Source organism: Ranitomeya variabilis, chromosome 3, assembly GCF_051348905.1.
Source record: "Ranitomeya variabilis isolate aRanVar5 chromosome 3, aRanVar5.hap1, whole genome shotgun sequence".
Lineage (NCBI taxonomy): Eukaryota > Metazoa > Chordata > Amphibia > Anura > Dendrobatidae > Ranitomeya > Ranitomeya variabilis.
Window position 1 is genome coordinate 337,420,663 of NC_135234.1, and position 144,179 is coordinate 337,564,841.

The following is a 144,179-nucleotide window of genomic DNA, read 5'->3' on the forward strand; positions in this document are numbered from 1 at the left end:
CCTTAAGGGGTCTACTTTCCAAAATGGTGTCACTTGTGGGGGGTTTCAATGTTTAGGCACATCAGGGGCTCTCCAAACGCAACATGGCGTCCCATCTCAATTCCAGTCAATTTTGCATTGAAAAGTCAAATGGCGCTCCTTCCCTTCCGAGCTCTGCCCTGCGCCCAAACAATGGTTTACACCCACATATGGGGTATCAGCGTACTCAGGACAAATTGTACAACAAATTTTGGGGTCTATTTTCTCCTGTTACCCTTGGTAAAATAAAATAAATTGGAGCTGAAATAAATTTTGTGTGAAAAAAAGTTAAATGTTTATTTTTATTTAAACATTCCAAAAATTCCTGTGAAACACCTGAAGGGTTAATAAACTTTTTGAAAGTGGTTTTGAGTACCTTGAGGGGTGCAGTTTTTAGAATGGTGTCACACTTGGGTATTTTCTATCATATAGACCCCTCAAAATGACTTCAAATGAGATGTTGTCCCTAAAAAAAAAATGGTGTTGTAAAAATGAGAAATTGCTGGTCAACTTTTAACCCTTATAACTCCGTCACAAAAAAAAATGTTGGTTCCAAAATTGTGCTGATGTAAAGTAGACATATGGGAAATGTTACTTATTAAGTATTTTGCGTGACATATGTCTGTGATTTAAGGGCATAAAAATTCAAAGTTGGAAAATTGCAAAATTTTCGCCAAATATTCGTTTTTTTTCACAAATAAACGCAAGTTATATCGAAGAAATTTTACCACTATCATGAAGTACAATATGTCACTAGAAAACAATGTCTGAATCGCCAAGATCCGTTGAAGCGTTCCAGAGTTATAACCTCATAAAGGGACAGTGGTCAGAATTGTAAAAATTGGCCCGGTCATTAACGTGCAAACCACCCTTGGGGGTGAAGGGGTTAATGCATCATGCTCGTCGACTGAAATTTCAGAAATATTTCCAATCCACCAGTTCCTATCGTAAATGCAGGCAATGTATTGCCCTGGCTGGAGGTTAGCAATTGGCACAAAAGGCATTTCTGATCTGACAGATCTATCTACATGGGCAATGAAAGATGATGGGTCATTTGACGTGTGTGTGTGTGTGTGTGTGTGTGTGTGTGTGTGTGTGTGTGTGTGTGTGTGTGTGTGTGTGTGTGTGTGTGTGTGTGTGTGTGTGTGTGTGTGTGTGTTTTAACCCTTTCAAACAATTGAATTAATAATGGATAGGTGTCATAATTGACACCTCTCCATTATTAATCTGGCTTAATGTCACCTTACAATAGCAAGGTGGCATTAACCCTTCATTACCCCATATCCCACCGCTACACGGGAGTGGGAAGAGAGTGGCCAAGTGCCAGAATAGGCGCATCTTCCAGATGTGCCTTTTCTGGGGTGGCTGGGGGCAGATGTTTTTAGCCACGGGGGGGGGCCAATAACCATGGACCCTCTCCTGGCTATTAATATCTGCCGTCAGTCACTGGCTTTACCGCTCTGGCGGAGAAAATTGCACGGGAGCCCACGCCAATTTTTTCCGCGATTTAACCCTTAAATTTAATAGCTACAGCGCCGAAATTTTGCACATACACACTACTAACATTAGTAGTCTGGAATATGCAAAAAAAGGGGGATATGAGATGGTTTACTGTATGTAAACCATGTCTCATATCATGTCGGGTTTAGGCAGGAGAAATGAAAAGCCGGCAATTGAATTACCGGCTTTTCAACATTATCGCGCTGAAGCAAATATTATAAAAGTATGCTTCCCCATTGAAATGCATTGGGTTTCGTGTTTTGGCCGATCCGACCCCGACTTTTCAATAAGATCGGCCGATTTCACTCGACCCGACTTTTGAGAAAGTCGGGTTTCGTGAAACCCGACTCGATCTCAAAAAATGAAAAGTCGCTCAACCCTAGTGATAAGTATAAATACAGTGTTCAACAAAAACAAAATACATATGATGTGAAAAAAAATGTGATTATGAATATATTATATATATATATATATATATATATATATATATATATATATATATATATATATATATAGTGACAACAAAGAAAGATTGAATAAGTAAAAGTGAAATCAAAAATAAAAGGATTTTTGACAATTTCTTAATATAATATATTCCTGCCGAGGATCACACCCGGATGTCCAAACAGGAAAGGCAAGAGCCACCAGGTACAAAGAATGCAATGGCAAGCAAATGCGAACATGATGATAAAAATACATAAAAACACTGAGAATGAAAATCAACAAATACAAAACATAATGATATATACATAATGGAAATAAAATGATGGACACTGTGGGGTTTACCGAAAAGGAACAAAGCTCCAATCTATTCTAAACTCTGCTGCCTGACTAATCCACCTGTCTCCCCACTATTCCCCGGCCTCTCCCCTCTGTCAATCCCTTCACTGGCTCCCCATTGCCCAGAGACTCCAGTACAAAACCCTAACCATAACATACAAGGCCATCCACAACCTGTCTCCTCCATACATCTGTGACCTCGTCTCCCGTTACTTACCTGCACGCAACCTCCGATCCTCACAAGATCTCCTTCTCTACTCCCCTTTTATCTCCTCTTCCCACAATTGCATACAAGATTTCTCTGAAACAAAAAACTGTAGAGTAGAGTGGGCACCATCTCAGATAAACAAACGGGATCACCTAATGCATACTAAAATAGGATGAACCAGCAAGACAAAAGAGTATGCACACAAATGGGATCACCGAAACAATAAAGTACAAAAAATAATCAATTTTTATTTGAACACAACACACAGAAATACATTAAAAACACTTAACAACTCTCCACCACACATGTGGAGGTAACGGGTCAGTGATAAATATTATACAATTAATGAATGATAAACAAACACCCTGACAAGTCAACCTTTGTATTTGATAATAGCCACAGAGAATTTAAAGCCATAAATCAATCATGTACATAGCACAAAGTTCAAACCTAATCAGTACCCCAAATGTAGTGCATACAATATAACAAAGGCTAAATGGGCTAGCATGTCCTAAAACCAGCACATCGGTAAAAATGTATATATGAAGGGGGAGCTAGGTTTGTTACTCAAGACTGCAGTTATAAATAAGCAGCCTGGACCCAGCAATCCGCCGGCTAGAATAACCCTTTTTGCACTATAACCCACAATAATGAGGTATATGCAATGTGCACTAGAGACACAATGGTCTATGCCTGGCCCAGAGCCAGTGTAAGCTGGACCCCTAACTCACTCAATCCATCCGTGTGTAGGACATGGAAGGTCCGGTTGAACACGTCAGTGTGGATGACCCACGCGTATCGACGCACTAGGCGTCTTCCTCAAGGTCAGAAAGATACTGATCTGGTGTGTGCCTCACATTTATATAGTTAGATCCGATTAAAAGCCTTACCAGGTGTGTGCGATGCGGCGGTAATTCAATCATGCAGCAGCGTGTATAGAGCCGTCAGAAACAGGAAGTTGCTACCAAGCCAGGAGCAGGGACACACCACGTGACCCCTGCTTAGTAAGTCAGTTGTCATGACCACCTTCACAAACAAACCTCACGCACGCGCAGAAGAGCAAGATGGACAGACAATGTCCAGTGCGCAGGTACCAGCGGAACACCGCCGGACTTAATGTTATAGCAGATGAGATCCTGTAGGGATCCTCAAACAAAAGCGAACCTGTCGGTGGGTCGATTGCGCAGCTAAATATAAACGAACGCTTAAATAAGAAAAAATATCAATTGAATAGAACCTGAGCGTGTATAGAGCCGTCAGAAACAGGAAGTTGCTACCAAGCCAGAAGCAGGGACACAACACGTGACCCCTGCTTAGTAAGTCAGTTGTCATGACCACCTTCCCAAACATACCTCACGCACGCGCAGAGGAGCAAAATGGACAGAAAATGTTCAGTGCGCAGGTGCCAGCGGAAAAACGCCGGACTTAATATTATAACAGATGAGATCCTGTAGGGATCCTCAAACAAAAGCGAACCTGTCGGTAGGTAGATTGTGCAGCTACATATAGACGAACGCTTAGATAAGAAAACATATCAATTGAATAAAGCCTGAGCACACAACGCCTATCTAGTGTCCTGGTTGTCATGGTAATCCAAGACAACCATGGCTTGCAGCTATATACATAGCCAGGCCGAGGAGAGAATAACACGCAAGTGCCAGCTGTGATCTAAAGCCGGACTTAAAGATCCCATGCCTACAACTACGGCGTTTTGAACAAGGCTGTCGCCTGGTGGTGCAACTGTAACACAGAAGTGAATGATGGCGGCAACAACCTGGAGGCACAATAACAAAAAAGTGCTTGTGATAGCAAATGCGCAAAATCATAAATTTAAGGTGTAAAGCACCTATGACCTCATAAAAGGAATATCACCGCAACAAACAACAAGACAATCACAGAGACCATTTATACCCAATATATGCATGGTACACTGATATTGCACAAACTTATTCCCTCTTAAATTGGGTGCAATACTGGAACCCTATTATGGGCGGCAACTTCTCTTCATGATCCGTCACTCCCAGATAGGTGAGTATGGCAGTCTCCTCCCAGCCGGCGGATTGCTGGGTCCAGGCTGCTTATTTATAACTGCAGTCTTGAGTAACAAACCTAGCTCCCCCTTCATATATACATTTTTACCGATGTGCTGGTTTTAGGACATGCTAGCCCATTTAGCCTTTGTTATATTGTATGCACTACATTTGGGGTACTGATTAGGTTTGAACTTTGTGCTATGTACATGATTGATTTATGGCTTTAAATTCTCTGTGGCTATTATCAAATACAAAGGTTGACTTGTCAGGGTGTTTGTTTATCATTCATTAATTGTATAATATTTATCACTGACCCGTTACCTCCACATGTGTGGTGGAGAGTTTTTAAGTGTTTTTAATGTATTTCTGTGTGTTGTGTTCAAATAAAAATTGATTATTTTTTGTACTTTATTGTTTCGGTGATCCCATTTGTGTGCATACTCTTTTGTCTTGCTGGTTCATCCTATTTTAGTATGCATTAGGTGATCCCGTTTGTTTATCTGAGATGGTGCCCACTCTACTCTACAGTTTTTTGTTTCAGGTTGTATGACCAACTTCTTTAGTTGGTTTTCTTGAGTGGTGGCACATCAGTAGATATTATTGTATGATTATGGATTTGAGTGCCAGGGAGGCGTTTTGGCGGAGTCAGGAAGTTGATATTTTTGGTTCAAGCGACTCTGGGGTAGGTCCAGGTGCCCCGAGTAATGATGGCTTTGAAGTATTGTCTTTTGAGATTATTAATTTACACAAAAATTTAACGAAAACTTGGTGGAACACCAAGACTTTGGAGGAGTACAAAAAACAGAATCTTACCCCGAGGGGACTAAGGGCACAGATCTTTCCCGCTTGGGAGGTTGATAGTGGTTTCAAGGAAGCGTGGGAAAAGGGTCTACATAAATGTTGTTTCATTCTTATTGATTTATTAATTGAACATGATCATCAGGTATTAGTTGGCCTAAAGGAGGAGATTAGGAATAAGGAAAGCAAATTAGAAACATATGACAAAAAGGAGAAGGTTACACCCTTCAAGGAACATCTTAAATTGATTATAGATCGCTTTGAGAAGGACATAGTCAAGTTTGTCCCTTTGGAATTTATCTTTTTTCTTTTTGATTATGCGGAGGGAAGGGCATTTAGATGGACACATCATGGCAACAGGAGATTAGCCAATAGGAGACCACAGATGTCCAATACTAATGTGAACACAGGAGACCGTGAAACAGTATCAAGTGATTTTTTATCCACGGATACCAGCGACCGCGAAAGCGGCACAGACGGGGGAGAAGAAAACGCAACAGGCCGCAACAAAAAAAGAACGGGTCGGCACAGGGAATGGTCACCAAGTTTCAAACGAGTGACACGTTACAACAACCGCAGACGGTAACAGTGGTCCAAACCCCGAGCTCTGCAGGTGGTGAGTTGAATATTATTAATTTGTCATCGTATAATCTATCTGATGCTGAAATCAAACTCCTGTCTAGAGGTTTGTCCTTTTCACCAATGAACACCTTGGATAAATTTGAACTAACCAAGGATGTGTACTTATTTTGTAGACAAGTTACGTTCAAACTGTTGTACCAGAATCCCTCATTAGTGGATGGTTTGACTGAGGCGGACAGACTCCTTTTAAGGGATTTAACAGAATTATTGGAGGAAAATGAAAACTACCAAGGTAGGCGGAAATTCAGTAGAAGAATACCCTCACAGGCTACTCCTTCTTTTTCCCTGTTCCCTGCTGTCCAAATTTTCTTTGAGAAGACCTGCAGGGATATCCAAAATTTGAAGATTGACAAATTTGGACATAACAACTTGTCCAGGGAGGAGAGGCAAGCTTTGTCACGCTTACAGTCTAATGATCTTTTTGAGATCAGGGAGGCGGATAAGGGAGGTAACATAGTGCTGTGGCCCAAAGATCAGTATTGCAAGGAAGCACGGAGGCAATTGGGGAATCCACAGCATTATGTTACCTTACCCTCTGATCCAACAACAGTGTTCAAGGCCAGTCTGGATAGACTGATAAATAATGCCCATATATTGAACATTGTTGATAAAAAAGAAGTTGACTTTCTCACAGTGAAGCACCCGGTTGTTCCAACATTTTATATGCTACCAAAGGTGCACAAATCTATAACGGAACCCCCTGGGAGGCCCATAGTTTCTGGTATAGGGGGACTATTTGAAAAATCCTGCATTTATCTTGATTTTTTCTTGCAGCCCATGGTCTTGAAACTAGAGTCGTATATACGTGACTCTTCATTTCTGATACAACAGCTGGATCCTTTGGTGCTACCTGATGACATCATTCTTGCTACGTTGGACGTGGAAGCCTTATATACCAGCATCAACCACGATCTAGGTATTGTAGCTGTGACGTACTTCCTTGATAAATATTCAACAGGGAACAGAGGACATGACTCTTTCATTTTGGATCTTTTAAAAATGATTTTGGAAAGGAATTATTTTATTTTTGATAGAGTCTTTTATAAACAAGTATCAGGCACAGCCATGGGGGCTAGGTGTGCGCCTCCATACGCAAACCTCTTTATGGGGTGGTGGGAGGAAACGCAGGTGATAAAAAATCAACATTTCAAGAAGAATGTTTTAAAATGGTACCGCTTTATTGACGACATCATTATCTTGTGGACAGGTACGGCAGAAACTTTGGAGAATTTTGTCACGGAGCTGAACACGAATGATTGTAACATCCGATTGACATCATATTATTCTAACAGCTCGGTTAATTTCCTGGATTTGAAAATCATGGTTCGGGACCATAGGATCAACACTACCCTGTTCCGCAAGAGTACAGCCACCAATAATGTTCTACATTATTCGAGCTTCCACCCAAGTCACCTCCGTAACAGCATCCCCAAGGGACAATTTTTACGCCTGAGAAGAAATTGCAGCACTGTGCTTGATTTTCAGGATGAAGCCAAATTACTTACGAATCGTTTCCAGGAACGTGGTTATCCACGCAGAATCATCACTAAGGCTTATACGCACTCCCGACAAAAATCAAGGGAGGAGGTCCTTGAAATACAACAGAGGGTTACCCCACACTCATTGTGTCTCATAACCAAGTTTCATAATCAATGGGGTAACATCCATCAAATTTTGGACAAGAACTGGGATATCCTATTGAGCGATTCAAGGCTCAAGTCTGTCATTCCAAATAGACCCAGAATGGTGGCTAGGAGGGCCAAAAATTTAAAAGACTCCTTATCCAGAAGCCATTTTAGGCGGACAGTGACTAAGACGGATATGGGGCATAAAATTATTGGTTCCTTTCCCTGTGGGGGTTGTTCCGTTTGCCCACTTATGTTGGCGGAAAAAGGGACCACAATACCTTCATTACCTTTCCAAATTAAATCAAGATCATTTTTCAATTGTCGGACACGCAATCTGGTATATGCTTTGTTATGTGGATGTAAGAAAATATATGTAGGTCAAACGACCCAAGAGTTGCGCCGTCGTGTGCAACAACATGTCTCAAATATAACAAAGGCTAAAACAGACAAAGAAAAGGGCAAACAGCTGACCTCTATTGCAACACATTTTCTTGAAGTACATAATGGCAGCCCTAGGACTCTCTGTGTAATGGGCTTAGAGGGAGTTACCCCAAATATCAGAGGGGGGAGAATATCAGATGAACTACTTAGGAAGGAGTCCCGTTGGATTTATGAATTGAGAACACTGACGTGTTCAACCGGACCTTCCATGTCCTACACACGGATGGATTGAGTGAGTTAGGGGTCCAGCTTACACTGGCTCTGGGCCAGGCATAGACCATTGTGTCTCTAGTGCACATTGCATATACCTCATTATTGTGGGTTATAGTGCAAAAAGGGTTATTCTAGCCGGCGGATTGCTGGGTCCAGGCTGCTTATTTATAACTGCAGTCTTGAGTAACAAACCTAGCTCCCCCTTCATATATACATTTTTACCGATGTGCTGGTTTTAGGACATGCTAGCCCATTTAGCCTTTGTTATATTGTATGCACTACATTTGGGGTACTGATTAGGTTTGAACTTTGTGCTATGTACATGATTGATTTATGGCTTTAAATTCTCTGTGGCTATTATCAAATACAAAGGTTGACTTGTCAGGGTGTTTGTTTATCATTCATTAATTGTATAATATTTATCACTGACCCGTTACCTCCACATGTGTGGTGGAGAGTTTTTAAGTGTTTTTAATGTATTTCTGTGTGTTGTGTTCAAATAAAAATTGATTATTTTTTGTACTTTATTGTTTCGGTGATCCCATTTGTGTGCATACTCTTTTGTCTTGCTGGTTCATACAAGATTTCTCTCACGCATCACCCTACTCTGGAACTCTTTACCACAACATATCAGACTCTCGCTTACCATCGAAACCTTCAAAAAAACCTTTAGACCCACCTCTTCCAACAAGCCTACAACCTGCAGTAACCACTGATCGACCAAACCGCTGCATGACCAGCTCTACCCTCACCTACTGTATCCTCACCAATCCCTTGTAGATTGTGAGCCCTTGTGGGCAGGGTCCTCTCTCCTACTGTACCAGTCGTGACTTGTATGGTTTAAGATTATTGTAGTTTTTATTATGTATACCCCTCCTCACTTGTAAAGCGCCATGAAATAAATGACGCTATAATAATAATGTGCTTATTTAAATTAAGGGGGTGCACGGTCTTAAGGGTCCATATCCATCTAATTTCTAGTTTGGCATGTGAATTACCAATTTTACCACCCCTTATATTGGGAGGGATCATGTCAATCTCCCTGACTTGCAGAAGGGAGGCATCACAGTTGTGGAAAGCCTTAAAAGTGGCAAGGCAACGTTTTAAATGAGGAAATATCCCCAATAAACATATATTTTTATACCATCAATTTTTATCCCATATCTCTGTAGAAAGCTCATCTCTGCTCCCATATCTCTGTAGTAAGCTCGGTTCTGCTCCCATATCTCTGTAGTAAGCTTGGTCCTGCTCCCTTATCCCTGTAGTAAGTTCTGTTCTGCTCCCATATCTCTGTTGTAAGCTCAGTTCTACTCCATTTTCTACGTATTAATATTGGTTCCATTCTCGTGTCTATGTAGTAAACTCGGTTCTGCTCCCTTATCTCTGTAGTAAGCCTGGTTCTGCTCCCATATCTCTGTAGTAAGCTTGGTCTTGCTCCCTTTTCTCTGTAGTAAGCTCACTTCTGCTCCCTTATCACTGTAGTAAGGTCAGTTTTGATCCCTTATCTCTGTAGTAAGCTTGCTTCTGCTCCCATATCTCTGTAGTAAACTCAGTTCTGCTCCCTTATCCCTGTAGTAAGTTCTGTTCTGCTCCCATATCTCTGTAGTAAGCTCGGTTCTGCTCCCATATCTCTGTTGTAAGCTCAGTTCTGCTCCATTATCTACGTAGTAATTCTTGGTTCCATTCTCGTGTCTATGTAGTAAGCTCGCTTCTGATCCCTTATCTCTGTAGTAAGCTTGATTCTGCTCCCTTATCTCTGTAGTACGCTCAATTCTGCTCCCATATCTCTATAGTAAGCTTGGTTTTCCTCCCATATCTCTGTAGTAAGCTCAGTTCTGCTCCCATAACTCTGTTGTAAGCTCCTTTCAGTTCAATTATCTACGTAGTAATTTCGGTTCCATTCTTGTGTCTATATAGTAAGGTCGGTTCAGCTCCCTTATCTCAGTGGTAAGCTTGGTTCTGCTCCCATATCTCTGAAGTAAGCTCAGTTCTGCTCCCTTATCACTGTAGTAAGGTCGGTTCTGCTACCTTATCTCTGTAGTAAGCTCGGTTCTGCTCCCATATTTCTGTAGCAAGCTCGGTTCTGCTCCCATATCTCTGTAGTAAGCTCGGTTCTGCTCCCATATCTCTGTAGTAAGCTCGGTTCTGCTCCCATATCTCTGCAGTAAGCTCACTTCTGCTCCCATATCACTGTAGTAAGGTCGGTTCTGATCCCTTATTTCTGTAGTAAGCTTGCTTCTACTCCCATATCTCTATAGTAAACTCAGTTCTGCTCCCTTATCCCTGTAGTAAGTTCTGTTTTGCTCCCTGTAACGGGGTCTACCAAGCTGGGGTACCTCTTTTAGTACCACCCCGTTTCAGGAGGTCCACTTTGCATTGGCTGGAGTCTAAATGAAGGAGGCTGGCTGGAATTCCTTGATTACATGAGAGCATATAAAAGCTGACTGCTTCTCGACGTATTTCCAGTCTCACAACACTTTATTCACAGAACACAGAATATATGTAACAACAGATAGAGGGCAGGTCCATTCAAAAGCGGCAGGCCAGACATACATTACAATAGCCGCAGGGGGCCGGAGCCTGCTATTTACTGTGGGAATTACAAAGGTGGGGGAGGTCAGAAGGGGGATATCTTATCTCCTCTGCCCAGGGGCGCAGCCTGTGGGCTGATGCATTAGGGACATATCTCTCACATGGAACCTATTATATATACCAATAACTGCATAACATTCTGGGTGCTGGGGGGGGGTTCTGTAACATGGCTCCCCCTTTCAGCGACGCGATCAGCATACACAGTCTGATCCTTAACGGATCGGTTTGGGGATGACCGAAGTTTATGGGGTTGGTACAAGTTCCGTTTGTCGACTTAGTCCATCGGCGTTACCATTTTGTTTGCTGGGTCTGTAGTGGATGGTGAATTCCAGAGGTTGTAGGGCTAAACTCCACCACAGTAATCTGGCGGTCTCCAGAGACCTGATTAAGCCTAGGGGATTATGGTCCATTAGGAGGGAAAACTGTCGTCCATACAAATATGGTTGTAACTTTTTGAGTGCCCATACTACTGCCAGGCACTCCTTCTCGATGGCCGCATAGCTTACTTCATGGGGCAGTAGTTTCCGACTCAGGTAAGCTACCGGGTGTTCTTGGCCGTCTGGACCAACTTGGCTCAGTACTGCCCCCAATCCAAACATAGAAGCGTCTGTGTGAACCAGGAAACGTTTAGTTGGATCGGGTGTGGCCAATACAGGGGTATTGGTGAGGGCGTCCTTTAGCTGGCGGAAGGCTTCCTCACACTCTGGGGTCCAGGTTACTTGGCGGGGTTGGTTCTTACGGGTCAGATCAGTGAAGGGCTTGGCTACACTGCTATAATTGGGGACGAATTTCCTGTAATACCCCGCTGTCCCTAGAAACGCCATGACCTGGGTTTTAGTGCGTGGGGTGGGCCATTTGGCTATGGCCGCAATCTTGGCTGGTTCTGGTCGCTGTTTCCCACTTCCCACCCAATGTCCTAAATACTGAACCTCCGCTTTGCCCACGTGACACTTGTTTGGGTTCAGGGTGATTCCAGCCTTGTGGATCCTGTCTAATACTGTCTCTAGGTGATTTAGATGCTCTTCCCATGTCGCGCTGTAGATGGCGATGTCATCCAGGTAGGCACACGCATAGTCCTGGAGACCATCCAGAAGCCGGTCAGCCAGCCTCTGGAAGGTCGCAGGGGCATTCTTCATCCCAAATGGCATAACTCGAAACTGGAATAAGTCGAACGGGGTGACAAATGCAGACTTGGGAATAGCGTCAGGACTAAAGGGAATCTGCCAGTAGCCTTTGCATAGATCAATGGTGGTCAAATACTTTGCCCCCGCCAGCCGGTCTAACAGCACATCCACGCGTGGCATGGGATACACATCCGTCACAGTTTTCTCATTGAGCCTGCGATAGTCTACACAAAACCATGTAGTCCCATCCTTCTTGGGCACTAACACTACGGGGGATGCCCAGGGACTATCTGATTCTTCAATGACCCCTAAACGCAACATCTCTCGTATCTCTTGTCGCATCCCTTCTCGTACAGACTCAGGGACACGGAAGGGGGGTTGTCTCAGGGGGGTCTGATCCTGGGTCTCAACCTTGTGTTGTGCCAGGTGGGTGTACCCCGGTCTCCCTGAAAACATCTTCTGTCGCTGCCTCAACAACGCCTTTGCCTGCTTTCTCTCCCGGGGACCTAGGTCTTCACCCCAGTGTACCTGGTCCCATGTTTTAGACTGAGTCCTCTCCCCTAAGACATCAGGCAAGGGGAGTCCGGCTATATCCTCTGCTTCAGGTGCACAGATGGCCACTACCTCTTCAGGGTGCTCCCGGTAGGGCTTCAGCATATTCAAGTGGAACATGCGGGTAACCCTGGGGTCGTCACAATTGGCGACATTATAGGTGGTGTCGGCTATTTTCCCCCACTACCTGGTAGGGCCCCTGCCATGCAGCTTGGAACTTGTTCTGCCTAGTGGGTTCTAACACCAGGACCTTCTGTCCTATCTCAAAGGTGCGTTCTCTGGCCCTCCGATCGTACCATACGGGCTGGCGCTGTTGGGCCACATGCAGGTTCCCACGTACAGCCTGGGTCAGCTCCTGTAGGTGGTCCCGGAATTCCAGCACATAGGGTACAATAGGTACCCCTTCTATGATGCCCTCCCCTTCCCAGTGTTCTAGCACTAAGTCTAGAGGTCCCCTTACCCATCTCCCGTATACCAGTTCGAACGGGGAGAACCCCGTGGCACCTCCCGATAGGCAAACAGGAGGTGAGGCAAGAATTTCTCCCAGTCCCTGTAGGTCCTGGTAAAAGTCCCAATGAGGTGTTTTAACATCCCGTTAAAGCATTCACACAACCCATTGGTTTGCGGGTGGTACGGGGCGCTTCTAATGGACTTTACGCCGCACAGCTTCCACAGTTGGTTGGTCACCTCTGCTGTAAACTGGGTACCCTGGTCCGAGATAATCTCCCGGGGAAATCCAACCCGTGAGAAAACCTGGAGCAGGGCAGCCGCCACCATCTCTGCCAGTATGTTAGGTAACGGAACCGCCTCTGGATACCGTGTGGCATAATCTACCACTGTCAATATATACCTTTTCCCTGACGGACTGGGTTTGGCTAACGGCCCCATCAGATCGACCGCTACTCGGCTAAATGGTTCCTCCACAATGGGGAAAGGGCGTAATTTGGCCTTGCATCGATCTCCCCTCTTGCCAATGCGCTGGCAACTGTCACAGGTCTGGCAGGTCTGGCAGTACTGACGAACATCATAGGTTACCCCCGGCCAAAAGAAGTTTTGTGTCAGACGATGCCTGGTGCGACAAACGCCGAAGTGCCCGGCCAAGGGTATGTCATGAGAGATTCGCAGTAACTCCTGCCTATACTTCTTGGGAACTACCAGCTGTCGTTTTATAGTGGGGCTCATCCCTGTGTGGTGCTGCTCTGTGATTCGGTAGAGGAGTCCCTGCTTCCATATAAACTGTTCCCCTTCCAGTACCCCTCTCCCCTCCTGTGCCTTCCCACGATATCCCTCCAATGAAGGATCCTCAAGTAACTCCCTCTTAAATTCATCTGGGGTGGCCCAAGAAATGTGTCTGGCTATGGGAATACGTGTAGGGCTGGGATGTCTTACCTGGGCCTCCTCTGAGTGCGATTCTGCCTCCGCAGCTCGAGCTTGTCTCCGGTAGGTCACAGGATATGTCTCAGCCAGAGGGGCAACCGAGAAGGCAGACAACATGGGCCCCCAAGTCATTTCCCAGCAAGACGTCTGCAGGCAAATCCTCCATCAAACCGACCTCAACAAGGCCATCCCTGACTCCCCAGTTCAGGTGAATCCTGGCAGTGGGCAGTCGATGTATGGCTCCCCCTGCTACACGGACTGCCACTGTCCGGTCCCTCTTCTCTTGGTCCCGGACGTGATGAGGCTTCACAAGGGTCAAAGTTGCTCCGGAATCTCTTAGTCCCTGCATGCGTTTCCCATTAACCCACACGACCTGTCTATGCTGTTGTCGATTGTCTGCCCGGGCTGCCTGCACGGGGTCTACTTCATGCAGCACTTCCTCCATTTCTTCCACCCTTTGGTTAGTTGTAGCCCCCAATGCCGGGTCAGCTTCGCCTTGGTAGCAGTGTACAGCGGCCCGGCTGAAGGTAGCTGTTCCCGCCTTTGGCCACTGGGTATGCTGAGTCCGGTTGGGACATTGTCTTTGCAGGTGTTCCAGCTGACGGCAGGTGTGGCATCGCGCCCCAGGGGAACTGTGGTAGGCCAGGTTTCTAGCTGGTCCCCCTACAATCTTCGGTGGTTTGGCGGCCTCCAGGTCCATGGACGGACCCTTAGTGACCATCTTTGATCCAGACAACTGAGGCTTCCTGGCGTCATGATGTTCATCGGCCAGACGAGCAGCTTCCTCAAGAGTCATTGGCCACCTGTCCCGAAGCCATTCCTGTGTCTCGGGGGTTAGTCCATTAAAGAATCATTCTAACAAGAAGAGCTGGAGGACGTCCTCCTTAGTGGTTGCTTGGCTCCCTTGTACCCACTGTAGCAGTGACCACCGTAATTTACAGGCCCATTCAGCGTGGGTATCGGTTACCCGTTTTATAAGTCTGCAGAACTTTTGGCTGTATGCCTCTGGTGTCAGCGCATACCGGGCCAAGATCACTTCTTTGATCCGCTCATAGTCCATACAGTCCTCATCAGGTACCGTGCGATAGGCGTTCGCTGCCCGGCCGGTCAGCTTGCTGGCCAGAATCTGAACCCGTTCCTCCGGCTTCACTTGATGAAGGGCACACTGCCGCTCAAAGTCCTGCAGAAAGCCATCAATGTCTTCATCTGCCTCCCCCAACTGTCAGAAGGCATTATACTGGATCTTTTTGTGGCTTACTGTTGAAGGTACCTGGAAGGAGGCCAGAGCTTTCCCTGCTCGCTGACTCTCCTCTCTCCGCTCTGCCATCTCCATCTTGGTTAGCTCTATCCTGGTCCGCTCGGCCATCTTTTCCTTCAGGTCAGTACGCACATCAGCCATCACCTCTCGTATGATCTCTACTGCAGGGTTTGGGCCATAGAACGCCAGTCTGTTCTTTACCTCCCTCTGGAATTCAGTCTCCACCACGTTCACATTGGGGGGCGCTGCACTGTCGTGTTCCATGATGGCTGCTATCAAATCCGCTTTTGTTTTGTTGCTGACGATTAACCCTCGGGCTTCCACCAGATCTTTTAATGTAGTCCTCTTTAACTTCTGGTAGTTGTTTTCCATTCATTCCTTTCCTCCTGTAGAAGGGGTATCAGATCCCGCTGTCTGCCACCAGTGTAACAGGGTCTACCAAGCTGGGGTACCTCTTTCAGTACCACCCCGTGTTTCAGGAGGTCCACTTTGCATTGGCTGGAGTCTAAATGAAGGAGGCTGGCTGGAATTCCTTGATTACATGAGAGCATATAAAAGCTGACTGCTTCTCCACGTATTTCCAGTCTCACAACACTTTATTCACAGAACACAGAATATATGTAACAGATACAGAGGGCAGGTCCATTCAAAAGCGGCAGGCCAGACATACATTACAATAGCCGCAGGGGGCCGGAGCCTGCTGATATTTACTGTGGGAATTACAAAGGTGGGGGAGGTCAGAAGGGGGATATCTTGTCTCCTCTGCCCAGGGGCGCAGCCTGTGGGCTGATGCATTAGGGACATATATCTCACATGGAACCTATTATATATACAAATAACTGCATAACATATTCTGGGTGCTGGGGGGTTCTGTAACACTCCCATATCTCTGTAGTAAGCTCAGTTCTGCTCCCATATCTCTGTAGTAAGCTCGGTTCTGCTCCCTTATCTCTGTAGTAAGTTTGGTTCTGCTCCCATATCTCTGTAGTAAGCTCAATTCTGCTCCCATATCTCTATAGTAAGCTTGGTTTTCCTCCCATATCTCTGTATAGTAAGCTCAGTTTTGCTCCCATAACTCTATTGTAAGCTCCTTTCAGTGCCATTATCTACATAGTAATCTCGGTTCAATTCTCGTGTCTATATAGCAAGGTCAGCTCTGCTCCCTTATCTCAGTGGTAAGCTTGGTTCTGCTCCCATATCTCTGTAGTAAGCTCCTTTGGGCATGTTCACACTTTGCAGATTTTGCTGCGGATTTTTCAGCAGCGGATTTGGAAAAACCGCAGTGCAAAAACCGCTGCGGTTTTCACTGCGGATTTTCCTGCGTTTTCATCTGAGGATTCCTCTGCGGGTTTTCAACAGCACTTTCCTATTGGTGCATGTTGAAAACCGCTGCGGAATCCGCAGAAAGAAGTGACATGCTCCTTTTTTTCCGCAGCAAATCCGCGCGGTTTTTAAAGGGATTTTCCGCAATGTGGGCACAGCGGTTTTTGTTTTCCATAGGGTAACATTGTACTGTACCCTGCATGGAAAACTGCTGCGGATCCGCAGCAAAAAACGCAAAGTGTGAACATAGCCTTTCAGTTCCCTTATCCACGTAGTAATCTTGGTTCCGTTCTTGTGTCTTTGTGGTCAGCTTGCTTCTGTTACAGTATCTATGTAGGCAGTAAGCTCCTTTCTGTTCCCTTATCTATGTACCAGCCTATTTTTAAAGCCTGTTATCTCTGCTGCTTTGCAAGGCAGAGGAGGGCCACCTTTTTGTTATTGCCTCCGAGGCTGAAAAGTGCCAGCCCCTGGCACAGAACAGACATTGATAGGACTTTTCATAACTTTTCCAAATTCTTATGAAAACATTTACAGCCCATCCTGCACTATACTACGGTACCCAAGTTATTGTATACTATTTGGCCCGTGCAAAATTTTCACACATTGGATGTCGGGAGCGCAGGCAATTTCAGGAAAATCAAGCTTCAACTGTTAATGTACTTAATAAGATGATGAACACAGAGAGGTATTTATTTATGTAGATTGGTACTACAATAAATTGGTTTGATAAGTAGAGGCTAAAAAAAGGTCTAGAGGTTGTGGTGCCACCTGCAAGTTGTTTTTCTCTGCAGGTTTCTGAAAATGAATGTTTAAACTGCATTTGTTGATCAAATCGTGAATGTGTAGTTTGTAACTTTTTTTGCTGAAGAGGGGGGAAGTTTACCTTTCAAATTGTGTATTATTTGTGTGTGTGTGTCAAGGGGGTACTGGGTAGACTACAGCTGATTACCCGGGCCCCTGCAATATCCCTCAGACTAGGGAAACCCTGTCTGTCCCTCTCCCAGAGTTTACCATGAAGGTGAGCATGTCTGGGCCGCCAGGCCTGACCCTGACTCCTGTTTCAGTACTAAGCTGAAACCTGCACCCGCCACCCAGTGATAAAACCTCACAACAACCCCTACAGAAAGCACAGACAGGGAAAACTAAAAACGCACCACACCGCAGACACACAGGAAAACACTATAATGTGCACAGGGCAAAACAAATACAAATATAGAAAGGAGAAATAAGACGAAGGATAATACACCACCAGATACGATATTTCTTCTCCTAGACCACCACTCCAGACCGAGATCACCAGGCACAAGACACAAGCTATAATCGGCGACGCCCAAAGTTCAGCAGAACTATTTAAAGGCAATGGGCGAGACCGAGCCTCCAATCCGAGTACCAGCTAGATTAACCCCGGACAACCTAGAAGAAATCTAGCCGGCGCCACTGAGCGCATAGTGGACGAATGCGGAATTACCGGTCTGTCGGACGCCCTAGTGTGAATAGCGTCCGACATGACAGTGAGGGAGAAGAAATCACCGAAAAACCAGTGCATGTTTACAAATGTGTTTGCATGTGACTCACCTGCAGTGAAGTGTACAATCCTCCAATGTGCCTAAAATCGGCTGGCCAAGGAGTTCAGCAAGCTGGAGAGCCCCAAGGCAAATGTTAGGATTTGTTTGTGATGTCTGTAAGCAGCTTTGTGGTAGTATGCTTTGGGGTAGTGTGGTGCCACCTGCAGGTCATTTTTCCTTACTGCAGGTTTATGAAAATTAATGTTTAAACTGTATTTTGTGATCACATCGTGGATGTGTGGTTTGTTTGGCTATTTTCTTGCAGAATGGAGCAAGTTTAGCCTTCAAGTGGTGTATCATTTGTGTGTGTGGGTGCAACATGAACGAAGATACAAAGTAATCACCTGAAGAGTGTTTAGAAATAATATAGGATTTTAAGAGTCGGTCAATGTTATATCAACCCCACCAAACTGGCCAACGACAGACCCCTCAGCCCTGCTCACGGCTCTTACGCTGAATAGGATCATGGAAACCTACATTTAAAAAAAATGGCAGATCAGCAGTTTTTTTCCACTCAGAAACAGTAATTTTCTTAAAGAAAAAAAAAAAAAAAGCGGCCAGTGCCCCGGGCCTTCCTGGTGTGTGACATGTCACCTAGGTGAGGGCAGCAGGTACAGAGCCGGCACACGGGGCTCTATACCACACATAGCCCGCTTCCTGCAAACTCCGTCGCCCGCTTCTCCGCCTCCTCCGTGCGCGCCCCCGCTCCTCAGTGCGCGCTCCCGCTCCATGCTCGGTCCCCTCTTTTCCGTCTCCGGTGTCGCCTTATACTCACAGCTGACCCGCGGCTCTCCCGTTGCCCTCCGTGCTTCCGCAGCACCACAGACCTCCTCTCCGCTCTGTGCTGCGCCATTTTCCCGATAGCGGAGGCGCTCTTCGTCCGGAGGCTTCGTCCCTTCCCCTAGACCCGATTCCGTCCGTGGAGGGACCCCCACCCGGAGCAAATATTCCGGAGAAAAAGAGACTCCCGGAGAGGACTGCTGCGGAGATGGAGGCGGTGGGGCCCGGTAAGTCGTGCCCGCCTGGCTCCATGTAGGCCTGGGCAGCCCGGGATGGGTAGGCCTCACCTGAGGCAGGTCGGATATGGTGCGGACGTGATGTGTGCTAGTATGCCGGCCTGCACGGGAGTGGGGGCGCCGCATTCTTCCGGTCGTGCCCTGGCCACAATGAGACCTTTACTTCCCAGGGAAAGCGGCTGCTCCATGGCTGTAGTAGGGGGCAACCGTGGGGCAGCACACATGTCATGGGAGCGGGCAGCACTGATGTGCCCGGTGGGTGTGCTGCGTATTATACGTATATGTACACGGGTGTGTGTGACGTGCGCTACGTATTATACATATATGTACACGGGTGTGTGTGACGTGTGCTGCGTATTATACATATGTGTACACGGGTGTGTGTGACGTGTGCTGCGTATTATACATATATGTACACGGGTGTGTGTGACGTGTGCTGCGTATTATACATATGTGTACACGGGTGTGTGTGACGTGTGCTGCGTATTATACATATATGTACACGGGTGTGTGTGACGTGTGCTGCGTATTATACATATATGTACACGGGTGTGTGTGACGTGTGCTGCGTATTATACATATATGTACACGGGTGTGTGTGACGTGTGCTGCGTATTATACATATATGTACACGGGTGTGTGTGACGTGTGCTACGTATTATACATATATGTACACGGGGGTGTGCTGCGTATTATACGTATATGTACACGGGTGTGTGCTGCGTATTATACGTATATGTACACGGGTGTGTGTGACGTGTGCTGCGTATTATACGTATATGTACACGGGTGTGTGTGATGTGTGCTACGTATTATACGTATATGTACACGGGTGTGTGTGACGTGTGCTACGTATTATACATATATGTACACGGGTGTGTGTGACGTGTGCTACGTATTATACATGTGTGTGTGACGTGTGCTACGTATTATACGTATATGTACACGGGTGTGTGTGACGTGTGCTACGTATTATACATATATGTACACGGGTGTGTGTGACGTGTGCTACGTATTATACATGTGTGTGTGACGTGTGCTACGTATTATACGTATATGTACACGGGTGTGTGTGATGTGTGCTACGTATTATACGTATATGTACACGGGTGTGTGTGACGTGTGCTACGTATTATACATATATGTACACGGGTGTGTGTGACGTGTGCTACGTATTATACATATATGTACACGGGTGTGTGTGACGTGTGCTACGTATTATACATATATGTACACGGGTGTGTGTGACGTGTGCTGCGTATTATACATATATGTACACGGGTGTGTGTGACGTGTGCTGCGTATTATACATATATGTACACGGGTGTGTGCTGCGTATTATACATACATGCACACGGGTGTGTGTGTGTGACGTGTGCTACGTATTATACGTATATGTACACGGGTGTGTGTGACGTGTGCTACGTATTATACATATATGTACACGGGTGTGTGTGTGACGTGTGCTACGTATTATACATATATGTACACGGGTGTGTGTGTGACGTGTGCTACGTATTATACATATATGTACACGGGTGTGTGACGTGTGCTGCGTATTATACGTATATGTACACGGGTGTGTGTGACGTGCGCTGCGTATTATACATATATGTACACGGGTGTGTGTGACGTGTGCTGCGTATTATACATATATGTACACGGGTGTGTGTGACGTGTGCTACGTATTATACATGTGTACACGGGTGTGTGTGACGTGTGCTGCGTATTATACGTATATGTACACGGGTGTGTGACGTGTGCTACGTATTATACATATATGTACACGGGTGTGTGTGACGTGTGCTGCGTATTATACGTATATGTACACGGGTGTGTGTGACGTGTGCTACGTATTATACATGTGTACGTGGGTGTGTGTGACGTGTGCTACGTATTATACGTATATGTACACGGGTGTGTGTGACGTGCGCTACGTATTATACATATATGTACACGGGTGTGTGTGACGTGCGCTGCGTATTATACGTATATGTACACGGGTGTGTGACGTGCGCTACGTATTATACATATATGTACACGGGTGTGTGTGACGTGTGCTGCGTATTATACGTATATGTACACGGGTGTGTGTGACGTGTGCTACGTATTATACATGTGTACACGGGTGTGTGTGACGTGTGCTGCGTATTATACGTATATGTACACGGGTGTGTGTGTGTGACGTGTGCTACGTATTATACATATATGTACACGGGTGTGTGTGACGTGTGCTGCGTATTATACATATATGTACACGGGTGTGTGCTGCGTATTATACATACATGCACACGGGTGTGTGTGTGTGACGTGTGCTACGTATTATACGTATATGTACACGGGTGTGTGTGACGTGTGCTACGTATTATACATATATGTACACGGGTGTGTGTGACGTGTGCTGCGTATTATACATATATGTACACGGGTGTGTGTGACGTGTGCTGCGTATTATACATATATGTACACGGGTGTGTGCTGCGTATTATACATACATGCACACGGGTGTGTGTGTGTGACGTGTGCTACGTATTATACGTATATGTACACGGGTGTGTGTGACGTGTGCTACGTATTATACATATATGTACACGGGTGTGTGTGTGACGTGTGCTACGTATTATACATATATGTACACGGGTGTGTGTGTGACGTGTGCTACGTATTATACATATATGTACACGGGTGTGTGTGTGACGTGTGCTACGTATTATACATATATGTACACGGGTGTGTGACGTGTGCTGCGTATTATACGTATATGTACACGGGTGTGTGTGACGTGCGCTGCGTATTATACATATATGTACACGGGTGTGTGTGACGTGTGCTGCGTATTATACATATATGTACACGGGTGTGTGCTGCGTATTATACATATATGTACACGGGTGTGTGCTGCGTATTATACATATATGTACACGGGTGTGTGCTGCATATTATACATATATGTACACGGGTGTGTGCTACGTATTATACAATATGTGTGATGTGTGCTACGTATTATACATATATGTACACGGGTGTGTGCTGCGTATTATACATATATGTACACGGGTGTGTGCTGCATATTATACATATATGTACACGGGTGTGTGCTACGTATTATACATATATGTACACGGGTGTGTGTGTCAGTCACTGAACCGTGCGGAATCACCACGCCCAATACATTGGAAGGGAAATTTATTTTGCAGAGACAGAGCGCCTCTGTAAGATAAATTAACCCCTTACTGACCTCGGACGGGATAGTACGTCCGAGGTCAGATCCCCTGCTTTGATGCAGGGCTCCGCGGTGAGCCCGCATCAAAGCCGGGACATGTCAGCTGTTTTGAACAGCTGACATGTGCCCGCAATAGAGGCGGGTGAAATTGCGATTCACCCGCCGCTATTAACTAGTTAAATGCCGCTGTCAAACGCAGACAGCGGCATTTAACTAGCGCATCCGGCCGGGCGGCCGGAAATGAGCGCATCGCCGACCCCCGTCACATGATCGGAGGTCGGCGATGCTTCTCCATTGTAACCATAGAGGTCCTTGAGACCTCTATGGTTACAGATCCCCGGCAGCTGTGAGCGCCACCCTGTGGTCGGCGCTCACAGCACACCTGATTTTCTACTACATAGCAGCGAACAGCAGATCGCTGCTATGTAGCAGAGGCGATCGTGCTGTGCCTGCTTCTAGCCTCCCATGGAGGCTATTGAAGCATGGCAAAAGTTAAAAAAAAAGTTAAAAAAAATTTGAAAAAAATAAAAGTTTAAATCACCCCCCTTTTGCCCCAATCAAAATAAATCAATAAAAAAAAAATCAAACCTACACATATTTGGTCAGAATCACCCGATCTATCAATAAAAAAAAAAAAGCATTAACCTGATCGCTAAACGGCGTAACGAGAAAAAAATTAGAAACGCCAGAATTAAGTTTTTTTGGTCGCTGCGACATTGCTTTAAAATGCAATAACGGGCGATCAAAAGAACGTATCTGCACCAAAAGGGTATCATTAAAAACGCCAGCTTGGCACGCAAAAAATAAGCCCTCAACCGACCCCAGATCATGAAAAATGGAGACACTACGAGTATCGGAAAATGGCGCAATTTATTTTTTTTTTTAAAGCAAAGTTTGGAATTTTTTTTCACCACTTAGGTAAAAAATAACCTAGACATGTTAGGTGTCTATGAACTCGAACTGACCTGGAGAATCATAATGGCAGGTCAGTTTTAGCATTTAGTGAACCTAGCAAAAAAGCCAAACAAAAAACAAGTGTGGGACTGCACTTTTTTTGCAATTTCACCGCACTTGGAATTTTTTTCCCATTTTCTAGTACACGACATGCTAAAACCAATGATGTCGTTCAAAAGTACAACTCGTCCCGCAAAAAATAAGCCCTCACATGGCCAAATTGACGGAAAAATAAAAATGTTATGGCTCTGGGAAGGAGGGGGAGCGAAAAACGAACACGGAAAAACGAAAAATCCCAAGGTCATGAAGGGGTTAACAAGCTGCGGTCTCGAAAGACATGCCGCATGTCTGTCTCTGCAGGGATGCTGGAGTAGTCCCTGCTCGCATAGTGGAGATGGGATTTCTTGAAATCCCATCCACTATGCTGTAACATCTGGCCGCTGCGGGTTTGACACTGCGGATGAACTCTGCGTCAAACCCGCAGAATTTACTGACCGTGGAAACATACCCACAGACTTTCATTAGATGCGGTAAAACCGCTTTATCTTCTTAGTCACATGCACATTAAGTGCGGGAACGCAGCTTACTACGCATGTGTGCGAATTTAAATAATGGTAAATCTTGACACAGCCGGACATACACAACACAGGAAGTGGAGGAAAGCACAGAGGCCCCCTCTTTAATGAATAAATAATAATTTATTTTTTTTTTAAAGGCGTGGGGTCCATTTATACAGTCATGGCCAAAAGTATTCACACCCCTGCAATTCTGTCAGATAATACTCAGTTTCTTCCTGAAAATGATTGCAAACACAATTTCTTTGTTATTATCTTCATTTAACCCCTTCATGCCGCGGCCCTTTTTCGTTTTTGTGTTTTCGTTTTTCGCTCTCCTCCTTCCCAGAGCCATAACTTTTTTATTTTTCCGTCAATATGGCCATGTGAGGGCTTTTTTTTTGCGGGACGAGTTGTACTTTTGAAAGTCATCATTGGTTTTACTATGTCTTGTACTAGAAAATGGGAAAAAAATTCCAAGTGTGGTGAAATTGCAAAAAAAGTGCAATCCCACACTTTTTTTTTTGATTGGCTTTTTTGCTAGGTTCACTAAATGCTAAAACTGACCTGATATTATGATTCTTCAGGTCATTACGAGTTTATGGACACCAAACATGTCAAGGTTATTTTTTATCTAAGTGGTAAAAAAAAATTCAAAACTTTGCTAAAAAAAAACAAACAAAAAAAACGCCATTTTCTGATACCCGTAGCATCTCCATTTTTCGTGATCTGGGGTCGTGTGAGGGCTTATTTTTTGTGTTTCAAGCTGACTTTTTTAATGATACCCCAATTGTGCAGATACGTTCTTTTGATCGCCCGTTGTTGCATTTTAATGCAATGTCGCGGCGACCAAAAAAACGTAATTCTGGCGTTTCTAATTTTTTTCTCGCTACGCTGTTTAGCGATCAGGTTAATGCTTTTTTTTATTGATAGATCGGGCGATTCTGAACGCAGCGATACGAAATATGTGTAGATTTGATTTTTTTTTTATTGTTTTATTTTGGATTGGGCGAAAGGGGGTGATTTTAACTTTCATTTTTTTTTTTTTTCCATATTTTTAAAAACATTTTTTTTTACCTTTTGCCGTGCTTCAATAGCCTCCATGGGAGGCTAGAAGCAGGCACAACCCGATCGCCTCTGCTACCTTTCAGCGATCTGATGTTCGCTGCTATGTAGCAGAAATGCAGGTGTGCTGTGAGCGCCGACCACAGGGTGGCGCTCACAGCAGGCCGGCATTAGTAACCATAGAGGTCTCAAGGACCTCTATGGTTACCATCCTGATGCATCGCCGACCCCCGATCATGTGACGGGGGTCGGCGATGAGGTCATTTCCGGCCGCCCCGCCAGAAGGGCCGGTTAAATGCCGCTGTCTGCGTTTGACAGCGGCATTTAACAGGTTAATAGCGGCGGGTGAATCGCAATTTCACCCGCCGCTATTGCACGCACATGTCAGCTGTACAAAACAGCTGACATGTCGCGACTTTGATGTGGGCTCACCGCCGGAGCCCGCATCAAAGGGGGAGACACGACATGCGCAGTAATAGCGTACTACCGTAGCGCATGTCGTGAAAGGGTTAATTTGTCTTAAATGAAAAAACACAAAAAGAATTGTCCTAAAGCCAAATTGGATATAATTCCACACCAAACATAAAAAAAGGGGGTGGACAAAAGTATTGGCACTGTTCGAAAAATCATGTGATGCTTCTCTAATTTGTGTAATTAACAGCACCTGTAACTTACCTGTGGCACCGGTGTTGGCAATAACTAAATCACACTTGCAGCCAGTTGACATGGATTAAAGTTGACTCAACCTCTGTCCTGTGTCCTTGTGTGTACCACATTGAGCATGGAGAAAAGAAAGAAGACCAAAGAACTGTCTGAGGACTTGAGAAACCAAATTGTGAGGAGGCACGAGCAATCCCAAGGCTACAAGTCCATCTCCAAAGACCTGAATGTTCCTGTGTCTACCGTGCGCAGTGTCATCAAGAAGTTTAAAGCCCATGGCACTGTGGCTAACCTCCCTAGATGTGGACGGAAAAGAAAAATTGACTAGAGATTTCAATGCAAGATTGTGCGGATGTTGGATAAAGAACCTCGACTAACATCCAAACAAGTTCAAGCTGCCCTGCAGTCCGAGGGTACAACATTGTCAACCCGTACTATCCGTCGGCGTCTGAATGAAAAGGGACTGTATGGTAGGAGGCCCAGGAAGACCCCACTTCTTACCCCGAGACATATAAAAGCCAGGCTGGAGTTTGCCAAAACTTAACTGAAAAAGCCTAAAACGTTTTGGAAGAATGTTCTCTGGTCAGAAGAGACAAAAGTAGAGCTTTTTGGGCAAAGGCATCAATATAGAGTTTACAGGAGAAAAAAAGAGGCATTCAAAGAAAAGAACACGGTCCCTACAGTCAAACATGGCAGAGGTTCCCTGATGTTTTGGGGTTGCTTTGCTACCTCTGGCACTGGACTATTTGACCGTGTGCATGGCATTATGAAGTCTGAAGACTACCAACAAATTTTGCAGCATAATGTAGGGCCCAGTGTAAGAAAGCTGCGTCTCCTTCAGAGGTAATGGGTCTTCCAGCAGGACAATGACCCAAAACACACTTCAAAAAGCACTAGAAAATGGTTTGAGAGAAAGCACTGGAGACTTCTAAGGGTATGTGTCCACGATCAGGATGGCCGGAGGTTTCGTCGGAGCGGCAAACCCGCTCGGCGCTAAGCCCCGCCCCCTTCTGGGACGCGATGATGCCGGATGTGTTCATTGCACACATCCGGGATCATCGCACCCCATGCATAGGGCCCTGTGTTATTCCTTGCGGCGCAGCGGCGCCGCAAGGAACACGAACATGCTGCGATCTTAAAAGACGCGCAGCATGTCCGGAGTCGAAGGGCCGACGGATGCGTGTTACCACGCACAGTGGAGACGGGATTTCATAAAATCCCCTCCACTATGCTGGAACATCTGGACGCTGCGTGTTTGACGCTGCGGCCCTACGCAGCGTCAAACACGCAGCATTTCCTGAACGTGGACACATACCCTAAGGTGTCCAGACCTGAATCCCATAGAACACATGTGGAGAGATCTAAAAATGGCAGTTTGGAGAAGGCGCCTTTAAAATATCAGGGACCTGGAGCAGTTTGCCAAAGAAGAATGGTCTAAAATTCCAGCAGAGCATTGTAAGAAACTCATTGATGGTTACCGGAAGCGGTTGGTCGCAGTTATTTTGGCTAAAGGTTGTGCAACCAAGTATTAGGCTGAGGGTGCCAATACTTTTGTCTGGCCCATTTTTGGAGTTTTGTGTGAAATGATCAATGTTTTGCTTTTTGCTTCATTCTCTTTTGTGTTTTTTCATTTAAGACAAATTAAATAAAGATAATAATACCAAAGAATTTGTGTTTGCAATCATTTTCAGGAAGAAACTGAGAATTATCTGACAGAATTGCATAGGTGTCAAAACTTTTGGCCATGACTGTATTTAACCCCTTCTCCCCGAAGCCTGTTTTCACCTAAAGGTACCGTCACATTAAGCGACGCTGCAGCGATATCGACAACGATGCCGATCGTTGCAGCGTCGCTGTGTGGTCGCTGGAGAGCTGTCACACAGCTCTCCAGCGACCAACGATGCCGAAGTCCCCTGGTAACCAGGGTAGACATCGGGTTGCTAAGCGCAGGGCCGCGCTTAGTAACCCGATGTTTACCCTGGTTACCAGTGTAAATGTAAAAAAAAACAAACAGTACATACTTACATTCTGGTGTCCATAACGTCCTCCCGCGTCTGCTTCCTGCACTGACTGTGAGTGCCGGCCGTAAGGCACAGCACAGCGGTGACGTCACCGCTGTGCTCTGCTTTTACTTTACGGGCGGCACTCACAGTCAGTGCGGGAAGCGGACGGCGGGGGACGTGTGACAGACACCGGAATGTGAGTATGTACTGTTTGTTTTTTTTTATACATTTACTATGGTAACCAGGGTAAACATTGGGTTACTAAGCGCGGCCCTGCGCTTAGTAACCCGATATTTACCCTGGTTACCATTGTAAAACATTGCTGGCATCGTTGCTTTTGCTGTCAAACACGACGATACACGCCGATCTGACGACCAAATAAAGTTCTGGACTTTCAGCAACGACCAGCGATATCACAGCAGGATCCACATCGCTGCTGCGTGTCAAACACAACGATATCGCTATCCAGGACGCTGCAACGTCACGGATCGCTATCGTTATCGTTGCAAAGTCGCTTAGTGTGAAGGTACCTTTAGTGACAGGGCCAATTTTTACAATTCTGACCACTGTCACTTTGAGGTCATAACTCTGAAACGCTTCAACGGATCCTGGTGATTCTGACATTGTTTTCTCGTGACATATTGTACTTTATGATAGTGGTAAAACTTCTTCGATATGACTTGCATTTATTTGTGAAAAAAACAGAAATTTGTCGAAAATTATGAAAATTTAGCAATTTTCAAATTTTTCGTTTTTATGCCCTTAAATTAGAGAGTTATATCACATAATATAGTTAATAAACAACATTTCCCACATGTCTGCTTTACATCAGCACAATTTTGGAAACATAATTTTTTTTTGTTAGGGAGTTATAGGGGTTAAAAGTTGACAAGCGATTTCTCATTTTTGCAACAAAATTTGCAAAACCATTTTTTTTACGGACCACCTCACACTTGAAGTGACTTTGAGGGGTCTATATGACAGAAAATACCCAAAAGTGACACCATTCTAAAAACTGCACCCCTCAAAGGTACTCAAAACCACATTCAAAAATGTTATTAACCCTTCAGGTGCTTCACAGGGATTTTTGGAATGTTTAAAAAAAATTGAACATTTAACTTTTTTTTCACAAAATTTTTACTTCAGATCCAATTTGTTTTACCTTACCAAGGGTAACAGGAGAAATTGGACCAAAAAGTCGTTGTACAATTTGTCCGGAGTACGCCGATACCCCACATGTTGGGGTAAACCAATGTTGGGGCACATGGCAGAGCTCGGAAGGGAAGGAGCGCCATTTGACTTTTCAATGCAAAATTGACTGGAATTGAGATCGGAACCCATGTCGCGATTGGAGAACCCCTGACGTGCCTAAACAGTGGAAACCCCCACAAGTGACACCATTTTGGAAAGTAGACCCCCTAAGGAACTTATCTAGATGTGTGGTGAGCACTTTGAACCTCCAAGTGCTTCACAGAAGTTTATAATGTAGAGCCGTAAAAAAAATTTCATATTAATTTTCACAAAAAATGATCTTTTCGCCCCAAATTTTTTATTTTCCCAAGGGTAACAGGATAAATTGGACCCCAAAAGTTGTTGTGCAATTTGTCCTGAGTACACTGATACTTCATATATGGGGATAAACCACTGTTTGAGCGCATGGCAGAGCTCGGAAGGGAAGGAGCGCCATTTGACTTTTCAATGCAAAATTGGCTGGAATTGAGATCGGAACCCATGTCGCGTTTGGAGAGCCCCTGACTTGCCTAAACAGTAGAAACCCCCCACAAGTGACCCCATTTTGGAAAGAAGACCCCCTAAGGAACTTATCTAGATGTGTGGTGAGCACTTTTAATCCCCAATTGTTTCACTAAAGTTTAGAATGTAGCGCCGTGAAAATTAAAAAAATCATTTTTTCTTTCCACAAAATGATGTTTTAGCCCGCAATTTTTTTTCTCCCAAGGGTAACAGGAGAAATTGGACCACAAAAGTTATTTTCCAATTTGTCCTGAGTACGCTGATACCCCATACATGGGGGGAAACCACTGTTTGGGCGCACGGCAGAGCTCGGAAGGGAAGGAGCGCCGTTTGGAAGCATACTTAGATGAATTGGTCTGCAGGTGTCATGTTGCATTTGCAGAGTCCCTGATGTACCTAAACAGTAGAAACCCCCCACAAGTGACCCCATATTGGAAACTAGACCTCCCAAGGAACTTATCTAGATGTGTTGTGAGAACTTTGAACCAACAAGTGTTTCACTACAGTTTATAATGCAGAGCCGTGAAAATAAAAAATATTTTTTTTTCCACAAAAATATTTTAGCCCCCACATTTTTTTTTCCCAAGGGTAACAGGAGAAATTGGACCACAAAAGTTGTTGTCCAATTTGTGCTGAGTACGCTGATACCCCGTATATGGGGGGGGGAACCACTGTTTGGGCGCACGGCAGAGCTCGGAAGGGAAGGAGCACTGTTTTACTTGTTCAAAGCAGAATTGGCTGGAATTGAGATCGGACGCCATGTCGCGTTTGGAGAGCCCCTAATGTGCCTAAACAGTGGAAACCCCCCAATTCTAACTGAAACCCTAACCCCAGCCCTAGCCCTAACCCCAACCCTAACCCTAGCCCTAACCCTAATGGGAAAATGGAAATAAATACATTTTTTAAAATTTTATTATTTTTCCCTATCTAAGGGGGTGATGAAGGGGGGTTTGATTTACTTTTATAGCGTTTTTTTGGCGGATTTTTATGATTGGCAGCCGTCACACACTAAAAGATGCTTTTTATTGGAAAAAATTGTTTTTGCATCACCACATTTTGAGAGCTATAATTTATCCATATTTTTGCCCACAGAGTCATGTGAGATCTTGTTTTTTTGCGGGACGAGTTGACGTTTTTATTGGTAACATTTTCGGGCACATGACATTTTTTGATCGCTTTTTATTCCGATTTTTGGGAGGCGGAATGAACAAAAACCAGCAATTCCTGAAATTCTTTTAGGGGGGGCGTTTATAGCGTTCCACGTGTGGTAAAATTGATAAAGCAGCTTTATTCTTCAGGTCAGTACGATTACAGCGGTACCTCATTTATGTAATTTTTTTATGTTTTGGCGCTTTTACACAATAAAAACTATTTTATGTAAAAAAATAATTGTTTTTGCATCGCTTTATTCTGAGAGCTGTAACTTTTTTATTTTTCCGCTGATGATGCTGTATGGCAGCTTTTTTTTGCGGGACAAGATGACGTTTTCAGCGGTACCATGGTTATTTATATCCGTCTTTTTGATCGCGTGTTATTCCACTTTTTGTTCGCCTGTATGATAATAAAGCGTTGTTTTTTGGCTTTTTTTTTTTTTTGCGGTGTTCACTGAAGGGGTTAACTAGTGGGATAGTTTTATAGAGCGGGTCGTTACGGAAGCGGCGATACCAAATATGTGTACTTTTATTGTTTTTTTTTTTAATTTACATAAATAAATGGATTTACTGGGAAATGTGTTTTTTTTCCTTTATTTGGGGATTTTTTTTTTATACATTCTATTTTTTTTTTTTTTTTTTTCTTACTTTCTACTATTGTCCCAGGGTGGGACATCACTGTATTAGATCAGATCGTTGATCTGACAGTGTGCATAGCACTCTGTCAGATCAACGATCTGACAGGCAAGTGTAGGTGGCTTTCCGGCGCCTGCTCTCAGCAGCTCTCAGCAGGCACCGGCTAGCCAGGTCATTTCATGACCCGGAAGGAGTCCCGCGGCCATCTTGGATCCGGGGACTCCTTCCGGATCACCGGAGCAACGCGATCTCATCGCGTTGCTCCGGTGGGAGAGCGCAGGGAGCCTCCGTCCCTGCGCGATCCCCCTCTATGCCGCTGTCACTACTGACAGCGGCATCAGAGGGGTTAAATGCCCGCGATCGGCGCTAGCGCCGATCGTGGGCATTGCTGCGGGGTGTCAGCTGTCTTATACAGCAGACAACCGCACCCGATCACCGCGGCGCTCAGCGCGAGACCGCGGTGATCGGTGCGCCGTACTAGTACTGCTGCTGGCACAAATGCAGTGCCGGCAGCGCAGTACTAGTACGGCGCATGTCGCGAAGGGGTTAACTAGATAGAGTAAAGCAGACTACTAGGACTGGTATTTCAGGCTAGTAAGGATCTAATATCCATGAACCTTACCAGCCTGATAATAGTAGGCTGCAGCAGTCTGCTTACCTTGGATGCTTAGCAAAAATAGTGGGATCCCCTCCAAAAAAAAATTGCGTGGTGTCCCCCTATATTTGTTAACCAACAAAGGAAAAAGCAGACAGCTGCGGCCTGGTATTCTCAGGCTGGTGAGGCCCATGTATTTTGTCTCTCACCTGCCTAAAAATTGCAGCCCGCAGCCGCCCCACAATTGGCACATCCAAAGATGCGCCAATTGTGGCACTTTACCCGGCTCTTCCCACTTGCCCTGTAGTGGTGGCAAGCGGGGTAATATTTGTGAGGTTGATGTCACCTTTGTATTGTCTTGTTACATCAAGCCCACGGCTTAGTAATGAAGAAGTGTCAATAAGACATTACTAATCCTATAGTTATATATTAAATAAAGACACAGCAAGAATAAAATCCTTTAATTTAAATGACAGACTCCTTTAATATTCTAAATTAAACCATACTTACTGCATCGCCCATTCCACCGAAGCCCTCGATCTCCTGATAGAGAAAAAAAAAAAAAGTAAAATAAAAAAGCAACAGTATACCATATTTGTCCGTCGAGAAGATAATCCATTATGTCCCATGACGAGTCCACCTCTGCTACATCTGTATGCCTTTGGCTGAACGGTGGCAATATTCCACCATCCAGCTTGACATCCAGACACAGCAGAGCTTGTAGATAACCACCGGAGATAACTCGGTCTTCGGTGGTCATCTGCAGAGCAGTTCTCACGATCAGCTGACCGTGAGAACCTGGCAAGTGACCGGAGACAACCCTGGCAGTCACGTGCACGGCAATTCTCGCGGTCAGCTCAGCTCATTGCGAAGTTCCGGCTGTGTCACAAGGTAAGACATTATTTAATTTAGTTCACATGCGTAGTAAGCTGTGTTTTCGCACTTAATACGATTGTGACTAGGAAGATAATGCGGTTTTACCGCATCTAATGATGGTGTATGGGAAATTTATGTTGCGGAGACGGAGACGCATGTCCGTTTATGTAGGGAGGCCGCTGGTGTCTTTTAACGCATAGTGGACATGGAATTTCTTAAAATCCCATCCACTATGCTGTAACATCTGGCCGCTGTGGATGAGCGCAGCGTCAAACCCACAGCGTTTACTGACCGTGGAAACCTACCCTAAGGGGAAACTGACAGGTCCTCCAACCCACCACATTTGTATAATTGCCCTGCCTAACACATGACACATTAACAGATGTTTAAAGAAAAAAAGTATTTTTAAAGTCCTTTTTTAATATGCAAATAACCCTTTGTCAATGGGACAATGGTTTCTCCAGACTAGTTGTCCCGCTCGTGAGACATCCCGCCATGATATGACTTGCAAGAGCCGTTGTCATTGTACAGACTTGCAACTTTCTTACCTACAGGTTATTGAATCAAGGAGTTCGATTCTTGGCTACAGAGGCTCACTGCGCATGTCCGGAAAGAGAAGGCAGCTGCTGTCTACGGAGGAGCCAGAGCTCGGCCGCTGATTCTCTGTAATCGCTGTTCTAACGTCATGCTTCTTCTTTTCTTCCAAACACGCGCAGTGCTCCTCTGAAGCCAGGAATCGTACATCCGTCTTCAGAGGCACAATGACGTGCAGTAAAGAAAGTCGCACATAACCTGCTACATGGGAAGAACAGTCAAAAGTTATTTGCATATTTGAAAGCGCTCTTTAAGGCCATGTTCACACTTTGCGGGTGACCTCTGCGGGTTCTCCCGCAGCGGATTTGATAAATCTGCAGGGCAAAACCGCTGTGGTTATCCCTGCAGATTTATCGCGGTTTGTTCCGCGGTTTCCGCTGCGGGTTTCCGCCTATACTATTGATGCTGCATATGCAGCAATATGCAGCATCAATAGTAATGTTAAAATAATAAAAAAAAAGTTTATATACTCACCCTCTGACGTCCCGATCTCCTCGGCGCTGCACCCGGCGCTCCGGTTCCAAAGATGATGTGCAAGAAGGACCCCTCGTGACGTCACGGTCATGTGACCGCGACGTCACCGCAGGTCCTGTTCGCACAGCAACTCTGACCGGCCGGCCGCGTGCAGCGCTGAGAGGTGAGTATAACATGATTTTTTATTTTAATTATTTTTTTTACCCCAAATATGGTTCCCAGGGCCTGGAGGAGAGTCTCCTTTCCTCCACCCCGGGTACCACCCGCACATTATCCGCTTACTTCCCGCAACGTGGGCACAGCCCCATGCGGGAAGTAAGCGGTTCAATGCATTCCTATGGGTGCAGAATCGCAGCGATTCTGCACAAAGAAGTGACATGCTGCGGGTTGTAAACCGCTGCGTTTCTGCGCGGTTTTTCCCGCAGCATGTGCACTGCGGTTTGCGGTTTCCATAGGGTTTACATGTTAATGTAAACGCAATGGAAACTGCTGCGGACTCGCAGCATCAAAATCGCGCGGATCCGCGGTAAAAACCGCAAAGTGTGAACATGGCCTAAGGCCACAGTCACACATTCAGTATTTGGTCAGTATTTTGCATCAGTATTTATAAGCGAAAACCAGGAGTGGAACAACAGGAAACGTATAATATAAACACGTCACCACTTCGGTATTTATCACCCACTCCTGGTTTTGGCTTTCACATACTAAGGTAAAATACTGAACCTGTGATCGTGGCCTAAAATACTTTTTATTTTGTTATCCAGAATAAAGGCAGGGGATTTATAAAGGACCATACAAATGTTGGCTGGGATGGGGGACCTGTCGGGTTTCCTTTAACACCATAATCCCCTACCGTGTTTGGACTTTAATGACGGGGGTCCCCCCCCCCCACCTTGTTGGACAACCCCTTTAATTTTTCAAGTTAAAGTTGTGTGGCTACTGAAAAAGTGTAGGTCTTTATTTTTCTTGACTGTATGGGCAAGAAAATGTAGTTTTGAAATTGAAGTTGTTACCTTTTTTACAGACTTTTCTAACTTTTAATTTTAAATTCCCAATGTTTGTTGTAAATGTATTAGCATCATTCTGTATGCTAATTCTTTATGATCTCAACTAAGGCTGCTAGGGTCACCGACGGCTTCTTAGTAATTTATTGTAGTCAGTGTCAACTATGGCATCACCACATCTAATTCCCTGCAACATCATCTCGGGGCTGACAATGGCTTCCATGTCTTTCATATTACTACATCGATTTGGCCTTCGCAAATAGATCAATAACATCTCTTGATATTTTCCAAATTTGGCCATGAAATAAACTGCGCCTACAGAAAAAAAAAGTGCAGCAAAAGGTGAATTTTTAGCCGCCTTAGGCTTCTTTCACATTTCCGTCGGTACAGGGCTGTCGCGAAGCGTCGGCGCGACATACCGACAGAAGTGTGTGCTTTCACATTTCTGTCACTGCAGGGTGAGGAAAGATCGTGAGAGCGATATTTCCTGCTGGGCATGCGCAGTCTGAAACACTGAATGCGACGTACAGAAAAACGTTCCATTGAACGTTTTTCTGTGACGACGGTCCGCCAAAGCCCGATGCAACCAGTGCACGACGGACGCTACGTGTGGCCATACGTCGCGATCCGTGGGCAAGACAATACGTCAGGCAAATTTGCAGGATGCTTTTTTTTTCCTAAAACGACGCATTGTGACGGATTAAAAAAGATGGAAATGCGAAGGTAGCCTTAGGAAAATCTGACTCCGATTAGAAAAAAAAACTGCATATAAACTTTAACATTTACTATATATATTTGGTATAGCAAAAGTTAAAGGGTAACTGTCTTGTTATAAAAGTTTTTATATACCGGTATATTTGCTGCATAATGGTTCTGTTTGGTGGAAGTCTGCGTCCGGAGACCCCCACCGGTTGGTCACACACCGTTCTTAAGTCCGCAGCTTCTACATCAGATATACACACACGGGGTAATGTACGGGCTGAATAAGAAGTTTACAGGTCCATACACCGCCCTGAGAGTGAATGGACGGATCCATTGGCTTACTATTGAGCTGATGTGGGCAGTTCATGCAGATGCTGCAGTGTTTTGACTGAGTGGTGAGGGTCTCGGGGACCCTGCCTCCCGCTAATCAGAAACCTGTAATATATAAAAACTTTTATAAAATGAGTTCCCCTTTCAGATGTAAGTTACATTGCAACGTGAGCAGTTTTGTGGAATAGGGAGGCTCTGTTTATGGGGGTGGGGTGTGGGGGGGACAGGTTATGGCTCATAAGATCGCCTTACACATTAGTCCATTGTTGGGCAACCAGCCCACATTGACGGATTTGGCCTACAGTCTGTGCATGGCTGCAGGCCTAACCATTGTTGACTGACTGCTTTCTGAAATTAAATGAGCCTTTAGACAATCTCCTCACTGCAAAATAATATAAAAAAATAATTTAAATACATTTTTATTTTTTTAATGTCACAATTTTGTAGTGCATTCAATTCTTCCTGACCAAATAAGCAGTCATGCATCAACACGGAAGTATTTGTTTGGCCATATAATATTGATGTTCTACCCTCTGGATATGTCATCTGTATCGGATCGGTCCTACTGCTGGCACACCCCACTGATTAGCTCTTTTCTAGCTGTTGCAGTGGCCTGATGTGAGCATTGAATGGAACTGAACAGTTCCGTTCTGTTTAAGGCTAGAGCTAAAGAGTGATGCGTGTCACATTGCGACTCCACATGTAATGATTTCCCATGGTGTTGCATTGTAACCTACAACGACTTCAAGAATTTTCTGTTGCTTTTCTCAAGTTGCCATTAACTTCAAATTAAGCCAAATTTGACTGCAACTTTTCTGTGGCTTTTGCTAAACAGCAAAATCTAAAAATAGAATTAGTTCTTACCGGTAATTCGGTTTCTAGGAACCTTCCACGACAGCCACTTCGGAGGTTGTCTTCCCCGACCTAATAGAGGACAGGAACACAAAGAGGTTAAATACCCCTCCCCTTCCTGCACCGCCAGTGTTTTCCTGGACACAGTAGCATGTATAATTACCACAAAAGTGCAGGAATCATCCCATAAAATATTAGGTAGGGAAGGAAATTAGTGCTGTCGTGGAAGGTTCCTAGAAACCGAATTACCGGTAAGAACTAATTCTATTTTCTCTAGTCACCTTCCACGACAGCCACTTAGGAGTAGTACCAACAGCTAATTTCTCTAGGGAGGGATCACGGCCTGCAGAACTCGTCTGCCAAATGTTAAATCCCTATTGAAATTTAGCCGGTAATGTCTGGCGCACGTTTGGATGGACGACCAGGTGGCGGCTCTGCATATCTGCTCTGATGAAGCATTCCCCCTCTCTGCCCATGATGTTGCCATCCCTCGGGTAGAATGTGCTTTCAGAGAGGCAGGCAGGAGGATCCAGTCCCTGTGATGAACATGCCAGACAAATAGACTGCTTGATCCAGTTTGCTATAGTGTTTTTTGCCGCTTTCTTTCCTTTGTTTCGTCCTGAGAACTGGATGAATAAATTCTGATCAATTCGCCAGGCTTCAGTCTGTTGTAAGTAAGATAGGACCACCCTGCGAACATCCAAGGTGTGGAAGGTCTGTTCTTTAGCGTTGGAGGGGTTCGGGCAGAATTGAGGTAGTACAATGTCCCGATCTGTGTGGAAATTCGAGACCACCTTAGGTAAAAAGGACCGGTCTAGTTTTAGTATAATGCTATCCGTAGTGAACATTAGATAAGGTTCCTGTATTGACAGGGCCTGTAATTCTCCAATACATCTAGCCGTAGTGATTGCGACTAGAAAGACTGTTTTAAGAGTTAAGTTCTTTATGGTTATAGCATCCAGGGGTTCAAATGGATCCTGGGTTAGACCGTTAAGTACTGTATTGAGGTCCCAGGAAGGCACTTTACTACGGAGTGTAGGACGAATCCTGGATGCTGCTGTCATGAATCGCTTAATCCAGTGGTGGTTGGCTAAATTTAAATAAAAAAAGCTACTAAGGGCCAATACTTGCACTTTGAGTGTGCTAGGGGTAAGGCCCATTTCCAAGCCCTTCTGTAAAAATTCTAAGATTCTCGCTACATTAGGATTCAAGGGGTCTGGAATTTCCGGGGAGCACCAGGACGTAAATTTTTTCCAGACCTTATTATAGATGGCATTGGTTACTGCCTTTCTGCTTTTTTGGAGGGTCTGGATTACGTCATCCGAGAGTCCTCTGGCTTTTAAAATTGTGGCTTCAGTAGCCATGCTGCCAAGTTCAATCTGCTTAGGTCCGGATGTAGTAGGGGACCCTGGTGTAGGAGATCGAGTTTTTGAGGTAGAAGGTAGGGACCTTCCAGGGCCATATCTAATAGGGCACCGTACCAACTCCTCCCGCGCCACAATGGAGCAATCAAGATTGTGGTAACGCTGTTCTGATCTTTTGTAGAGTTTTCGCCAGCATGGGAATGGAAAGGTGTATGCAAGGTTGAACTTCCACTGTTGAGAAAAGGCATCTATCCCCTGCGCCTTGTCTCTGTGATGAAGGGAGAAAAATGTTTCTACTTTCGCATTCTGCCTGGTGGCAAATAGATCCACCTCTGGCGTACCCCATTTTGCGGTTAGGGACTGAAACACTGTTTGGTTTAGGGACCACTCTCCTGGATGAACGTCTTTCCTGCTGAGGAAATCCGCCTGAGTGTTGTCCAACCCTCTCAGATGTACCGCTGTGATCGATAGAAGATTTTTTTCTGCCCAGAAAAATATTCTTGCAGCTACCTCTTTTAGAGCGGCATACTTCGTTCCCCCCTGATGTCATAGATAGGCTACCGTTGTCATATTGTCTGAGTAAATACGAACGTGGTGATCTTTGATCAGTGTAGATGACGCCTTTAGGGCTTCTACAGCTTTTAGCTCTCTTAGATTCGAGGAGCTGCTGCTGCTATTTGATGCTCATTGCCCCTGAAAGTGGAAACCCTCTACCACTGCACCCCAGCCTCTTTTGCTGGCATCTGAACGGAGTGTCTTTAGGGGAAGCTGATCCCAGCTGACTCCCCTCTGGAGATTTTGGTAATCTAGCCACCATTTTAGAGCTGATTTTACATGGCCAGGGAGAATAATCTTCTGATTCAATGGAGTCTGTCGCCTCCTGGAATGTAGCAGCACGTACGTCTGGAGTGCTCGTGTGTGAGCCTGAGCCCAGGAAACTGCTTGGATACATGCAGTCAGAGATCCTAGTACAGACATTGACTCTCTGAGGGTCGGTGCCTGCTGGCGTCTGAACTTGGCTACCTTGCGAACAAGGTTGATCTGATGATCCCTGGGTAGAAACGATGTTCGTTCTTCCGAATCTAGTAGCACCCCTAGAAATTTCCTCCTAGTGGAGGGATGGATCTCTGATTTTTCCAGATTTGGGATCCAACCCAGGGTTTGCAATATTTCCAGGGTTTTTGATAAGTCTGTTTCCAGACGGGGCAGATGGAGCCATAATCAGGAAGTCGTCCAAGTACGGGATGATGCATATTCCTTGTTGACGGATGAAGATTATTGCTTCCGCCATAATTTTTGTGAAAACTCGTGGGGCCGATGAGATGCCGAAGGGGAGGACATTGAACTGGAAGTGTTCGATCTGGTGTCCCTTGGAGACTGCGAATCTGAGGAACTTTCTGTGTTCTGGGTGGATTGGTACATGGTAATACGCATCCCTCAGATCCACAGTCGCCATCATCCAATTTTGACTGATGAGGGGGATTACTGTTTTGATTGTCTCCATTTTGAATCTCCTATACCTGACTGATTCGTTTAAGGGTTTCAAATTTATAATAATCCTGTTCTTCCCCGACGGCTTGGTTATCAGAAAGAGGCGTGAATAATGACCACGTCCTTCTTCCAGTTTCGGTACCTGCGAGATCACATTTGATTGCAGTAGTTTTTGTAGATCTTTTAACAAGGAGTTTTGGAGGTCTAGAGTTTGAAGGGAGGTTATCCTTAAGCATTGTGGGGGTGGTCTCAAGAATTCTATTTTTAGTCCTTCTTGTACGGTACGAAGGACCCACTGATTTGTGGAGATGGTCTGCCACTTGGTGAAAAAGAGTGAGAGTCGACCCCCAACCGGAGCACCGTCATTGCTTATCTGGGGTTTGCTGGGCCTGAGGGGCCCCTGCCTCCCTTAGGATAACTCCATCTTCCCGTTTTGCCTTTTCCCCTCTGCGAAGACTGGTCACGGGAGGGGCGAAAATAGCGCTTTTTAGGAATTTTCTGCTCAGGGAGAGATTTCTTTTTATCTGCTGCCTTATCCAGAATATCATCCAGAACAGGTCCAAACACATTATGACCCTGGAAGGGTATGCTACATAATTTGGACTTGGAGATGAAATCGCCTCCCCAGGACTTTATCCAAAGTGCTCTTCTGGATGAGTTAGAGAGGACGGCAGCTTTTGCGGCTACTCGGACCGATTTAGCAGAAGCATCAGCTAGGAACCCCGTTGCCTTCTGTAGCAGGGGGAGGGAGTCCAAAATTTCCTTTCTTGGGGTGCCCTGTGTTAAATGATCCTCAAGCTTTCGTAACCAGACAAAAAGAGACCTGGCCACGCAAGTGGAGGCTATATTAGACTTCAGCAAATTTGTGGAGGTGTCCCAGGACTTTTTTAATAAACTCTCTATCTTACGGTCCATCGGATCCTTAATTTGAGAAGAGTCCTCAAAGGGAAGGGCTGTTTTCTTAGCCACCCTGGATACCTGTACATCCACTTTCGGGGTCTCGCATAAGGAGTTATCCCCGTCTAATGGACATCGGTTCTTTAGTTCTGATGGAACAGTTAGATCTTTTTCAGGGAGGTCCCATTCATGTAGAATTAAATCTCGTATATTCTTATGTACTGGAAACCCTTTTTTATTTTTGGGTTTTAGGCCCTCAAACATCTCATCTTGTACAGTGAGTGTAACTTCTTCATCCTCCATCCCCATGGTGCCTCTTACTATACTTATTAGGTCACACATGTCCTCAGAATTAAAATAGTAATTTTTTGTTTTCTGGTTTAATGGTGGGGGTAGAAGTAGAGCCTTCATTTTCCCAATCATCCTCCAAACCCGAGGACTGGATTTCTCCCGAGTCTGGGTCGGATTTTACTGGGGCTTTTTTCCTCTTTTTTGGAGGGGGTGGTTGAGACACCAACATCTGAGAGAAAGTAGCCATAGAAGAATGGACCTCATCTTTAATGAGGGATCTGATGCTATCCAGTAGAGAGGGTTGCTCAGCGCGTAGGACCTCATCCGTACAGGACTGGCAAAGCTTTTTCCCGCATGTTGATGGGAGTCTGGCCGTACACACTTTACATTTGCGGCTTGACCTTTTAGGATCAGAAACCTTTTCTCCCTATAAGAGAGAGAAAAAAGGTTTGCTAAGCCACTTAGGGGTATGTGTACATATACATATACACATGCATGCATATACGTATATTCAGGATAGCTGGGCCTAGCACCTGCTACTTACAGTAGGAGGGGGAACGCTGGCATCTGCAGATGCAAAGCAAGGGGGTCTGTCACCGTCCATGTCCGTCACAGAGTACTGTCAGACAGCTTACCTTGCTACCCGGATCCTTAAGTAGGATCGATGGCTCAGTGTCATGATGCTCCTCCTCCCCAGGTTGCCCAATTGGGGGAGGGTGCGAACGGAACGGCCCCGTAATGCTGCCTGTCGTCGCCGCCATTAAGCACGCCGGTCGGCGTGCGCTCCATTGTGGAACGCACCTGACGACCCGGAAGTGCCGCGCGATCACCCGGAAGTAACTCCGCCATTTACGGCCGGAGCTCACACCGAGACGCGCCACCTCAAGTTGCAGCCATGGGAGGAGGAAACCGGGGGGCTACAGGAGGCCCCCGGTACGCACGTCACCACCAAACTTTACCCCCAAAGGAGGCGCAGGAGAGGCGGGAGGGTCCTGAGGCCAGGAGACAGGAGCAGCACACGAGGAGGAGAGGCAGGCCCCTGACCTCAGCTGCCCGGCTAATAAAAGGTATATCGTGGAGCTCCAATCACCAGCCACGGCAGCCCCTTCAGAACTCTTCATGCCCCATAGGGGACAGGAATACACTGGCGGTGCAGGAAGGGAAAGGGGTATTTAACCTCTTTGTGTTCCTGTCCCCTATTAGGGCGGGGAAGACAACCTCCGAAGTGGCTGTCGTGGAAGGTGACTAGAGAAATATTCACTCAGCACCAAATGGCAGACAAGTTGGGCAAATATTCAGTTGCATGACATGTTGCTGGTTAGCGGCAGCTGACAAGAGCTGTAGATCAGATCCTATATTCTTCTATTCGATCTGATCTGCAGTACTTAACAGTAGAGCTGAACGAATTTGATTGCGCCAGGGCTTATTCGGCAAGCTATAGTGCTTACCGAATAAGCTGCAGAGGGAACCCGGCTTCGGATATTGGACTAATGTTGGAACATGCGATCTCGGATATGTCAATTTAGACTTTCCCACATATCCGTGACTGCAATTGGGTATATCGCAATGCAGGAGTCATGTGAGAAGTAATCCTTAATGGGAAAACCTTTGCCAGATGTGGATGACTGTGTAAAGTTCTCTTTGTAGTGTGTGAACACTGGTCACAATGTATACATGGGAATGTTCCCCTCTTTTTAGTATAGTGAATGTTGGATAACTGCACTCTCCTGACTCACCCATACTCATGAACTTTTGACTCCGATGACCTGTCTGCTGACAGCTATCTATGTGCATGGCCAGTTACTCCAGCAGATAAGCAATTTGTCAAGTGGAAGAGCTATGTTCTCATGTGAATCTGTGTCTTTAGTTTCATTCACCCCCATATCCTATTTGACCTCTTTACACAATTATCAGAGACACTCCATTTGCCATTGTCTTTTTGGAGCAAGTATGCAAGCTCTGAAAACTGTTTAGGCATAATCATGCAGCCCTAATCGGTAGATCTATAATTTAGTGTACTGATTATGCATGGAATCGAAATTGATTAAGCAGTGTGTGTGAAATTTAGCCTCTATTTAGTAGTCTGAAACACAACGTAGGTAGGTAGGAAATTTAATCCCTTTCTGCCATTAGACGTACTATTCCGTCCATGTGGGGTGGGCCCTACTTCCCATGGACTGAATATAATAATCTTTATTTTTTTTTATATCGCGCTAACATATTCAGCAGTTTGCACAGATCATCATCGCTGTCCCCGATGGGGCTCACAATCTAGATTCCCTATCAGTATGTCTTTGGAATGTGGGAGGAAACCGGAGAACCCGGAGGAAACCCACGCAAACACGGAGAGAACATACAAACTCTTTGCAGATGTTGTCCTGGGTGGGATTACAACCCAAGGACCCCAGCGCTGCAAGACTGCAGTGCTAACCACTGTGCCACCGAATAGTACGTCATAGGCGATTGGCCGTGCTCACGGGGGGAGCGCGGCCGGGTGTCAGCTGACTATCACAGCTGACATCTGGCACTATGTGCCAGGAGCGGTCACGGCACATGATCGCAGCGTTCCGGCAGCATAGGGAAGCATCGCGCAGGGAGGGGGTTCTGAGGGTCTCCTACCTCCTCCTCCCTGCAGGCCCCGGATCCAAAATGGCCACTGGGCTCCTTTTGGGTCCTGCAGGGAGGTGGCTTGCAAGGGTCTGCTCAGAGCAGGCGCCGGGAAGCTTGGAGCACTGCCTGTCAGATTGCTGATCTGACACTTAACCATGATGTTTCCCCCGGGACAAAGTAAGGGAAAAAAAAAAAATATATATATATATATATATATATATATATATATATATATATATATATATATATATATATATATATATATATATATATATATATATATATATATTATATATATACATATATATATACACATTACATGTGTGTAAAAAAATAAATAAGTAAAAAAATAATAAAATATATTAAAATATTATATAATTACATGTTATTATATTATTATTATATAAATATAATATTATAATATATATAATATTAAATTCGGTATATTGCTCCACACATTTCTTTATCTAAATAAAAAAAAACAAAAGTACACACATTTAGTATCGCCGCATCCGTAACGACCCGACCTATAAAACTGTCCCACTAGTTAACCCCTTCAGTGATCACCGTAAAAAAAGAGGCAAAAACGAAGCTTTATCATACCGCCAAACAAAAAGTGGAATAACACGCGATCAAAAAGACGGATATAAATAAACATGGTACCGCTGAAAATGTAATCTTGTCCTGCAAAAAAAACGAGTCGCCATACAGTATCATCAGCAAAAAATAAGTTATTGTCCTCAGAATAAAGCGATGCAAAAATAATTTTTATATAAAATAGATTTTATCGTATAAAAGCACCAAAACCTAAAAAAAGATATATAAATGAGGTATCGCTGTAATCGTACTGACCCGAAGAATAAAACTGCTTTATCAATTTTATCAAACGTGGAACGGTATAAACGCCACCCCCCAAAAGAAATTCATGAATTGCTGGTTTTTGTTCATTCTGCCTCACAAAAATCGGAATAAGTGATCAAAAAATGTCACATTCCTGAAAATGGTATCAATAAAAACGTCAACTCGTCCTGCAAAAAACAAGACCTTACATGACTCTGTGGACCAAAATATGTAAAGATTATAGCTCTCAAAATGTGGAGACGCAAAAACTATTTTTTGCAATAAAAAGCGTCTTTTAGTGTGTGACAGCTGCGAATCATAAAAATCGGCTAAAAAACCCGCTGTAAATAGTAAATCAACCCCCCCATCACCCCCTTAGTTGGGGAAATATAATAAAATTAAAAAAATGTATTTATTTCCATTTTCCCTTTAGGGTTGGGGCTAAAGTTAGGGTTAGGGTTGGGGCTAAAGTTAGGGTTGGGGCTAAAGTTAGGTTTAGGCCGGCGTCACACTGGCATATTGCATCCGATGCGAGAGCTTTGGATGCGATATGCTAATGACACTCGGCTCCTGCTCGCAGGAGAGCAGGAGCCGAGTGTCATGCATCTGTGCTCCGATTCTCTTGCACAGGGAGGATCGGAGCACAGCTGCGGAGGAGGCGGAGAAATGATTTTCTCCATCTCCTCCATTGCTGGGGTCCGCTTATAACGCACATCACTCGGATGATATCCAAGTGATGTGCGTTGTCTCGCACTCATAGGCTTATATGGGTGCGAGTGAGTCGAGAGTTGTCCTCGGTCCGAGACAATCGCAGCATGCTGCGATTGTCTCGGACCGAGGAAAACGGCCGACAAAAAGTCGGCTGATGGGAGCTGCCCCATAGCTTAACATTGGTCCGAGTGCAATGCAATATATATATATTTTTTTTTTATCGCATTGCACTCAGCCGATTAAAACGCCAGTGTGACGCCGGCCTTAGGGTTGGGGCTACAGTTGGGGTTGGGGCTACAGTTGGGGTTAGGGTTTGGATTACATTTACGGTTAGGATTAGGGTTGGGATTAGGGTTAGGGGTGTGTCAGGGTTAGGGGTGTGGTTAGGGTTGGGGTTAGGGGTGTGGTTGGGATTAGGGTTAGGGGCATCTTAGGGGTGTGGTTGGGATTAGGGTTAGGGGCATGTTAGGGGTGTGGTTGGGATTTGGGTTAGGGGCATGTTAGGGGTGTGGTTAGGGTTATGGTTAGGGTTGGGATTAGGGTTAGGGGTGTGTTTGGGTTAGGGTTTCAGTTAGAATTGGGGGGTTTCCACTATTTAGGCACATCAGGGACTCTCCAAACGCGACATGGCGTCCGATCTCAATTCCAGCCAATTCTGCGTTGAAAAAGTAAAACAGTGCTCCTTCCCTTCCGAGCTCTCCCGTGCGCCAAAACAGGGTTTTACCCCAACATATGGGGTATCGGCGTACTCGGGACAAATTGGACAACAACTTTTGGGGTCCAATTTCTCTGGTTACCATTGGGAAAATAATTTGGGGGGCAAAAAAAATCATTTTTTGAGGAAAGAAAAATGATTTTTTTATTTTCACTGCTCTGCGTTATAAGCTGTAGAGAAACACTTGGGGTTCAAAGTTCTCACAACACATCTAGATAAGTTCCTTGGGGGTCTAGTTTCCAATATGGGTTCACTTGTGGGGGTTTCTACTGTTTAGGTACATCAGGGGCTCTGCAAATGCAATGTGACACCTGCAGACCATTCCATCTAAGTCTGCATTCCAAATAGTGCTCCTTCCCTTCCGAGCTCTGCCATGCACCCAAACAGTGGTTTACCCCCACATATGGGGTATCAGCATACTCAGGACAAATTGCACAAAAACTTTTGGGGTCCAATTTCTTCTGTTACCTGTTTACATCTGTTCCTCAATAGAAATCCGCGGTAAATCCGCAGGTAAAACGCAGTGCATTTTACCTGCGGATTTTTAAAAAATGGTGCTGAAAAATCTCACACGAATCCACAACATGGGCACATAGCTTTAGGGTTAGCGTTGGAATTAGGGCTAGGGTTGGAAATAGGGTTAAGATTAGGCTTGTGGTTTGGGTTATGGTTAGGGTGTGTTGGGGTTAGGGTTGTGGTTAGGGTTGTGATTAGGGTTATGGATCGGGTTGGGATTAGGGTTAGGGGTGTGTTGGGGTTAGGGTTGGATTTAGAATTGGGGGGGTTTCCACTGTTTAGGTACATCTGGGGGTCTCCAAACACGACAGCCAATTTTGCGCTCAAAAAGTCAAATGGTGCTCCCTTCCTTCTGAGCTCTGCTGTGCGCCCAAACAGTGGTTTACCCCCACATATGGGGCATCAGCGTACTCGGGATAAATTGGACAACAACTTTTGCTGTCCAATTTCTCCTGTTACCCTTGTGAAAATAAAAACTTGGGGGCTAAAAAATCTTTTGTGGAAAAATTTTTTTATTTTATTTTCTGCATTATAAACTTCTGTGAAGCACTTGAGCATTCAAAGTTCTCACCACACATCTAGATAAGTTCCATAGGGGGTCTAGTTTCCAAAATGGGGTCACTTGTGGGGGGTTTCTACTGTTTAGGTACATCAGGGTCTCTGCAAACACAACATAACGCCCGCAGACCATTCTGTCAAAGTCTGCATTCCAAAACGGCGCTCCTTCCCTTCCGAGCTCTGCCGTGCGCCCAAACAGTGGTTTACCCCCACATATGGGGTACCAGCATACTCAGGACAAATTGGACAACAACTTTTGGGGTCCAATTTCTCTTTTTACCCTTGTGAAAATAAAAACTTGGGGGATAAAAAATCTTCTTTGTGGAAAAAAAAAATATTTTTTATTTTCACGACTCTGCACTATAAACTTCTGTGAAGCACTTGGGCATTCAAAGTTCTCACCACACATCTAGAGAAGTTCCATGGGGGGTCTAGTTTCCAAAATGGGGTCACTTGTGGGGGGTTTCTACTGTTTAGGCACATCAGGCGCTCTCCAAACGCGACATGGCGTCCGATCTCAATTCCAGCCAATTCTACATTGAAAAAGTAAAACGGCACGCCTTCTCTTCCAAGCTCTGCGGTGCGCCCAAACAGTGGTTTACCCCCACATATAGGGTATTGATGTACTCAGGAGAAATTGCACAACAACTTTTGTGGTCTAATTTCTCCTGTTACCCTTGTGAAAATAAAAATTTGGCGGCAAAAAGATCATTTTTGTAGAAAAAATGCGATTTTTTTTTTTTTTTTTTTTTTTTTTTTTTTTTTTTTTTTTTTAATTTTCACGGCTCTACGTTATAAACTTCTGTGAAGCACTTGGGGGTTCAAAGTGCTCACCACACATCTAGATAAGTTCCTTAAGGGGTCTAGTTTCCAAAATGGTGTCACTTGTGGGGGGTTTCCACTGTTTAGGCACATCAGGGGCTCTCTAAACGTGACATGGCATCCAATCTCAATTCCAGCCAATTCTGCATTGAAAAAGTCAAACGGCGCTCCTTCACTTCCAAGCTCTGCTGTGCGCCCAAACAGTGGTTTACCCCCACATATGGGGTATCGGCGTATTCAGGAGAAATTGCACAACAAAATTTATGGTTGAATTTCTGTTTTTACACTTGTGAAAATAAAAAAATGGTTCTGAAGTAAAATGTTTGCAAAAAAAAGTTAAATGTTCATTTTTTCCTTCCACATTGTTTCAGTTCCTGTGAAGCACATAAAGGGTTAATAAACTTCTTGAATGTGGTTTTGAGCACCTTGAGGGGTGCAGTTTTTAGAATGGTGTCACACTTGGTTATTTTCTATCATATAGACCCCTCAAAATGACTTCAAATGTGATGTGGTCCCTAAAAAAAAAAAATGGTGTTGTAAAAATGAGAAACTGCTGGTCAACTTTTAACCCTTATAACTCCCTAACAAAAAAAAATTTTGTTTCCAAAATTGTGCTGATGTAAAGCAGACATGTGGGAAATGTTATTTATTAACTATTTTTTGTGACATATCTCTCTGATTTAAGGGCATAAAAATTCAAAGTTGGAAAATTGCAAAATTTTCGCCAAATTTCCATTTTTTTCACAAGTAAACGCAGGTAATATCAAAGAAATTTTGCCACTATCATGAAGTACAATATGTCAGAATCACTGGGATCTGTTGAAGCGTTCCAGATTTATGCTTTGCTTGACTACTTGAAAGGCTGGGGAGCATTGCTGAGCTGCTGGCCCAAACTGTGTACTCTATAATGCTGCAAGCAGAGCAGTCTATTGTGTCTGCAGCATTGCAGGAGCTCTGGCACAATCGCTGGTCAGATCCAGTCAGCTTCAGAGTAGCTCTTTTCAAGTTCTTTAGTATAGAGTTTGTAAGCGCTGTGCACCTTGCCAAGGAGATCTTGTATTACTGATAGACTGCAAAGGTAGCTGGTAACCTAGGGAATAAACTGTAACCTATTGAAGGCATGGATGTGTGTGTTTTATAAATAAGGTGTAAATTGCAAATTTGCTTATTTTTGCAGCACTTTCCAATTTTACTTATCTAAAAGGGTTTAACAAGCTCTTTAGTGTTATATTTTTCCTTCTGACAACTTTATCTCGCTTTCATAAAGAATTTATATGTATCTGTCTGACAACTTGACGTTATAAAGTATTCTAGTGTTAATTTTCACTAATAGCTGCTATCTTAATTGAGCTTTAATTTTTAATCCCAAGGTCCTCCACCGACCAACCTCTTCCAGCCTCCGCGGCGTCCTGGCTTGGGAACCCTTGGAAAGCCAATTCGGCTCCTGGCTAACCATTTCCAGGTACAAATACCAAAAATTGATGTGTACCATTACGATGTGGACATTAAACCAGAGAAAAGACCCAGAAGAGTAAACAGGTAATTATTTTGAGAATTATAATTGTGTGGGTTCTGCTTTTTTTTTTCTCTCCCCCACCCCCCTCTTTAGCTTATTGCTAACATTTCCTGCCCACATATAGGGAGGTGGTGGATACAATGGTGCGTCACTTCAAGATGCAGATATTTGGAGACCGACAGCCAGGCTATGATGGAAAAAGGAATATGTATACTGCACATCCACTGCCAATTGGGAGAGACAGGGTGAGAAATAATAAATATATGTATACCGTATAAGTCGACCCGAGTATATGCCGAGACCCCTAATTTTGCTACAAAAAACTGGGAAAACTTATTGACTCGAGTATAAGCTTAGGGTGGTAAATTTCAAAAATAAAAAGATACCAGGAAAAGTAAAATTGATTGAGACATCAGTAGGTTAAGTGTTTTTGAATATCCATATTGAATCAGGATCCCCATATAATGCTCCATAAAGTTCATGATGGGCCCCATAAGATGCTCCATATTAAAATATGCCCCATATAATGCTGCACAAAAGGTCTAAGTTGTAAAGCGCTACGGAATATGTTGGCGCTATATAAATAAAATTGTTATTATTTATTATTAATGATGGCCCCTTAAGATGCTCCATAGAATATTATGCCCCATATGCTGATGCACAAAGGTTGATGGCCCCCAAAAGATGCTTCATAGATTATGCCCCTTATAATGCTGCACAAAGGCTGATGACTCCATAAGATGCTCCATAGATTATGCCCCATATGCTGCTGTGATTGAAGAAGCAAAAAAAAAAAAAGACATACTCGCCTCTCGTCGCACAGGCCCCCGGCACTTGAGATATTCACCTGTCCCCGTTCCACTGCCATGCGCCTCTCCGTCTTCCTTCTCTCTGACTGTTTAGGCAGAGGGTGTGCACTAACCACGTCATCGCACCCTCTGACCTGAACGTCTCAGCCAGAGGACGCGGAAACTGAGCCCGGCAGTGGAACGGTGACAGGTGAATATCGCGCAATGCTCACCCTCCCCCCGTTATACTCACCCTCCCGGCGCGGTCCCTGATTCTCCATCGTCCTGGGCCGGCAGCTTGTTCCTGTGTTCACCGGTCACAGGTACCGCTCATTAAAGTAATGAATATGCGCTCCACCCCTGTGGGAGTGGAGTCGCGTCCATATACATTACTTTAATGAGCGGTACCTCGTGACCGCTGAACACAGGAAGAGCTGCGGCGCCCGGAGACCATCGCATCGGAGAAGCAGGGACTGTGCCGGGAGCAGGTGAGTATGATGTGACAGCAGCCACTCCCCCGCCGACCCCCTGGGAATGACTCTAGTATAAGCCAAAAGGGGCACTTTCAGCCTAAAAAAATGGGCTGAAAATCTCGGCTTTGTCACTAGCTTTTTGCTGTCCCATTTCAGAGCACCATGATGTAGGCACAAATAATGTAATTCCATCGGTGGATCTCTTATGAAGCTGTTTTCTGTCATTTTGATAAAATCACTCTTGTCTTCTGCAGATCTACCAGTAATCCGAATGTAGAGCCTTCATAACCCATCCAAAACCACTGACTGACTGCTTTTTGCTCATGCAAAGTGTATACACAAAGCTGCTAATTAGTGGTGGGGTTATACAGAGCTCATGAATATAACTGGCAAAAAGTTTACTAGTCCTCTAGTGGTGATCTTTTGCTGATAAAGCAGCCCAGTAAGGCTACTTTCACACTAGCGTCGTGCACGGCACGTCGCTAGGCGTCGTTTTGCAGAAAAAACGCATCCTGCAAAAGTGCTTGCAGGATGCGTTTTTTCTCCATAGACTTTTATTAGCGACGCATTGCCACACGTCGCAACCGTCGTGCGACGGTTGCGTCGGACCGGCGCCACCAAAAAAGTTGCTTGTAACGTTTTTTGGTGCGTCGTCTGCAGCATTTCCGACCGCGCATACGCTGCCGGAACTCCGCCCCCGCCTCCCCGCACCTCACAATGGGGCAGCGGATGCGTTGGAAAACTGCATCCGCTGCCCCCGTTGTGCGGCGCATTCACAGCTAGCGTCGGTGCGCCGCAACGTCGCCTAGCGACGTGCAGTGCACGACACTAGTGGGAAAGTAGCCTAAGTGACACATCACTGGAATCATCATATTATGCTGCTCTCCGATTTTAAGTGGCAAAAACCTGGTGACACACGCCCCTTTAACACATCCTTAATTTATTTATTTGACACTTCATAGCCCTGTTAACCTCTTTCTGCAGGTTGATCTTGAAGTGACCCTTCCAGGGGAGGGGAAAGACCAGACTTTTAAAGTGACAATTCAGTGGGTTTCAGTTGTTAGCCTGCAGCTTCTCTTGGAAGCATTGTCTGGACATCTGAGTGAGGTTCCTGAAGACTCTGTGCAAGCTCTTGATGTGATCACCCGTCATTTGCCATCTATGAGGTATTTTAAGATTCACTATGACTATTATGCCCTATCTGACTGCTTTGTCCAGTGTTGTTGGTGGTTGTTGCGCTTTTTTTTTGGTTTTCCTTAATACTTTGTAAATAAACTTTTTTTTATTATTGCAGGTATACCCCTGTTGGACGTTCATTCTTTTCACCCCCTGAAGGTTACTATCATCCACTGGGTGGGGGTCGTGAAGTTTGGTTTGGGTTTCACCAGTCTGTGCGTCCCGCAATGTGGAACATGATGCTCAATATTGACGGTGAGTAAGCTAAGATAGTGGATGTTTGGTGGTGTTGGCAGCATTTATCAAAATCAGCAAAGGAATAGCCCTACAATACAGCTATTATTTCGAATTCTAAATTACAGTCCCCCGCAATAAAGAAAATATAAACAGTGCTTTCCCTGTGTGAAAGCAGTTAAGTCCAGTGCAGCTTCCAGATGGTACCCATATGTCACAATAGCATTTATGACTTCTATACAGTGACATGTAAAAGTTTGGGCACCCCTGTTTCAAAATTACTGTTGAAGATGAAATGATGGCCAAAAGTGAAAGATGACAAGTTTCCTTTTTATTTTAGGCAAAAAAAAAAATATAAATAATAAAAATAAAAATAAATAAATAAATAAATATATATATATATAATTATATATTATATTTTACGTCTTAAAAATTACAAAAAGAAAAAAAAAACGGGCTGATACAGCTGTATAGAAACCCAGCGCCTCTTCTAACCTTGTGCCAAAACACTACAGCCATGTGTTCTTCTAAGCAATTGCCTACCACTCAGAAAATGAAAATGGTGGAGGCCCACAAAACAGGAGAAGGCTATAAGAAGATAGCAAAGCATTTTCTAGTTGCTCTTTCCTCAGTTTGAAATGTAACTAATAAATGGCAGTTAACAGGAACAGTGGAGGTCAAGATAAGGTCTGGAAGACCAAGCAAATTTTCAGTGAGAGCTGAGGACTGCTAGAGGCAAATCAGAACCCCAGCTTGACTGAAAAAGATCTTCAAAAGGATTTAGCAGACTCTGGAGTTGTGGTACATTGTTCTACTGTTTAGAGACACCTGCAAAAATATGGCCTTCATGGAGGAATCATCATAAGAAAACCTCTCCAGTGTCCACACCATTAAATTCAGAGTCAGATGTATGCAAAAGAACATCTAAACAAGCCGGATGCATCTTGAAAACAAGTCCTGTGGACAGATGAGCTTAAAATAGAGCTCTTTGGCCACAATGTTCAAAGGGATGTGTGTGAAAAAAAAAAAAAGACAGAATTTCAGGAAAATAACATCTTGCAAGCCATTAAGCATGGAAATTGACAGCGGCATTTAACAGCTGCGGGCGGATCGAGATTCCACCATCGGCTGTTGTGGGCACATATCAGCCGACGTGTACCCGGAAAGGTGCAGGTCAAGCGTCTGAGCCCACACCACACAGGGGGGAGTCTGACATCGGCGTACTATTACGCTCAGCGTCGGAAATTGGAGAGTGTGTATGTGTGTGTGTGTGTGTATGTATGTGTATATATATATATATATATATATATATATATATATATATATATATATATATATATATATATATATATATATATCTCTCTATCATTGTCTAAGGGTCACTTCCGTCGTTCTGTCCTTCTGTCCTTCTTTCTGTCACGGATATTCATTGGTCGCGGCCTCTGTCTGTCAAGGAATCCAAGTCGCTGATTGGTCTCGCCAGCTGCCTGTCATGGCTGCCGCGACCAATCAGCGACGGCCACAGTCCGATTAGTCCCTCCCTACTCCCCTGCAGTCAGTGCCCGGCCCCTGCTCCATACTCCCCTCCAGTCACCGCTCACACAGGGTTAATGCCGGCGGTAACGGACCGCGTTATGCCGCGGGTAACTCACTTCTTTACCACCGCTATTAACCCTGTGTGACCAAGTTTTTACTATTGATGCTGCCTATGCAGCGTCAATAGTAAAAACATCTAATGTTAAAAATAATTAAAAAAAATAAAAAATCATTATACACTCACCTTTCACGCTCCTCACGACGCTCCGGTGACCGCTCCATGCAAGCGGCAGGTTCCGGTGGCAAGGATGGTCTGCGAGAAGGACCTGCCATGACGTCACGGTCATGTGACCGCGACGTCATCACAGGTCCTGCGCGAGAAGGAGGCAACAGGACTACAAGGGGCCCTGGAAGGTGAGTACCGTATTTTTCTCTTCGCCACGACAGCACCCACTTGAGAGAGGGGATCCGCCCCTAGGAACAGGAAACCCTATGGAGAGATAAAAGGGGCGGTCCCCCTCGCTCCCACAGTTGGTTTCCTGTTCCTACGGGAGACCCTTGGAGAGAAGAGGATGCCCAGCCTGGATGCCGCTTGCGCAGTTTACCTTTATGGGACGGCAAGGGCTCCAGAAGCTGGAAGCAGCGTCGGGGGTCCTATGGCAGCTTCCCCCCTCTGCTGGCAGGTACTGTGAGGCCAGGTCCGGGGAGTCGCCTGGCTCATGGAGATCCACCCAGCAGACCTGCAAGGACCAAATCGCTGGGGTAAGAAGATCCTGCGGCGCCATCCCTCATGGTGCGCAGGCAGCGTGGGTCCGGTATACTATCCCCCGGAAGCAGATCGTAACTTCCGGGGTGAAACAGGAGGAGGACGGCGCCTGCGCTGATGCTGGTGGGAGCGCAGGCGCATACTGAATAGCCGCGACCCGGATGTAGCGGTCACTTCCGGGTGCGGCAGGAAGAAGATGGCGGCCCCCATTAGAAAAGGACGCCGGCCCCCATTAGAAAAGGACGCCGGCACTGATCCTCCGGCGTCCATCATGGCATCTCCACAGGACCCGGCGATGGCTTCATCCGAAGTCACCGCTATTGCGCCTAGTAGCCGAACAAGCAGCAGTCGCAGATCATCTTCTTCCAAAAGCGCCAGAGATAAGAAATCAGGCCGGTCGGTTCCATCTGTGCCTCCGTCTCCTCCTCCTCAGCCGGTATTGTAACAACAACCTCACTGGGTGAGTGTGTGTGTGTACCCTCTTAGGCTGATTACACTCCCCCTCTTTGTCTATATTCCTTAGGCAAAAAGTACGGGGAAAACCAAACACATACAATGTGCTTTATGCTCTCAGCCGCTCCCCGATAATTATTTAAAGAAGCTGTGCCAGTCTTGCATCGAATCCACCTTACGTGAGGAGTCTTCAGTAAGGTCGGAAGATATAAGGAGTATGATTAGGGAAGAATTACAGGCCTTCCGAAGCTCGGAAAAAATTCCCGAGGGTAGAAAAAAATATAATTCCCCCAGGTCTGAGCAGTCCTCTGAGACTGAAGATAAAGATTCGGATGGGTCCCAAAGGATCATTTCCTCAGATGATGAGCGGGATACATGCTTTCCCACAGACAGTATCGATAATTTAGTAAGATCAGTTTGTAACACCATGGGTATTGAAGACACAAAAATCCCTAAAACACCACAGGACGTGATGTTTGCAGGCCTGTCAGAGAGGAAAAAACCTTCTTTCCCTGTAATTCCAGCAATTAAAAATGTAGTAAAAAAGGAGTGGGAAAGCCAGGGACAAAGAGGATTGCCGTCTTCATCAAAAAGACGCTATCCCTTTAATGACGAAGTTTTCTCTATATGGTTAAAAGCCCCGAAGGTAGATGCAGCAGTGGCTTCCACTTCTAAAAAATCTTTGCTACCCGTAGAAGATTCCGGCTCCTTGCAAGACCCGCTGGACCGGAAAGCGGATACCCTCTTAAAAAGAGCATGGGAATCCTGTACTGGAGCCTTCAGGCCGGCTATATCAGCCACATGCACTGCCAGGTCCATGTTGGTCTGGTTAAATGATTTAGAAGAAGGATTAAAGAGCGGCCTTTCCCGAGATAGACTGATCTCTTCCATACCGTTAATTAGAGGAGCTACAGCCTTTTTGGCGGATTCCTCAGCTGATTCCATACGGCTAGCTGCCAAATCGGCAGGTCTGACTAACGCGGCTCGTCGAGCCTTATGGCTAAAGGGGTGGAAAGGAGATCCCCAAACGAAGTCTAAATTATGTGGTCTTCCATGCCAGGGTGAGTACCTATTTGGTACTAAGTTAGACGAAATACTAACTAAAGCGGGTGAGAGGAAGAAGGGGTTCCCCAATAACACTTATCTCCCATCCTACAGGAGAGCGTTCCGTAAGCCCACGTTTAATAGAAGAAAGGACTATAAAAACCAAGACCGCTGGGCTAATAAAGACTTGAAGCAGAAAGGAGCGTTTTTCGGAAAACGTCCATTCAAACCTGAGGATAAAACCCGTTAGGACAGATCTACCCGTTGGTGGTAGGTTGTCTTTCTTCACTTCACAATGTCTGACAATGACTTCCAATCCATGGGCAACTAGCCTTATATCTACGGGTCTTAAATTAAGATTTGCCCGAGTCCCTCCGGACTCATTCTTATTGACTTCCTTAAAGTCTCATTCACAACAAGAGGCCTTGGAACAGGAAATAATAAATCTCCTGTCCAAAGGGGTACTAGTGGAAGTCCCTTCTCATCAAAAAGGAAGGGGTTTTTATTCCCCTCTATTTTTGATTCCAAAACCAGACGGATCATTTAGAACAATAATTAACCTGAAAAGACTAAACGTCTTCTTAGAAAACCAAACCTTTAAAATGGAGTCTATACGATCAACTATAAAGCTCCTGTTTCCCCATTGCTTTATGGCAGTACTTGACCTTAAAGATGCGTATTACCATCTACCAATCTTCATTGAACATCAGCAATATCTACGGGTGGCAGTTATAATGGAAGGTCAGATAAGGCATTATCAATATACAGCAATGCCCTTTGGACTGTCGATAGCTCCGAGAGTCTTCACAAAATTAATGTCAGAAGTAATGTCATATTTGAGATTAAAAGACACTCTTGTAATACCATATTTAGATGACCTTCTTATAGTGGGCAACTCTCTTTCCCAATGCCATCAACGAGTACTTGATACAATTTCGTCCCTACAGGAATTGGGGTGGTTAGTAAACTGGGAGAAATCCAGGTTGGCCCCCACAACTCGACAAACATTCCTAGGGCTTATTCTAGATTCTACAAATCAAAGGTGCTTTCTTCCCAACTCTAAACAATTAGCAATTATAAACAAGGTACAATCGGTGATTAATAAACCCCTAATTTCCCTAAGAGAAGGGATGTCCCTTCTTGGTTCCTTTACATCATGTATCCCGGCTGTCCCATGGGCCCAATTCCATAGTAGAAAATTACAATATAAAATTCTACAGGAAGAAGAGAGGTTACAAGGCCAATTGGATAGTCGTTTATCTTTACCATCTGACGTGGTAGATTCTCTTACCTGGTGCTTAGACCAGAGTCATTTTACCAGTGGGGTTCCCTGGGTGGTTAAACCTTCAAAAACACTCTTTACCGATGCCAGTCCTAGTGGTTGGGGAGCACACTTAGGAGATCAAATAGTTCAAGGTCTGTGGTCTCCTAGAGAATCGAATGATTCTTCTAATCAAAAAGAACTGAAGGCTATCTTTCATGCCATATGTAAATTTCTTCCGCAGTTACACGGAACGCATACAAGAATCTTTTCAGACAACATGACAGCGGTGGCATACATAAACCACCAAGGGGGAACAAGATCAGAAGCTCTCATGTGTATAGCCGGCGACATTCTATCCATAGCAGAGGAGCACCTCCTATCCTTATCAGCACTGCATGTAAGAGGAGTCGACAATCCAAAAGCGGATTTCCTCAGCCGCCACACTCTCCGCCAAGGAGAGTGGGTTCTCAGCCGTCGTATCTTTTTAATGATAATCAAAAAATGGGGTACTCCCGAGATAGACCTTTTTGCGATGAGACACAACAGACAAGTCAAAAGGTTCGCTTCATTGTTCCGATCCGACAATCCAGATATCTTCGATGCTCTGCAAGTCCCATGGACATTCCAGAAAGCATATGCCTTTCCCCCACTAATACTTCTTCCAACGGTGATCAGGAAGATAAGGGAGGACAGAGCAAATGTGATCTTAATAGCTCCATTTTGGCCCAAGAGGCCATGGTTCTCCTGGCTGAGAATTATGTCAATTTCAGACCCGTGGATCCTTCCGGAGGATCAGGATCTGCTCTCCCAAGGCCCCTTCAACCACCCTCAGGTGAAGGGTCTGCGGTTGACTGCCTGGCATTTGAGAGGCGGCTGCTAAAAATGAGAGGATTTTCTAACAAAGTAATTGACACTCTGCTACTAAGTAGGAAAAAATCTACCACATCCATTTATGTGAGAGTGTGGAAAAAATTCTTAAACCTCTACCCAACAGCACTATCAAACGAGATTCAGATCCCTATGGTCCTAGAATTTCTTCAAAAAGGGCGCGATTTAGGTCTGGCAGTCAGTACCTTAAAAGTACACATTTCTGCGCTTGGTGCTTTATATGGTCACGATATTGCAGGTGACAGGTGGGTAGCCAGGTTTATCGCAGCTTGCCAAAGGTCAGAGACAGTCCAAATTCCCCATGTACCACCTTGGGATGTTAATTTAGTCCTTGAAGCTCTAACAGACCACCCCTTTGAGCCACTACATTCAGCTCACATAAAACATGTTTCCATCAAGACAGCTCTTCTTGTTGCTTTGGTATCAGCTAGAAGAGTAAGCGACATACAGGCACTGTCAATAGATCCACCGTTTATGTCTATATTTCCAGACAGAATTGTCCTAAAAACAGACCCTTCCTACTTACCCAAAGTATGCACTAAATTTCATAGATCACAAGAAATTTTTCTTCCCTCCTTCTATGATAACCCTACGAATCAGGAAGAACAAAAATACCATACATTAGATGTGAGGAGGGCCATATTAGCCTATTTAGATAGAACTAGCGCCTGGAGGAAGAGCAGGGCTCTCTTTATTTCCTTCCAGGGCCATAGAAAAGGAGATGGAATCACGAAGGGCACTTTATCTCGGTGGATTCGGGATGCAATATGTCTGGCCTATTCATCCAAAGGGGAGAACCCGCCTGAGACTGTAAAAGCACACTCCACTCGGGCGATAGCATCATCCTGGGCCGAGCGAGCAGAAGTTCCAATAGAACTGATATGTAAGGCCGCAACTTGGGCTTCTCCCACTACATTCTATAATCACTATAGATTGGATTTATCTTCTTCATCTGACCTGTCTTTTGGTAGATCAGTTCTTAACACTGTGATCCCTCCCAAATGACTATCTCTGAAAGTCTCTCAAGTGGGTGCTGTCGTGGCGAAGAGAAAACACCGGATTACGTACCGGTAATGCTCTTTTATAGAGCCACGACAGCACCCCTTTACTTCCCACCCTATTAAGTTATTTTTATAAAAGCACGATTAAGGGTGTTTTTTGGTTCTTGTAGTTAGCCATACTAAGTTAACTAATGATAAAAGCTGATATCAAATTGCCTACTAAATCTGGTGGGCGGTTCCTCGCAATCTCTGTAGCCCAACTGTGGGAGCGAGGGGGACCGCCCCTTTTATCTCTCCATAGGGTTTCCTGTTCCTAGGGGCGGATCCCCTCTCTCAAGTGGGTGCTGTCGTGGCTCTATAAAAGAGCATTACCGGTACGTAATCCGGTGTTTCCGGCATATAAGACGACTTTTTAACCCCTAAAAATTGTCCCAAAAGTCGGGGGTCGTCTTATACGCCGGGTACGGCGTGTGCAGGGAGCGATCCTGGATGTTCCCAGGGTCTGAAGGAGAGGAAACTCTCCTTCAGGCCCTGGGATCCATATTCATGTAAAAAATAAAGAATAAAAATAAAAATGGATATACTCACCCCTCCGAGAAGCCTGGCTGTCACCGCTGCAAGCGTCTGCCTCCGTTCCTAAGAATTGCAGAGCGTGAAGGACCTTCGATGACGTCACGGTCTTCTGATTGGTCCGTGACCGCTCATGTGACTTGTCACCTGACCGTGACGTCATCGAAGGTCTTTCACGCTCTGCAATTCTTAGGAAAGGAGGCAGACGCTTGCAGCGGTGACAGCCAGGCTTCTCGAAGGGGTGAGTATATCCATATTTTTTATTTTTATTCTTTATTTTTTACATGAATAGGGATCCCAGGGCCTGAAGGAGAGTCTCCTCTCCTTCAGACCCTGGGAACCATCCGGACTGCACACGCCGTATAAGATGACTGGGCGTATAAGATGACCCCCGTCTTATACAGCAGGCATATCCCAAATTCCATATTTTATATGGAAAAGTTGGGGGTCGTCTTATACGCACAGTCGTTTTATACACCACAAAATACGGTATATGTTTATTTTTTAACCTGTGACATACGTGGCTTGGCAATATAGTACGTGACTGGGCAATATACTACGTGGCTCTGTGCTGTATACTACGTCGCTGTGCAATATACTACGTGGCTCTGTGCTGTATATTACGTCACTGGGCAATATACTACGTCACTGCCCAATATACTACGTCACTGGGCAATATACTACGTGGCTGTGCAATATACTACGTAGCTGTGCAATATACTACGTGGCTCTGTGCTGTATACTGCGTCGCTGGGCAATATACTGCGTCACTGGGCAATATACTACGTGGCTGGGCAATATACTACGTGACTGGCCAATATGCTACGTGGCTGGGCAATCTACTACGTTGGCTGTGCAATATACTACGTGGACATGCATATTCTACATATATATATATATATATATATATATATATATATATATATATATATATATATATATATATATATATACACACACACACACACACACACACACACACACACACACACACACACACACACACACACACACACACACACTACAGTCCAAAAGTTTGGGCACACCTTCTAATTCAAAGATATTTCTGTATTTTCATGACTATGAATATTGTAAATTCACACTGAAGGCATCAAAACTATGAATTATCACATGTGGAATTATATAATTAACAAAAAAGTGTGAAACAACTGAAAGTGTGTCTTATATTCTAGGTTCATCAAAGTAGCCACCTTTTGCTTTGATGACTGTTTTGCACACTCTTGGCATTCTCTTGATGAGCTTCAAAAGGTAGTCTCCAGAAATTGTCTTCCAACAATCTTGTAGGCGTTCCCAAAGATGCTTAGCACTTATTGGCATTTTTGCCTTCACTCTGCGGTCCAGCTCACCCCAAACCATCTCGATTGGGTTCGGGTCTGGTGACTGTGGAGGCCAGGTCATCTGGCGTAGCCCCCCCATCACTCTCCTTCTTGGTCAAATAGAGCCTGGAGGTGTGTTTGGGGTCATTGTCCTGTTGAAAAATAAATGATGGTCCAACTAAACGCAAACCGGATGGAATAGCATGCAACTGCAAGATGCTGTGATAGCCATGCTGGTTCAGTATGCCTTCAATTTTGAATAAATCCCCAAAAGTGTCACCAGCAAAGCACCCCCACACCATCACACCTCCTCCTCCATGCTTCACGGTGGGAACCAGGCATGTAGAGTCCATCCATTCACCATTTCTGCGTCGCACAAAGACAGTGGTTGGAACCAAAGATCTCAAATTTGGACTCATCAGACCAAAGCACAGATTGGCCTAATGTTCATTCCTTGGGTTCTTTAGCCCAAACAAGTCTCTTCTGCATGTTGCCTGTCTATAGCAGTGGTTTCCTAGGAGCTATTTTACCATGCAGGCCTGCTTCACAAAGTCTCCTCTTAACAGTAGTTGTAGAGATGTGTCTGTTGCTAGAACTCTGTGTGGCATTAACATGGTCTCTAATCTGAGCTGCTATTAACTTGCAATTTCTGAGGCTGGTGACTCGGATAAACATCCTCAGAAGCAGAGGTGACTCTTGGTCTTCTTTTCCTGGGGTGGTCTTCATGTGAGCCAGTTTCTTTGTAGCGCTTGATCGGTTTTTGCCACTGCACTTGGGGACACTTTCAAAGTTTTCCCAATTTTTCGGACTGACTGACCTTCATTTCTTAAAGTAATGATGGCCACTCATTTTTCTTTACTTAGCTGCTTTTTTCTTGCCATAATACAAATTCTAACAGTCTATTCAGTAGGACTATCAGCTCTGTATCCACCAGACTTCTGCTCAACACAACTGATGGTCCCAACCCCATTTATAAGGCAAGAAATCCCACTTATTAAACCTGATAGAGCACACCTGTGAAGAGTAAACCATTTCCAGTGACTACTTCTTGAAGCTCATCAGGAGAATGCCAAGAGTGTGCAAAGCAGTCTTCAAAGCAAAAGGTGGATACTTTGCAGAACCTAGAATGTAAGACATATTTTCTCCTTCGCCTCATTGGGGGGACACAGGACTGTGGCTGTATGCTTCTGCCGCCAGGAGGCTGACACTAAGTAAACGTGAAAAAAAGTTAGCTCCTCCTCCGTAGTATACACCCTGACACTGGCTACCGAGGAATCCAGTTTTATGCTTAGTGTCTCAAGGAGGCACATCTCTGGGTCCTGATCTTTTGGACTCTGTTTTCAACGTCTATGGATTGAAGGGGCGACGGATCCTTTTGAGGGTCCGATCTCCCCAAACCAGCAACAAGCAAACACGTGGGATCTCCCCACGTATCCTTCCCCGCTACGTGGGGTCTTTCACCGGACTTGGCCCTGACCACCCTAAGGTATTTAGACCCTAGGCTGTACAGGTGCCCGTATGATGTCAGTGTGACCCCCTGATTTCTACACCCTGCTGCTGCTGCGGTGATAGATGGGGTGGTGGACAGTCCCTCTCCTTATCCTGGTAGATAACGGAGCTAGGGTTCCTGCACCGTCTTTTGCCTCCCCTTCGCTGTATTTTCTCTTGGAGAGGGGAGCGCCTGACAAGGCGCACTATGCATTTACCTGGAGGTGCTCTGTGGTGTGTTTCATGTGTCGGACTGTGGTCGTGCTGCAGCAGTGCGGTACCTCCGGCGCCGTTTTTTCTATTTTTCGGCCGCGGCTGTGGTTATACTGCGGCACTGCAGTGAGGAGAGGGCTATACCGCCGGTGCCGTTTTTCGGTTGCCGGCTTTGCATTGTACGGCGGCACCACGCTCCTTCCCAGGCTCTGCCTGGTCTCCAGCCGGCGTGGGACAGGCCCTGGCTTCATGTCCGGGTAGCTCTGGGCCCGGACTTCCTCCCAGCAGACCGCGCTGTTAGGCTCCGCCCCCTCCAGCGCGTTCACTTCCGGTCCTTCAGAGAGGGCAGAAATTGAGGCCCCGGCTTCAGGCCTGCTACAGGCCGCATCGCAGCATGGCGGTTCCGCCCCCTGAAGTCGTATGGGGATAAAAGCTGCATCATGTCACTCCGCATCTTGCTCGGGTCCATCGCTGTAATCGTGGGGACACAGGACCGGGGTAAGTGCTTCTCCCTCCTGCTGACAGAAGCACTATTTTTTTCCCGGTCTCAGGCCCTGGGTATAGCCTTACGGATCACTATGTCTAGAAGGGTTAAAGCTCACACGGTGCTATATACCGGTTGTGCAGCCTGTCGTGTCCCTTTCCCGCGTGCCGAGAGTAACCCTCTTTGCGAGGTCTGCGATTCTGAACGCGCCCAGGAGCCTCCGCCTGCCAGCTCCCCAGCAATCCCTGAGGCTGGGGCGGTTCCTCCGGAATGGGTTATGTCTTTGACGCAATCGATGGCGTCCCTTACTGAAGCGATCAAATCCCTTCAGACCCCGGCTGTTAGGGCCAGCAGTCCATCCGCCTCAGAGAGGGCCTCGGGATCTCAGGAGCCTTCGGCCTGCAGGGGCCGTGCTCGCACTAGGCAGACTCGTGGAAAGCGGATTCGCGCAGCGTCGCCCAGGCCCTCAGGTGCTTCTGCATCCTGGAGCTCTGTGTCACGTTCTCCTTCCCCAGCTGAGAGTGGGGAAGTTGAGACAGATTGAGTCAGAGGGGTCCCTCAATTTTGAAAATCCTGGTTTTCAAGAGTCGGTAGATAGTCTGATTGAGGCTGTCAGATTGAGGCTGTCAATCAGTCCCTGGGGATAGAGGACGAGCTCGCCTCTAACTCAGATCATAAGGTCTCATTTAAGTGGGCCAAACGGGCCCATAGGGTGTTTTCTTCTCACCCTGAATTTGAGGACATGATCCAACGTAACCGGGAGCACCCGGATAAGCGTTTTTCGGGGCAAAGGGCTCTGAAGGCGAGGTATCCCTTTGCTACTGAGCTTTGTAGCAAATGGGCCGAAAATCCTGCTGTGGATCCTCCGGTGTCCCGTTAAACCTCTAACATGTTGCTATCTCTCCCTAATGGATCAGCTATTAAAGATCCTACGGATCGTCTTGTAGAGAGTTTAGCGCGTTCAGTTTTTGAGGCTTCAAGTTCGGCACTTTTCCCTTCTTTCGCGGCAACTTGGGTTGCTAAGGCTATGATATCTTGGTCAGAGTCCTTAACAAAGGCTCTTCAAGAAAGGGATTTGTCAGCGGAATTGGCGGAAATGTCTTCTCAGATTGCACTCGCTGGTAGTTATCTGATTAATGCATCCTTAGATGCTGCAGATTGTGCCTCTTCGGCTGCTGCTAACGCTGTTGCTATTAGAAGGGCTCTCTGGTTAAGAACATGGCGGGCTGACTCTACCTCTAAAAAGTCGCTTACAACCCTTCCGTATCTGGGAGGTCGTTTGTTCGGGGAAAAACTGGACCAGCTGATTTCGGACTCCACTGGAGGGAAAAGTAGGTTTCTTCCTCAGCAGAGGATCAAACAGCCTTTTCGCCGCCAATTTCTGGCCCGTTTCAGACCCTTTCGCAATGCTAGATGGGCTCCAACATCGGGCTCTGCTGTGCAGGGTCGACCCAATCAAGACCGAGACGTTCGGTTCTCTTATACGGCCAACCAGGGAGGTAGAATGCATTCCCAGTCTACTAGATCCAGAGGATCTAGGACTCAAAGGTTCTCGCTAAGTGACTGGAGGCCTCCACGGAGTGCCTCCAACAGAGTAGGCGGACGTCTACTTTTGTTTCACCAAGTCTGGCTTCAGGCGGTCCACGACCGGTGGGTGCGAGAGCTCGTATCTTCAGGTTACAAGTTAGAGCTTGTCCGTCTGCCTCCTCCCCGGTTCTTCCCATCCCGCCTTCCCAAGTCCGAGTCCCTCCGACTAGATCTGTACAATTCCATAGAGTCCCTTCGTCTCAGCAGAGTCTTTCAGAGCAGAGTTTCAGGGCTTTTATTCCAATCTTTTTGTAGTCCCCAAAAAGGATGGAACAGTCAGACCTATCCTAGATCTAAAACTCTTAAACAGGTTTGTCCGCGTTCGTCACTTTCGGATGGAATCGCTCTGGTCAGTCATCACCTAACTGGAAAGGGGTGAGTTCTTGGCCTCAATAGACATTAAGTATGCCTACCTGCATATTCCCATTTTTCCTCCTCATCCAAAATTTCTCCGGTTTGCCCTGAACAATCTGCACTTCCAGTTCACGGCTTTACCCTTCGGGCTAGCCTCCGCTTCCAGGGTGTTCACAAAGGTCATGTCTACGGTGGTATCCATTCTACACTCCCGAGGCATAGTTGAATTGCCTTACCTAGACGATCTTTTGATCAAAGGGCCGACTTTTCAATCATGCAGGGAAAATGTCGGCATCACTCTAGACACCCTTGCTCGTCTAGGTTGGCTAGTAAATTTAAGGAAGTCATCCCTTCAACCATCTCGGAGGATCTCATTTCTTGGAATGATCTTCGACACTTCTCAAGCCCTATCAATTCTTCCTCAGGACAAGGTCCTTGCCCTTCAGCAGGAAGTGAAGTTTCTTCAGCAACCATGCTCTCATACGATCCGGTACTGTATGAGGGTGTTAGGAAAGATGGTTGCAACTATAGAGGCAGTACCATTTGCACAGCTCCATCTTCGGCCTCTCCAACAGGCGATCCTAGCAGCGTGGAACAGAAATCCACTCTCCCTCAACCGCCGTGTTCGGTTGTCTCTCCAGGTCAGGCAGAGCCTCTCTTGGTGGTTGAACAGCTCATCCCTACTCAGGGGGAAGCCTTTCCCCCAACCAATTGGCTAGTGGTTACAACAGATGCCAGTCTCCTGGGTTGGGGAGCGGTGTTCTTTCACCACACAGCTCAGGGGCGCTGGTCTCCTCAGGAATCAGATCTCCCCATCAATCTCTTAGAGATTCGGGCAGTTCGGCTTGCCTTGCAACATTTCCACCATCTTCTGGCGGGTCGCCCTGTCCGAATTCAATCGGACAACGCCACAGCTGTGGCCTACATAAATCACCAGGGGGGCACCCGCAGCAGGGCAGCCATGCAGGAAGTAAGACAGATTCTGTTCTGGGCGGAGAGAAATCACTCTGTGATTTCGGCGGTCCACATTCCGGGCGAAGAAAACTGTGCAGCAGATTTCCTAAGCCGTCAGGGTCTAGCGTCCGGGGAATGGTCCCTCCATCCCGAGGTTTTCCTGCAGATCTGACACCTTTGGGGGACTCCGGACGTGGATCTAATGGCGTCCAAGGGCAATGCCAAGGTACCCAGGTTTGTCTCTCGGTACCGGGATCCACAGGCTATAGCTGTGGATGCGCTAGTACTGTCTTGGAACCAATTTCATCTCCCTTATCTGTTCCCTCCTCTGGCTCTACTCCCGAGGGTAATCAAGAAAATCAAATCGGAGAGAGTACCTGCTATTCTGATCGCCCCGGATTGGCCACGACGTACCTGGTATGCAGATCTAGTTCAGCTTCTCGCCGGAGTTCCATGGCAGCTCCCCGATCGTCCAGACCTCCTATCTCAGGGGCCGATTTACCACCAGAACTCAGGGGTCCTACGTTTGACGGCCTGGCCGTTGAATCTTGGGTGTTGACTCAGGCAGGGTTCTCCCAAGAGTTGGCAAATACCATGATTAGTGCACGTAAAACTGTTTCAGCCAGGATCTACCATCACACTTGGAAAGTTTTCCTTTCTTGGTGTAGAGAACGCGACCTGCCTCCTCTGCGTTTTTCCGTTCCAAACATTCTGGCTTTTCTTCAAGCAGGCCTGGATTCAGGGCTTGCTCCAAGTACTCTTAAGAGGCAGATTTTGGCCTTATCGGTCCTTTTTCAGCGCAGGATTGCTACTAACCGTCAGGACAAGACCTTTTTTTCAGGGAGTCGCTCATAAGGTCCCTCCTTATAAGACTCCTTTGGAAGCTTGGGACCTTAATTTGGTCTTAAGGGCATTGCAGGAAGCCCCTTTTGAGCCTCTTCAGGATATTTCCATAACGTTCCTTTCTTGGAAGGTCGTATTTTTAGTGGCCATAACTTCCATAACGCGAGTGTCAGAGCTGGCAGCCCTCTCCTGTCGTTCCCCCTTTCTACGTTTTCATCAGGACAAAGTAGTGCTCAGACCAGCACCCTCTTTTTTGCCGAAGGTTGTTTCCTCTTTTCACATTAATGAGGATATGGTTCTTCCTTCTTTTTGCCCGGCCGCCTACGCACCGTGTAGAAAAAGCTCTCCATATGTTGGACCTGGTGAGAGCGCTGAGAAGATACATTTCCCGAACGGCTCCTTTTCGCCAGATGGATGCTCTGTTTGTCCTTCCAGAAGGCCGCAGGAAGGGTTGTGCGGCCTCGAAATCCACCCTGGCCAGGTGGATACGAGCAACTATTCAGGGGCCTATCGCGCCAAGGGCGTGATGGTTCCTGCCTGAATCAAAGCTCATTCCACTAGAGCAGTGGGGGCTTCCTGGGCGATTCGGCACCAGGCCTCAGCAGAACAGGTTTGCAAAGCTGCGACCTGGTCTAGTCTGCGTACTTTTGTCAAACATTATAATGTCCACTCTCAGATCTCTGCAGATGCAAGTCTGGGAAGAAAAATATTTAGAACTGAGAGTCCTCAGTGGACTCTCAATTCTAAATATTTTTCTATCTACTGGCTAACACGGTACCAAGATATATTTCTTTCCTGTATCAGTCTGGGAAGAAGGATTCTTCAAGCGGCAGTGGCTCACATATAAAAAAAAAATAAAAAAAAAATTAAAAAAAATCGTTATCTGGATGAATTATTACTGGTGAGTTAATTTCCCACCCAGGGACTGCTTTAGGACATCCCACAGTCCTGTGTCCCCCAATGAGGCGAAGGAGAAATAGGGATTTTTGTGTTACTCACCGTAAAATCCTTTTCTCCGAGACGCTCATTGGGGGACACAGCTCCCTCCCTGGTAGCCTTTTTGGCTGCTTTGGTTATTTCGGATTCTATTTAGTCAGTAGGACCTTTTCTAGACATAAGTTTTCTGTATTTATGCTGTTGCATTATTTCTTGTATTTTGTTCTCCTACTGCTTTTTGCACCAAACTGGATTCCTCGGTAGCCAGTGTCAGGGTGTATACTACGGAGGAGGAGCTAACTTTTTTTCACGTTTACTTAGTGTCAGCCTCCTGGTGGCAGAAGCATACACCCACAGTCCTGTGTCCCCCAATGAGCGTCTCGGAGAAAAGGATTTTACGGTGAGTAACACAAAAATCCCTATTTCAGTTGTTTCACACTTTTAGTAAGTATATAATTCCACATGTGTTAATTCATAGTTTTGATGCTTTCAGTGTGAATTTACAATTTTCATAGTCATGAAAATACTGAAAAATCTTCAAATGAGAAGGTGTGTCCAAACTTTTGGTCTGTACTGTATATAATATATATACTAGCTGAAGAGCCCGGCGTTGCCTGTAAATATCTGTGGTTAGTTATAGCACCTCACTTCTCTTATTTTCCCATCACGCCTCTCATTTTCTCCCTTACACCTCTCATTTTCCCCCTCACTCCTCTTTCCCCCCTCACTCCTCTCATTCCCCCCAACACTTGTCATTCGACCTCACATCTGTCATTTTCCTATCACACACACCTTTTCATTTTTACCTTACACCCCTCATTTTCACCTCACACCTCTCCTTTCCCCTCAGTATATACATGTTTGTCATCTCCCTTACATATAGTATACACCTGTATGTCATCTCCTGTATATAGTATATACCTGTATGTCATCTCCCCTGTAAATAGTATATACCTGCTGCATGTCATCTCCTCATGTATATTGTATATACCTGTATGTCATCGCTTCTTTATATACTATATACCTGTATGATATATATATATATATATATATATATATATATATATATATATATATATATATATATATATATATATATATATATATCTATATATCTATCTGTATGTCATCTCCTGTATATAGTATATACCGGTGTCATCTCCCCTGTATATAGTATATACCTGCTGTGTCATCTCCTCCTCTATATATCTATGTACCTATGTGTCATCTCCTCTTTTATATAGTACTAGCTGTACTACCCGTCTTCGCCCGGGTTAATGACTGCTGTTAGCAAAATAGAATGTGTTGACAAAAATTTATTCTGCACACAAAAACCACAAAACAAATAGATAGAAATGTAATTATTAAAAGGCAAAAACTAAGCTAATAGAAGCATTTCACAACATATATTAGCTTTGTTATACTGAGAATGTCTTTGTTGCCTATATTAACCAATCAGAGCTCAGGTTAATTAACTGTAGCAAAATAGAAGCTGAGCTGTGATTGGTTGCTATTGGCAGCCTGATAAATCCCCAGCCAACAGGAAGCCCTCCCCCCTGGCAGTATATATTAGCTCACACATACACATAATAGACAGGTCATGTGACTGACAGCTGCCGTATTTCCTATATGGTACATTTGTTGCTCTTGTAGTTTTGTCTGCTTATTAATCAGATTTTTATTTTTGAAGGACAATACCAGACTTGTGTGTGTTTTAGGGCGAGTTTCGTGTGTCAAGTTGTGTGTGTTGAGTTGCGTGTGGCGACATGCATGTAGCGACTTTTGTGAGATGAGTTTTGTGTGGCGACATGCGTGTAGCAACATTTTGTGTGTCGAGTTGCATGTGACAGGTTAGTGTAGCAAGTTGTGTGCAGCAAGATTTGTGCATGGCGAGTTTTGCGCGTGGCGAGTTTTATGTGTGGTGCGTTTTGAGTATGTGCAAGTTTTGTGTGAGGCAACTTTTGCATGTGGTGCAACTTTTGTACATGTGGCAATTTTTCTGTGTGTGCAAGTTTTGCATGAGGTGAGTTTTCCATGAGGTGAGTTTTGCACGTGTGGCGAGTTTTGCGTGAGCCTAGTTTTGCATATGGCGAGTTTTGCATGTAGCGAGTTTTGCGCGTTGCGAGTTTTGAGTGGTGACTTTTTTGTTTCGACTTTTATGTGGCGAGGTTGGTGTGTGTGTGGTGAAATGTGTGCTGAGGGTGGTATATGTGTTCAAGCACGTGGTAGTGTGTGGCGCATTTTGTGTTTGTGTTCATATCCCCGTGTGTGGTGAGTATCCCATGTCGGGGCCTCACCTTAGCAACTGTACGGTATATACTCTTTGTCGCCATCGCTCTCATTCTTTAAGTCCTCATTGTTCACATCTGGCAGCTGTCAATTTTCCTCCAACACTTTTCCCTTCACTTTTTCCCCATTATGTAGATAGGGGCAAAATTGTTTGGTGAATTGGAATGCGCGGGGTTAAAATTTCACCTCACAACATAGCCTATGACGCTCTCGGGGTCCAGACGTGTGACTGTGCAAAATTTTGTGGCTGTAGCTGCGACGGTACAGATGCCAATCCCGGACATACACACATACATACATACACACATTCAGCTTTATATATTAGATATACCTGTATGTAATCTCCTGTATATAGTATATACCTGTGTGTCATCTCACCTATATATAGTATATATCTGTGTGTCATCTCCTCCTGTATATAGTATATACCTGTATGTCATCTCCTACACATAGCATATACCTGTATGTCATCTCCTCCTTTATATACTATATACCTGTAGGTAATCTGCTCCTGTATATAGTATATACCTGTGTCATCTCCTCCTGTATATAGTATATACCTGTATGTCATCTCCTCCTGTATGTAGTATGTACCTGTATGTCATCTCCTCCTCTATATAGTATATACCTGTGTGTCAAATCTCCTGTATATAGTATATATCTGTGTGTCATCTCCTCCTGTATATAGTGTATATACCTGTGTGTCATCTCCCCTGTAAATAGTATATACGGGTCATTCCATGTCAAGTGAACCAATGATTTTTACCACTATATTTTTAATTCTTTTGAGATTTTGTTATTTGGTAATAGTGTGTCAGAGAATGCAAAATGTGAAGAAGAAAAAATTCTAGATATTTATTTATTTTTTTTTAATTGATTTTTAAAGTTCGGAAAAAGTTCGAATTTCGGTGTTGCCTGCCTTTACATTTCTCCCCATAACTCAGGCTAGAAAAGAGATAGAGAAACAAAATAAACACCATTCTACTCAGAACTGTACAGGCTTTCACCAGATATGTCACAAGAGTATCTTTGATAATATTTTACCTATGCGAACGCAAGCGTAAAACTTTAAAATGCATTTCTGAAAAAAACGTTTAATTTAAAAATTTCAAAAGCTGCACATGTGCCTGCTATGCTCCTAGCCACATCTATACCAAAATACAAGCTGGGATCGTGATGGGATCATATTTTAAAAAATAAAACTATTACAGTGTCAGTTCAAAAATCTTGATTTCAGATCTGTTCAGCCTGTGGTCTAACAGTGTGGGGTCTAGATTTAGTGTTGGGGCTGAGGATGACCAGGGGTAGACGGTGACTGCAGAGCAGATGACCGGCCGGCAGCTCCAGCCTCCACAGACCGTATTCACACCAAATCTTATCACCCAGGCAACTCCTCAAATGGAGGGAGAAAAATACTCTTAACATCCAGTTCATGTATTGTACAAACCAGGACTACGAAGAGGAGGAGAGTTTGTTATAACATCGGTTACAGGAAGCAGAACCCATCACAGGGACTCAGCAATACCGGACTGTCATTCCATGTAGTGGAAATAAAGACAGTGACGTCCATGACGTGGTAGAAGGCGGCACAAGATCAGCAATGGATGGCACAACTGGCTATGTGACCTGTGAATATGATCGGTGCTGGCGGCTACTGGACTCTCCAAAGATTGTGAAAATGAAGACGTTGAAAGGACTTTTCTGCACCTTCTGGCCCAGCGCCGTCCTTTGTGTATCCAAGAAAACCAGACATTTTAAAAGTGAACAAAAATCAGATATAACTCAGGTGGAGCCGAGCACCATGACAGCCGCACATACTCTGACACAGAAGGAAACGGCCATTGCTAGTAAGCGCTTATGGACAAGATGACATTTCACACTAGAAGGGACACATTGATGATAGAAGGCCAGTGTAACAACCTACTATTAATTGATTGATTAGTTCATATTTTATAGTACGAGGATTTAACTACTGGACTATTCTTCTTAAACACTTCAGAAATTACATGTTTAGTGATATAGTAGAAAAAAAATTGTTCCATGTATAAATAGGTGGTAGAAATATTGGTTCTTTTAATCTGGTTTTTAACATATAATTAGGATCAGACTGTATTTAGAAAACCACACTTGAGGATGTGATCACCTTTTATCTTTTGGCTTGTACAATGAATTCAGGTTGAAAATGCTGAGCAAGTTGTGTTATGATGATTAAGATGTATTTATTCTGGCACTTTGGTAGTTGTTTTTTGCGTTTCTTTATTGTTACATATAAATGTTGAATGCAATAAGTTGTAATTTGAAAGGAAAAAAGGAAGAAACTCACACAAACATAAAATCAGATGATTCAAGGCTTAAAATAAAAATACAAATTTGATAGATTCCAAGTTGAATCCCTGTACAAATATAAACAAGGACACAAGTAACACACATGCATGTTTTCACAATTTTAAAACATACGTTTTTTCCAGAATTGCGCATCAAAATTTTTAATTTGATTTCTCCAAAACAAAATATAAAGAAACATAGTCTTGTGACATATCAAATGAAAGCCGGTACCGTTCTGAGAAAAATTATGCCTCTCCCACCTCTATATCTTAATTCTAGCCCGAGATATGATAAAAAATGTAAAGCCATACCAGGCCAAAATCCGCGCTTTTTCAAAATTTTAAAAACCTGTAAAAAATTAACTGATGAAGAAAAAAATTCTGAACTTTTAATTTGTAATTAACTAAAGTTGTGCTTCATAAAAACAAAAAATAAAAAAAAATCTAAAGACGTAAGGTAAAAAAAATATTCATATTTGGATCACTTGATATGGCATGACCCATACCTGTGTGTCATCTCCTCCTGTATATAGTATATAGCTGTATGTCATCTCCTCCTGTATTAGCCCTCGTTCACACGTTATTTGGTCAGTATTTTTACCTCAGTATTTGTAAGCTAAAATGGCAGCCTGATAAATCCCCAGCCAACAGTAAGCCCACCCCCTGGCAGTATATATTAGCTCACACATACACATAATAGACTGGTCATGTGACTGACAGCTGCCGGATTCCTATATGGTACATTTGTTGCTCTTGTAGTTTGTCTGCTTATTAATCAGATTTTTATTTTTGAAGGATAATACCAGACTTGTGTGTGTTTTAGGGCGAGTTTCGTGTGTCAAGTTGTGTGTGTTGAGTTGCGTGTGGCGACATGCATGTAGGGACTTTTGTGAGATGAGTTTTGTGTGGCGACATGCGTGTAGCAACTTTTTGTGTGTCGAGTTGCATGTGACAGGTTAGTTTAGCAAGTTGTGTGCAAGTTTTGCGCATGGCGAGTTTTGCGCGTGGCGAGTTTTGTGTGGTGCCTTTTGAGTATGTGCAAGTTTTGTGTGAGGCAACTTTTGCATGTGTTGCAACTTTTGTGCATGTGGCAATTTTTCTGCGTGTGGCAATTTTTCTGCGTGTGCAAGTTTTGCGTGTGGCGAGTTTTGCATGTGGAGAGTTTTGCGCGTGGCGAGTTTTGAGCGGCGACTTTTGTGTTTCTACTTTTATGTGGCGAGGTTGGTGTATGTGTGGTGAAATGTGCGCTGAGGGTGGTATATGTGTTCGAGCACGTGGTAGTGTGTGGCGCATTTTGTGTGTGTGTTCATATCCCCGTGGTGGTGTGGTGATTATCCCATGTTGGGGCCCCACCTTAGCAACTGTACAGTATATACTCTTTGGCGCCATCGCTGTCATTCTTTAAGTCCCCCTTGTTCACATCTGGCAGCTGTTAATTTGCCTCCAACACTTTTCCTTTAATTTTTTCCCCATTATGTAGATAGGGGCAAAATTGTTTGGTGAATTGGAAAGCGCGGGGTTAAAATTTCACCTCACAACATAGCCTATGACGCTCTCGGGGTCCAGACGTGTGACTGTGCAAAATTTTGTGGCTGTAGCTGCGACGGTTCAGATGCCAATCCCGGACATACATACATACATACACACATTCAGCTTTATATATTAGATATGTATGTATGTATGTGTATGTATATGTATATATATATATATATATATATATATATATATATATATATATATATATATATATATATATATATATATATATATATATATAAAAAATTGGGCCTTTTAGGGTATGTTTCCACGTTCAGGATTACATCCGGAATAGCTGAATAGCTGCGGATTGGACTCTGTGTACAACTGCAGCTTCCAGATGTTACCGCATAGTGGAGGGGATTTTATGAAATCCCGTCTCCACAGTGCATGCGAACACGCACCCGGCGGGCCTATGGACATGCGGCATGCCTTTTTAGATCGCAGTATGTCTGTTTACCTTGCAGCGACGCAAGGTAAATCACAGGGCCCTATGAATGGGGTGCGGAGATTCCGGATGTGTGCAATGAACACATCCAGAATCACCGCGTGTTCAGAAGAGGGCGGCGCTTTGGGCGGAGCGAGTTTTCTGCTCCGTCCAAAGCGCCGTCATTACGGACGGTGGAAACATACCCTTAAAGATCATTTCATCTTCAACTTGCTAAAATGTTCACAATAACAGTCATTTTGACCATGGGTGCCCAAATTTTACATGCCAACTGTAAATCCCTTCCTCAGCCAATTTTCATTTTTGCATTTATCATTTCCTCTCCCTTCTTAAAGGGAACCTGTCACCCCCAAAATCGAGGGTGAGCTAAGCCCACTGGCATCAGGGGCTTATCTACAGCATTCTGTATTGCTGTAGATAAGCCCCCGATGTATCCTAAAAGATGAGAAAAAGAGGTTAGATTATACTCACGCGGGCGGTCCGATCCGGTGGGCGTCGCGGTCCGGTCCGGTCCGGGGCCTCCCATCTTCATCAGATGACGTCCTCTTCAGGTCTTCATGCCGCAGCTCCGGCGCAGACGTACTTTGTCTGCCCTCTTGAGGGCAGAGCAAAGTACTGCGGTGCGCAGGCATCGGGAAAGGTCAGGGCATTCAACAGGGCAGACAAAGTACGCCTGCACCGCAGCTGCAGCGTGAAGACCAGAAGAGGACGTCATCTGATGAAGATGGGAGACACCGGACCGCGACGCCCATCAGACCGGACCGGGACCGCCCCTGGGTGAGTATAATCTAACCTCCTTTTCTTATCTTTTAGGATACATCGGGGGAACTTATCTACAGCATTACAGAATGCTGTAGATAAGCCCCTGATGCTGGTGGGCTTAGCTCACCCTCGATTTTGGGGGTGACAGGTTCCCTTTAAATTGTTCTAACTTTTTTTATTTTTGTACTGATATAAACAAATGAGAGCTTATTTTGTGCAGGAAACGCCACTCATATTACTATGTTGAATACAGAAGAATGGCAAAAAAAGTGGCGAAATGCAATTGCGTCATTTATTGTTTTGGATTTTATTTCTACGATGTTCATTAGTAGTAAAAATTACTTGACTCTCAATGCATCCCAGTCCCATATTTTTTGGAGTGCAGCTGAGCCCAAACACGAGCACATTGAGAGTGTGCTGGCCAGCCCACCTAATCGAAAAGTAGGGGCGTGACTAATAGGCTCTGTATCAGACACTATGCAGTACCATTGTGTGAAAAATGCCCTATACAGGCCTTCTACTTGTATACTGGGCAGTCACCCCCTCCAGGAATGGGTAGGTGGAGAGTGACTGTTGATCTGGTATTTTGCCCCTGTGTTGCTAACATCTTGCTTTATGGGCTGGCTGCACCCTGTAGTGCATTTGTTCCAAGATCTGGGCAGGTAAAGTGTTGCTGCCCTTTTTTCTGCTGTTTAAATCAAATTTTTGGAGACTTTGAGTCTTTAATGGCTTTGCTATTTAGTTTCCCAGAAAAGTCTGAGCTTTCAGAAAATACATACACACACATTGTTGTTTCTTCTGACTGATTTGGAAAACTTGTGTTTTTGAAAACTGCAGCATGTCGTTTTTGCAGCGTTTTTTCACCCATAAAAAACAATAAGTAAAAAAAAACAAAAAACCTCAGGTATCTGGCTTTGCTGCATTTTTAATGAAAAAAACATGTACAGCAGTATGTGAAACCCAATTATTTTTGTGATTTCTCCCAATTTTAAACCATAATGTCTTGGTCTCCTCACCTGAGAATGGTAGTTAGGATCAGTACAGTTTGATTAAATTAGTGATGTGTACAAATTAAACACTGGCCGACCAAGGTGTGAAAGTAAACTGTGTCCACAAACTCAATGCTCTGCCAATGTCTTGGTAAACTTTTCCTGACCCATTCACCTCCCCCACTTTTACATTTGTAATTGTGTATTTTTTCATAAACTCATATGAACTTTGTTCAGAATAGTCACTATTTTTTCAGACAATTTTTTTTCAACTAAATAATTTCATCAAGTTGCCTTTTTTCCTGAAAAACCCAGTAAAACCTGCTTTTTGCAAGCGTCTTTAATGCTAAGAGAGCAGGTTTTGCCTGCAAAAAAAAAACGCTGCAAAAAATGCAACATGTGAACATAGCCTTAGATTGTGAAAATCCCACAAATATTGAGTCGAGCTTAACCAAACGTTGTGTAGTCCTAGCCTATCACCTAAAAGATGCAGGTTTTTAATTGAGTTATTTTTAACTGCTTATTATACTAAATTGGCATTTATTTCCCTTGTGCATTGTGCTTAATTTCAGTACATTTCTAAAAGTTAGCAGGAAGTAATGCGGTCCATTGGATAGGACATATCTTCCCGATATCTGAGGGTTTGACTGCTGGGATCCTCATCCCTTATTCTCAAGATATCAGTGTGAATGGAGTGGTGGTCTATATTGTACACTGCCTCTATATTCATTGTTAACCCCTTTCTGACATTGGACGTACTATCCCGTCGAGGTGGGGTGGGCCCGTATGACCACCGACTGGATAGTACGTCCAGCGCGATCGGCCGCGCTCACGGGGGGAGCGCGGCTGATTGCGGCCGGGTGTCAGCTGACTATCGCAGCTGACATCCGGCACTATGTGCCAGGAGCGGTCACGGACCGCCCCCGGCACACTGCGATCAAACATGATCGCAGTGTGCCGGCGGTATAGGGAAGCATCGCGCAGGGAGGGGGCTCCCTGCGTGCTTCCCTGAGACCCCCGGAGCAACGTGATGTGATCGCGTTGCTCCGAGGGTCTCTTACCTCTTCCTCCCTGCGGCAGGCCCGGATCCAAGATGGCCGCGGCATCCGGGTCCTGCAGGGAGGTGGCTTCACTGCGCCTGCTCAGAGCAGGCACCGGGAAGCCTCCAGGATCTGTGCACTTCAGATCGCCGATCTGACACAGTGCACAGCAAAGTGTCAGATCAGCGATCTTACACTATAACGTCATGCCACCTCCTGGGGCAATGTTAGGGTATGTCTCCACGGTACGGATGGCCGGCGGTATCGCCGCAGCGGCGAAGCCGCTCGGCGCTAAGCCCCGCCCCCTTTCTGGGACGCGATCATGCCGGATGTGTTAACTCTTCACATCCGGGATGATCGCTCTCTCCCATAGGGCCCTGTTATATGCCTTGCGGGGACGCTGCGTCCCCGCAAGGTGTACGGACATGCTGCGATCTGAAAAGACGCGCAGCATGTCCGTAGTCGCAGGGCCGCCGCGTGCGGGTTTCCACGCATAGTGGAGACAGGATTTCATCAAATCCCCTCCACTATGCAGGAACATCTGGACGCTGCTTGTTTGACACTGCAGCGCTGCGCAGCGTCAAACAAGCAGCGTTTCCTGAACGTGGAAACATACCCTTATAGAGTAGAAAAAAAAAAAATTCACATGTGTAAAAAAAAAAAAAAAATTACAAAAAAATGCAAAAAAAAAATTATATTGTTCCTATAAATACATTTCTTTATCTAAATAAAAAAAACAAACAATAAAAGTACACATATTTAGTATCGCCGCGTCCGTAGCGACCCGACCTATAAAACTGTCCAACTAGTTAACCCCTTCAGTTAACACCGTAAAAAAAATATAATATAAATATCCATGGTACCAGTGAAAACGTCATCGTGTCCCGCAAAAAACGAGACTCCATACAGCGTCATCAAATAAAAAAGTTATAGTCCTCAGAATAAAGCGATGCAAAAATAATTATTTTTTCTATAAAATAGTTTTTATCGTATAAAAGCACCAAAACATAAAAACAATGATATAAATGAGGTATCGCTGTAATCGTACTGACCCGAAAAATAAAACTGCTTTATCCATTTTACCAAACGCGGAACGGTATAAATGCCTCCCCCAAAAGAAATTCATTAATAGCTGGTTTTTGGTCATTCTGCCTTCACAAAAATCGGAATAAAATGCGATCAAAAAATGTCACGTGCCCGAAAATTTCACGTGTGGTAACGCAAAAAATATTTTTTGCAATAAAAAGCGTATTTCAGTGTGTGACGGCTGCCAATTATAAAAATCTGCTAAAAAACCCGCTATAAAAGTAAATCAAACCCCCCTTCATCACCCCCTTAGTTAGCGAAAAATTAAAAGATTAAGAAAATGTATTTATTTCCATTTTCCCATTAGGGTTAGGGCTAGGGTTAGGGTTGGGGCTAGGGTTAAGGCTACAGTTGGGGTTGGGGCTAAAGTTAGGGTTAAGGTTGGGGCTAAAGTTAGGGTTAGAGTTTGGATTACATTTACGGTTGGGAATAGGGTTGGGATTAGGGTTAGGGGTGTGTCAGGGTTAGGGGTGTGGTTAGGGTTACCATTGGGATTAAGGTTAGGGATGTGTTTGGATTAGGGTTTCCGTTATAATTGGGGGGGTTTCCACTATTTAGGCACATCAGGGGCTCTCCAAACGCGACATGGCGTCCGATCTCAATTCCAGCCAATTCTGCGTTGAAAAAGTAAAACAGTGCTCCTTCCCTTCCGAGCTCTCCCGTGCGCCCAAACAGGGGTTTACCCCAACATATGGGGTATCAGCGTACTCGGGACAAATTGGACAACAACTTTTGGGGTCTAATTTCAACTGTTACCCTTGGAAAAATAGACAACTGGGGGCTAAAAAATAATTTTTGTGGAAAAATTTTTTTTTTATTCTCATGGCTCTGCGTTATGAACTGTAGTGAAACACTTGGGGGTTCAAAGCTCTCATAACACATCTAGATAAGTTCCTTGGGGGGTCTAGTTTCCAATATGGGGTCACTTGTGGGGGGTTTCTACTGTTTAGGTACATTAGGGGCTCTGCAAACGCAATGTGATGCCTGCAGACCAATCCATCTAAGTCTGCATTCCAAATGACGCTCCTTCCCTTCCGAGCTCTGCCATGCGCTCAAACGGTGGTTCCCCCCCACATATGGGGTATCAGCATACTCAGGACAAATTGGACAACAACTTTTGGCTTATAATTTCAACTGTTACCCTTGGAAAAATACAAAACTGGGGGCTAAAAAATAATTTTTGTGGGAAAATTTTTTTTTTTTAATTTTCATTGCTCTGCGTTATGTACTGTAGTGAAACACTTGGGGGTTCAAAGCTCTCACAACACATCTAGATGAGATCCTTAGGGGGTCTACTTTTCCAAAATGGTGTCACTTGTGGGGGGTTTCAATGTTTAGGCACATCAGTGGCTCTCCAAACGCAACATGGCGTCCCATCTCAATTCCTGTCAATTTTGCATTGAAAAGTCAAACGGCGCTCCTTCCCTTCCGAGCTCTCCCATGCGCCCAAATAGTGGTTTACCCCAAAATATGGGGTATCAGCATACTCAGGACAAATTGTACAACAACTTTTGAGGTCCAATTTCTTCTCTTACCCTTGGGAAAATAAAAAATTGGGGGCGAAAAGATCATTTTTGTGAAAAAATGATTTTTTATTTTTACGGCTCTGCATTATAAACTTCTGTGAATCACTTTTAATGGGTCAAAGTGCTCACCACACATCTAGATAAGTTCCTTAGGGGGTCTACTTTCCAAAATGGTGTCACTTGTGGGGGGTTTCAATGTTTAGGCACATCAGGGGCTCTCCAAACGCAACATGGCATCCCATCTCAATTCCAGTCAATTTTGCATTGAAAAGTCAAATGGCGCTCCTTTGCTTCCGAGCTTTACCATGCGCCCAAACAGTGGTTTACCCCCACATATGGGGTACCTGCGTACTCAGGACAAATTGTACAACAACTTTCTTGGTCCATTTTCTCCTGTTACTCTTGGTAAAATAAAACAAATTGGAGCTGAAGTAAATTTTTTGTGAAAAAGTTAAATGTTCATTTTTATTTAAACATTCCAAAAATTCCTGTGAAACACCTGAAGGGTTAATAAACTTCTTGAATGTGGTTTTGAGTACCTTGAGGGGTGCAGTTTTTAGAATGGTGTCAAACTTGGTTATTTTCTATCATATAGACCCCTCAAAATGACTTCAAATGAGATGTGGTCCCTAATAAAAAAATGGTGTTGTAAAAATGAGAAATTGCTGGTCAACTTTTAACCCTTATAACTCCCTAGCAAAAAAAAAATTTTGTTCCAAAATTGTGCTGATGTAAAGTAGACATGTGGGAAATGTTACTTACGGTATGTATGTTGTGTGACATATCTCTGTGATTTTATTGCATAAAAATTTAAAGTTGGAAAATTGCGAAATTTTCAAAATTTTCGCCAAATTTCCGTTTTTTTCACAAATAAACGCAGGTAATATCAAAGACATTTTATCACTATCATGAAGTACAATATGTCACGAGAAAACTATGTTAGAATCACTGGGATCCGTTGAAGCGTTCCAAAGTTATAACCTCATAAAGGGACAGTGGTCAGAATTGTAAAAATTGGCCCGGTCATTAACGTACAAACCACCCTTGAGGGTAAAGGGGTTAAAGGGAGTGCCAAAGACCATCCGAGCAGAGCACTCAGCAGTTCTAATAAAAATAAATGATGCGGCAGTCTCATGATCGACCAATGGTCTAATTACACTGTTCTCATGATCGGTGGTGAACCCATTGATTACATCCCCAACAATTGGGAAGATATCCCCTATCCAGTGAAACTGGAGAATACCTACTTAAAGAGGACCTGTTACTAGGCCAAAGGTACCCAGTTTGTGCACTTGTTTTATTCCTGTTGCTTTCCTGTGTATTCAATGTTTGTTTTTTGTTTTCGTTTTTTTTCTTTCTCCACCATGTGGTTCCTAAGTGGGCACATTTTATTTAGTGCAAATGTTTGGTTTCTACAAAGAAGTGAATCAGAGCAGCGCAAAGACATGCCCCCAGAAAACCTGAGCCCTGCCCTCTTGTAAAAAAACGTTTATAGCGGTGCTAAATAAAAAAACAAAAAAATCATATCTCTGGAACCGTTTGACGGAGAGCAGGAATAAAATAAGCACAAAAACTGGCCAATTTGACTTGATTAGAGGTCCTCTTTTAGTGTAAGGGAGTTTATCAGATGTCATATATAATTAATGTTAACTAACCTGGATCTTGTATGTATTTTTCTTTTGCAGTTTCTGCCACTGCTTTTTATCGTGCTCAGCCGGTCATTGAGTTCATGTGTGAAGTCCTTGATGTTCAGAACATCAATGAACAGACCAAGCCTCTCACAGACTCCCAGCGAGTGAAATTTACCAAGGAGATAAGAGGTCATTCCTGGGGTTATTGTCCAATTTTTTTTCCCCCTCTTATTATTTTCCTATATTGGGGACCACTTTTCATCTTGCATACTTGCTTTTTAGGTCTTAAGGTGGAGGTCACACATTGTGGTCAGATGAAGAGGAAATACAGAGTGTGCAATGTTACCAGGAGACCAGCAAGTCATCAGACGTAAGCATTTTAGTATTTATTTTCCATTAAACCTCTTTAAAACTTAATACACAATGTCATGTTGAAAGAATAAAAAACAATTTACATTTTTTTTTTATTATGATAGTTATATTCAAGTGATAACAATGACAGCAGCCGGCGGCTGATTTGAGTTTTTTTCACCTGTCGCCTGCGCTATAAAGAAATGAAAAAACTTGGCGCGGGTTCCCCTCTACTTTCTTTAACCTACCAGGGAAAACTCACAACTGGGGGCTGCAACCCTCTGTTGTCAGCTTCAGCAAGGCTAGCTATCAAGAATAGAGGGGTACCCACACTGTTTTTTTAAATTATTGAAATTAATAATTTAAAAAAAAAGTGTGTGGGGTTGCCCCCATCTTTGACAACCAGCCTTGCTCAAGCTGGGGGCTGGGCCCGCAGCTGCCCAGAAAAGTCACATCTATTAGATGCGCCAATTCTGGCGCTTTGCCCGGCTCTTCCCACTTGCCCTGTAGTGGTGGCAAGGGGGGTTTGTATTTGTGGGGTTGATGTCACCTTTGTATTGTCAGGTGACATCAAGCCTATGGCTTAGTAATGAAGAGACGTCTATAACACACCTATCCTTTACTAATCCTATAGTTGTATTGTAAATATAGACAGCCAGAATAAAGTATTTTATTTGAAATAAAACAAAACAGTTTTCCACTTTTATTTAAAAATAACGAGCACAGTTATAATCGCCTAACGCCTATTCCACCGAAGCCCTCGTCTTCTGAAATCAAACGAAAATAAAAACACTGTTGTGAGCACAATGCCTCAAAAGTAGTTCCTGATTACATGTGAGGTATTGGCACAATCGGGAGAAATTGAACAACAAACTGAGAGGTCCATTTTTTCCTATTGGCACTTACACAAATTTAAAACATTGTGACTAAAACGTTTTTGCAGTAAAAATATAATTATTCTTTCTTCACCACCCACTGGTATAAATTTCTGTGAGGCACATGTGGTGTCAACATGCTTACTGCACTCCTAGATGAATAAATTGAGGTGTAATTTGTAAAATGGGGTCACTTAAAGGGCCTTCTTCTGTTTTGACACCTCAGGAGCTCTGCCAATATGACATTGCACCCTCAAACCAGTCCAGCAACATCTCCAAATCCGATATGGCGCTTTTTCACTTCTGAGCTTTGCACTGTGCCTCTAAAGTAGTTTTCAACCACATATGGGATATCTGCATACTCAGGAGAAATTGCACAACAAATTGTATGGTCCATTTTGCTTCTGTTACCCTTGTGAAAATAAAAAATTTGGAGAAAAAACAACATTTTTGTGGGAAAAATTAATTTTTTTCATCTTCTGTGAAGCACCTGGAAGTTAAACGTGTTCACCACACATCTAGATACATTCCTTGAGAGGTCTATTTTCCAAAATGGTGTCACTTATGGGTGATTTCCACTGTTTAGGCTCCTCAGGGGCTCTTCAAACACGACATGGCCTCCCCTAATGAGTCCAGCAAATTTTGCGTTCAAAAAGTCAAGAAATTAAATCTTGCCAAATCAGACAAGGTGATTTTCTGGATTTGTTTTCTCATTTTGACTCTCGGGCTGTGTACCCACGTTGAATTTTTTTTATGCGTTTTTGCTGCATTTTTTTCTGCAGCGGAAACGCATAAAAACGCTTAAACGCATTCCCATGCATCCTATGGGATTCCACAGTTGCTGTGCCCATGCTGCCGATGTGCCCATGCTGCCAATTTTCCCACTGCGGAATCGCATACTGGTAAAATCCACAGCATGTTCATTATTTCTGCGGAATCTCTGCGATTCCGCCTCCATAGGGTTGCATTGAAACGCTCACTTTACGCATGTGGCTATGCCCACCATGCGTAAAGTGAGCTCTTCATGTGCGGATGGTACCCAGGGTCTGGAGGAGAGGACACTCTCCTCCAGGCCCTGGGTACCATATTTCTGTGAAAAAAAAAGAGAATTAAAATAAAAAATTATGGATATACTTGCCTTCTGATGGCCCCCGGAGTCCTCCCGGCTCTCAGCGGTGCACATGTCGGCTTCCGTTCCCAGGGATGCATTGCGCGAATCACCTGAGATGACGTCGCGGTCACGCGACCGTGACGTCACAGTCACGCGACCGTGACGTCACAGTCACGCGACCGTGACGTCACAGTCACGCGACCGTGACGTCACAAAGGTCCTTCGCGCAAAGCATCCCTGGGAACGGAACGTACCAGGAGCGCCACTGAGGAGATCGGGGGCCGTCGGAAGGTGAGAATAACCATATTTTTTTTTTTTTTTTTTAATTACTGTTAACATTCTATCTTTTACTATTGATGCCTATGCAGCATCAATAGTAAAAAGTTGGTCACACTTGTCAAGCACTATGCTTCACAAGTGTGACCAACCTGTCAATCACTTTTCCAAGTGATGATTCAAATCGCTTGGAAAACGCAAGCATTCTGCAAGCTAAAAACGCTTGTGTTTGCGGGAAAACGCATGTGAATTCCGCATGCGTTTTACCCAAGGCAGGGAGTTGCAGAAATGCTGCGGACATTTCCGCAGCATTTCTGCAACATGGGCACATAGCCTCATAGTTGTGGTCTACCTATGATGTCAATTACAGGCCTCTCTCATCTTTTTAAGTGGGATAAATTGCACAATTGGTGGCTGACTAAATACTTTTTTCCCCCACTGTTTATTAACTGTTTAGATTTTCTCTCTTGGATGATGGTTCGTTTATCATTTCAAGAGTCTATAATTAATTAGCACAACATTTGTCTTATGTAAAATGGATTGGTTAGCTTGTGCAGCCATGATCGTTCCAGACTATTATTCTCTGACACAAGGCCACGTAAATGTTTTCTTGGATGTTAACTTAGATTTTCTTTTTTTTCTTTCTTTCTTTAGTTTCCCCTTGCAGCTAGAAAATGGGCAGGCAATGGAGTGTACAGTGGCCCAGTACTTCAAGCAAAAATACAGTTTGCAGCTCAAATATCCTCATTTGCCTTGTTTGCAAGTGGGTCAAGAGCAGAAGCACACCTATTTACCTCTTGAGGTAATAGAAACTAGAAAATGAGGTGTTATATTGGCTATTAGAAGTAAAAAGGGTTATGATGCCCTACCCCTGGAGTGAGGTTAGCAGATCAAGACTTAAATTAAAAAAAAAAAATGGCCAGTTCAACAATTTTCATATAGTGTCCAACACTTTTTCTTTTCTTTCACACTGATGAATTATTTGTACATTTTCTCAGGTCTGTAATATAGTAGCTGGCCAACGCTGTATCAAGAAGCTGACTGACAATCAGACCTCCACTATGATCAAAGCAACAGCCCGATCTGCCCCCGACAGACAGGAAGAGATCAGCCGGCTGGTGAGTGCGTGTGTGTATCTGCATCAACCAAGTGCCGAGTTGCTCACTAACAGGATTTCATTTTTGAGCTTGTAAAGTGATGTATCTACTGAATCAAAGATGGGTCTGGATTGTAATATAACTTTTTTCCATAAAAAAAAAAAAAAAAAATGATTTGCATAATGTTAGCAGATTTACTGGAAGTTGTCATGGCCAGTAGTGTAAATATCATCTATTATGCTTTTGCAGATGCCTTAAGGGGTTGTCTCGGCACAGATCCCTTTAAATGTAGCCCCCACACACAAAGGTTGAAAGAGTTTTCCAAAATCAATCTATTTATGGTCAATCCTTATGATGGGCCTTCAGTGTTAGATTTGTGGGGGTGAGATTCTGCACAACTTCCTACCACCACAGTGGTAAGGATAGCTCCGCAGCCTCTTCAGTATTTTGCATTGCTCCTTATAGGTGCACGAGATCTCAGTAGTGGCTGTGCTGGGTACTCATATGTTGCATATGTGTATGTATGTGTGTATGTGTAGCAGCCACTTATGTGATGATATATACGCTTGTGTCAACAGGTGAAGAGTAATAGCATGGTAGGAGGACCAGACCCATATCTGAAAGAGTTTGGCATAGTTGTACATAATGAAATGACAGAACTCACTGGCAGGGTGCTTCCAGCTCCAATGCTTCAGTACGGTGGCAGGGTAAGCATTTGCCTTTTACTACTTGAGTTTTTTTTTTTTTTTTTTAAAGGGCACCTGTCACCCCGTTTTTTCAGTATGAGATAAAAATACTGTTAAATAGGGCCTGAGCTGTGCATTACAACAGTGTATTTTGTGGACCCCGATTCCCCACCTATGCTGCCAAAATACATTGCCAAAGTAGCCGTTTTCGCCTGTCAATCAGGCTGGTCTGGTCAAAAGTTTTCCGTTGGTGGCGTAGTTTGCGCATGCCCAAGGTCCGGAATCCACTGCACAGGGGAGTTAAAAGAGCGCGATGTGCACTATTTCATTGGTGATCGGTGGGGGCGGCCATCTTCCTTTGGCCGCGCATGCGCAGAAGCGGCGCTCTGCTGGCCGCGGCTTCAGGAAAATGGCCGCAGGATGCCGCGCGTGCGTAGATGGAGATCGCGGCGGCCATTTTCCTGAAGCCGAGATGCGAACTCTGCTTCAGGAAAATGGCCGCCGCGATCTCCATCTGCGCACGCGCGGCATCCCGCGGCCATTTTCCTGAAGCCGCGGCCAGCAGAGCGCCGCTTCTGCGCACGCGTGGCCAAAGGAGGATGGCCGCCCCCACCGATCACCAATGAAATAGTGCACATCGCGCTCTTTTAACTCCCCTGTGCAGTGGATTCGGGACCTTGGGCATGCGCAAACCACTACGCCACCAACGGAAAACTAAGCAAGATCTGGGGGAAGACACCACGCCCTTTTGACCAGACCAGCCTGATTGACAGGCGAAAACGGCTTCTTTGGTAACGTATTTTGGCAGCATAGGTGGGGAATCGGGGTCCACAAAATACACTGTTGTAATGCACAGCTCAGGCCCTATTTAACAGTATTTTTATCTCATACTGAAAAAACGGGGTGACAGGTGCCCTTTAAGGAGTGGGGGTGTACGCACAAATTACACACACCTTCTTGTTTGCAATGTTTGTATAAAAGGTGCAGTAGGGTGTGTCTGCCAAATGGATGAGTGGTTACTAACAGATGTCAAAGATTGTCAAAGTGCCTAAGTAATGGAGTATAACTCCTTCATCCAGAGATCAGGGAGTGAGGGGCAAGATGCATGCATAGACTTGTAAGACTTACCTGTATGTAATGTTACTACCATGCCTTACCTAGGCCTGTAACAAAACAAGCTGTTATTCCTTTTTGTGGTATAGTGTGAAAGCTGGAATAATTCAGGATTTATTTTTTTATGTAGACAGTAACAAATACCTCATTAATGTAAAAAAACAGATTTAGATATTCAATTTTCTATTGACACCTTCCCTCTTATGCTAAGTTTTTTGTTAGGAAAGTTTCTCGGACTAAGACTAATGACCTGTATTATTTCTTTGTTTTCCTCCTAGAACAAAACTGTGGCCACTCCAAACCAGGGTGTGTGGGACATGAGAGGGAAGCAGTTCTATGCTGGCATTGAAATCAAAGTTTGGGCCGTTGCTTGCTTTGCACCTCAGAAACAGTGCAGAGAGGACTTGTTAAAGTGAGTTTTATCTAGGCTTGCTTAGAATGCAATGTTAATATTGGTTCAAGAATCTGTATATACTTGATTAAAGCACCACTCTAGCTATATATATATATATATATATATATATATATATATATATATATATATATATATATATATATATATATATATATATATATATATATATATATATATATATATATATATTAGTATTATACTCGCCAGCCACCTTCTTCAACTCTTCCCGGCATTGCTTCGATCCCGATCCACCATCTTGTGACCACAGCTTCTCACTGACAAGAAGTCAGAGGTAACGATCACAAGACCTCAATGCTATGTCTACAAATAAACTTATTCTTGCTCTCATAGACGTACATTGAGTAGTGACTTCCGGCTCGCCCAGCAAACACTGGAGTGATCTTGCAAGTCACAAACTGCTGAACATCAACCGGAGCAGTGCTGATAACAGGTGAAGGCAGCGACTAAGTATAATATTAGGGGCAGGGGACTAAAAGAAGTTGCACCTTTCCAGCGCTGCAATAAAACATTTCAAAACCGCTGAAGTGATGCTTTAAGCTTCCGGGTATTGTTTTTTTCTATTTCATGTGGTCCATATGGCAGAAAAATAATTTTTCTACTATTCTTCTTAATGGGTAACTGTCATTTTATAAAATTTTTATAGATTATAGGTGATGCATAGTGTTTTTGTACAGAACCCTATCTGTGAAGTCAACAGCTGCTCCACTAGGTGTATGGGCTCAATAGGAAGACTGTGTGTTGGTTCACTGCTCTGTGAGTAGGCGATTTGATCCATAGACTTGTTAAGCACTGCCTCTTTTCTGTGTGCACAGCAGCGTTTGGGAAGGTGGTCTCCTTCCGGACTTGGATCGCGCAGATCAGAAACATCATTGTTAGTCCTGTTGTTGCCATTGAACTTCTGTCAAAATAGACACTGCATGCTCAAAACTAGGAGACTGGTTAGAGTCTGCATTTGTGGCCAGAAGTTTGACACAACTTTGGTTTTCTGAAAGTGTGTTGCTTCAGAGTGGTTACATTTATATATTTTTGTCAGATGTTTCTATGCTTGTACTGAAGTACTATTAGGCATTGTTCACACTCTACATTTTTGCCTCATGTTTTTCAAGGGTGAAAAAAAAAAATTGTACTTTACAGTCCTATCAAGAGGACTGAGATGAGATTTCTGGAATCTCATGGACATGCTGCTTGTTTTTTCCTTGAGGACTTGAACCATGAAAGTGTGTTTTTTTTTTTTTCTCTTCGCCATGACAGCACCCACTTGAGAGAGGGGATCCGCCCCTAGGAACAGGAAACCCTATGGAGAGATAAAAGGGCGGTCCCCCTCGCTCCAACAGTTGGTTTCCTGTTCCTACGGGAATCCATGGAGAGAAGAGGATACCTAGCCTGGATGCCGCTTGCGCAGTTTACCTTTAGGACGGCAAGGGCTCCAGAGCTGGAAGCAGCGTCGGGGGTCCTGGTCTCAGCTTCCCCCCTCTGCTGGCAGACGCCATGAGGCCCAGGACGCAGGGGTAGTCTGGCTCACAGGAATCCATCCGGGATGGTGTGCGGGGAGCAAGCGCTCAGGTGTGGATGTCGTCGCGCCGTCCTCGGCGGGCGCACAGGCAGCGTGGGACTCCAGTGTATTTTCCCCCAGAAGTAACAGCTAAAACTTCCGGGGTGAAGGAGGATAGACGGTGCCTGCGCTGATACCGGTGGCCGCGCAGGCGCATACAGCATGGCCGCGACCCAGAAGTGGTGTACAATAACGGGTCCAACCGGAAGAAGATGGTGGCCCCATGGTTAAAAGGACGGCGGCGCTGATACTCCGGCGTCCAAATATGGAATCTCCACAGGACCCTGCGATGTCTTCACTAGAAGTCACCGCAACTACACCAGGCTGCCGTACCAGCAGCGGACGCTCCAAACAGAGTGGATCTTCCAGGAAAAGCACCAAGGATACAGGATCGGACCGATCTATTCCTCAGCCTGTGCCTCCGTCTCCTCCTCGTCAGCCGGTACCTTGGCAAATACACACTCACCCCAGTGAAACTATCTATCCTTTTAAGCTGATTATTGTTCCCTTCTCCTTCTGTACACCCTAGGGAAAAAGAACTGAGAAAACGAAACACAGTGTGCGTTATGTTCCCAGCCCCTCCCGGATAGTCATAAAAAGAGACTGTGTAATTCATGCATTGATTCTACATTACGTGAAGAGGCCTCAGTAAGATCAGAGGACATTAGGAAAATGATTAGGGATGAATTACGAGTCCTACGTAGTCGGAGAGTATTCCTCATACTAAAGATAAGAGTAAATACAATTCCCTTAAATCTGACCAATCTTCTGATATGGACGATAGAGATTCGGACGGTTCCCGGGAATATGTTTCCTCAGATGGGTAACAAGATACATGCTTTCCCACAGATAGTATTGATAACCTTGTGAAATCTGTATGTAACACCATGGGCATCGAAGATACTATGGACCCTAATACGCCACAAGACATAATGTTTGCTGGCCTATCAGAAAGGAAAAGACCCTCTTTTCCAGTAATAGGAGCAATTAAAAATTTAGTCAAAAAATAATGGGAAAGCCACTGGCAAAGGGGATTACCACCATCTTCAAAAAGGCGTTCCCCTTTAATGATGAAGAATTCTCAACATGGTCAAAAGCCCCGAAAATAGATGCAGCTGTAGCATCTACGTCCAAAAAATCCTTGCTACCTGTAGAGGATTCAGGCTCAATGCAAGACCCACTGGACCGTAAGGCTGACTCTCTCTTAAAAAGAGCATGGGAATCCTGTACAGGAGCTTTTAGACCGGCTATATCAGCTACATGCCCTGCTAGGTCCATGTTAGTCTGGTTAAACGACCTGGAGGAGGGGCTAAAAGGCGGTCTCTCTAGAGATAAACTAATCTCTATACCCTTGATCAGAGGTCCTACGGCCTTCTTGGCGGATTCCTCTCCTGACTCCATACGGCTGGCAGCCAAATCAGCAGGCCTCACGAATGCAGCACGTCGGGCTCTTTGGCTTAAAGGCTGGAAAGGAGATCCCCAAACAAAATCTAAATTGTGTGGCCTTCCGTGTCAGGGTGAGTACCTGTTTGGTACTAAACTAGACAAAATCCTAACCAAAGGGGGTGAAAGGAAAAAGGGGTTCCCTAATAATTATTTTCCATCCTATAGGAGAGCATTCCGGAAGCCCGTACTTAATAAGAGGAAGGATTTTAAAATCCAGGACCGCTGGGCTAATAGAGACACCAAACAGAGAGGTGCATTTTTTGGGAAGCGCCCATTCAAAACTGAAGACAAACCCCGTTAGAGCAGATCTACCTGTGGGAGGTAGATTGTCTTTTTTCTCGAGGCAATGGCGAGCAATAACCTCCAACATTTGGGCGAATAGTCTCATAACTTCTGGCCTAAAATTAAAATTTGCCCAAGTCCCTCCGGACTCATTTTTATTGACTTCCTTAACCCCTTCACCCCGAAGCCTGTTTTCACCTAAGTGACAGGGTCAATTTTTATACAGGAAAGAAATATATCTTGGTACCGTGTTAGCCAGTAGATAGAAAAATATTTAGAATTGAGAGTCCTCAGTGGTTGATACCTTTTAATGGCTAACTGAATAGATGGTAACAAATTGCAAGCTTTCGAGACTACATACGTCTCTTCATCAGGCAAAGACTAAAACAAATTCTGAAGAATCACATATTTATGCACAACATAGTATAGAAAAAAAAAAAAAAGAGAGGGGGAAAAAAACCATGGATAAGCCAGGTGTCAATTTTTACAATTCTGACCACTGTCACTTTGAGGTCATAACTCAGAATCACCAGGATCCGTTGAAGCGTTTCAGACATTGTTTTCTCGTGACATATTGTACTTTATGATAGTGGTAAAACTTCTTCGATATGACTTGCATCTATTTGTGAAAAAAACAGAAATTTGTCGAAAATTATGAAAATTTAGCGATTTTCTAATTTTTCGTTTTTATGCCCTTAAATTGGAGAGTTATATCACATAATATAGTTAATAAACAACATTTCCCACATGTCTGCTTTACATCAGCACAATTTTGGAAACATAATTTTGTTTTTGTTAGGGAGTTATAGGGGTTAAAAGTTGACAAGCGATTTCTCATTTTTGCAACAAAATTTGCAAAACCATTTTTTTTCCGGACCACCTCACACTTGAAGTGACTTTGAGGGGTCTATATGACAGAAAATACCGAAAAGTGACACCATTCTAAAAACTGCACACCTCAAGGTACTCAAAACCACATTAAAATTTTTTATTAACCCTTCAGGTGCTTCACAGGAATTTAGAATGTTAAAAAAGTTAAATGTTCAATTTTTTTTATTCACAAAATTTTTACTTCAGATCCAATTTGTTTTATCTTACCAAGGGTAACAGGAGAAATTGGACCACAAAAGTCGTTGTACAATTTGTCCGGAGTGCGCCGATACCCCACATGTTGGGGTAAAGCAATGTTAGGGCACATGGCAGAGCTCGGAAGGGAAGGAGCGCCATTTGACTTTTCAATGCAAAATTGACTGGAATTGAGATCGGAACCCATGTCACGATTGGAGAACCCCTGACGTGCCTAAACAGTGGAAACCCCCACAAGTGACACCATTTTGGAAAGTAGACCCTCTAAGGAACTAATCTAGATGTGTGGTGAGCACTTTGAACCTCCAAGTGCTTCACAGAAGTTTATAATGTAGAGCCGTAAAAAAAAATTCAGATTAATTTTCACAAAAAATTATCTTTTCGCCCAAAATTTTTTATTTTCCCAAGGGTAACAGGATAAATTGGACCCCAAAAGTTGTTGTGCAATTTGTCCTGAGTACGCTGATACTTCATATATGGGGATAAACCACTGTTTGAGCGCATGGCAGAGCTCGGAAGGGAAGGAGCGCTGTTTGACTTTTCAATGCAAAATTGGCTGGAATTGAGATCGGAACCCATGTCGCGTTTGGAGAGCCCCTGACGTGCCTAAACAGTAGAAACCCCCCACAAGTGACCCCATTTTGGAAAGAAGACCCCCTAAGGAACTTATCTAGATGTGTGGTGAGCACTTTTAACCCCCAATTGTTTCACTAAAGTTTAGAATGTAGCGCCGTGAAAATTAAAAAATAATTTTTTCTTTCCACAAAATGATGTTTTAGCCCGCAATTTTTTTTTCTCAAGGGTAACAGGAGAAATTGGACCACAAAAGTTATTTTCCAATTTGTGCGCCGTTTGAAATGCAGACTTAGATGGATTGGTCTGCAGGCGTCATGTCGCATTTGCAGACTCCCTGATGTACCTAAACAGTAGAAACCCCCAACAAGTGACCCCATATTGGAAACTAGACCCCCCAAGGAACTTATCTAGATGTGTTGTGAGAACTTTGTGTTCACTGAAGGGGTTAACTAGTGGGATAGTTTTATAGAGCGGGTTGTTACGGACGCGGCGATACCAAATATGTGTACTTTTATTGTTTTTTTTAATTTGCATAAATAAATGGATTTACTGGGCAATGTGTTTTTTTTTTTTTCCTTTTTGGGGATTTTTTTTTTTTTTTTAATACATTCTATTTTTTTATTTTTTTTAACTTTCTACTATTGTCCCAGGGTGCGACATCACTGTATTACATCAGATCGTTGATCTGACAGTGTGCATAGCACTCTGTCAGATCAACGATCTGACAGGCAAGTGTAGGGAGGCTTTCCGGCGCCTGCTCTCAGCAGCTCTTGCAGGCGCCGGCAAGCCAGGTCATTTTATGACCCGGAAGGAGTCCCGCGGCCATCTTGGATCCGGGGACTCCTTCCGGATCAGCGGAGCAACGCGATCTCATCGCGTTGCTCCGGTGGGAGAGCGCAGGGAGCCCCCGTCCCTGCGCGATCCCCCTCTATGCCGCTGTCACTACTGACCGGCATCAGAGGGGTTAAATGCCCGCGATCGGCGCTAGCGCCGATCGTGGGCATTGCTGCGGGGTGTCAGCTGTCATATACAGCTGACAACCGCGCCCGATCACCGCGGCGCTCAGCGCGAGACCGCGGTGATCGGTGCGCCGTACTAGTACTGCTGCTGGCACAAATGCAGTACTAGTACGGCGCGTGGCGCGAAGGGGTTAAAGTCTCAATCACAACAGGAGGCTTCAGAGCAGGAAATAATAAATCTTCTGGCCAAAGGGGTATTGGTGGAAGTTCCAGTTCATCAGGAGGGAAAGGGATTCTATTCCCCTTTGTTTTTGATTCCAAAACCGGATGGATCATTTAGGACTATTATAAACCTTAAAAAGTTAAACATCTTTTTAGAAAATCAAACCTTCAAAATGGAGTCTATCCGGTCCACCATAAAACTTCTGTTTCCCCATTGTTTTATGGCGGTGTTTGACCTAAAAGATGCGTATTACCATCTACCCATCTTTATCGAACATCAGCAATATCTCCGTGTGGCGATCATGATGAAAGGGCGAATATGACATTTTCAGTATACAGCAATGCCCTTTGGGCTTTCAATAGCTCCAAGAGTCTTTACCAAATTAATATCAGAAGTAATGTCATATTTAAGATTAAAAGACACCCTCATAGTTCCGTACTTAGATGAACTGTTAGTAGTGGGAAATTCTCCTTCACAATGTCAGCAACGTTTGTTTAATATGATTTCATCCCTGCAGGAATTGGGGTGGTTGATAAATTGGGAAAAATCTAGATTGTTTCCAACAACTCGCCAAACATTTCTAGGTCTTATAGACTCCGTAAGCCAGAGATGTTTTCTTCCAGAATCTAAACAGTTAACAATTAGGAATAAAGTACAGTCAGTGATTAATAACCCTCTAATTTCCCTAAGAGAAGGCATGTCCCTTCTTGGGTCCTTCACGTCATGCATTCCAGCTGTGCCATGGGCTCAATTTCATTCTAGGCATTTACAGTATGCAATTTTTCAAGAGGAAGAAAGATTACAGGGTCATTTAGAGGGTCAAATTTCCCTTTCAGCAGAAGTAATCCAATCCCTGACCTGGTGGCTAGAACCAAATCATTTGGTTAGTGGGGTCCCCTGGGTAGTTAAACCCTCAAACATAATATTTACCGATGCTAGTCCTAGTGGTTGGGGAGCACATCTAGGAAATCAGATAGTCCAAGGTCGATGGTCTATTAGAGTCAGACAAATCATCTAATAAAAGAGAGCAAAAAGCTATCTATCATGCCCTATGTAAATTCCTTCCGCAGCTACACTGAACACATACCAGAATTTTGTCAGACAACATTTCATCAGTGGCATATATAAATCATCAAGGAGGAACAAGATCAGGAACTCTCATGTCTAGTGTTGAGCGATACCGTCCGATACTTGAAAGTATCGGTATCGGAAAGTATCGGCCGATACCGGCAAAGTATCGGATCCAATCCGATACCGATACCCGATACCAATACAAGTCAATGGGACTCAAGTATCGGACGGTATTCCTGATGGTTCCCAGGGTCTGAAGGAGAGGAAACTCTCCTTCAGGCCCTGGGAACCATATTAATGTGTAAAATAAAGAATTAAAATAAAAAATATCGCTATACTCACCTGTCCGACGCAGCCGGGACCTCAGCGAGGGAACCGGCAGCGTTGTTTGTTTAAAATTCGCGCTTTTACTTGGTTACGTGAAGTCCCGGCTTGTGATTGGTCAGGGCGGCCATGTTGCCGGGACGCGGACCAATCACAGCAAGCCGTGACGAAATTACGTCACGGCTTGCTGTGATTGGTCCGCGTCCCGGCAACATGGCCGCCATTAACCAATCACAAGCCGTGACGTCACGGGAGGCTGGACATGCGCGTATTTTGAAAAGCGCGCGTGTCCAGCCTCCAGTGACGTCCCGGCTTGTGATTGGTTAATGGCGGCCATGTTGCCGGGACGTCACTGGAGGCTCGACACGCGCGCTTTTCAAAATACGCGCATGTCCAGCCTCCCGTGACGTCCCGGCTTGTGATTGGTTAATGGCGGCCATGTTGCCGGGACGTCACTGGAGGCTGGACACGCGCGCTTTTCAAAATACGCGCATGTCCAGCCTCCCGTGACGTCCCGGCTTGTGATTGGTTAATGGCGGCCATGTTGCCGGGACGTCACTGGAGGCTGGACACGCGCGCTTTTCAAAATACGCGCATGTCCAGCCTCCCGTGACGTCACGGCTTGTGATTGGTTAATGGCGGCCATGTTGCCGGGACGCGGACCAATCACAGCAAGCCGTGACGTAATTTCGTCACGGCTTGCTGTGATTGGTCCGCGTCCCGGCAACATGGCCGCCCTGACCAATCACAAGCCGGGACTTCACGTAACCAAGTAAAAGCGCGAAATTTAAACAAACAACGCTGCCGGTTCCCTCGCTGAGGTCCCGGCTGCGTCGGACAGGTGAGTATAGCGATATTTTTTATTTTAATTCTCTTTTTTACACATTATTACATTAATGTTGTTGCGATACCCGATACCCGATACCACAAAAGTATCGGATCTCGGTATCGGAAATTCCGATACAGCAAGTATCGGCCGATACCCGATACTTGCAGTATCGGAATGCTCAACACTACTCATGTCTATAGCCGACGACATCCTAGCTATGGCCGAGGAACATCTTCTGTCCCTATCAGCACTGCATGTCAGAGGAGTGGACAATTCAAAAGCAGACTTCCTCAGCCGTCATACCCTCCACCAAGGGGAGTGGGTTCTCAATCATCATATATTCACAATGATAACAAAGAAATGGGGTATACCCGAAATAGATCTCTTCGCTACAAGAAACAACTGAAAAGTAAAAAGATTCGCTTCACTATTCCTATCCGACAATTCCAATATCCTCGATGCCCTCCAAGTTCCCTGGACATTCCAAAAAGCTTATGCCTTCCCTCCATTGATACTTCTTCCAACCGTGATCAGGAAGATAAGGGAGGACAGAGCGAATGTGATTCTGTTTGTTCCATTTTGACCAAAGAGACCATTGTTTTCCTGGCTCAGGGCCATGTCAATCTCAGATCCATGGATTCTCCCAGAGGATCAGGATCTTCTCTTCCAGGGCCCCTTCAACCACCCTCATGTGAAGGGCCTACGGTTGACAGCCTGGAATTTGAGAGGCAGCTGCTAAAACTAAGAGGCTTTTCTAATAAAGTGATTGATACTCTTCTACTAAGTAGAAAAAAATCCACCACATCTATATATGTAAGGGTGTGGAAGAAATTTCTAAGCCTCTACCCATCAGCCTTGTCAAACTAAATTCCTATCTCTATTATTTTAGAATTTCTCCAGAGAGGGCTTGATTTAGGCCTGTCATTCAGTACATTAAAAGTACAGGTTTCTGCCCTAGGTGCCTTGTATAGTCATAACATTGCGGGTGACAAGTGGGTAGCCAGATTTATTTCAGCCTGCCAGAGGTCAGAATCGGTTCAAATTCCCCACTTACCTCCTTGGGATGTTAATTTAGTCCTCGAAGCTTTGACAGATCACCCGTTTGAGCCACTACACTCGGCTCACATTAAACACGTCTCTCTCAAGACTGCTCTTCTCGTCGCTTTGGTATCGGTGAGAAGGGTAAGTGACATACAGGCATTATCAATAGATCCTCCTTTTCTGTCAATATTTCCAGATAGAATTGTCCTGAAAGCAGACCCTTCCTACTTACCTAAAGTATGCACTAAGGAAAGGTACCATACACTAGATGTGAGAAGGGCTGTAATAACTTACCTAGACGGAACTAGCGCCTGGAGGAAGAGCAGGGCTCTCTTTTGTTTCCTTCCAGGGTCACAAAAAAGGATCTGGAATAACAAAAGGCACATTATCCCGGTGGATTCGGGAGGCAATATGTCTGGCCTATTCGTCTAAAGGGGAGAATCCACCTGAGACTGTAAAAGCACATTCCACCCGGGCTATAGTATCATCCTGGGCTGAACGAGCGGAGGTTCCAATAGAACTAATATGTAAGGCCGCAACCTGGTCTTCTCCTACTACCTTCAATAATCACTATAGATTGGATCTATCTACCTCATCTGACTTGTCTTTCGGTAGATCAGTTCTTAACACTGTGATCCTTCCCAAATGACTATCTCTTAAAGTCTCTCAAGTGGGTGCTGTCGTGGCGAAGAGAAAACACTGGATTACTTACCGGTAATACTCTTTTATTGAGCCACGACAGCACCCCTTCACTTCCCTCCCTAATAAGTTATAATTTGATATAGGCACTGTTAAGGGTGTGTGGTTCTTACAGTTAGTCACACTTAAGTTGACTAAATGATAAATAACGTTACTGAATTACCTACTAAATCTGGTGGGCGGCTCCTCGCAATCTCTGTAACCCAACTGTGGGAGCGAGGAGGACCGCCCCTTTTATCTCTCCATAGGGTTTCCTGTTCCTAGGGGCGGATCCCCTCTCTCAAGTGGGTGCTGTCGTGGCTCTATAAAAGAGTATTACCGGTAAGTAATCCGGTGTTTTTGTTCTAAAATTTGCAGCATGTCAATGTTATTTCAGCATTTTTTTTTCACCATTTATATGAATGGGAAAAAACTCATCAGAAGTGCGTGTTTGTGTTTTTTTTTTGTTTTGTTATTTTTTGTTATGCTGCGTTCTTCCTGCCAACACTCAAGCACTTGCAGCAGATTTTTTTTTCTATCGCTTCATTGGGGGACACAGGAACCATGGGTGTATGCTGCTGACACTATGCACATAAAAAGTTAGCTCCTCGTCTGCAATATACACCCCACCGACAGGAACTAGGTTAATCAGTTTTAGCTTAGTGTCAGTAGGAGGTGGACACAGGTCTTTCATTAGACCCATATCTACCTCAGTGTAAGTTGTTCCATGGAGGGATGCAGTGTCACTGCTGTACTCCCACAAAGAGACTGAGTACGGCGTGTACTGCCACCCTTTATCCTCATATATCTACTCGGCAGGACCCCAGCCCCTAACACAGAAGCGTGTTTAGGTGATCTGATCATCGGTCCTGCCTCCGTCTCCCACCAGAGCCTGTTGATTTGAGGAGATGCGGATGTCCCACTACATTGGATTATCAGACATCCGATCTTTCTTGGATGGGTAGGTACTTCCACTCTCCCCCCCCCGCCAAAGGTGCGACGTATAAGTTGAGATCAAAGAAGGGGGGGGGGGATTTTTTTCCTTTATTTTAATAGTGGGCCCCTTAATTCAGATTACCATTGCAGCTTTTTAGGGCTCACCTCGCCGCTTCCCCGAGCTCCGGCACTCACCAGCCGTAATGTAGGTCTCAGCTTCTCCCGGACCTAGCTGCAGAGTGGGGGATCAGGGGTCTTTTCCCCTTTAATTTCGGGAGTATTGGGGGCTCCTGGAATTCTGTTGCAGCATTTTTCGATCCCCCGCGCTGCTCCCCCATGCTTCGGAGGTCACCAGTTGTAATCTAGGTCCCGGCTTCACTCGGGCCTAGCTGCAGCGCTGGCTCCGCCCCTCTTCCTGCTCTTCAGGCGGGCTTTTCTACCAACCGACTTAGCTCCTTTCTGCCAAGGCTTAGCACTGCCCTGGTGCTTGGCTCCGCCCCTGGTCCCGCTCCTTGGCTACGCCCCTTTTCCTGTCTTAGAGCTGGCTTTTCAGTGTGTCTCCCTGCAGCGCGCACTTTTTCACTCCTAGACCTGGGCATCCTCTTGCGATCGACATTTTTCCTTTTGGTGGATCCGGATTGTACCTTTTTCCTGCGGATCCTTCTCTTCCTGGCACAGCAGCCCTACTGCCTGGAGCTGAATACAGGTCGACTGCACGTTCTGTGAGTAGCTGCTCTGCAGCCTGACACTCTCCTCTGCATCTCTGTCCCCTAACCTTTCTGGCATCAGTTAGTGGGTCTGATCATCATGCCTAATTCTAAGGGAGAGCGCTCTCGTTCTCCTTCTTTCTCTTCCTTCTTCCTCTTCATTCTTCCTTCTATTCCAGAGTGGGCTTCCTCTCTGTCGCAGTCTGTGGTGGATCTCACCAAGGTGTCCCAGACCCTGGTGTCCGTACTTGACAGGTTGCCCTTCCCGACTTCCGTAGTTGCTAGTGGGTCACAGGAATCAGTCTGGGCCTTCCAACACTGGCCGCAAGAGATCCAGACAGGAGCGCCGTTCTAGGTCCTCTTCCCACTACATCTCGCCCCCCCCAGTCTTTCCCGGTGGTCTGCCTCTTCCCGATCCTCCTCTCCCGAGTCAGGCGAGGTGTTTTCGGACGCACCATCGGAGGATGATTTGGACCTGGATTCGGAACAAACCTCCAACATGAGGGATATGTTCCAGAGCCTCAGTGTTGCGGTTAACCAGACCTTTAGCATCAAGGACACCTCTACAGAACCCGCAGATCGTGTGGTTTCGTTTAGACGGTCTAAACCACCTTCCAAGGTCTTCGCTCCTCATAAAGAATTTGAGGAGGAACTTGCCAGGGGAAGAGAGAACCCGACCAGATGCTTTCAAAGAGGGAAGCACCTCAGCGTCCTGTATCCCTTTTTTCCCGAGCTCACCGCCAACTGGACAGCTTCTCTGGCGGTGGACCTGCCAGTCTCCAGACTGTCTACCAGCACAGTCCTCCCGCTTACTAATGGAGCATCCCTCAAGGATGCCAGTGACAGAATTATAGAATCCTTTGCAAAATCAGCTCTCAAAGGGGCCGCTTCTACATTGTCCGGCTTTTGCCTCCACTTGGGTCTCGAAATCCATAGCCAGATGGGCCAAGCAACTCAGTCAGGGCATTCTTGCTGGAGCTCGACTGGAGGATCTGGCGGATCTCGCCGGCAAGATTTCTCATGCTGGGAAGTACTTGGTTTCTGCCTCCATGGATGCCGCATCTTGCGCAGCTCAGGCGTCCAGCAATATCGTGGCTATATGTCAGGCTATTTGGCTTAAGGCCTGGCAGGCAGACTTGTCATCAGAAAAGTCCCTTACCAGCCTGCCTTTCCATGGGTCACATCTGTTCGGCTCCATGTTGGACCAAATTAAGGACGCCACTGGGGGCTCGAGTTCCTTTCTCCCCCAGTCCAAACTTCGCTGGCCTCCTCCGAAGTGGCAGTTTCTGTCTTTTTGTCCATTTCGCGGCGAAAAAGGAGGTTTCCCACCAGCAGAGGCCGCAGTCTTGCCTGGTTAGGAAGAGGGTTTAAAATAAATAAGTATTTTTCAGCTCATCCTTGTAGAAAATTTCCCGTAGTCCATGGGGAATCCGAGCACAGAAAGGCGCCTCTGCCTGATGCCAAAACTTGTATGTGAAGACAAAGGGGATCCAGCTCCGCAAACAAAATTAAAAGTCTGTATTTAAACGTATTTAAACATATTTAGAATGGAAAGCTGCTTACAAATAAGCGGCAAAATACAGCTGAAGAGTAGCCATGAACCACTGAACGCGGTTCGAACACGTATAGTGTTCTCAGTCCTACAGGAAGGTTCAGTGGTTTGTTTCCAGGTCACGCGATCCTCTCGTGGGCGCCGATGCTCTGGCCATTCCCTGGTCGCAGTTTGTGCTTCCCTATCTGTTTCTTCCCTTTCCCCTTCTTCCCAGGCTGTTGAATAAGATCAAGGTGGAGGGGGTGCCGGTCATTCTGATCGCACTGGATTGGCTCAGAAGGTTTTGGGTCGCAGAGATAGTCAACCTTCTTGCGGATTCTCCCTGGAGGCTCCCAGACAGGCTGGATCTTCTGTTCCAAGGTCCGATCTGCCACCAGAATTCTCGGTCTCTCAATTTAACGGCGGGGCTGTTGAATCCGCGGTTCTGAGAGCATCCCGTTTTTCTGATCAGGGTGATTCACACCATGATCCAGGCTAGGAAGCCGTCGTCTTCCAGGGTCTATTATCAGACCTGGAAAGCCTACTTCTGCTGGTGTGAGTCTAATGGCATTCCGCCGATGTCCTTTTCTCTCCCTTACATTTTGGCATTTCTCCAGGCAGGACTTGACGCTGGCCTTGCCCTTAGTTCACTAAAGGATCAGGTATCAGTCCTTGCCATTCTTTTCCAGAAGAACTTAGCCTCCCGCTCTCAGGTCAGGACCTTGCTTCAAGGAGTAACGCATGCGGCTCCCACGTACCGGAATCCTGTGAACCCCTGGGACCTCAATCTTGTTCTGGAGGCCATGAGGGGTTCTCCCTTTGAACCTCTCCGAGAGGTTTCCCTGTCCGTTCTGTCCCGGAACGTGGTGTTTCTTGTGGCTATCACCTCCATTAGGTTCGTCTCGGAGTTGGCGGCTCTTTCCTGTTGGCCCCCTTTCTTGGTTATTCATCAGGATAAGGTGGTTTTGCGGCCTCTGCCTTCCTTCCTTCCCAAGGTGGTGTCTACATTTCACCTGAATGAGGATATTTTCCTCCCTTCCTTTTGTCCTGCTCCGACTCATTCTCTGGAGCGTTCACTGAACAGGTTAGACCTGGTCAGGGTGTTGAGGATCTATCTGGTTAGGACCTCCCCCTTTAGGAAGACTAAAACTCTATTTGTCATTCCAGATGGTGCTGGCCTCCAAGGTTACGATTGCTTGCTGGATCAGAACGGCAATTTCGGGGGCTTACCGGGTCAAGAACAGAGTGCTTCCCCCTGGGATTAAGGCTCACTCTACCCGGGCAGTGGGTGCCTGCTGGGCGGTACACCATGGGGCATCTGCCCTACAACTTTGCAAAGCGACAACTTGGTCTTCCATGCACACGTTCGCCAAATTTAATAAGGTCCATACCCACGCTTTGGCGGACGCCAGCCTAGGTAGAAGGATCTTGCAGGCGGCAGTGGTGAGTTCTCTGACCTGAATGAAGCTTTGGCTGTTGCCTCACCAGGGACTGCTTTGGGACGTACCATGGTTCCTGTGTCCCCCAATGAAGCGATAGAGAAAACAGGATTTTTGGTTGCTTATTGTAAAATCTGTTTCTCGGAGCCTTCAATGGGGAACACAACACCCTCCCATGTTTTATCAGCTATTCTCTCTGTGTTCTATTGTTACAGTTGGGTTGTCTGTTTTGTTTTCTTTCTAGCTTGTTGCCTCTCCTACTGCTTTCTCACTAACTGATTAACCTAGTGCCAGTCGGTGGGGTGTATACTGCAGAGGAGGAGCTAACTTTTTATGTGCCTAGTGTCAGCCTCCTAGTGGCAGCAACATACACCCATGGTTCCTGTGTCCCCCAATGAAGGCTCCGAGAAACAGATTTTACGGTAAGCAACCAAAAATCCTGTTTTTTTGTTTGTTTTTTTTTCAACATTAGCTGAACGTATGCACATACCCTTTAGTCTCTTAATAAGTTTTAAAACTTTTATTTGACTGTTATATCAAGTTTATGCAAAGACTCAATATTGACTGTATTGACATTTTTTTTTTTTTTTTTTTCTCCAAGACTTCTGACATGCGACCTGGCGTGCTGAATATCTTGACTGATGACAACTCATTTTTGTATAATCAGTGCCTGTATACCACGTTCTCAATGGAATTGAGATGTGGGGCTTTTATTTGAAATGTCAGTGTTAGGCTGCTTTCACACATCAGGTTTTTTGTTTCAGGCACAATCCGGCAATTTTTAAAAAAAAACGGATCCAGTTTTTTTACACGCCGGATACGTTTTTTTCCCACAGAGTTGTATTAGCGCTGGATTGTGCCTGAAGGACATGCGTTTCATCCGTTTTGTGCCGGATCCGTCCCTTCAGGCTTTTTTGCCGGACACAAAAAACGTCCCATGCAACGTTTTTTTTGTGCTGCGAAAAAGCCTGAAGGGACGTTTGCGGCAATAAACGCATGGAACGGATGTGTGAATGAACAGTTCCGGCTACCGAATCCGTTTTTTATACACTGAGCATGCCCAGAAGCTTTGTTTTCGCTTCTGCCGTGGGATCTCTCTCGCTCTCTCTCTCGCTCTCTCTCTCGCGCGCTCTCGCGCTCTCTCTCGCGCTCTCTCTCGCGCTCTCTCGCTCTCTCTCTCGCTCTCTCTCTCGCTCTCTCTCTCGCTCTCTCTTGCTCTCTCTCGCTCTCTCGCGCTCTCGCTCTCGCGCTCGCTCTCTCTCTCGCTCTCTCTCGATATCTCTCTCGCTCTCTCTCGCTCTCTCTCGCGCTCTCTCTCGCGCTCTCTCTCGCGCTCTCTCTCGCGCTCTCTCTCGCGCTCTCTCTCGCGCTCTCTCTCGCGCTCTCTCTCGCGCTCTCTCTCGCGCTCTCTCTCTCGCTCGCTCTCTCTCGCGCTCTCTCTCGCGCTCTCTCGCGCTCTCTCGCGCTCTCTCTCGCGCTCTCTCGCGCTCTCTCGCGCTCTCTCGCGCTCTCTCGCGCTCTCTCGCGCTCTCTCTCGCGCTCGCTCTCGCGCTCGCGCTCGCTCTCGCGCTCGCTCTCTCTCGCGCTCTCGCTCTCTCTCGTTCGCTCTCTCGCGCGCTCTCGCTCTCTCTCGCTCTCTCTCTCTCTCGATATCTCTCTCGCTCTCTCTCGATATCTCTCTCGCTCTCTCTCGATATCTCTCTCGCTCTCTCTCGATATCTCTCTCGCTCTCTCTCGATATCTCTCTCGCTCTCTCTCGATATCTCTCTCGCTCTCTCTCCAAAAACCTGATGTGTGAAAGTAGCCTTATGTTCACTGAGCCAAATTGGTTATCACTTTTACCTTGTGACATGGTCTCCATCATGCTGGGAAAAAAGCTTTCTTCATCACCACATTGCTATTTGATGTTTTGAAGAAGTTGTTCTTATATTGGAAGATGTTTACATTCATTACCATGTTCGTGCAAAATTGTGAGTGAGATCCACTTCCTTGATTGAAAAGCAAATTTACACTTGAATGGTCTCTGGTTACTTTACTGTAGGCACAGAACAGTGCTCATATATTCTTCTCCAGGCACTTATTCTTCTACATGTCCCATACAGTCTAAAGGGGACTTCATCAGGGTAAATAACTTTACCCCACTCTTCTATGTAAACCCTGTACTTCATACAGAATGTCAGTCTGTCCATAATGATTTTCTTGGAGACAAGTGGCTTCTTTGCTGACCTTCTTGACACTAGGCCACTCCTCAAAAGCCTTCTTCGCTGTGTGTCCAGATGCCTGAGCAATCTCTGCATTGGTGTTAAACCAATCCCTTTGTTAGATCTTTAGGAGATGGACCTGGCACTTTCAGGAATTTATTGGGTGTTTTTGAAGTATTCTTCACACAAATTAATCCTCTCTTTGAAGTTCTTGATGATTGGCTAAATGGTTTAATATTTAGGGGCAAGTAGCAATGTCCTTTCTTGTAAAGCCCTTTGGGTGCACAACAATGACTACCCATGTTTCCTTAGAGATAACAGAAACAGAAGAAAACGACAATGATTCAAAGCACCAGCCCCTTATCAAACAATTAGTGTGCTCTTATCACTGTCTGTCTGAATGAATTATAGCAGACGCCTTGTCCTCTAAGGCTACTTTCACACTAGCGTCGTTTGTAATACGTCGCAATGCGTCGTTTAGGAGAAAAAAACGCATCCTGCAAAGTAGTCTGCAGGATGTGTTTTTTTCCCCATAGACTTAAATTAGCGACGCATTGTGACGTATGGCCACATGTCGCAACCGTCCTGCGAAGGTTGTTGTGTTTTGGCGGACCGTCGGCACAAAAAAAGTTACATGTAACTTTTTTTGTGCGTCGAGGCTGCCATTTTCGACCGCTCATGCGCGGCTGTAACTCCGCCCCCTCCTCCCCGTACCTTACAATGAGGCAGCGGAAGCGTTGTAAAGCTGCTTCCGCTGCCCACGTCGGACATTACTTTCACAACGCGCGTCGGCATGTCGGGCCAACGCATAGCGACGGCCCCGTGCCAACGCTAGTGTGAAAGAAGCCTTAATTTGTTCTCCTGAGCTAAGGAGGAGTGATGTAAGCAGGTCACTTTGTGATAGGACTGGAAATTGGGTTTTGGGGTATGTATGCATGTGTGTATATGTATATGTATATGTGTATATATATATATATATATATATATATATATATATATATATATATATATATATATATATATATATATATATATATATATATATATATATATATATATATATATATATATATATATATATATATATATTAATCTTACTGTGGTGCTCTGTTTAGGTATTCATGCAGATGGTTTATGACAGGTCATTGATCCCTCGGTGACCTGCCCTCTATTTTACATGCTGAGTATAGTATGTTTAAAAAAAAAAATAAAGCACTTTCAGTAGGCAGGCAGCGCTTGTGCTGTACCATGATCGCATCTATAATGTGCATTTAATTATTTTAAATGTCAGAAGAATGGGACCGGTAAGTATTTCAATGCATACATTGGTTAGATAAATAAATGCTGGAGTGGTGCTTATAAATACCACAGTAATCAACTTGTCTTGTCCCCTTAGTGACCAATCCAAATTTTTAAAATCTGACGTTACATTGTAGCAATAACTCTGAATGTTTCCACATATCTGTGATTTTGTTTTTTTTCATCACACATCATACTTTTGTTGGTGATAAATTTAGGTTGATATGTTTTGCAATTATTTATAAAAATATCCACTGTTTGACAATTTCAAAAAAGCTAGCCAAACTTTGTTTATTTCTTTAAATCCAGAGTTATACCACACAAAGGTACGGTAATAACATTTACCTTATGTCTGCCATTATTTGTAAATTGTCCTTTTAGGCTGCGTGCCCACCATCAGGAATAGCAGCGTTCTACATTACAAGCACAGTGGATGGGATTTATGGAAATCCCATACCCAGTGTGCTTCTATTTAACTCTGCATAAACTCACCCACAGTGCGGGTTTACAGTTAGCAACATGTGAATTTCTGTAGCGGAGACTGCATGTTTTCTGCAATAGAGTGTCACTACATGTGGTAAATCTAAACACAAGTGCGGCAATTAGAACACAGCGATTTGGACTCAGTAAAAATACGCTGCATGCAAAACGCTACTATTTCTGATCATGGGCACGTAGCCTTATGTTAGGATGTTTAGGTTTAAAAATTTAGCAGCAATTGATCGTTTTGGTTTTTTTTTCTGTCAGGCAGAGTGTTGTATGTAAGAGGGGTTAAACTGTGAAAGGGTATTGATCATATTTCCAAAGGATGCATTGCGCAGCTCCATTCAGTGTGTAGTGGCCGCTGCCGGGTACTGTAGAGCAGCTCCTATTCTCCCTGCTGGAGGTTATAATAGCTGATCAATGAATTTTTGGATCCCACTGATATGATTTTGATTGCCTGTACTTCACGATATCTTCTGACCAGACATCGCTTTTAGGTGTCATTTCTATAACAGAGCTCCTAATGGCTTGCACAGAAACAAAGATCTGACCTCCTATAAAATGTATCATGAAACTGATTTGGACCTAAAAGTGACAGGGTAAAAGGCTGGACACTCACTTTGAGTCTTGCCAAAGCAAGCAAATATCCATAAGACAATCTACACTTTAATGAGCTATTCAACTAAAATATTTCTGTCATGTGCAATAATGTGAAACCTTTGCTATGTTTCTCAACAGGAGCTTCACAGACCAGTTAAGAAAGATCTCAAAGGATGCCGGAATGCCCATCCAGGGCCAGCCATGCTTCTGTAAATATGCACAGGGCGCGGACAGTGTGGAGCCAATGTTCAAACATTTAAAACTCACCTATGTCGGTCTCCAGCTTATTGTGGTTATCCTTCCAGGGAAGACCCCAGTGTATGGTAGGACATTTTGTTTTTTTCTTAAAAAAAAAAAAAGTGTAAGAGAGTGACCAGGCAAAATATTTTCTTTGGTAGAACTATGCATTTCTTTAATTTCTCTAATTTATACTATATAAAACTTTACAGGGGTTGTCCTATCCTAACCTACAAGTCTGCTGTCACTCTGTTACTGCAGACTTGTGACTCCTAAATATCCAAACTCCTGGCCACATTCTGACTCGACTGTATACAGCCTCTCTCAATACTCTTGCATTGAGCGAAGATGCCCAACTAGTCGGCTCGTGACCACATGTTTTATGTAAGTCACATACTTGTGGTCACGCGCCTACCACTCCTGGCATTGGATAATCCTCACAGTGCACACAGTGAGGATTCAGAAGTTTGCAGTCACATAGAGTGACTTAAGACCGGACAGTTTTTTTGTTTTTTTTCTGGGATTTGAGAGTTTCAAAATGTGAACTTGAATTTACCAGTTGATATGTGCAAGACGTACAACTGAATCTTTACTAATGATGTTGCAACATGACTCAAATTGTAAATACTTTGTATTTTGTGCATTAAGTTGTCATTTTCTCTTATGTCAGCTGAAGTCAAGAGAGTAGGGGATACACTCCTTGGCATGGCCACTCAGTGTGTGCAGGTTAAAAATGTTGTGAAGACTTCTCCCCAGACGCTGTCCAATTTATGCCTGAAAATCAATGCTAAGCTTGGAGGAATAAACAACGTTCTTGTCCCACATCAAAGGTAATCCAACTATGTGCAGAGAATCCAAGATTCTGTCAAAGAGAACCCCATGAGGATGTATGTACAAGCGCTTTCATGTTTAATAAAGCCATACCTTAATTGTAGACATTAGTTTTGCAGTTAATTAGAAATCCAGCATTGAAAATCATGGAAATGAGCTGCACGTACTCTGGGATGGAACATTGCACTTGCAGCTCTCCTTCCTTCCTTGACTACTCTGCACCTGCCTCTTGTGCTTGACTGAAAGGTCAGGGGAGGCAGATCACTGAAATTGACCTGTCGGACACATAAGGCAGACAGGGAATTGCAAGGAAGAGAAATATTGCTTTAAGTGCAAGGCCCCACTGATGCATTTGCACCTCATGTGCATATGATTTCAGTGCTGGATATATCGAATGCCAAAACTGATTTCTAAAATTAAGGTATGGATTTAATCAGCTTCAAAACTTCTGTATATACATGCCATTAATTGAGGTATAAAATCCTTGTGACAGGTTTCTCTGAAACGTCACGAATACAAAAACTGTAGTCATTATGCTTCAGGAAAGAACTTCTTCTTTTTTTTTTTTTTTTTTTAAATTGTTTTAGTAAGTGACTTTTGACTAATGAGAAGAAAATTGTACTTTTTTTGTAATCTTTATGCTTTGTTTTTTTTCTAAAGCTGCATTTTGTATTTGCAGACCGTCTGTGTTCCAGCAGCCAGTTATATTCCTGGGTGCTGATGTGACTCATCCTCCTGCTGGTGATGGCAAGAAACCCTCTATTGCTGCTGTAGTGGGCAGCATGGATGGTCATCCTAGCCGTTATTGTGCCACCGTGCGTGTTCAGACTTCCCGGCAGGAGACATCCCAAGAACTTTTGTACAGTCAGGAAGTTATTCAAGACCTTAGCAACATGGTGCGTGAGCTTCTCATCCAGTTCTATAAGTCAACTCGATTCAAGCCCACACGTATTATCTATTACCGTGGCGGTGTGTCCGAAGGTCAAATGAAACAGGTAGGTCTAGAGCTTTTTTCAACCAATTTTTCCTCTGTTTAAAATCTGTTCTTCATATGCGTGTTACAATGCTTTAGTCACCACTCAGTTTTAAGTATAGGGAATGCTTCAATGCCTGCTGTTCCATGGTTTGTTTTAAAATGGTCACAATGCCACATTATTATTATTAATAATAATAGTAATAATAATAGTATTCATTTTTATAGCACCATTTATTCCATGGCGCTTTACATGTGAAAAAGGTACATACATATACAAGCACAATAAACATTCGCAATACAAGGCGCACACACAAGTACAAAAGGAGAGAGGACCCTGCGCGCAAGGGCTCACATTCTACAGGGAATGGGTGAGTATTAGTGATGAGCGAGCACTAAAATGCTCGGGTGCTCGTTGCTCGGGTTCAGCAATTTGTAATACTCGGGTACTCTGGCAGAACAACGAACCCAATGTAAATCTATGGGAAACCCAAGCATTTTTACTGCGATTTCCCCCCCCCCCCGCCCAGGGGCCCTTTTAAGGTCTAAAAACGTCTGACAATGATGGAAACTGTGCTCCAGTGACATGGGAACATAATGGGGTTCGCCCCGGAAGCGTTCCTGACTCCCAGGTCACAGCTTTGAGCAATGTTGTCAGTCTTACGGCATTTCTCAGGCGCACCCAAAAGCGAAACCAAAATGGATTTTCCTGGGAAATATGTTAATGAACATCCTCTCCAGGGTAATGAATTAGAAAAATGTTCCTCCACCACTTTAGCTATGTTCACACGTAGCGTTTTTGATGCGTTTATCAACTTTAGCATTGCTTTCAACCAATACAAATGCATTCACTGGGAAATGTCATTGCAACATTGAAAAACCATAGCTGGCTATGTGCAGTGTGACACATCATCAGACACATCTTGTTTCATTTATGAAGGAGGGACTCTTAAAGTCACAGAGCCTATTTTTATTGGTGCATCAGGCGGCATTAATAATCTTAAATTTCCATTATTATACAGTGGGTTTCCTATACTGTTATTACCTATTCAATGAGTGGCTGGGCTGCCAAAAATTACAACGCACCCCGATACTTCTTTCATTAGAAGCACTGGAGGGCCTCCTGAAAAAATGTTCCCGTTATAAGAAAGTGGGTCTCCCATAGCGTTTGCCTATGCATTGAATGCAAGGCCTGCCCTGCACCAAAGTAACAAGCACCCCAATAAGCCTTGGAGGAGACGTAGAGGTGGGCCTCCTGAAAACAATGTTCCCATTATTAGGAAGTGGGTCTCCCATAGTGTTTGCCTATGCAGTGAATGCAAAGCCTTCAAAAAATTAGGAGGCACTCCAATGCCCCATGAGAAATGTGGAGGAGGGCCACCAATCGCTAAACAGTGAGATCCAGCGATAACTTGCAAGATCTCACTGCTTGAGCTGGGTTCACATTTGCGTTTGTGCGCGCAGCGTTTGATCCGCATGCGTCATGTGTACATATATTTAACATGGTGTACGCATGGACATGTTTTTGCGTACTCATGCGTATTTTCACGGTGTCTGGCGAATGCAACATGTTGCATTTTTGGAGGCGTCAAATATGCATGCGCATGTGGATGAGTGCGTTAAAAAAAACACAATGTCTATGGGAACGCATGCATACGCATGTTTTTGTGTATGCATGCGTTCGATGCGCTTGCGTACTTTGGACTGCGCATGTCCAGAAACTGATTGAGACACGCCCTCCTGGAAATATCGAACGCATGCGCAAAAACGCAAACGCAGGCAAAAAACGCATACAAACGCAGCTTTTTTTTTTCCCCGTCATGCTTAAGCTCATACAGATACAAAAAAACTGCGTAAACATGCGTTTGCGCACGTAGATGATACGCTGTGAACTTAGCCTTAGTGAGGAGAGAGACCAGTAAATATATGTGGCTTCCAATGACACCTCTGTGCTTGTTTAAAAGACTGATCACCGCCACTCCAGCAGTGATAAGCATATTAGTTGTCCCTGCCTGTCAGCAGTTATTCTTTCGATCACTGTTACACTGGTCTTTTCTCTGACCAGAGCGTTTTAACTCCTCCTATTGTCACATTGGTCTGTACTCTGATCGATGAAGCTGCAGACGGGGAAAACTCTTCTTATAAAGTAGTAGTATGGACTCTGGAGCAGTGTGCTTCTGGTCTTTCTGCTTGTGCATGCATATTAGAAGCATGAGTAGTGCAGAGGGATCAGTGAGAAGCCGTGTCATCCACAAGATGGCAACGCTTTTCCATTGAAAAAAACAAAGGTTCTTGGGTAGGTACAGTACTATCTAAAATAAGTAAATGCATCATTTTTTTTATATATATATGTTTTTTTTTAAATAAAAACAAATTTTGGCAATCGGTCTTCTTTAACATAATTGGTTTGAAAAATATTTGTTTCCCTAGCTATGACTGAATTAAAGTAAAATGAAGTAAAATGAAACCTAAGAAAACATGCATATTTTCTTGTAGGTTGCGTGGCCAGAGCTTATGGCTATTCGGAAAGCCTGCATAAGTCTGGAAGAAGATTACAGACCCGGAATTACTTACATAGTTGTTCAAAAGCGTCATCATACCAGGCTTTTCTGTTCTGATAAAACTGAGAGGGTAAGTTTTCTGAACCATACAGTATTAAAGGGAAGCGGTAAAATTCTATATTGGCCCCTTTTATAGCACATGAAAGGGCACATTTCAACTCTATTCTTTTGTAAAGCGGATTACACCCATCTAAATTTTCACATACTAGAAACGCCATACTAGCAATGAAAGGAAGTGTTGTCATGGGGGCAATGACATATAGCAGGCATGTAACCTTCACATTTTAACATTGAAAATAAATATGGATACTGAACACTTAATATTTTAAAGGTAACCTCTCACCTCCAGAAATGCAAATGTCTGGGTAATTTGTGGTTTAATAGCGTTGAAATCACATCTTGCTGGATTACTTGAGAAATGGCTACAGGGAGAAAACTGCTGCTGATTTACAGTCTTAAAGGGATGCAGGGCGCTATTACAGTCACTACTCCCTGGCACATCGATTGCAACCTGCTCTTCAGTATGTGCAGTGTGTGTGCAGAGCAGGATGTCGGTCATTGTGCTGAGCGATTACTTTGCACTTAGTGAGCTGTGACTGTAACCGCTTCCTGCACCGCCCATATGACTAGGTGAGCAGCTACAGGAAGGATCTAACTTTACTATCTATTTAACCGGTTCTACGCCCTGGTGGTGTGCATTTTTATTGGTACATTTGTCTCTTACTCTCTCTCGCTTTCTTTCTTGCTCGCATTCTCTTATTCTATAGAATTTCACCCTGTAGCCAGATAAGCAGCAAGTAAATAGCTTTCTGGAGATGACGACAGGTTTCCTTTCACTGTACATTAGGCTGGTTTCACATTTGCGTTTTTTTTCCTATATTTAACATTAAAAACGCATGCGTTTTTTTTATGCGTTTTGCCGCGTTTGACGACGCATGCGTCATTTCCATGCTTGCGTTTTGTTGCAGAAATGCAACATGTAGTAATTTCTAGAGGCTTTTTTTTGCCGCAAAAAACGTATTGCTGTCTATGTAAACGCATGCGTTTTTAAGCACATGCGTTTGGTTGCGTTTTAAACGCATGCGTTTCAATAGAAAAAAACAAGAATACACACTGATAAGCCACCCCCCACCATCAAGGTGATAAAGGGATCCAAACCCTAACCCTACCCCTAACCCTAGGGATCCTAACCCAAACCCTAGGGATCCCACCCCTACCCCTAACCCCAACCCTAGCTATTTCTATTTATAGTGGGTTTTCTAGATGATTTTGATGATTGGCAGCTGTCACACACTTCTCAGCATGCGTTTCAAAAACGCAAATGCAGGAAAAAACGCATGTAAACGCGTCAAAACGCCGCGGTTTTTTTTACCGCATGAGAAAACGTATGCGTCTAAACAACGCAGCGTTTGCACGCGTTTACATGCGTTTTTTCACCACCTACGTTTGCGTTTTAAACGCTGCGTTTTTAAACGCAAATGTGAAACTAGCCTTACGAAGGCTTTTAAATCTCCTCTGTCATTCATAATAAAGATTTCATAATTCAAACTGCATTTGTTACATTTTTTATTTATTTTTTCTTAAGGTGGGTAAAAGTGGAAATGTGCCAGCAGGAACTACAGTAGACAGCACCATTACACACCCATCAGAATTTGACTTCTATCTCTGTAGCCATGCAGGCATTCAGGTATGTCTCTTGCTGCGCTCCATTTTTGACTGCTGATATTGCAAACATTAGAACAATTTTTTTGTTTCCTTTAGGGAACAAGTCGCCCATCTCACTACCAAGTTCTTTGGGATGACAACTGCTTCACAGCCGATGAGTTGCAACTCTTAACTTACCAACTTTGTCACACATATGTTCGATGCACTCGCTCAGTCTCTATACCTGCGCCTGCATACTATGCTCGCTTGGTTGCTTTCAGAGCAAGATACCATCTTGTGGACAAGGATCATGATAGGTGAGCAGTTTAGCTTAGTTTAGTTCCTTCCATTTCTGCCTTTCATCATATATTTTGTGTCAAATGCTTTTAAATGGTTGCCCTCCTCAGTGGACAATTTTATTCTATATATGTGTGAATTTTTTTTTACCCCCAAATACTTGCGTTTAACACTTTCATGACGGATCCCTTTTTCGATTTTGCGTTTGCTTTTCACTTTCCTTCTTCCCAGAACCATAACTTTTTTTTTTTTTTTCTCGTCAATATGGGCCATGTGAGGGCTTGTTTTTTTAGGATGAGTTGTACTTTTGAACGACACAAAGGGGAAAAAAATTCCAAGTGCGGTGAAATTGCAAAAAAAGTGCAATTCCACAACTGTTTTTTGGATTTAGTTTTTTTTACCATGTTCACCAAATGCTAACACTGTCCTGCCATTATGATTCTCCAGGTGATTACGAGTTCATAGACACCAAACATGTCTAGGTGGTTTCTTTTTTTATTGAAGTGGTGGGAGGTTTATCTCCCGTTATTGCATTTTAATACAATGTTGCAGGAACATAAAAAATGTTGTTCTGGGGTTTTGACTTTTTTCCCGCTACGCTGTTTACTGATCGAATTATTATTATTTTTTTTAAAGCTTGATAGATCTGGTGATTCTGAACACTGCAATACCAAATATGTGTATGTTGGATCTTTTTATTGTTTTATTTTGAATGGGGCTAAAGGTGGGGTGATGTGAACTTTTATATATTTTTTTAAATGTTTTAAATATTCTGCTGGAGACTTCTAGTTGTCATGCTGACCCATCAGTGACCCGTGAACACGTGACCGGGTCACCGATTGGCGGGATTTCCATCAGTGACCCGTGAACACGTGACCGGGTCACCGATTGGCGGGATTTCTGGCGCGCTTCCCAGAAGCTCAAGTTAAATGCTGCTGTCTGAGCAACATTTAACAGGTTAACAGCTGCAAGGTGGATCGCAATTCCACCCGCAGCTGTTTGAGGCACATGCCAGCTGTTCAAAACAGCTGACATGTGCAGGGAAAGATGCGCCGGAGCCCACATCAAAGGAAGAGATACGACTTGGGCGGTACATGTACATCGCATGTTGTGAAGGGGTTAAGTAAGTAAAATTCACCCAGAAGTGGATGACTCCTTTAATTTCAATGTTCCTTTTCATAAGATTTAATTTGGATATTGTAAGACGTGCACGCATGTTGGTCAATAAAATGATCTTAGTGTGTTTGCAATTGGTTTGACTTCTGAGTAATTGTAATCTTATCTCCTCAGTGCTGAGGGAAGCCATGTGTCTGGACAGAGCAATGGTCGCGATCCTCAAGCCCTGGCGAAAGCCGTTCAGATTCATCACGACACCCAGCATACAATGTACTTCGCCTGACAAAGCAGCAGGATGCCTCACCAATCTCCCTTCTCCTCAGAGCCCTAAAACACATGGTTGAAACAGTCTCCTGTGATTGTCAGGGATGGCGCTCTTGGCTTCCTACCAGCACACTTTGGACTTTTTGCACTGAATCTCTTCACAGTCTGATCCGAATTGAGGAAAGTTGTGGAATAGTTTGTTTTAAATGTTTTTATTTAAGTATATCAAAAACTTAAGCTGTCTTCTGATGCATTGGACTGAATCTTTACCTCAAACTTGCAAGATATCTGAAGATTTTGCTCCAAATGGTTGTCTTTTAATTACTTTTTATTTGAAAGCCAGCATTTCTCCATCCTTGGTTATACAAAAGTTGACTTACTTTGTCTTAACTACATGCTGCTTTGTGAGTATATACATACGTGGTAAGGTATAATTGTGTGGGGCCATAAACTTGCTAAATGAGGTTTTAGTCTTTACTGTAAAATACCTTTTTAATTTTTTTACAGGTATTGCGGTCTGTCAGGTTCTTTACCATTGCAGACTTGTACTTTTTAGCGCGTATGAGCTGCAAAACTATTGCACTATATTGCAAATGAATTAATTTTTCTGTATTAAATGAATGTGTATTATAAATAAGATTTTACTATAAGGGCCATGTGGCGCACACTGCCATTGGTTTTTAGAAATGCAGATTGCCATTACGTTTTCTTTTTCCCTAGCTGCCCTCCCCAGGAGACATCCACTTCCCATCCTAACAAAATGTAAGTATTTTGCCAGCACATGAAAACGCCCGGGTTATGCTGCTGTGGTTTGATAACTATTTTTACTCTTGTAGGACGGGGTGGGGTTTGAAATACTTTTCCGGCAATAATTCTATCTATCACACAGCGTTTCTATGTGTAGTTTTATTGTGTAGCGTCCCACTTTTCTGTCTTAAAAAGACTGCTGCAGCCGAGGCAGGGGGGTTTCTTTTAGTCTTAAACATGTTGGCAGGGTGCCCACAGATGTCTGAAGCACCAGGTGCTTTCTGACCTCAAAAGCCTCTCTGCCAATAGGGCGGGCCCTGTTATTGGCACGTAGTTCCCGATTGGTTGAATAACTAACGCAGCAGTCATGAGTCAGTAGAAATGTCACAATTTTATACCAGCATTTTCCAAGTGTGATGTGTCTTTGAGCTAGAAGCCAACCATATTGCACAATATGCTTTATGACCCCATCCTTTTTCTTGTGTGACTACGTATAATATACGTGATTTTTGTTGTTGTTGTTTTTTGACCCCCAATTGCTGCATTGCTCCTTTTGTTTCAGAAAGGTGTCAGTAAATCTCTACTGTGCTGTCTCGACCTGTACAATGTTCTGTAATGTGATAATGCCAGCCAGCTATTCATTCTGTTTTATCTCTGTACATACCTCAGATCACTTACTGCTATGGTTGCCCTGTCCTTTCACCCCACTTTTAATTTTGCAGCATGGCTATAGGTTTGACAAGCACTTTTTCCAGCTTCTGCTCTTTTTTGTCTTTTTTTTTTTTTTTTTTCTTCTCCCACACACGCAAACAAAATATACCTCACTCGGATAGTGGAAGTTATCTATAAATATATACCGTATATATGTCTTTTGTGGGGGAGTATTAATGCTGCTTCTGGGCTTTGCTGCTTGTTAACCCCTTCATGCCAGGTGGGGGTGCGCCAGTCTTCAGTTTGTGACATATATTTGTATGCAGTAGGTGATGTATTTGTGCGGTAGAAAATGAGGTCTTGTCTGCCGATTTATTTTTTTGCTTTTTGGCATCTACAGCAAAATACAGTGCCTATTGCCTGGTGTTGAAGGGGTTATGGACTGCTCTTTTAATGGCTGAGGTGACATACAGTGTTCATATCTGCAGCTTTTTTTTATGGTGTCAGCTGTGCATAAGACAAACCTAACCCGTGCCATTAGTTTTGCAGATGTTACTGCAATATCCAGTTTGCCTGCTTGTGACTGGGGAGGAAGGGTCAATTGCACGTTTCTGTACATATATTTAAAACTGAGCCAGGGCGCATTGAGAAGAAATCATTCAGATCTGTGCAGTCAGCTGAAAGTAGGGTTAAATACTGCTTAGAATATGAACATGGCCCTACGCTTTTTTTTTTTGTGTTCATTTTCTTGATGTATGTAGGAATTTGGGGGTGGGGGTAGCGCCATGTAGGTGTGTTTGTACGTTTTTAAAACCTTTTTCAGATTGTGTTGCAGCAATACTATAGTGAAGAGTATTGGACTTTACAATATTGTAAACTGGGCGCCGGGTGGAACACGCTGGGGCTGTGTGTGTATGAAATCCTATAGGGATTATTGTGTCAGAATAATGACTTTAAACTTGGATTGAGTAGCCCAGCTTACACTTTCAGCCAGAGGATGAACTGTGAAAGCACGAAATTCAGCAGAGGAAAAGGAGGCTTTAGTTTCAGTCAAGCAGATGCCGCACTTACAAAATAAACGTATAAAATAAACTGCTGTCTGCAAACTGCTCTAAACATTGGTGTTGGAACCAACATCCATTAAGTACAATGGAGATTTGGTTTAAGAGCTCTGCCTTTCCCCAGCTAGAATGCCAGCAATTATGGGGGCAATTATTTTTACGACGTTCCCATATAAGTGTCATTAATTGATGTTAATGTGTATGTAGCAGCCTCACGTGTTTCTTTGAGGATTGGATGCAGAATATGAACCAATGGGTTTTATTGTAGCATAGAAGTCTAAATAGGTCTAGGAAGTGACAAAATTGTGCTAATGACAATCTTACAAGTGGAACGTGTGTGACCTTATCACAGGCAAATAGTTTGTCAGTGTCTGACTTAAATGTAATGAATTTTCCTGAATAGCGGTGGTCTTAGAATAACGTTTCATTGTGATCTATGGGATCTCAATTTGGCTGTTAAAACATTTTCCCAAAGGCATGACTACTAAGGGCATAGATGATCTTGTAGGTATCCACAGTGGCTTTCTCTTCCCTATGAGAAGATGGGTAACAGCTATGCTCCTACACCTGTCCTTGAAGCTGTGTGGAAGTTGTGTAAGACTGTATAGGCTTAAAAGACGCCTGCTTTCCTCGAGGGCATTTAAAAAAATAAAATAAGAATTCAACTTTTTTTTTTTCCTTCTTCTGGGCTAATTTTATGATGTGTGAACTTTGACGACTTTATTATCACTTTTTTATTCTCCTAATGTATACGTATAATACTTTACCATGTTATTAATTTCTATAGTGTTTCTATGTCTACAGAGGGGATTCCTTGTACAGGAGTTTGCATTTGTTTGGATTTTAATGTAAAAAAAATTTTTTGTTTCTATATTGTTGCTAGATGTGTAATGTTTAAATTGTGTTTTATGAAATTCTGAATGGATGTCTATAGCAATACGAGGTAAATACACTTTTTTTTTATCTTTTTTTTTTTTCTTACCCCCTTCCTCTTCCCTATGCTATTTAAGGGCAATCTACGGCCCATGTTGCTAGATTAAGATGCTGGCTGTATTTTCTTTTTTTTTACCTTGCAGGGAAATAATTTGTTTGTTTTTAATGTGTAATTAAATGAAATATATGGCAAGTTGCCAAATAATGGCGTTTTGTGCTTTCACTACATTGATATGTATGTGGAAAGTGTGACTAGTGGCTTGAAAATGCACTGCTCAAAAAATAAAGTGAACACTAAAATCCCACATCCTAGATATCACTGAATGAAATATTCCAGTTGCAAATCTTTATTCATTACATAGTGCTTCTGATTGATTGATTGACAGATCAGAGCAGCTGCCTCGTGTTTCCAGTAGCCCAAACTGTGCTTCCCTAAGCTGCAAGCAGAAGCTTTGCTTTGGCAGCTCTGGAGAAGTAAAGTGGCACTGAAGCTACTTGACTCCAGTTATCTGGCCTGCTTATGAGCAGCACTGGCATGCTCTATAGTAAAAGATGTTGTGAATAGTCTACTTTTTGCCAAAGAGAATGTTCACTAAGGCTACTTTCACACTAGCGTTAACTACATTCCGTCACAATGCGTCGTTTTGCCGAAAAAATGCATCCTGCAAAAGTGTTTGCAGGATGCGTTTTTTCACCATTGATTAACATGAAGCGACACATTGTGACGGATTGCCACACGTCGCACCCGTCGTGCGACGGATGCGTCGTGCAGTGGCGGACCGTCGGGAGCAAACGCTACATGTAACGTTTTTTGCTCACGACGGTCCGCTTTTTCCGACCGCGCATGCGCGGTCAGAACTCCGCCCCCACCTCCCCGCACCTCACAATGGGGCAGCGGATGCGCTGGAAAAATGCATCCGCTGCCCCCGTTGTGCGGCGAAGACTACGCTAGCGTCGGGAACGTCGGCCCGACGCACAGCGACGGGCCGAGCCCGACGCTAGTGTGAAAGTAGCCTAACCTGGCAACGAGCAGTAAACCATAAAACTAAACATGCCTCTGAATGTGAGAACTTTAAAGAATTTTTAATAATGTATAAATTGCAAAGTTTTGTTTTTTGGGTTTTTTTTATATGTAGATTTCAATTTTACGTATTTATGATATTGAGGTAATCCATTTATTGGCAACAAAACTGTGGCGAAAGCTAGATGACATGTATTTCCATTGGTGAGATGCTACATGTTAGCCTTACATAACATCGCTCAATAAGAAGCATCGGCTGGAATGCAGCACACTGCCCCTAGACACTGGAGCAGTGGAAACATGTTCTGTGGAGTGACAAATCACACATCTCTAGCTGACAGTCTGTTATGAGTTTTTGGCAAATGGTAGGAGAATGTTACCTGCCTGACTGCAATGTGCCAACTGTAATTTTTGGTAGGTTAGGTCCCTTAGTTGTGGTAATATTAATGCTATAGCATGCAAAGACATTCTGGACAACTGCATACTTCCAACTTTTTGGGAAGACACTTTTCTGTTTCTCATGACTGTACCCCAGTGTGCACAAAACAAGTTCCATGGTTGGGTGAGTTTCGTGTGGAAGATCTTGATTGACCCTCACCCATCCCTGACTTCAATACCACCGACCACTTTTGAGATGAACAGGAACATCAGTGCCTGACCTCGCAAATTCTCTCCTGGATGAAAGACCAAAAAATTTTCCATAGCCACACTCCAAAACCTTGTAGAAAGTTCCGAGACTGGAAGCTGTTGTAGCTGCAAAGTGGAGAACAATTCTGTACTAATGGCTGTGTTTTTAGAATAGGTTTGATCTAAAAGCTCAGGGAGTTGTAATGTGTCAGTGTCTAATAACTTCTCCATAGAGTACATGTATCTTGCGCGTTCAATTGCTTGGACAATCCCATAACCTACATAGCCTCTACAGCTAAAAAATAAATAACCTTTCTAAGCCTGGATTCTGAAAAGTGTTAAAGTGATGACAGAGTTTATTTCTCCTTCGCCTCATTGGGGGACACAGGACTGTGGGTGTATGCTTCTGCCGCCAGGAGGCTGACACACAGTAAACTTGAGAAAAAGTTAGCTCCTCCTCCGTCGTATACACCCTGACACTGGCTACTGGAGACTCCAGTTCATGCTTAGTGTCTCAAGTTCCTCCACGTATCCTTTTCCGTGACGTGGGATCCTTCACCGGTCTTGGCCCTGACCACCCTGAGGTATTTAGACCCTGGGCTGTACAGGTGCCCGTTTGATGTCCGTGTGACCCCCCTATTTCTACACCTCTGCTCCGCTGCGGTGATAGATGGGGTGATAGACGGTCCCTCTCCTTATCCTTTGCGGATAATGGAGCTAGGGTGCCTGCACCGTCGTTTGCCTCCCCCCGCTGGATTTACGACGGGAGTACTCAGCCTGCAATATGGGAAGAGTGGCAGGAAAAAAAAAAGTGGGGGCTCCTCACAAGGCGCACAATGCATCTTTAAAGATGCTGATTTACCTGGTGATCCTCCGGGCGTTTTTCTGCACGGTGTTCTGGCGTCTCGGCGGCGCTGTGCGGCAGCTCCTGCTGCCTTTGTCCTGCGCCGCGGCAGTGCGGTGCGCCTGGCGCCGCGGTGCCTCCGGCGCAGCGGTCGGTACTGCAGACGCCACAGCCTTGCAGAGGCTTCAGGCTCCGGCCTGGCCTCCAGCAAGCACTTCCGGGTCTCTCTGTCCCGGGCTTCCTCCCAGCAGACCGCGCCGTGAGGCCCCACCCCCTCCGGCACATCTACTTCCGGTTTCGGTTTTCTTTTTTTCTCAAAGGAGAAATTGAGGCCCCGGCTTCTGGCCTACTACAGGCCGCACCGCATGATGGCGGTCCCGCCCCCTTAGGTCTTCTGGGCATAAAGGTGAGCTCTTTTTTGGCTCCGCATCATGCGATCGTTTCATCGCTGTATTCGTGGGGACATAGGACTGGGGTAAGTGCTTCTCCTCCAGCTGGCAGAAGCATTATTTTTTCCTAGCCCTTTCCCCTAATCAATTGGCTGGTGGTCACAACAGACCCCAGTCACCTGGGTTGGGGAGCAGTGTTTTTTCACCACACAGCTCAGGGGCGCTTGTCTCCTCTGGAATCAGATCTCCCCATCAATCTCTTAGAGATTCGGGCGGTTCGACTAGCCTTGCAGCATTTTCACCATCTTCTGGCGGGTCGCCCTGTCCGAATTCAATCGGACAACGCCACAGCCGTGGCATACATAAATCATCAAGGGGGCACCCGCAGCAAAGGCAGCCATTCAGGAGGTAAAACAAATACTGTTCTGGGCCGAGAGAAATCACTCTGTGATTTCAGCAGTCCACATTCCGAGCGCAGAAAACTGGGCGGCAGATTTCCTAAGCAGTCAGGGTCTAGCGTCCGGGGAATGGTCTCTCCATCCCGAGGTATTTCAGCAGATATGCCATCTATGGGGGACCCCGGACGTGGATCTAGTGGCGTCCAGGGGGAATGCCATGGTACCCAGGTTTGTCTCCCAGTACCGAGACCCACAGGCAATCGCCGTGGATGCGCTAGTACTAACTTGGAACCAGTTCCATCTCTCTTATCTGTTCCCTCCTCTGGCACTACTCCCGAGGGTTATCAAGAAGATCACGTCAGAAGGAGTACCTACTATTCTAATCGCCCTGGATTGGCCACGTCGGACCTGGTATGCGAACCTAGTACAGCTTCTCACCGGAGTTCCATGGCGGCTACTAACCGTCAGGTCAGGACTTTTTTCCAGGGAGTCGCTCATAAGGTCCCTCCTTATAAGACTCCTTTTGGAAGCTTGGGACCTTAATTTGGTCTTAAGGGCATTGCAGGAAGCTCCTTTTGAGCCTCTTCAAGATATTTCCTTGACCTTCCTTTTTTTGGAAGGTCGCTTTTTTAGTAGCTATAATTTCCATGAGGCGGGTATCAGAGCTGGCAGCCCTCTCCTGTCGTACTCCCTTTCTACGTTTTCATCAGGACAAGGTAGTGCTCAGACCAGCACCTTCATATCTTCCGAAGGTTGTTTCCTCTTTCCACATTAATGAGGATATAGTTCTTCCCTCTTTTTGTCCAGCACCTACGCACAGTGTAGAAAAAGCTCTCCATACGTTGGACCTAGTGAGAGGTCTGAGGAGATACATTTCCCGAACGGCTCCTTTCCGCCAGACGGATGCTCTTTGTCCTTCCGGAAGGTCGCAGGAGGGGTTGCGCGGCCTCAAAATCTACCCTGGCCAGGTGGATACGTGCGGCCATTCAGGAAGCCTATCGCGCCAAGGGCATGATGATTCCGGCTGGAATCAAAGCTCACTCCACTAGAGCAGTGGGGGCTTCCTGGGCGATTCGGCACCAGGCCTCTGCAGAACAGGTTTGCAAAGCTGCAACCTGGTCTAGTTTGCATACTTTTGTCAAACATTATAATGTCCACTCCCTGATCTTTGCAGATGCAAGTCTGGGTAGAAGGATTCTTCAAGCGGCGGTGACGCACTTATAAGACGACCATTATTTGGAATTTTTTTTTACTGGTGAGTTAATTTCCCTCCCAGGGACTGCTTTAGGACATCCCACAGTCCTGTGTCCCCCAATGAGGCGAAGGAGAAATAGGGATTTTTGTGTTACCGTAAAATCCTTTTCTCCGAGACGCTCATTGGGGGACACAGCTCCCTCCCTGGTAGCCTGATGGCTGCTTTGGCTATATCTGATTTTGTCAGTCAGTAGGACTTTTTCTAGACATAAGTTTTCTGTATTTATGCTGTTATATTATTTCTCGTGTTTTGTTCTCCTACTGCTTTTGCACCGAACTGGAGTCTCCAGTAGCCAGTGTCGGGGTGTATACGATGGAGGAGGAGCTAACTTTTTTTCAAGTTTACTTAGTGTCAGCCTGCTGGCGGCAGAAGCATACACCCACAGTCCTGTGTCCCCCAATGAGCGTCTCGGAGAAAAGGATTTTACGGTGAGTAACACAAAAATCCCTATTTTAGCTTTGGCTGTGTAAGAGGGTCACTGGTAATGTGCTGGAGGGGGAGATATGTTTCTCTGAGGTTTTTAGCTTCAGTAATATAAACATGGAAGTTTTGCTCCAGCATGTTATGTTCTGAGAGGGGTTAATCAGACATGACAGGGCCAGGTCTATTATGAACAGCTTAAGAGGTAGGCAGAACAGCTGTTCATCATATCTCCACCCTAGCGAGGAGTCGGAGGACTTAATGATGGTTTTGTGTACTCTGGAGGGGACCTGACCTCCAAAGTTGGGCTCTTTGTTAAACCGAGCTGAATCCTTTTTCCTGTGCGAGCCAGCCCTGCAGTTATAAGGATTATAGTAAGTGCTGTTTTGTGACTGAATATGTCTTTCTTTCCGCACGCGCAGGATCCCGTGGCCATTTTCCTGAATCCCCGGGCAGGAGAGCGCTCCATCTGCGCACGCGCGGCCACAGGAAAGATGGCCGCGCCCACCGGTAAACTGCTGAATAGCGCAGATCGCGCTCTTTTTCATCTCCTGGGCAGTGGATATTCTCTGTTGGACATGCGCACACCACTACGCCACCAACGGAATGATGAGCCTGATCTGGGGGAGAAACAGCGCTGTCACCACGCCCATAGGACCAGACCAGCGTGAGTGACAGCAGAAAACGGCGACTTTACAAAGGTATTTCAGCAGCATAGGTGGGTAATAAAGGCACACAAAAGACACTAATGTAACGCCCAGCTCTGCCCCTATTTAACGCTATTTTTAGCTCATCTTCAAAAAACGGGGTGACAGGTTCCCTTTAAGCAGCCGACTGAGCCGATCTACCACACTGTGTACAGTTTCTTTAAAGCAAAGATTACTGGACATTCCCTAATCATTATATTTTGTCTCGAAGATAATACTAGACTTCACTAGACAGCTCTGACGGGGACGAAATTAGAGTTCGTCTTTATAGTGAAGTCATTGGCACCCTATGAGCCGCAAGATCATTAAATCAGGGACTATGGCCAGATCCATAAGGTTTGTACTACTTGATATAGTCATTTGAGGGGGTTGACGTACAAAAAAAAAATCACTTATTTACAGGATCGGCGTTAAAGGAGATCCACTGCTAATAAGAATGGCTGTTCCATGGACATGTGTATATACACTACTGCTCAATTCAAAGCCCATGGAACAAATGGCGATAACTGATCACTGTGGATCTCTAACGATTTCTTCAGTTCTTACAATAAGGATTGCAAGAAGATTTGACATTAAGTACCCTTTAGGGGGCAACTTTTAAAAACCCTTTAAGGTAGCTGGAGACGGCTGTTGCGGCTAAAGCCTGTGCCCGCTGCTAAAGAGAAATTAGTATTCACTGTTCCCCATGCCCATGGGCGTGAAGAGGAGTGACTATTCATTCTCTTTAGCAGCAGGCACAGGCTTTAGCTCCTGTCACCCGCTGGTGCCCCCAGAGTGCTGCATTCAACTGTATCTGCTTCATAGATACCGATAAAGTTAAATGCAATAATGGAGGAGAGAGCATCAGATGATGCTCCCTCCCTCATCATTCCCCTCTGCCTCTGACACGGCCAGTGTGCGATGACGTCACTTCATCATGTGCCAGGCAGACGACAGTGCAGCTGCTGAGCACGGAGCAGAGCCGGGATCAGTGGGGGAATGGGGAGGAGAGGTGAGTATTGTTTGTTTTTTTAATATATATATGTCAGTGAGTGAGTATTGATGGCTAGAATACTGTGGAGGGGCTGCATTATTTTCTGAGGGTCGACATTATTTTCTATGGGGGGGGCTACATTGTATTCTGTGGGGGGCTGCATTATACCTTATGAGGGGGCTACATTATACCCTATGAGGGGGCTACATTCTATTCTAAGGGGGGGGCTACATTATACCCTATGAAAGGGGTTTATGTTGTATTCTATGGGGGACTGCAATATACCCTATTAGGGGGCTTAATTATAGTATACGAGGGGGGCTACATTGTTTTCTATGGGGGGGCTACATTATATTCTATGGGGTGCTGCATTATACCATATGAGGGGGCTACATTATACTCTGAGGGGGCTACTTTATATTGTATGAGGTGGGCTGTCTCCCAACCCCTGCTGTATTATTAAGACATGTACTACCTTATATTATACCCTGATATTAACGTGTTTAACCGCACAATTGGTTGTCTTGTATTTATTTCTATGTAGCTACATAGTGGGCCCCAAAATTGATTTTCAGTGGTGGGCCAAGGTGCTCCAGTCCGACGCTGCATGCAGCGCTGGGGTCTTGTGTACAAATCCCATCAATGACAACAGCTACAAGGAGTTTGTATGTTCTTTCCTTGTTTTTGTGGGCTTTCTCTCGGCACTCCAGTTTCTTTCCAAACTTCAAAGACATGCTAATAGGGAATTTGGATTGTTCGCTCCAATTTGTACAGTGATAATGTCTGTAAAGCGCTTCAGAATACAATAGAGCTATATAAGCAAAGTATAATGAAGAAATAATACCCCAACTAAAAGTTTTGACATTATGGTCCAGTGTCTGCATCTGATCTATCCATGGTCCTGAAGTATTTGGAACCTTTATTTAAACTATCAATTAGATGTCCTGGAATTGTATTTCTTTTTGCTTATGGCAGAAGGATAAGCAGTATCTCAACCTTGGTAACCCTGTTTAAGGGACTTGTGCCATCTCATTTGTGGCCTGTCCATAGATTATGCCATAAATGTCTGATTAATGCAAGTCCAAATGTTGGGATCTGTGTCTATCTCTAGCAGAGGGCCCCATCGAACTTAATCCTGAGAAATGAGGTGGGTACGGCTGGGTTAGTCTCTCTAGTCTTTTTGTACAGGAACTTCAAAAATTGCTAAGCAAGTTTGGCAGTCTGCAAAACTTTTATAAATTACAAAAGGGAGCCATGCGTGTGCAGTCACTTTCCCACTCGCAGCATTGTATTACATGCCCTTATCAAACACAGCAGGCTGGAATCTGAGTCCCGAGTTGCCTGCTTCTTTTTTTCTCATCAGGCTGAAGAGGATTTTCTTATGGAGAGGACATTAAACATACATGCCAAGACTCAATTCTAAATCTACGTGACTGACAGCGACAGCTGAGCCACTTCTTTCAAATCCCTTATTACCACAGTTTGTGGAAAAACATGGGCCTTGGGATCCATGTATTAGCAATCAGTGGCGTGAAGCTCCTAGCCTTAAGGTCCCCAGAAATACATTTATCACATATCCTGTGGATGGGTGATGAGTGTACTTTGTGGGGAAACCCCATGAAATACTTTCCACCCCTAGGATTTACTATTATGTCCTGGAAGGGTTACATCCACACAGCAGGTGGGGGGCTGTGTTACACAGCCAGCCTGTCCCCAACACCAGCAAATGGAAGTAGTTGTGAACACTGCTGCTTAACCACTTAAATGCCACTGGCAACAGTGTCTGTGGTTGTCTATGCCTGGGGCAAGGCATTTGATTTACAATCCCTAACCCATGAACCAGCACTTTGAGTCCCACTACTAGCACTGAAACCCATATTTGTCATGCACAAGTGTTGTCATTTAAGGAAAATCCTGATGTAGTTATAGCTTGTGCTTTGATCTCCAAGTTGTAATGCCTTTTGTTGAAGTCTGATAACAAACTGTAAAAAAAAAAAAAAAAAAAGTTAAACATTGTTAAAAAAAAAGTTTTACTTTGTCATATCGGTTGATGCTTGTGTAGAGCGTAACAGCCGATGACAAGCTGACCTCTATTGCTGCACTCTGCAAGGGCAACGCTAGGCAGAAACTTACTGCAGCACCCCAAGAAGAGGTGGTGGTTGGAAGGGCCCACAACTGTGGAGGTGACATGGATGGGTCAAAGTTTGCCCTACCATTTATCATGTGCCACTTCCATGCCATGCCACTGTCTATCTCTGACAGTGGCATTTAAATTCCTCTATCCCAGTGGGGTGTCTGGTCACCCCTCCCTGCATCGCTTTGACAGCTAGGAGCCTGCTGAAAGGCAGAAGGCCCCTTTCACAGTCATCCTAATACTTCTGTGAAAACCAGCTGCAGTATATAGTACAAGTGTTTCAAATAAACGCAGATTAAAATTTCATAGGGGTATGCAGTGCGGTAAAAACAAAAAAAACTGAATCATCCCTCTCCTCTATCCAAAAATAAATTTAAAATAAGTTATATTCAGTATTATGTGATAAAAATCTAAAATTATCTAACATGTAAGGTAAATGCCATGCAGAATAAAAAAGACAAAATTGCCATTTTTGGTTAGTCAAAAATGCAATAAAAGGCGATCAACACATTGCATTTAACCCCAAAATGGTATAATTAAAAACCTAGAGTCTGACATACAAAAGTATTGGGTTCTGAAAACTGGTGATACAAACCAATTTTTTTTTTCTAAGTTCAGAATTTTTTTAACCCCTGCACGACATGTGCCGTAGTAGCCTACTTTCACACTAGCGTCGTGCACTGCACGTCGCTATGCGACGTTGCGGCGCACCGACGCTAGCTGTGAATGCGCCGCACAACGGGGGCAGCGGATGCAGTTTTCCAACGCATCCGCTGCCCCATTGTGAGGTGCGGGGAGGTGGGGGCGGAGTTCCGGCAGCGTATGCGCGGTCGGAAATGCTGCAGACGATGCACCAAAAAACGTTAAAAGCAAAGTTTTTTTGGTGGCGACGGTCCGACGCAACCGTCGCACGACGGTTGCGACGTGTGGCAATGCGTCGCTAATAAAAGTCTATGGAGAAAAAACGCATCCTGCAAGCACTTTTGCAGGATGCGTTTTTTCTGCAAAACGACGCATAGCGACGTGCAGTGCACGACGCTAGTGTGAAAGTAGCCTTAGTACAGCACATGTTGTTTCTCCGCATTTGATGTGGGCTCCAGCGTTGAGCCCACATCTTTTCAGGCATATGTCGGCTGTTTTGAACAGCTGACGTGCCCGGAACAGCCGCAGGTGGAATCTCGATCCACCCGCGGCTATTAACCTGTTAAATACCTCTGTCAAATACTGACAGTGGTATTTAACATGCGCTTTCGTCAATCACTCCGCAAATCCGCCCATTGGTAACAGTCATGTGATCGGGTATCTACGGGTATCGGAATATGGCGCAAATTTTTTATTTTTTAACAAACTTTGGATTTTTTTTTTCACCACTTAAATAAAAAAGAACTTAAACATGTTTGGTGTCTATGAACTCGTAATGACCTGGAGAATCATAATGGCAGGTCAGTTTTAGCATTTAGTGAACATGGTAAAAAAAAATCCCCAAAAAGTTGTGGAATTGCACTTTTTTTTTTTTTTAAATTTCACCACACTTGGGAATTTTGTTCACGTTTTTGAGTACACAATATGGTAAAACCAATGGTGGTGTTCAAAAGAACAACTTGTCCCACAAAAAACAAGCCCCTCACATGGCCATATTGATGGAAAAATAAAGTTATGGCACTTTATTTTTCCATCAATATTGCCATGTGAGGGCTTGTGTTTTGCAGGACGAGTTGTGCTTTTGAACGACATTAGTTTTAGTATGTCATGTACTAGAAACAGGGAAAAAAATTCAGAGTGGTGAAATTGCAAAATAGTGCAACCCCACACTTGTTTTTTGTTGGAATTTTTACTAGGTCCGCTAAATGCTAAAACGGACCTGCCATTATGATTCTCCAGGTAATTAAGAGTTCATAGACACCAAACATGTCTAGGTTTTATTTTTTTATCCAAGAGGTGAAAAAAATTCCAAACTTTGTTAAAAAAAAATTGCGCCACTTTCCAATACCTGTAGCATCTCCATTTTGGGTTGGGTGAGGGTTTACTTTTTGCGCGCCGGACTGACGTTTTTAATGATACCATTTTGATGCAGATAGGATCTTTTGATCGCTCGTTATTGCATTTTAATGCAATGTCGTGTCGACCAAAAAAAATTAATTCAAAAACTTAATTCTGGCGTTTTGAGTTTTCTCTCGCTACGCCGCTTAGCAACCAGGCTAATCTTTTTTTTTTTTTTTTCCATTGATACATCGGGCGATTCTGAATGTGGCGATATCAAATGTGTTTCATTTTTTTATTTTATTTTATTTCGAATGGGGTGAAAGGGTGATTTGAACTTTTATATATTTTTTATATTTTTAAAAACTTTTTTTTACGTTTGGCATGCTTCAATAGTCTTCATGGGAGATTAGAAGCTGCCACAACCCAATCGGCTCTGCTACATAGTAAAATTACTCACTTGCTATAAGCGCCGACCACTGGGTGGCACTCACAGCAATCCAGCAGTGACAACCACAGACGTCTCCAGGAGATCTCTGGTTGTCATGCCAATGAATCGGTGTCCCACGATCACTTGACGGGGGGGTCATCGGTGGGCGGGTTTCCGGGCCAGTGGCCGGCACCACGAGTTAAATGCCGCTGTCAGCGTTTGAGAGCCGCATTTAACGGGTTAATCACGATCCACCCGCAGCTATTCCGGGCATATGTCAGCTGTTCAAAACAGCTGATGTGTAGGGAAAGATGTGGGCTCACCGCCGGAGCCCACATCCAAGGGAGGGTGTCCGACGTCTGCGTAAATATGCGCCCGATGTTGGTGAGGGGTTTAATAAAAAAATAGTTCAAATCACAACCCTTTCACCACATTCAAAATAAAACAATAAATTAAAAGAAATCAAAAATACATTTATTTGTTATCTCTGCGTTCAGAATTGCCAGATCACTATATAAAAATAATTAATCTGATCGGTAAATGGTGTAACAAGAAAAAAACTAAACGCCAAAACTACGTTTTTTTTGGTCACCGTAACAGTGCAATAAGGGGCAATCATAATATCGTATCTATGCCAAAATGGTATCAATAAAAAGCCTCACAAATAAACCCTCACAAACAGCCCCAGATCATGAAAAACAGAGACACTTCAAGTCTCCGAAAATGGCACTTTTTTTTTTCACTAATTAAATAAAAAAGAACCTATACATGTTTGGTATCTACAAACTAGTAATGACCCGGGGAATCATATTGGCAGGTCAGTTTTAGCATTTATTGAACTTTGTAAAAAAAAAAAAAAAAAAGTGCACTTCCACAGTAGTTTTTTTTTACCATGTCACTGCACTTGGAATTTTTTACTTGTTTTCCAGTACACGATATGGTAAAACCAATGGTGTCGTTCAAAAGTGCAACTTGTTCCACAAGAAAACAAGCCCTAACATGGCCATCTTGGTGGAAAAATGAAAAAAAAAAAAAAAGCTATGGCTCTGGGAAGAATAGGATCAACAAACAAAAATGAAAAAATCCAAGATGGTAAAGGGGTTATAGTATTTAACAAAAGAAACAAACAAGAAAACTATATAGGGCATATGCACACAATGTCTTTCAGGTGGGTCTGCTTCAATGCCTGCCTAAGGCTGGTTTCACAGGTCAGTGTCTCCGTTACGTGCAGTGACAGTTTTCTCACGTACCGGAGACACTGACACACGTAGACCCATTCAAATGAATGGGTCTATGCAGATTTCAGCGTGTTTTCACTGACCGTGTGTCCGTGTGCAAAACACGGAGACATGTCCGTTTTTATCCAGACACACGGTCCGCCAAATGGCATGCACACGGAGAACAATGTGCACTGTCCTCCGTGCGCACAGACGACTGTGCGGGAAGCTGACGGCGAGGGACGTGACAGACATCGGAATGTAAGTATGTAGTGTTTTTTTTTTTTAACATTTACAATGGTAACCAGGGTAAACATCGGGTTACTAAGTGCTGCCCTGCGCTTAGTAACCCGATGTTTACCCTGGTTACAAGCGAACACATCGCTGGATCGGTGGGTGATCCAGCGACGAAATAAAGTTCTGGACTTCTAACTCCGACCAGCGATGTCACAGCAGGATCCTGATCGCTGCTGCGTGTCAAACACAACGAGATCGCTATCCAGGACGCTGCAACGTCACTGATCGTCGTCGTTCTCGTTGGAAAGTTGCTCTGTGTGACGGTACCTTTACTTCTTGAGTGTCACTGTTCTCCACTGCCCTTATCTAATCTTATACTTGGTTAACCTCATGGTGCCCTAACCCTTCCCTACTTACAATGTATGAAACTGAAAATGTGTTGCAAATTCTTAGTAGTAAAGCTCCTCCTCTAGACTAGATGTTTACTACGTGTGCGTCTTCCAAGCATCTCACAGCTGCTACTCAGAAGAGGAAGACTGTAAGAAGTATTATCCTTTCAACAAACTTTGCATCAGTTAACTGTGAGTACATGAGGAATAACAGTATTACTGACCACTATATCAGCTGTACGACCTGGCAATAATTTTGTACAATAGTTTTTAGGAAAAACAATTGTTATTTGGATTGTGAATGCAGAATTAAAAACCTGAGAATGTCAAAGAAGCGTCACATTAAATCAGCTGTATTTGAACATTTCACCATCACTCAAGATAGAAAACATTATGTCTGTCAGTGTATGACAAAAGATCCAGACGAAAACAAATGCTGTGAAGCCAAGATCAGTGCATATTCAGGCAAAGATAAAAATGCTCCTACCAGAGCTTCTAATCTAAAGAGACATTTACAGCGCTTTCATCCAGAAGTACTGAAAGCAGTGGATGAGAAAGACTGCATCCAAACCAATGAACCAGTGCCCAGCTCTTCCAGCCAAATAAAGGAGCAGAAAACTTTGCAGCCATCAGTTGCAAGATATTTTGTCAGTGACAAAGTTACTGTGACAATGACAGTAGATACATTTAAAAAAAAAAACAGATCATAGAGCTTGTTGTTTTAAAGGATAGTGTGCCTATTTCATTATTTTCACAACCAGCTTTTATGTGTCTGAATGGGGAAATGGCCCGCAAGCTTGGTGTTTCTCTGGAGGGAGAGAGTATTAGAAAATTAGTAATCGAAGAAGCTTTTAAGCAAAAGGAAGAACTTAAAAAAACTCTCAAGGGACGCTTTCTGTTTCTTAAAATGGATGCCTGCACACGTCACAGAGTTAACTATTTTGCCATCAATGTCCGATTTGTTTGTGACAAAAATGAAATAGTTACCAAGACATTGGCAGTAAAAGACACCAAAGCTCATCACACCAGTGAGTTTCTCCAGGTCTTGGTGGAAAAGGTTCTGCAAGACTATGAACTTAAAAAGGAGCAAGTTCTTTCTGTCGTAACTGACAATGCTTCAAATATGATAAGTACAATTAAAGGGAAGGTGCCACCAGTTTTCTTGTAGTTTGTTTTTTTGTGAAATTAAGCTTAAAATAGTAAATAAAATGTACTAATGCAATGTTTGCACTGTTTGCAAACATTTCTATATGAAAAATATTATATATTTTCTTACAAATATATATATTGACCACTAGGGGGAGCATTTTCCGTTTTAGACCTCAAGCAGCTATAGTAAGACTTACCAGCTTTACTGTTAGCTGGAAAATCTGGGCAGTAACTGCTGACATCAGCATTTCCCTCCCCTTTTGGGTGGTCTAGTATCCCTGGGGCAGAATGAAGAGCAGCATCACAGGGCAGAGCCATTTTGTGTGTGACTGCCCTGTGATCTGCTATCACCAGCAGTTAGTGCATCAGAAGCACAGTTAGTTTCTGTGGTGTGTATGGAGCAGCATTGTCTGTGCAGAGCTGTCTGTGACTCATCCCTCAGTAAGATAAGAAGGAGCTCCAGGTCTGCAGTGAATGGCCAGGCATTGTGGAGGGAGGAGAGAGATACATTGTATGGCTGAGAGAGGTGTCAGGTGTCACCTCTCTCTGCAGGCTGGGAATGCAGCTTAATGGAGTGAATGGAGCTCCTGTGATACAGAGTAAGTGGAGCTTGGCAGAGAGCACTGGGCTATAATAAAATGGCTGCTAGTCACACCTACAGCAGTGAGTTGTGCAGCCCACAGAGGCGTGCCCAGCTCACTGCTAACACCTCTCCAATGTTATAGATAGGGTCCTCGCCGGTCTATTATCTCCTATGTCCATGGGGTGCTGTAAAATGACACTGTTAGTGTCGTGAACTGCTGTGAAACCAAGATGTCAGCCCCCAGTTCCGTCTTTAAACACATATAACACACGAAATCTGTTTCACATGCATTTAAAACTTGGTTATAGCAGCATGTTATGCTACATTACAGTGATTTATTAATGATCTACAAACGCGGTACCTTACCTTTAAGCTAATGAATGGGAGTAATGATGGTGACCAGCAAGCTAGAAGAACATTCTGGGTCCACAGACACAGAAATGTTTGAAATGGAGGAACACAGTATTGTAACTGAGGAGCAAACTGAAGTTGCTTCAGATGAACAGCAACATGATAGTTTAGATGATCTTGTTGAAACTGTGTCAATACGTTCTTTCATTCATCACATGCGCTGTGTTGTGCATACGCTACAGCTGGCTATAAGAGACAGTCTGCAAGAAGGACATGCTGCTGCACTGATTGGCAAGGTGTGAAAATTGGCTACTGTTGCCAGAACCCCTAAAGTTGACTCAATTTTGAAGAGACGTGCTGGAAAAGGGGCAATTATTGATCAAGCCACACGATGGGGCAGTACTTACTTAATGATTCAGCGCTTGGTTGAACTGAAACCTTTCTTGTAGACATGGCTAACCCTCAACTGACACTAAATGAAAGTCAGTGGAATCGGGTGACTGAGCTGGAAAAATTGCTAGAGCACCCATTTACAGTGACTAAAAAATTATAAGCAGAGGACTTAACTCCAGGTATTTTCTTAAAGGAGTGGAAGAACCTGATGTTTCGCCTGTCCCAAAGAGGAGGGTTAATTGCAAGTGGCATTGCTACATCAAGGAAACGGAGAGCGGAGCTACTATTACAAAATAACATTCTTTTGGCAGCTGTTTATGTAGACCCAATGCATCGGATTCTTCTAGATGATCAACAGCTAACTAAAGGAAAAGAAGCTCTGTTTGAAATAGCAGTAAGGATAAAAGGGTTGCAGAACAGTCAGGAGGAACAAGAAGAATTTGGTCGTCCTGCCACATCTTCACCCTCATCAACTGATGAAGAATTTAATTTCGAAAAATATTTGGATCACAAGGACCGTGCAAAGGGTTCCCGCATAGAAGAAGAGTCATCCCCATCAAAGAACACCGCCAGTACATTTCAGCAGAATTTTTCATGTGCACTAAAAGAAATTGAGAAATTTGACCGTTCATCAAAAATAACAGTGCAACAAGCGATTCCTCTGTATCCTGACATTGTCAGAGATGTTGCCCGAGTGGTTACTGCTTTGCCACCAACCCAAGTTAGTGTAGAGAGGTTGTTCTCTGCTCTCAAAACAATTAGATCAGATTTGAGGGCATCCATGAAGGAGGATCTGACAGAGGCAATACTTTTTCTGAGGACAAATTTATAGATTTCTTCTTATTAACTGCGTAACAGTGTTTATTGCATATTTACTTACAAGAGTTTAGAAAAGTTTATAAAAGTTATGTGCTATATTCTAATTGTATTCTAATAAATATAGTTTTTGCTCTAAGTGGTCTGATTACTTATATGATGGTGAGAAACTGAATAAGCACGATGTTAATATTTTACAACAGTAAATTTATTGTTACGAATTGGCCATTTATGAAGGAGTCAGAGCCGGATTCGGAACCTGATAAAATCCAGGAGTCGGAGTCGCAACTGTGGCTTACCAACTCCACAGCCCTGGTCCGCCGTACAGTCAAGTCCCACGCAGTAATCCATATCTGGGGGCATTTACATTTTACAACTGGGAGCGCTGCTAATGCGACCTCTCCCGGCTGTAAAAGATTGGGGAATTAATAAAATGATTTGAGCGGAACATCGGTGACGTCACCAAAGCTGCACCCCCTGGTGGCATGAACTGAAATGAACTCTTCAGCCTGGGAAAATCAGCTGACCTTTTCCCAGGCTGAAGATTTCATTTCAGTTCATGCCGCCAGGGGGCGCAGCTTCGGTGACGTCACCGAAGCCCCGCTCAAATCATTAAATTAATTCCCCAATCTTTTACAGCAGGGAGCGGTCGCATTAGCAGCGCTCCCAGTTGTAAAATGTAAATGCCCCCAGATATGGATTACTGCATGGGACTTGACTGTACGGTGGACAGGTATGGGTATATTGTTGGTTTTTTATTTTGACTTTATTACAGGAGATCAAGGACTTCACTTGGATTACCTGTAACAATAAAATGGTCAAACTGTGTATTGTTTTATTTCATTAAAATTCTTTGTTCTTACTATGTGTGTTTTATTAACCTTTTAACAACTGTGGGATTAGTAATGGATAGGTTTCTTATTGACACCTGCATTACTAAGCCGGCTTAATATCATCTTACAATAGCAAGGTGACATTAACCCTTCATTACCCCATATGCCAATGCTACAGTGCAGTGGGAAGAACCGAGCAAAGCTTCTGAATTGGCGCTTCTGATAGATGCGCCTTTTCTGGGCAGCTGTGGGCTGTTTTTAGGCTGAGGGGGGCCCATATCCATGGCCCCTTACCAGCCTGAGAATAGCAACCCGCAGTTGTGAGTTTTACCAGGTTGGTTGTAAAATATAGGGGGACCCCACGTACTTTTTTTTTTTTGTCATCCCTTCTCCCCTGCTCGCGCTGATCACCGGCAGAGCAGGGGACAATGGATGAGAGCCGGCTTCAGCAACACAAGCAGGGGGACAGCAGCTTACAGTAGCGCTGCTTCCCGGCGGCCGTCCGTGTGGTCCTGATGCGGCACACGGCTGTACCACGTGAGCACACGGATATCTCCGGTACTGGTTTTTCCGGTACTGGAAATATCAGAACATGTGAAACCGGCCTAAAAAAGTGTTTTAAAAATTCTACAAAGTATGAACATATGCACTGCAATGTCAAAATGACATATGAGATCAGTCTCTTTGAGCTCCTTCTAACCATTTCAGGTTTTGAAAGATGCAAAGTGGTTAAAAGAAGTGACCTGACCATTCTGGCAGCTTCCGCTTGCAGGCTGTTCACTATTGTATAATTGGTTTGAAAAAAAACAGAGAACAAATATCAACTCAAGAGATGCCAAACAAGATGATTCAGGAAAAACACTGCTGGCATTTGCATGAAGCAAAACTCAGCTGATATATTGGTGTCCATGGTTGGTACAGCCATGCACAGATGCCATATGGTCCAAATTGATCTTGACACTGTTAACAATATTCTGCAGAAGCCAGTGCCACAGCTCCCTACTGTCCCAGATTCAGTGGGACTGTCCCGATTTGATGAGCAGATCAGGGCTTTGTTCCGACTTCCACCACTCTTCTTTTCGATATGAAGTTTTCATTGCTCTATAGCCTCTCCTCCTTGAGGGCAGGGCTTGCTTGTCTGCTCTGCACACACTTACATTAGTTACATATGCAATTGTCTTAATTTCTTGAGATCTAGGTTAATTTATAGCGGCTCTTGTACAGTTAGGTCCATATATATTTGGACAGAGACAACATTTTTCTTATTTTGGTTATAGACATTACCACAATGAATTTTAAACAAAACATTTCAGACGCAGTTGAAGTTCAGACTTTCAGCTTTCATTTGAGAGTATCCACATTAAAATTGGATGAAGGGTTTAGGAGTTTCAGCTCCTTAACATGTGCCACCCTGTTTTTAAAGGGACCAAAAGTAATTGGACAGATTCAATAATTTTAAATAAAATGTTCCTTTTTAGTACTTGGTTGAAAACCCTTTGTTGGCAATGACTGCCTGAAGTCTTGAACTCATGGACATCACCAGACGCTGTTTCCTCCTTTTTGATGCTCTGCCAGGCCTTCACTGCGGTGGTTTTCAGTTGCTGTTTGTTTGTGGGCCTTTCTGTCTGAAGTTTAGTCTTTAACAAGTGAAATGCAGGCTCAATTGGGTTTAAATCAGGTGACTGACTTGGCCATTCAAGAATATTCCACTTCTTTGCTTTAATAAACTCCTGGGTTGCTTTGGCTTTATGTTGTGGTCATTGTCCATCTGTAGTATGAAACGACGACCAATCAGTTTGGCTGCATTTGGCTGGATCTGAGCACACAGTATGGCTCTGAATACCTCAGAATTCATTCAGGTGCTTCTGTCCTGTGAAATATCATCAATAAACACTAGTGACCCAGTGCCACTGGCAGCCATGCATGCCCAAGCCATCACACTGCCTCCGCCGTGTTTTACAGATGTTGTGGTATGCTTTGGATCATGAGCTGTACCACGCCTTCACCATACTTTTCTCTTTCCATCATTCTGGTAGAGGTTGATCTTGGTTTCATCTGTCCAAAGAATGTTCTTCCAGAACTGTGCTGGCTTTTTTAGATGTTTTTTAGCAAAGTCCAGTCTAGCCTTTTTATTCTTGATGCTTATGAGTGGCTTGCACCATGCAGTGAACCCTCTGTATTTACTTTCATGCAGTATTCTCTTTATGGTAGATTTGGATATTGATACGCCTACCTCCTGGAGAGTGTTGTTCACTTGGTTGGCTGATGTGAAGGGGTTTCTCTTCACCATGGAGATTATTCTGCGATCATCCACCACTGTTGTCTTCCGTGGGCGCCCAGGTCTTTTTGCATTGATGAGTTCCCCAGTGCTTTCTTTCTTTCTCAGGATGTACCAAACTGTAGATTTTGCCACTCCTAATATTGTAGCAATTTCTCGGATGGGTTTATTTCTGTTTTCGCAGCTTAAGGATGGCTTGTTTCACCTGCATGGAGAGCTCCTTTGACCGCATGTTTGCTTCACAGCAAAACCTTCCAAATGCAAGCACCACACCTCAAATCAACTCCAGGCCTTTTATCTGCTTAATTGAGAATGACATAATGAAGGGATTTCCCACACCTGTCCATGAAATAGCCTTGGAGTCAATTGTCCAATTACATTTGGTCCCTTTAAAAACAGGGTGGCACCTGTTGAGGAGCCGAAACTCCTAAACCTTTCATCCAATTTTAATGTGGATACCCTCAAATGAAAGCTGAAAGTCTGAACTTCAACGACATCTGAATTGCTTTGTTTAAAATTCATTGTGGTAATGTCTATAACAAAAATTAGAAAAATGTTGTCTCTGTCCAAATATATATGGACCTAACTGTATATGAACATAAGGCCGGAGTCACACTAGCGATTAATACTCGTCCGAGTGCTATGCGATGTTTTATTGCATAACATTTGGACCAATATTCATCTATGGGGCTGCTCACTTCACCGTATTTTTTCTCGGACGTTTTCAGTGTGCGAGTGAAATCGCAGCATGCTGCGATTGTCACGGACACTCGGCCGAGTCTCGGCTCACTCGAACCCATATAAGCCTATAGATGTGAGTGAGACAGCGCACATCACTTGGATATCATCACCCCGGCAATGGAGGAGATGGAGAAAGTCATTTCTCCGCCGCCTCCGCAGCTTTGCTGTGATCCTCTTTGTGCGAGAGGCTTGGAGCACAGACACATGACACTCGGCTCCCACTGGCAGCAGAGCAGGAGCCGGGGTCATTAGCATATCGCATCCGATGCTCTCGCATCGGATGCCATACGCCAGTCTGACCCTGGCCTTAGAGACCTGCTGCAAATTAGGATCTAAAACCATGCAGATCAAAAAGGAAAATAAAAATGAATTAATAAAAATCATTTGCGCTGGTTAGGTATACAGATTGAGTATGCTTACCAAGAGAGATAAGGAAGGGTTAAATACCAGTGAATCGACAGTGTAAATAGTACTTATGTTAGGCCGGCGTCACACTAGCGAGTTTTACGGACGTATGAGCGCAGAAAATACGTCCGTAAAATACGCATTACACACAGCCCAATGAATCTCTATGGGGCTGCTCCTATCAGCCGTATATTACGCATCCGTAATATACGGTATTGTACGGCCGTAGAAAATTGCAGCATGCTGCGTTTGTCAGCGTATTGCGCAAAAAAATACGCCAATGAAAGTCTATGGGGGCGAGAAAAATACGGATTACACACGGACCAGCAGTGTGACTTGCGAGAAATACGCAGCGGTGTTCTATAGAAAAGCTGGGCTCCCACGCCAATTTTTTCCGCGATTTAACCCTTTATTTTTCAAGCTACAGCGCCCTAATTTTGCACATACACACTACTAACATTAGTAGTGTGGAATATGCAAAAAAAAAAAAGGGATATGATATGGTTTACTGTATGTAAACCATGTCTCATATCATGTCGGGTTTGTGAAGGAGAGAGGAAAAGACGGCAATTGAATTACCAGCTTTTGAGCTATCTCGCGCTGAATTAAATATAAATACAGTGTGTGTATGTGTATATATATATATATATATATATATATATATATATATATATACTGTATATATGTTTTAACGAACATTTGAGTCCATAAATCCATTAGATGTCGGTTTTGCAAGCCTGCGGGAAAATATCGCAGTATACGGATGCCATACGGATTACATACGGAGGATGCCATGCGCAAAATACGCTGCCACACCCTGCCTATGGATGACATACGGATCACTATTTTGGGAACATTTCTGCGTATTACGGCCGTAAAAAAACGGACCGTATTGTCTTACGCTTAGTGTGACGCCGGCCTTAGAATGGACTAATATAAGCTGATGGATCATTTTTAGGATAGAGTACACGCAATCAGGGTTTACCTGAGAGTGCTGTCTCAGGGTGTTACGGTGCTTTAGTTCCGGTTGAACTGTTGGTGCAGGATAGCTCAGGTACGATGGTTCCTTGTTGTAGATAGGCTGGGGAGAGAATTGGAGCGCTGTCCCAGATGGTGACAGGCGCTTGTACGCAGAGTCCGGTGGCACTTGTCTGTGCGCTTGGGTGCTGCAGGACCTGCTTGACGTTTTCTGCTATGTGATGCTCGCAGTCATGTGATGATGATGCGGCTGAATGCAGTGAGCAATTGGGACCAAATCCTACGCGTTTTGGAAATTTATCGGTTTCCTTCTTCAGGGATCCTTCTATCTCTCTTGGTCAGCATACTCATAAATCTGTATACCCAACCAGCGCAAATTATTTTTCCTGAGATCTGTTCTCCCTGGGAATCGAACCCAGAACCTTCCTCATTGCAATCAGCAGCTAAAACTATGAGCCACAGGTTACACTGACAAGTAGGTGAGGATTTTCTCTACCTGAACCTGCAATGTGGCCACGAAACCCATAGGCAGATTGTATTGATACATAGAGATACTGCCGTACATACCAGTGTATTTCTATGTCCTTATATTCTAAAGGGAAAATTACATTTTTTTTTTTCTTCCTATAAAACTACTAAAAAGTAATGAAAAACAATTGCAATAATGTCATCTTTACTGCTCTTCTTTTTAAAGGGCACCTGTCAGCCCCAAAATCAAAGGTGAGCTAAGCCCACCGGCATCAAGGGCTTATCTACAGCATTCTGTAATGCTGTAGATAAGCCCCCGATGTATCCTGAAAAATGAGAAAAAGAGGTTAGATTATACTCACCTGGGGGGGGGGGGTTTGTTCCGATCCAATGGGCGTCGCGGTCCGGTTCGGGGCCTCCCATCTTCATAGGATGACGTCCTCTTCTTGTCTTCACGCTGCGTAAGAAGATGGGAGGTCCTGGACCAGACCGCGACGTCCATCCATGGGACCGGACCGCAGCGGGACCGCCCCTGGATGAGTATAATCTAACCTCTTTTTCTCATCTTTCAGGATACATCGGGGACTTATCTACAGCATTACAGAATGCTGTAGATAAGCCCCTGATGCCGGTGGGCTTAGCTCATCTTCGATTTTGGGGGTGACAGGTTCCCTTTAAAATAATGAACATCACAGATGAACAAATAACATGGACATATTTGTCCAAACTGCACAATCAGTTTGATTGTAAATGGCGTAAAAAATGACGGGATCGATTTTTTTTTTCCTCCATTAAACCCATAAAAAGTAATACAAATGTAACCCTGAGGCCATGTTCATATGTAACAAAAAATGCTGCTTTTTTTCCTGCATGTTTTCTGCAGGTGTCTGCACTACACAATAAAAAAAATCTCTGATTATTGTGTTTTTCTGCATTTCTTGTACGTGGTTTCCTCCTTATTTGGCCGGGGTCAGACCTAACGTATCAAAATACGGTCCGATTTTTTACGGCTGAGATACGCAGAAAATTTCCTGAACAGTGATCCGTATTCAATGCGAGGATTCGATTTTGTCTCCAAAAATTATGTGTGTCATCCGTATGGCATAAACCCATATGAACTCTAGCATGAGAAAATATTCAGAAAAATTCCCACGCTAGAGTTCACATGCGTTTATGCCACCAGGGGGTGCAGAACCGCAAGTCATCGAAGCTGCATTCCATTCATTCCCCAGTTTTTACAGCCAGGGGTGACTGCATTAGCAGGCTCCTAATTGTAAATTTATTTAACCCCTTCAGATGGATTTACATCGTAGGACATGACGGCGGACAGGTATGGGATATTGTTTTTTTAGTTTTCCTCTTTTTTTTTCAGAAGATCAAGGGTCGTCAGTTGGATTGAGAGTCAAATAAAGATATTAAAACCCCATGTGTATTTCAATAAAATACTTTATTCATAATGTGTGTTTATTTAACTCTTTATTACTATTGGATTAATAAGACACCTATCCATTATTAACCTGGTTTAATGTCACCTTACATTAGCAAGGTGACATTAACCCCTTATTACCCCATATCCCCCCCACTACTCGGGAGTGGGAAGAGTGGCTAAGTTCCAGAATAGGCGCATCTTACAGATATACACACACATACACACACATACACACACACACACATACACACACACACACACACTACTAACATTATTAGTGAGGAATATGTAAAAATATAAAGGATGTGAAATGATTTACTGCATGTAAACCATGTCTCACATCCTGTCAGGTTTGATAAGGAGATGGCAAAAGCATGCAATTGAATTGCCGGCTTTTAAACTATCTAGCTCTGTATAAAAGTGTGTGTGTGTGTCTGTCAATGACATATACAGTATATCTCTATTCTAGATGTAGACATTTATTCTATCTATTCTAACCTGTCAGTGTGATTTTACTGTGCACCGCACTGAATTACCTGCTTTTCTATAGAACACCGGTGCGTATTTCACGCAAGTCACACGCATGGTCCGTGTGTAATCCGTATTTTTCTCACCCCATAGAATACGCTGACAAATGCAGCATGCTACGATTTTCTCAGCCTGTAAAATACAGCCGAGAAATATACGGCTGATGGGAGCTGCCCCATAGAGAAACATTGGTCCGAGTGCAATGCGTTGTTTTTGTGCCTCTCGCTCGTCCGTATTCCTCTTTAGTGTGACGCCGGCCTAAGATGCATTTTTGGTGCAAATGTGAATCTGCCTTTTTAACACTTTTTTTTTTTTAATAGTACAGAAAAGCTTTGATTCAGCACTTAAAAATGCAACTTTGTTTTTTACATGCATTTTTTTCAATCTCCACGTAGAAGCCTATAGAGGAAAAAAAAGCACCAAAACTGCACAGTACAAAAGGAAGGAGCATTCATGAAATCACATCCACTTTACTTGCTGTGTTTTTTATGTTGCTTTTTGGCGGGGAAGGGGAACTTTGAGCAATCGGTGGAGGTCTCAGATCCTGCATCACTGCTAATCTGTTTCTAAGGGTTTGCTCACATCTGCTTTCAAAAAAATCGCTCAGATGTTCATCCCGAAAAGTTGGACAAATGTCATGCATATGTCATTCCGTATGCCATTCGAGTGAGTGTGATTTTTTTTTGTCACCTAGTATCCGTATGACGTGTTTTTAACATAATCTTTTACATACTATAATACTCTTTGTAAATTAAAGCTAGTTGTAATAAATAATAATGCAATTGGAGCGCCCCCACGTAAGGGCAATGGGGTACTCGGCACCGGGTCCTTCGGTTCGGGGGATGTCACGGTGGCCCGACCCGGTCCGTGGCCCTTTGAGTGACGTCCAATAAGGAAAAGAGTTTTTATGGTTTTGGGAAAGGTCTTTAAAGGGGAAATGTTCGTGACGCCACCTGTGGTATTCGGTCAGGGTGACCGATGCTGCTTAGGGGTCCACTGGGGTGATGTGATGGCATCTAGATGGTATACCTTCCCACTGGGGAAGTGTGTCCTCAGGGCTTCCCAGAAGTGTAGATGGTGGATGATGTAAGGCGCAGGGAAAAACGAGGACACAAGGTTGCAGTCTCTTTACCTTTTACTGAAGACTTCAGCATCCACAGTCTAGGGTACAGACCACAGGGTAGGCAGAGTCCAGCCGGTCTGAAGGCAAATCCAGAGTCCCCTTTTCTCCAGTCACCTTCCACGACAGCAGTATCGGAGGATGTCTCCCCGCCCTAATAGGGGACAGGAAACAAAGAGGTTAAATACCCCTCCCCTTCCTGCAACCACCAGTGTTTTTCCTGTCCCCTATGGGGCATGAAGAGGTTCTCTGATAGTGCTGCCGTGGCCAGCGATCGGGAGCACTGTTACCTTTCCAAAGCCGGGCAGTCGAGGTCGGGGGCTCCGCTCTCCTTCTCCTTCAGACTGCTCCAATCTCCGTGACCTCCACGCGACTTGGGACCCTCTCCAGCCCTACTCGCGCCTCCTTCGGGAGGCAAAGCAGGGCGGTACGGTGCTCTGGGGTCCTCCTGCAGCTCCCCGGCTTCCTTCTTCCTCACGCCGCTGCCGGTGCTGGCGCGCGCGCGCCGGAAGTGACGCGCACCCGAACTTCCGGTTTTTCCCCGGTGCCTTACACCGCAGCTCCCGCGCGCGCCGATCAGCGTCCTGGCCCAGGACATCCAGCGGCAGCATGGACGGGCGTTTCTGACCCCCCCCCCCCCCCCAAACGGACCCTAACGAGGAGGAGGAGCACCACCAATCTCGCTGGGAGCCTCGGTATGCTATTTATTCCTGGCTAGGGAAGCCTCCATGTAAGACCTGTCTGTGACACTCTGTAGTCACAACCTCTGACCATATGGACGGCGACAAACCCGTTCACTCTGCTTCTGCGGAGCCCAGCGCTCACCCCCCTGCTGTAAGTAGTGGGATGATGTCCCTTGCTGTCCATATTTTAATTTAAGCGACTTAGCATGACTTTCTCTCTTTTAGGGAGACAAAGTCTCTGCCCCTAAGAAGGCCAGCCGCAAGTGTGCTGCATGTGCGTCCAAGCTTCCCTCCACATATAAAAAGAAGCTCTGCCAGCCATGCACAGACGAAGTTCTGCATGCTGAACAGCCCTCTCTTATGGACAGCATCAGGACTCTAATCAGGCAGGAAGTTCAGTCTTCCATGGCGAACTTTTCCCAGCCTCCGACACCACAGCCTTCCCCTGCTAAGAAAAGGAAAATGGCCCCGGTAGTCTCTGACTCTGACTCAGGAGAATTGCATACTTCTGATTCAGGGGACCTTTGGGAGAATGAGAGTTCTGCCTCTATCTCTGCTCCCAAAACAGACAACAAAAAATATCTCTTTTCCTCCGAGGATTTGGAGGAATTGGTGTCTATGGTGAGGGGCACCATGGGGGTGGAGGAGGAGGTGGAGGGCCATTCTGTACAGGATGACATGTTCGGGGAGTTAAAGCCCAAATCTGTGAAGGGATTCCCCATACACGAAAATATAGAAAGCCTCATCCTCCATGAGTGGGGCCTTCCAGAGAAAGGGTTAAACGTCCCATCAGAGTTCAAGAACCGTTTTCCCCTTGAGGGAGACTGTTCTCTTTTTGAAATGCCCAAGGTTGATGTTCAAGTGTCAAGGGTAACCAAAAAAACGGCCCTGCCCTTTGAAGATTCCTCCCAGCTGAAAGATCCCATGGATCGCAAGACTGAGTTTATTGAGAAAATCTTGATCTTGGGACACTTCAACTAACCTAAAGAGATCCAACGTGGCCTCAACATGTACAAAACAACAGAACGGAGTATAC

At 44.4% G+C, this 144,179-nt stretch overlaps 1 protein-coding gene across 2 annotated transcripts; it reads left to right on the forward strand.

The window, feature by feature from the left end:
* Positions 1-18,723: 18,723 nt before the first annotated feature.
* On the forward strand, positions 18,724-117,573 carry AGO4 (argonaute RISC component 4). 2 transcript variants are annotated; one of them, XM_077295816.1, is made up of 18 exons: positions 18,724-19,059; positions 48,679-48,847; positions 48,949-49,069; positions 51,070-51,251; positions 51,380-51,516; positions 80,899-81,033; positions 81,127-81,214; positions 84,112-84,259; positions 84,456-84,575; positions 85,133-85,261; positions 86,632-86,765; positions 106,191-106,375; positions 106,960-107,119; positions 107,800-108,115; positions 110,590-110,724; positions 112,240-112,341; positions 112,416-112,615; positions 113,886-117,573. In XM_077295816.1, the coding sequence occupies exons 1-18, from the start codon at positions 19,041-19,043 to the stop codon at positions 113,992-113,994; spliced, it is 2,589 nt and encodes an 862-aa protein (XP_077151931.1). In that variant the 5' UTR covers positions 18,724-19,040; the 3' UTR covers positions 113,995-117,573. The 2 variants fall into 2 exon arrangements, with proteins under 2 accessions (XP_077151931.1, XP_077151930.1); XM_077295815.1 differs by having other exon boundaries at positions 18,791-19,059; positions 80,899-81,045.
* Positions 117,574-144,179: the final 26,606 nt, after the last annotated feature.

Bases quoted from the DNA above. Each gene is read 5' to 3' on its own strand.
- AGO4 (XM_077295815.1), top strand. The intron at 86,766-106,190 runs GTGAGTTTTATC...GTTTCTCAACAG, and splicing joins TGCAGAGAGGACTTGTTAAA to GAGCTTCACAGACCAGTTAA. The intron at 108,116-110,589 runs GTAGGTCTAGAG...ATTTTCTTGTAG, and splicing joins CCGAAGGTCAAATGAAACAG to GTTGCGTGGCCAGAGCTTAT.